Raw genomic sequence first — 142,786 nt, forward strand, 5'->3', positions numbered from 1 at the left:
GAACGCATTGCAACTGCCTCTGCAATGCAGCAAGGCAAACGCAGCTTTCCATTGGAAATTAATGTACTTCTGGTGAACCAAATGTCGCTGTCAGTGTGATCGAGGTGTTAGGCCTATACCTAAACAGCGTTGCATCAACGTTGCTGCTAGTTGATTTCATTTTAAACAAGATTTATTTTTTTAAAGAAGAATTGTAGGTTATTAACTAAATCAGTTATGAATCATAGACTATTGAATGTTGTCCGGACATCTTTGCCCTGTGTTCCAGCTGCTAAATAGTGTTCTAGTTCACCGCAGACAGGTTTGGATGATTAACGCTGGGTCACGACCACAATTATATTTACCACGGATAGCATATCTTCAGCGCACTTCTGTCCGAAATGAGGCTCCTGAAAGACCCATAAAAACGTCAAACACACACTGATTTATGTCGTTTCCCCCTATATCTCAGCGTTCGGTTTGTGCTGTGTGTGTGTGCAGCACACTACTTCCAGAAATTTGTTACGGGTCCAATTATGATGACGATTTGTTCCGTGTGCCAGCTTTACTCAGATGACCTAATTTCCTCGTTGAGTGTGGGGAGAGAAAAACAAGCATTTGTTTTTTTCTCTCCTTTTTTCTTTTCTTTTCTCCTTTTCTCTTCTGCCATGAAGCTGCATTCAGTCGTCCGTCTGGTGACAAAACAGTGCTCTGTCATGCATTCCAACGGCGACAACGTGATGTGCCTCTTAAATCCGCGTCACCACCCCCCACCACACACACACACACGAGTAGGCCCTGTGGAAGCAGACAAGCTTCTATAGGTAAACCCGTGCAAAGTGCTCCAACAGCAAACGACATCTGAAGGACTCAGTGGGCTTCATACAAATGGACACATGGACCCAAGTAAGCCACATTTGAGATTTCTGTCATTCTTTCCCTCCCCCCATCTTCTCTGTGTGCCTCTGTCGCTCTCTTTCTGGTGTTTGATCTTCCCTAAGGCTTAGCGTTCATCTCCAGAAGGAAATAGCTTGACAATCTCTTTCTTCCTCTTCCTCTTTCTCTCAATCCCTTTCTAAAAAAGCACCGAACCTTCTTTCACTTGTTCTCACTTGTTCTCTCTCTCCCTGTTCTGTTCCTCTTTCATTCAGAGTGAACTGTGAACTTCTGTCTCTCACCCTTCACCCTCTGTAGGTCAGTTTGCTTCCCAAATGAGCACCAAAAACTAACCCTGGTCGCTGGCGCTTTTAAGAGTGTTTGACAAAAAAATGCTAAACAATTTGCCACTACAACCAGGGGTGATTGATTAAGAGAGATCACAACAAAATACAGGTAAAAGGTGGAGCAGAGTTCCTAAAAGAGTTTCCTTCAACCTCATACACATAAACAGAGAAGAGGAGTAAGCTTGGGGGGACTGATAGGGGTGCAGAGGTGATGACAGGGTCATCTGCCTAGTCAAGCCCAGACCCCAAAACGCATTCTGGGGTCTCCCCCTCCCTCCCTCCTTTTCTCTCCCTCTTTCAGACTCAGTCATGTGGTAATGTCTCTATTGTGGCAGGCTGAAGGCTAAATGGCTGACAGCTTGGAACTGGCATTAACCAGAAAGAAAGACTTCCAGCCCTAATCAGGCTAGTGAGAAGTGAGGGCCTTTAGGAAGAACTGATGTCTGGGTCTTGGTAAGAAGGAACAACACTGGCTCTGATTAAAAAAGAAAAAGCGAGTGTTGGTCTCTCTCTCTCTCTCTCTCTCTCTCTCTCTCTCTGTGCTTAGTTTCGCTCTCTTTCTGTCTCACTCTTTCTCAAACACACACTATCTATCTCTATCTATCACATATGCACACACACACACACTTTTTTATCTCTCTAGTGACATATACACACACAGCTCTTTCTCTTTCTCTCATTCACTTTCTCTCTTTCACACACACACACCCGCACACGCACACGCAGGCAGACAGGGCGATTCGTCATGTCAGAGAAGCTCACAGTGCCGCCACACAAAAGGTGAGTGGGAGTGTGGGAAAGGCCAGTGCACAAAGCCAACCTTGCCCCCGCCTGCCTCCTCTTGGCTGGGGCAGGCACAGCCCTGAGCCCCTCTAACCCCCATCCTCCTCCACGTCCCCCAATGCAGTACCCCAATGCCCAGCCCCTCAACCTCAGACCAGACTGTCATCCAGCCTCCTCCACAAAGACAGAGGATCAGTCCCAAATGGCACCCTATTCCCTATGTACTACACTACTTTTGACCAGGGCCCATAGGGAACAGGGTGCCATTTGGGATGCATAGAGACCACTGCTCTCCAACGGCTCTGGCAGACAGAGATAGAGTCCGCTCTAACCTCTTCATGCTGCTACTCACAAAGAGAGAAAGTGAAGAGAGAATAGATCTCTACTCTTCGCCAGCTCAGCTGTCCCTACAAAGACAGAAAGAAAAAGAAAGACTCTTCCTCTCCCTTCGTTCTCTCTCTCCGCCATCCTTCTGTGCGTACCTGTCTTCCTGTCCATACCTGTGCTGCAGTTGTGCGGCTGGGAAGGGGAAGACTGGACACAAAAAACACATACACACTGGTCTAACTGCTGGGGAAAGATTCACTTACATAACGAGTCATTATTTAATATTTGATAAAAGCTGACCTTTCTTTCCTGTATCATGTTCATGATCCTTGAGGAGTAAAGAAATAAATAACACACACCCTAGAAGCAAGGTGGACACTGCAACAAGGTCTCACAGTCTCTCGTCAGAATTAGACGTTTCCTAAACGTCACATTTCAAAGTTGTTCCAAAAGTCAAATTTCTAAGTGTTTAAGGTTAGGTTTAGGCATTAACTCCACAATTTTAAGATTAGGGTTACGTTTAGACATTAACTCCGAATGGTTAAGGTATCGGTTCAAGGTTTGGGATAGGCTTAAAGCTAAAATCTAAAAAAAAACTTTCTATTGCTGGATTTGAACATGCAACCTTTGGCACCAGAGGCAGATGCCCATCTGCCATTCCCGTCTACTACGCTCTAGCACAGAGTTTCCCAATCTTGGTCCTCGGGGACCTCAAGGGGTGCACATTTTCATTTTTTGCCCTAGCACTACACAGCTGATTTAAATGATCAACTAATCATCAAGCTTTGATAATTGAATCAGCTGTGTAGTGTTAGGGCAAAAACCAAAATGTGCACCACTTGGGGTCCCGAGGACCGAGTTTGGGAAACGCTGCCCTAGCAAAACCGAAACCTACTTGAAGGTAACAGCACTCACTGTTGCCCCTAGTGGCCGGTTACCACGTCATCTCCCGACGTCCTCAGACATGGATGGACGTCAAATACCGACTTGTATCACGGGTGACATGACTGGGACAGACTGGCAGAGCTATCAGTGAATCAGACAGGTGGACAAATGAAACTGCCGTGAAGGAGCACTGCTGATGGACACCATTTTGTGCCTGTAATCTCCCCACACGGATCTGAGGGCCTGAGTGACAGGCAGCTGGCAGTGCAGACTGTTGAGTCAGGGGAAACTGCACTCATATCCTGCTTGTTAAGAGCCCTATCGATGGAGGGATGTCCAGAGCGAGATAAAGATTCATTTGATTGTATGAGGGATGTCAATCAATCATTCTGCCTCTCACGCTCCACTGTACTCCTCTTTTCCAGCGATTCTTCCTCTCTTCTCCAATTAAACTGATATATCATCACAAAGAAGTTTCAAACAAGGGCAGAACATGTAAGATTAAATGGTTTAATATGTCACCAAACGTTCACAATCTCTCCCCTCATCCATTGTATCCCTGGGCAGACCTAGGAGAGAGAGATATACATGTGTATCTAGCCAAACACACATGATTTGTCACCATCTCTCTCGGCACAGAGTGGCCTGCACTAATGGACACACACTGTGTGTGCTAAACAAATTAGACCCATTACTGAGAGAGAGAGAGAGAGAGAGAGAGAGAGAGAGAGAGAGAGAGAGAGAGAGAGAGAGAGAGAGAGAGAGAGAGAGAGAGAGCAGAAGAGAGGAAAAATGGTACAGAATGAGAGAGAAAGGGAGAGAGAAGGATGAGAGATAGAGAACAGGAGAGAGCAACAGAGAGAAGGAGATAAAGGAACACTAGATAGAGTGACAGATGGAGGGAGAAGAGTGAAAGTTAATACAGACAGGGGAAGAGTGAGGGGGGACAGAGCAAGATAGAGATTTATGAGAGCTAATAGAGAGAGAGAGGCAGGAGCAGATATGTGAGAGGCACAGTAATGGTTATTGGGCACTCTGCAGTGTGGGTGTGTGTGTGAGAGTGTGTGTGTGTGTCTGTGTCTGTGTTGGATAAGCTGGTCACTGGTTCCCGGAGGTGTGTTCTAGGACCATCACCAAGTCTAGATGTCTGAATAGTGAACACACTCTCATGAGGGGGAGTAAATGCATTATCATTCATCACACATAACTCTCTCTCAATCACGCATGCACACAAACATGCTGGCACCCACACACACACACACACACACACACACACACACACACACACACACACACACACACACACGTAACACTACACTGACTGTGAGCCAGACTCATCTATCTCCATGCATACATGTGTGTGTGAGGTGTGATTAATTTAACCTGGCAGGGTTGGGAGGGTGATAGCCGTAGTGATTCTCTCTCACGTCTGATTGTTCCATAATCAGATTGACACACAGTCAGACAGAGGGGGGTGGGGGGGTATTCCTCTCCTCCGTCTCCCTTCTCTTCTTTGTTACCCTTTTTTTTCTGTCTCCATGCTACACTTCCTCTCCTCCTTGCTCCTTCCCCCCCTCTCTCATACCGCCTCGTCCTCCATCTTCCTCTCTCTTTCTGTCTGCTCCTCTCTTCTCCTCCCTCCCCCTCACTTATCCTCTTTCCTCTTCCCTCCCCCTCGCTCCCCCCGTGGAGATATAAACACATCATTGTGTCTGAGCACTGATCACATTACCTGTATTAATGTACCCAATAACCACAGCACCTACTGAGTGTGTGTGTGTGTGTGTGTGTGTGTATGTGTGTGTGTGTGTGTGTGTGTGTGTGTGTGTGTGTGTGTGTGTGTGTGTGTGTGTGTGTGTGTGTGTGTGTGTGTGTGTGTGTGTGTGTGTGTGTGTGTGTGAAACATCTGATAAAGCAGATACGGTGGCAAGAGCTCTAAATGAAAACACTTCCTTGGTAGCACTGGTGCGCCCAATATAAACAAGCTAGGATCACCACGTGAAATTTAGGAGCACCCGATTATATTTTTTAAATTGATTGAGGTACTTATTAAGCACATGTTGTGCCCTAACACTGTAAATATGTGTATGTAAAATGTGTATGCAAAATGTGTATGCAAAATGTGTATGTAAAATGTATATGTAAAATGTATGTGTAAAATGTATATGTAAAATGTATGTACAGTCGTGGCCAAAAGTTTTGACAGTGACACAAATATAGATTTTCACAAAGTCTGCTGCCTCAGTTTGTATGATGGCAATTTGCATACACTCCAGAATGTTATGAAGAGTGATCAGATGAATTGCAATTAATTGCAAAGTCCCTCTTTGCCATGCAAATGAACTGAAACCCCCCCCCAAAAAAAATTCCACTGTATTTCAACCCTGCCACAAAAGGACCAGCTGAGATTATGTCAGATTCTCTCGTGTGAGTGTTGACGAGGACAAGGCTGGAGATCACTCTGTCATGCTGATGGAGTTCGAATAACAGACTGGCAGCTTCAAAAGGAGGGTGGTGCTTGGAATCATTGCTCTTCCTCTGTCAACCATGGTTACCTGCAAGGAAACACGTGCCGTCATCATTGCTTTGCACAAAAAGGGCTTCACAGGCAAGGATATTGCTGCCAGTAAGATCGCACCTAAATCAACCATTTATCAGATCATCAAGAACTTCAAGGAGAGCGGTTCAATTGTTATGAAGAAGGCTTCAGGGTGCCCAAGAAAGTTCAGCAAGCACCAGGACCGTCTCCTAAAGTTGATTCAGCTGCGGGATCGGGGCACCAACAGAACAGAGCTTGCTCAAGAATGGCAGCAGGCAGGTGTGAGTGCATCTGCACGCACAGTGAGGCGAAGACTTTTGGAGGATGGCCTGGTGTCAAGAAGGGCAGCAAAGAAGTACCTTCTCTCCAGGAAAAACATCAGGGACAGACTGATATTCCGCAAAAGGTACAGGGATTGGACTGCTGAGGACTGGGGTAAAGTCATTTTCTCTGATGAATCCCCTTTCCGATTGTTTGGGGCATCCTGAAAACAGCTTGTCCGGAGAAGACAAGGTGAGCGCTACCATCAGTCCTGTGTCATGCCAACAGTAAATCATCCTGAGACCATTCATGTGTGGGGTTGCTTCTTCGCCAAGGGAGTGGGCTCACTCACAATTTTGCCTAAGAACACAGCCATGAATAGAGAATGGTACCAACACATCCTCCGAGAGCAACTTCTCCCAACCATCCAGGAACAGTTTGGGGACGAACAATGCCTTTTCCAGCATGATGGAGCACCTTGCCATAAGGCAAAAGTGATAACTAAGTGGCTCGGGGAACAAAACATCCATATTTTGGGTCCATGGCCAGGAACCTCCCCAGACCTTAATCCCATTGAGAACTTGTGGTCAACCCTCAAGAGGCGGGTGGACAAACTCCAAGCATTGATTATGCAAGAATGGGCTGCCATCAGTCAGGATGTGGCCCAGAAGTTAATTGACAGCATGCCAGGGTGGATTTCAGAGGTCTTGAAAAAGAAGGGTCAACACTGTAAATATTGTCTCTTTACATCAACTTCATGTAATTGTCAATAAAAGCCTTTGACACTTATGAAATGCTTGTAATTATACTTCAGTATTCCATAGTAACATCAGACAAAAATATCCAAAGACACTGAAGCAGCAAACTTTGTGGAAATTAATATTTGTGTCATTCTCAAAACTTTTGGCCACGACTGTATATGTAGTAAAAAAAGTTGTAAAAAGGGGGGTTAATAAAACATAAAAATAAATAAAAAATAAACATTGGAAATACAGTAATTTATCATAAAAGCTCAAATGTCATTGAAATAACAAAGATATTTGTGTAAAATTAGGTTTCTACATTGTGTAAAAGCACTACTTTCCTATTGAGATGCAGTACGTTGAACATTGTACACGTCTCTTTAAAAACGTCAGGTTTGTGATGATGACATGCAAGAGATCTGTCATTCATTCATTGCTTTGATCCTTGATATCCTGATGAAGCTACCTCTTTTCCTTTCTTTCTGTGCGACCAAATGTTTGGATATACTGGTAAAGTTACCAGAGGTGTATTCTACCAACAAAGCTATACTGAAAAAAAATATAAACTGAAAATGTAAAGTGTTGGTCCCATGTTTCATGAGCTGAAATAAAAGATCTCAGAAATGTTCCACATGCACAAAAAGCTTATTTTGCTCAAATTTTGTGCACAAATTTGTTAGTGAGCATTTTTCCTTTGCCAAGATAATTCATCCACCTGACAGGTGTGGCATATCAAGAAGCTGATTAGACAGCATGGTCATTACAAAGGTGCATATTGTGCTGGAGACAATAAAAGGCCACTCTAAAAGGTGCAGTTTTGTCACTCAACGCAATGTCACAGATGTCTCAAGTTTTCAGGGAGCGTGCAATTGGCATGCTGACTGCAGGAATGTCCACCAGAGCTGTTGCCAGAGAATTGTGTGCCATCTTTATTTTATTACTTATCGTCAATGCCGTCTTTGCTGTGCTTGTCAATGCACCTTTTTCCTACTCCTATTTATATTTGTTTTATTAAGTCATACAAAAGTGTTACATTGCATGAAGTTTAAAATGCTAAATGTTTAACGTGATATGTCTCAACACAAAAAAACACAAAATAAGTGGATGATGACGCAATTATAGCAAGAGGGAGGGAATATGATTTCATTGGTCCTCATCTCACGGCTCAGTCATTTCATTTAGGGTAAGTGGACTTTGCTGTGAGTTAGCCTGCGCCAGAGCAGGTTAGTTCTGAAGCATAACCATGTGAAGGAGGGGTGCTGAGGTTGCTATAGCCCCCAACCCCACCCCCTCTCCCCCACTGGAATGACGAACCGCCCTTGCTGTCTCTGCCTGGCCGGCTCCCTCCTCTCCACTGGGATTCTCTGCCTCTCTGCCTATGTCCCTATTACGGGGGCTGAGTCACTGGCTTACTAGGAGGCCTGCTCTTCCATGCCGTCCCTAGGAGGGGTGTGTCACGTTGTGCCAGGCTTTTTTGGTGCTATACTCGACTTGAGTGGGTTGAGTCACTGATCTGATCTTCCTGTCCAGTCTTGTGCCCCATCGGGCGGTGGAGGATATCCTGTTACATCTAGGGGGCAGTAATTTCACGGCTGGATAAAAAACGTACCCGATTTAATCTGATTATTAGTCCTGCCCAGAAACTGGAATATGCATATAATTATTAGCTTTGGAGAGAAAACACTCCAAAGTTTCTGAAACTGTTTGAATGGTGTCTGTGAGTATAACAGAACTCCTATGGCAGGCAAAAACCTGAGATGCTTCTGTTCAGGAAGTACCCTGTCTGAACATTTCTTGCCCTTCTTTATTATCTCTGTCGTTTACAAAGGATCTCTGCTCTTACGTGACACTTCTCACGTCAACAATGGAGTCTCACAGCCCGGGAAAAACAGGAATGATGTCATTCAAAGCCCTGGCTGAAGCACACGAGAGCAAATGCTGAGTGGTCAGTCAATGGACTAAGCCTTAGGCGCGTGACACGCCCCGCCCCCGGCTTTCGGTTTTTTTCCTCAGTTTACAGACAGGCAGATTCCCGGTCGGAATATTATCGCTTCTCTACGAGATAAATTGCATAAATATTGGTTTTAAACAGCGGTTGACATGCTTCGAAGTACGGTAATGGAATATTTCGAAATTTTTTGTCATATTTTGCGTCATGCTCGTGGCCGAGATTTAGCGTTGGGATAGTGTCTAGAACGCACGAACAAAACGTCGCTGTTTGGATATAACGATGGATTATTTGGGACCAAACCTACATTTGTTATTGAAGTAGAAGTCCTGGCAGTGTATTCTGATGAAGAACAAGCAAGGTAAGAACATTTTTCTTATAGGAAATGTGATTTTGGTGAAGGCTACACTGGGTGGGTGTCTAAATAGCTAGCCCTGTAACGCCGGGCTATGTACTTACATTATTGCAAAATGTGCTTCATCCGAAAAGCTATTTTAAAATCGGACATATCGAGTGCATAGAGGAGTTCTGTATCTATAATTCTTAAAATAATTGTTATGCTTTTTGTGAACGTTTATCGTGAGTAATTTAGTAAAATCACCGGAAGTGTTCGGTGGGAATGCTAGTTCTGAACGTCACATGCTAATGTAAAAAGCTGGTTTTTGATATAAATATGAACTTGATTGAACAGACATGCATGTATTGTATAACACAATGTCCTAGGTGTGTCATCTGATGAAGATCATCAAAGGTTAGTGCTGCATTTAGATATGGTTTGGGTTTATGTGACATGATATGCTAGCTTGAAAAATGGCTGTGTGATTATTCCTGGCTGGGTACTCTGCTGACATAATCTAATGTTTTGCTTTCGCTGTAAAGCCTTTTTGAAATCGGACAGTTTGGTTAGATAAAGGAGAGTCTTGTCTTTAAATAGCTGTAACATAGTCATATGTTTGAAAAGTGTAAGTTTTCGGATTTAGAGGAGTTTGAATTTCGCGCCCCGCCCATCATTGGATATTGGAGCAGACGTTCCGCTAGCGGAACGTGTAGATGTAAGAGGATATCTTCATGGGCTATACTCAGCCTTGTTTCAGGGTAGTAAGTTGGTGGTCTGTTGATATCCCTCTAGTGGTGTGGGGGCTGTGCATTGGCAAAGTAGGTGGGGTTATATCCTGCCTGGTTGGCCCTGTCCAAGGTATCGTTGGACGGGGCCACAGTGTCCCCAACCCCCCCCCCGTCCCAGCCTCCAGTATCTATGCTGCAATAGTCTATGTACCGGGGGGCTAGGATCAGTCTGTTATATCTGGTGTAATGCTCCTGTTTGATCTGGTGTCCTGTGTGAATTTAAGTATGCTTTCTCTAATTCTCTCTCTCTCCCTCCCCTCCTGGAGGACCTGGGCCCTAGGTCCATGCCTCAGGACTACCTGGCCTGATGACTCCACCTGGTTGTGCTGCTGACCAGTTTCAACATTTCTGCCTGCGGCTACGGAACCCTGAGCTGTTAACCGGACGTGCTACCTTGTCCCAGACCTACTGTTTTCAACTCTCCCCTCTCTCTCGCTCTCTCTCTCTCTCTCTCTCTCTCTCTCTCTCAATCTCTCTCTCTCTTACTCTACTGCAACTGCTGTCTCGACCTCTGAATGCTCGGCTGTGAAAAGCCAACTGACATTTACTCCTGAGGTGCTGACCTGTTGCACCCTTTATAACCACTTTGAGTATTATTTGACCCTGCTGGTCATCTATGAATATTTGAACATCTTGAAGAACAATCTGGCCTTAATGGCCATGTCCTCTTATAATCTCCACCCGGCACAGCCAGAAGAGGACTGGCCACCCCTTAGAGCCTGGTTCCTCTCTAGGTTTCTTCCTAGGTTCCTTCCTTTCTTGGGAGTTTTTCCTAGCCACTGTGCATCTACATCTGCATTGCTTTCTACTTGGGGTTTTAGGCTGGGTTTCTGTATAAACACTTTGTGACATTTGTTGATGTAAAAAGGGCTTTATAAATCAATTTGATTGATTGATTGACCTGCTTCTATCTGGTTGGGCGACAAGCAAGCCGTGAAACCATGATGCTAACAAATCTGTACTCGCTTAATTCTCTAAGGCACTCGGAAACAACAGTACAAGAGATTTTTTCACAGTTGAACAGCGCTCTCAAAATAACTCCTTGTCTAACAGCAAAATATTTTGTTGCATATGCAACCAAATTGTATGCACTTTAGAGCACTGATGGTGGCAGTGGTTCAGATTGGGCCCTGTTTACCTGTTTTTTTCTAGAGGGGATTGGGACACAACATTTTCACTGTCAATATGGGTTGTTAGTAAGCTCCAAGTCCACATTTGGTGGGGTAGCTAGCTGCAAGTCCATATTTGGTGGGTAGCTGCAAGTCCACATTTGGTGGGGTAGCTAGCTCCAAGTCCACATTTGGTGGGTAGCTGCAAGTCCACATTTGGTGGGGTAGCTAGCTGCAAGTCCATATTTGGTGGGTAGCTGCAAGTCCACATTTGGTGGGGTAGCTAGCTGCAAGTCCACATTTGGTGGGTAGCTGCAAGTCCACATTTGGTGGGGTAGCTAGCTGCAAGTCCATATTTGGTGGGTAGCTGCAAGTCCACATTTGGTGGGGTAGCTAGCTGCAAGTCCATATTTGGTGGGTAGCTGCAAGTCCACATTTGGTGGGGTAGCTAGCTGCAAGTCCATATTTGGTGGGTAGCTGCAAGTCCACATTTGGTGGGGTAGCTAGCTCCAAGTCCACATTTGGTGGGTAGCTGCAAGTCCACATTTGGTGGGGTAGCTAGCTGCAAGTCCATATTTGGTGGGTAGCTGCAAGTCCACATTTGGTGGGGTAGCTAGCTGCAAGTCCACATTTGGTGGGTAGCTGCAAGTCCACATTTGCTGGGTTAGCTAGCTGCAAGTCCACATTTGGTGGGGTAGTTAGCTGCAAGTCCACATTTGGTGGGGTAGCTAGCTGCAAGTCCACATTTGGTGGGGTAGCTAGCTCCAAGTCCACATTTGGTGGGTAGGTGCAAGTCCACATTTGGTGGGGTAGCTAGCTGCAAGTCCATATTTGGTGGGTAGCTGCAAGTCCACATTTGGTGGGGTAGCTAGCTGCAAGTCCATATTTGGTAGGTAGCTGCAAGTCCACATTTGGTGGGGTAGCTAGCTCCAAGTCCACATTTGGTGGGTAGCTGCAAGTCCACATTTGGTGGGGTAGCTAGCTGCAAGTCCATATTTGGTGGGTAGCTGCAAGTCCACATTTGGTGGGGTAGCTAGCTGCAAGTCCACATTTGGTGGGTAGCTGCAAGTCCACATTTGCTGGGGTAGCTAGCTGCAAGTCCACATTTGGTGGGGTAGGTAGCTGCAAGTCCACATTTGGTGGGGTAGCTAGCTGCAAGTCCACATTTGGTGGGTAGCTGCAAGTCCACATTTGGTGGTGTAGCTGCAAGTCCACATTTGGTGGTGTAGCTGCAAGTCCACATTTGGTGGGGTAGGAATCCATACCTGCTAACAACTGAAAGTATTCTCTGATAAGCAATGAGTCCTTCTTTATCCTTATGCTGCCAGCTGCTCAAAGCCAAGTCTCTTCTGTCTACAGTGCTGGACCCTCGACACTGAGGATCAGCAGGCCAGGTCCATCCAGGGGCTTGCCTGAGGACACAGGGCCCAGAAGGAGGCTCCCTGCTGGGCCAAAGGGACACAGTGACTGCCTGTGTTTCCAAACATGGGCCTCTCAATGCCCAGAGGTCAGGCCTTCATTATAATTTAGGCCAAACAGAGGGGCCCTTGCGCTTTCATAGACACACACACATACACACACAAACACACACACACATACACATTCAGAGTTAGAGTTTAAATTCTGACCCTATTTAACCCCACAGCGACAAGACTGAGAAAGGAAAGAAGGGGAGGAGTGATAGGGGAGGGGCATAATTAAAAAGAGAGGGAGTTAGAGAGACAGATGGGGTAGTTAGCACTGAGGAGTGTGTTAATAATTTGAAGCAAGTGCGAGAGAGAGAGAGAGAGAGAGAGAGAGAGAGAGAGAGAGAGAGAGAGAGAGAGAGAGAGAGAGAGAGAGAGAGAGAGAGAGAGAGAGAGAGAAAGAGACTGACTAGATCCTAGATCTGTATTGTTGGTGTAGGATCAAAGAAAAAAAGTCAAAGTTAAACCAGAAGAGAGAGATATTAAGTCTAGATGCACAAAGCATTAAAAGGGTCCTAAGAGGAGGCATGTTCTTTGAGCTCAGCCACCATCCACTCACTGTCAGATGTGCGCCATCTAGCGGTACTGCAGTGAAACATCATGACGGAGACCTGTGTGTTGTCGAGGACACTGACATGACTGAATTCACAACTGTTGTGATATCTTTCGGAAAAACAAAGAAAACATTTGTTTGAATTCTGTACGAGGTGTAAGTATCTAGATCTGAGTACTTTAAATGTATTTTACAGTCCAAAAACCCCCAACAAAAACAGCAACATAACCATAACCCTCTATGCCTCTGCTACCCCAACTCCTTTTAACCACTTGAAGATGAGGATAGAGCCAGAGAGGGCAATTTGTGAGCTATTGAAAGGCTAGTGACCAGCAGCCACTGAGGCGGTAAAGACCTCTCTATCTAAAAAGATCGTTTCTGGATCAGCTGGCGGCATTAAGCTGAACTGAACCATGAAGAGCCGTGAAGCCGCGTGCTCTCCCGTAATTAAAGCGCTTATTGATTACCGTGCTTCAGCGTACCATGGACCAGGACCGCAGGACTCGAGGCAGGTCGTGACTGGCGGCAGCTGCTTTGTCAGCCTGATAGGATACTTCAATTGTAGCCTTTACTATCTGAATGGTATGCTAATAGCGTATAGGATTAGTTTCAGTCGATTATTGATGGTTTCCAAGTGGACGGTTGGTCCACATTCGCAGCATTGTGTGGGGAACGTCAAATCGAGAGAAGAGGAGATGGACTGGTGTGAATTCCACTTCAAGTCCATCAATTCGAGAGATTGACATTTAAAAAGTAATCTCTTAAAATGAATGGCACTTGTGGATTCTTCAATTGGGACTTCATTCCATCTCCAGAATTGAATGCATTGAATTGGAATTGAGTCCAGCACAGATAGCTACTTCTGAAGAGGGCTAATTTGCCCTGACGACAGAATGTTCTTTGCCAAGATGTTACAAGAAAGTAGAAAAGCAATTTGATAGGCAGCCTTTGATTCAATCAGCCATAATCAATTCACTGAGAGAAAACATTTAAAATAAGTGTGTGTGTGTGTGTGTGTGTATGTGTGTGTGTGTGCTCGTGTGTGTGTTCGTGCGTGAGAGAGAGACAGAGAGGAGCCGTCATATCTAGTATTTATGAACAGAGGGGACACTAGAAAGATGACAGCTGGCCAGAGGACAAAGAAGAGAGTCTTCTCAGATCAATCCTTGAAAGGTCTGCGTATCGATCTGCGTGACATCTCCACTGTGACATATCAAAACATCGCTCCAGACCTGAACACTTCTGATAGCACAAAATGACTTGGTTCCAGTGCTCTTTACAAAAAACACAAAGAAAGACGATCATCTCCATAGACTTTATATTGCCTTTTATGTCCTATCAAAGCACCTTTTCTCCTTGCCCACTCACTCACACACATACACACACACACACACACACACACACACACACACACACACACACACACACACACACACACACACACACACACACACACACACATCTGGCAGTCACCTGAAAAAATCTGAGCCGATGTTCTCTATTTCTCTATCTTCAGACATGCGAATGAATAAAAGACTACGTTCCCTCTAGCCTGATAGTAGGCAAGCAGGCTCTAATCATGGCTGCCCAGTCCATCAAGTTGCTACTGTTACTTTATGGATGATAGATAGCCAGAGCCCCTTGGCCACGATCACTGTTTTACTGATTAGAGACAGACACACACTGGATCTCAGGGTCCCATTAGCAATTCACCAGTCAGGCGTGCATGCGTCACGGCTGTTTGAAGGAGCGGACCAAGATGCAGTGTTTGTGTAGTTCCACATATTTATTAAACGTGAAACTGAATGCAATACACTTAAATACTTGAAAATACAAAAAACGAGAAAAAAACGAACCGTGACGCAGAGAGGAAAACACACTACTCAAAAGATAATCACCCACAAAACAGGAAAGGAAAAACCCCTACTTAAATATGATCTCTAATCAGAGGCAATGAGGATCAGCTGCCTCCAATTAGAGATCAACCCAAACAATCCCAACATAGAAATAGAAAAACTAGAACTTAAACATAGAAATAGAAAACATAGAACAAACACCCCCTGTCACGTCCTGACCTACTCTACCATAGAAAATAACAACTTACTATGGTCAGGACGTGACAGTGTGTGTGTGTTTGTATGTATGAAGTGTGTGTGTGTGTGTGTGTGTGTGTGTGTTTGTGTGTGCGTGCGTGCGTGTGTGTGTGTGTTTGAGTACAGTGGCGGATTAAGGTATAGGAGACATGGGCAGCCACCCAGGGCGGCATCTTGCCGGGGGCGGCACAGGGCGCCCCCACAAAAAAATGTGGAATGGTGACATTTGCGCAAATCGGTTTTCTATCACTCCTTTGCACGTCACGTCAATGATATGTCACCGTGTGGGACTGTGGGTCAATTAACCTTGTCGGAGTAGGTGCCCTGATTCTAGTTTGTGAGCTAGGCAGGCTACTGCCTGGAAGGTCTCCCACTCAGAAGTATGAGATGGGGAGGGGACGGGGGTAGGTTGACTTCAGGTCTTCAGGACTTCAGGTCTCCCACTGGAAGCCTGAGGTAGGGGGAGCGGGGGAATCTATCAAATAGCGCACCTCTAACTTTGTACAGTACTAATGCAATTAGGGTGTCAGACTCATATATTGTATTTCAATGATAATTCAGGGGCACTTCTGAAATATTTTGGAGCACCCACTGGGCACTGGCCAGGATGAGAAGCCATCCACCTCCTCAGCCACACTGGTGTCTTCAGAAATGATCTCTTAGCCTCAGGATGAGAAGCCATCCACCTCCTCAGCCACACAGGCGTCTTCACAAATGTTGTCTGAGGATGAGGATGAGAAGCCATCCACCTCCTCAGCCACACAGGCCTCTTCACAAATGTTGTCTGAGCCTGAGGATGAGGATGAAGACCCATCTGCTTCCACTTCTCCCCAGCAGGTTCCTTCAGGTGTGTTTGTGCACACGCACACTTTGTACAGTACTAATGCAATTAGTCAAATCAGTCACACTACGAAATGCTACCAAATCAACCACAATTCATTCATAATACTGTGAATATATAGTTTCACAGACATGTCGTTGCATTTTTCTCTGGTTTGTGCGAAATCGTTAAGAATAATATAAAACCAGTCTGCACACCACCAAGGTGAATTGGTTTCGTCTTGACTCTTGGTTGACAGTGTTGGGGGATGGGTAATGTATTGATGCCGAGTGCCAAATGAACACAAATGTTTTCTATTTGTCTTTGTTACCTCTTTTGATTTTTATGAGTCTTATTTTTGTATATATTTCTATATTTACATAGTTTTAAATGTTATGATTATTTATTTGTGCTGTTCCAAATGTCTGAATAAAAATTACAGTTAGTGCAGAATGGTGCTTTGGGGGGGGGGGGCATACGAGCTAGAACCGCCACTGTGTGTGTGTGTGTGTGTGTGTGTGTGTGCGCAGCGACGTGTTTAGTCTTGAGCCAGGCAGCGGCCTGGTGAATAATCGACAGATCTGTTGAATCTCAGAACAGACAGACATTCAGTCTTCTCTCCATCTGACGCTGCATCTCTCACCCTGCCTGCCTAGCCACTAATCATACCTCCCTCTGTAATTGACGAAGGCCACACAGACAGCCGATACGCAGAAACAGGGGAGTGAAGAAGGGATTGAGAGGGGGATAAAGAGATAGACAGATACGATGCAGATGGACAGAGAAAAAGGGAGAGAGAACATTTAGAGAGAGAATGAGATACTGTACATGGATAGTCAGTGTGTTGTCTGTTGATTAAGCTTAGAGCAATGTTCAAAATGTTCTTTAGAAATGAAAACTCCCACACTAACTTTTTGTCATTTCTTTCCCTTAATATGACTGACCTTTTCACAAAACTGATATCACCAACCTATTCAGTCTAGCTCTCCATATCTAGCTAAGATAATATCTACCTCTCCCTCCCTCACTCCCCCTCCCATGACTATTTTTCCTCTCCCCCTTCTCTTTATTCTCTCTGTCTATCCCCCCACACACACACACACTAGCTACAGTGTGAAGTAGGAGCATCACATTGTACCTCCACAGCCACTTTCTATCTGTGGAATAGTCATTGGGTAGGAGGCCAGTGTTTTGGTACTGTGTTATAATAGTTCACGCACGGCTGCTCTACAGAAGTGTAATTACCTCTGCAGTGTTATTAAGCTGTTTTATTACACACATTCACACTGCCCACCCTCCTGTCTGCCTGTCTGTCTTTCTGTCTGTCCACTCAACCAGGAGTCATAGGTTTTCCTCTCTCACAGAGAGGCCAAATGAAAACATGTAATGAATGCTCAATGTGTCTCAGATAGTGCAACACACTTGTCAATGTGAATCACTTCTCATATTTCCTCCCTTTCGAAAGGTTCAGGCCACTTGGGATGATGGTTGTACAGTACGTTGCCTCACCTAGCTTTGTGGAATGTAGCCTAGTTTTTATATACATTTCTCAGACCTTCTGATAAATGACTAGAATGTACATCTCCACATGGCCTATCTTTCCTATTGGCCTAGACTTACATTAACATGCAATCAAAATGCAAACAACACAGTTCAAATCATGTCATTTGTTTTCCCTTCATCGATGATGTGTCAGTGTGAATCGTTTCTCATATTTCCCCCCTTTAAGGGATATAACATTACAATTGTATAGCTAATAGGCTTTGTGCTTGTAGATCGACTGAGGTGAATGAACATACTGCAGCCAAGGTGATCATGGCTGGGGTGAATTTTACTTGTTTTTGTAGTTCTCTAAATACAATTACGTTTTTTTTTGTATAGAAATGTTTTAAAAGTTGAAGCTTATTTACTGCATCCAGACCTCACTAAAAATCTAACCCTGGTTACGACCCTGGCAACATGTGCTGGGGGTAAAAGTATGGGTAGAAGTGTATTTAAGCTGAAGGAATACAATGAAAGTTCATGTAACAGTTAAGTGGTTGATCTGAATACCATATAACCCACACATCCCTGCTCACTTCAACAGCGCCATGATAAATGAGTACAATGTACACTACTGTTCGAAAGTTTGGGGTCACTTAGAAAAGTCCTTGTTTTTTAAATAACATCAAATTGATCAGAAGTATCTCAACGTCAACAGTGAAGAGGCAACTCCAGGATGCTGGCATTCTAGGCAGAGTTCCTCTGTCCAGTGACTGAGTTATTTTGCCCATCTTAATCTTTTCTTTTTATTGGCCAGTCGAGATATGGCTTTTCTTTGCAACTCTGCCTAGAAGGCCAGCATCCCGGAGTCGCCTCTTCAATATAGACATTGAGAATGGTGTTTTGCGGGTACTATTTAATGAAACTGCCAGTTGAGGACTTGTGAGGCGTTTGTTTCTTCAAACTAGACACTCTAATGTACTTGTTCTCTTGGTCAGTTGTGCACCGGGGCCTCCCACTCCTCTTTCTATTCTGGTTAGAGCCTGTTTGCACTGTTCTGTGAAGGGAGTTGTACACAGCGTTGAGGGTTGGTACACAGCGTTGCACAAGATCTTCCTTTTCTTTGCAATTTCTTGCATGGAATAGCCTTAATTTCTCAGAACAAGAATAGACTGACGAGTTTTAGAAGAAAGTACTTTGTTTCTAGCCATTTTGATCCTGTAATCGAACCCAAAAATGCTGATGCTGCAGATACTCAACTAGTCTAAAGAAGGACAGTTTTATTGCTTCTTTAATCAGAACAACAGTTTTCAGCTGTGCTAACATAATTGCAAAAGGGTTTTCTAATGATCAATTAGCCTTTTAAAATAATAAACTTGGATTAGCTAACATAACGTGCCATTGGAACACAGGAGCAATGGTTGCTGATAATGGGCCTCTGTATGCCTATGTAGATATTCCATAAAAATCTGCCGTTTCCAGCTACAATAGTCATTTACAACATTAACACTGTCTACACTGTATTTCTGATCAATTTGATGTTATTTTAAAGGACAAAAAATGTGCTTTTCTTTCAAAAACAAGGACATTTCTAAGTGACCCCAAACTTTTGAACGGTGGTGTACATGTAAATAACATGCTTGTCTGTGTTAAAGTTATATTTGTATCTATTACCTACCCAGATACCTCTTAAATGTTCTTTATACTTGTAAATCATGTACTTGTACTTGTTAAAACAATAAAACTATATAATCATCATAACTTTTGTCTCCTGGTGGTCATGATGTATTTTAATTCTTAACAATACAATAAGCCACTATCACATCAGGTCAAACCACAATGATAATTGTCCCATATGAATAACTTCTCAAAAACATGAAATATAAATCCAAATAATGACTTCATCTCCTTTCATTACAGCCCTGTAATTGCTATGTGTTCCTGACAAAGTTTTTGTTCATGATGTTGATATGTGCTTATTTCTGTACTGTGCAGTAAGTGCTTAAGAGCTTATATAGAACCTGGCCCATATTTTAGCAAGCAGTCTCTTAAGGTTTGGAGTGGACTTTGGAATGGACTTCAATTGTTTTAGTAAAAGACCATGTTCACAAACCTCAAACCTGGTAAGGTACCCAATTGTCATACTTGAGTAAAAGTACAGATACAACGCCCTCCTTTCGGCATTTTGCTCCTCCCTTCCTATAGGCAGAAACTCGAACAGGAAGCACCCGTCTTAAGGACTATTCAACGATGGTCTGACCAATCAGAATCCATGCTTCAAGATTGTTTTGATCACATGGATTGAGATATGTTCCGGATAGCCTCTGAGAATAACATTGACGTATACACGGACACGGTGACTGTGTTCATCAGGAAGTGTATAGGGGATGTTGTTCCCACTGTGACTATTAACACCTATCCAAACCAGAAACCGTACATAGATGGCAGCATTCGTGCAAAACTGAAAGCGCAAACCACTGCATTTAACCATGGCAAAGTGACTTTGAATATGGTTGAATTAAAACAGTGTAGTTATTCACTCAAACAGGCAAAACGTCAGTACAGAGACAAAGTGGAGTTGCAATCCAACGGTTCAGACACATGACGTATGTAGCAGGGTCTACAGACAATCACGGATTACAAAGGGAAAACCAGCCACGTCGCGGGCACCGACGTCTTGCTCCCAGACAAAGCTAGACACCTGTGTCGCCCGCTTTGAGGATAACACAGTGCCACCGACGCAGCTCGCTCCCAAGGACTGTGGGCTCTTGTTCTCCGTGGCCGATGTGCGTAAGACATTTAAACTTGTTCACCCTCTCAAGGCTGCCGGCCCAGATGGTATCCCTAGCCGCGTCCTCAGAGCATGCGCAGACCAGCTGGCTGGAGTGTTTACGGACATATTCAATCTCTCCCTATCCTAGTCTGCTTTCCCCATTTGCTTAAAGATGTCCACTATTGTTCCTGTACCCAAGAAAGCAAAGGTAACTGAACTAAATTACTTCTGTCATCATGAAGTGCTTTGAGAGGCTAGTTAAGGATCATATCACGTCTACCTTACCTGACACCCTAGACCCACTTCAGTTTTGTTACCTCCCCAATAGATCCACAGACGATGCAATCACCATCGCACTGCACACTGCCCTATCCTATCTGAACAAGAGGAATACCTACGTAGAATGCTGACTATAGCTCAGAATTCAACACCATAGTATCCCTCCAAGCTCATCATTAAGCTCGGGCCCTGGGTCTGAACCCCGCCTTGTGCAACTGAGTCCTGAACTTCCTAAGGGGCCGCCCCCAGGTGGTGAAGGTAGGAAACAACACCTTGCTGATACAGTGATACAGTTGAAACAAGATGGCCCCCATCTTGAGACCTCCACTTTCCCTCTCTCGGAGCCATAGAAATATAATTCTTAGTCTAATTCTAGAATGCACAGTCTATGACTCTATGGTTGAAACACAGAGATCACTAGATGGCCATGCTAGACTGGATAAGAGTGTCAACATGGTCAGATTTGATGAGCAGGTACTAGGTAGAGCTTGTTCTTTATCAATTAGGGTAAGAGGTCAAATTCAGGGTAAGGTTATAATTCAGGTTTGGGGTTAATAGCATTTGTGTAACATTTGTGTCTATCCATCTGTCCTTTCTAGCATGGCCTGATGTGACGATCATGGAACTTATGGGTCATATAGGTCATCAGTTGTGGAACAAAGTGACTAATATCCACAGCTAAAGGTCAGCAGAAAGCGTCACCTTTAACATCAACATCAATATCTCTGTTTGTCTGTTGCCAGTTCGTTTTGTTTGTCAAGCCTACCTGTGTTTATTCCCTTGCTCCTGTCTGTTTCTAGTTCCTGTTTTCTAGGTTTCCTGGTTTTGACCTTTCCGCCTGCCCTGACCCTGAGACTGCCTGCCGTTCTGTACCTTGTCACACCACCCTGGATTTTTACCTCCGCCTGCCCTGACCCTGAGACTGCCTGCCGTTCTGTACCTTGTCACACCACCCTGGATTTTTACCTCTGCCTGCCCTGACCCTGAGACTGCCTGCCGTTCTGTACCTTGTCACACCACCCTGGATTTTTACCTCAGCCTGCCCTGACCCTGAGACTGCCTGCCGTTCTGTACCTTGTCACACCACCCTGGATTTTTACCTCCGCCTGCCCTGACCCTGAGACTGCCTGCCGTTCTGTACCTTGTCACACCACCCTGGATTTTTACCTCCGCCTGCCCTGACCCTGAGACTGCCTGCCGTTCTGTACCTTGTCACACCACCCTGGATTTTTACCTCCGCCTGCCCTGACCCTGAGACTGCCTGCTGTTCTGTACCTTGTCACACCACCCTGGATTTTTACCTCTGCCTGCCCTGACCCCGAGACTGCCTGCCTGCTGTTCTGTACCTTGTCACACCACCCTAGATATTGACCTCTGCCTGCCCTGACCCTGAGCCTGCTTGCCTGCCGTTCTGTACCTTGTCACACCACCCTAGAGTTTTTACCTCTGCCTGCCCTGACCCCGAGACTGCCTGCCGTTCTGTATCTTATGGACTCTGATCTGGATTACTGACCTCTGCCTGCCCTTGACCTGTCTTTTGCCTGCCCCCTGTTTTTGTAATAAACTTTTGTTACCTCGACACTGTTGGCATCTGGGTCTTCTCCTGAAACGTGATAGAGGATGACAGCGGACAACAAATCACCCATTTAAAACTATTATTTTATTAAGAAGCATTATACAGTTGAAGTCGGAAGTTTACATACACTCAGGTTGGAGTCATTAAAACTCGTTTTTCAACCCCTCCACAAATTTCTTGATAACAAACTATAGTTTTGGCAAGTCGGTTAGGACATCTACTTTGTGCATGACACAAGTCATTTTTCTCAGAATTGTTTACAGACAGATTATTTCACTGTATCACAATTCCAGTGGGTCAGAAGTTTACATACACTAAGTTGCCTGTGCCTTTTAACAGCTTGGAAAATTCCAGATTATAATGTCATGGCTTTAGAAACTTCTGATAGACTAATTGACATAATTTGAGTCAATTGGAGGTGGATGTATTTCAAGGCCTACCTTCAAACTCAGTGGCTCTTTGCTTGACATCATGGGAAAATCCAAAGAAATCAGCCAAGACCTGAAGGTACCACATTCATCTGTACAAACAATAGTACGCAAGTATAAACACCATGGGACCACGTAGCCGTCATACCGCTCAGGAAAGAGATGCATTCTGTCTCCTAGAGATGAATGTACTTTGGTGTGAAAAGTGCAAATCAATCCCAGAACAACAGGAAAGGACCTTGTGAAGATGCTGGAGGAAACAGGTACAAAAGTATCTATATCCACAGTAAAATGAGTCCTGTATCGACATAACCTGAAATGCTGCTCTGCAAGGAAGAAGCCACTGCTCCAAAAACCGCCATAAAAAAGCCAGACTACGGTTTGCAACTGCACATGGGGACAAACATCGCACTTTTTGGAGAAATGTCCTTTGGTCTGATGAAATAAAAATAGAACTGTTTGGCCCTAATGACCATGTTTGGAGGAAAAAGGGGGAGGCTTGCAAGCCGAAGAACACCATCCCAACCGTGAAGCAAGGGGGTGGCAGCATCATGTTGTGGGGTGCTCTGCTGCAGGAGGGACTGGCACTTCACAAAATAGATGGCATCATGAGAAAGGAAAATTATGTGGATATATGAAGCAACATCTCAAGACATCAGTCAGGAAGTTAAAGCTTGGTCGCAAATGGGTCTTCCAAATGGCCAATGACCCCAAATGGGCCAAAGTTCCAAAGTTGTGGCAAAATGGCTTAAGGACAACAGAGTCAAAGTAAAAGACCTCAAGACCTCAATCTGATAGAACATTTGTGTGAAGAACTGAAAAAGCGTGTGTGAGCAAGGAGGCCTACCAACCTGAGTCAGTTATATTAGCTCTGTCAGGAGGAATGGGCAAAAAATTCACCCAACTTATTGTGGGAAGCTTGTGGAAGGTTTGACCAAAGTTAAACAATTTAAAGGCGATGCTACCAAATACTAATTGAGTGTATGTAAACTTCTGACCCACTGGGAATGTGATGAAAGAAATAAAAGCTGAAATAAATCATTCTCTCTACTATTATTCTGACATTTCACATTCTTAAAATAAAGTGGTGATCCTAACTGACCTAAAACAGGGAATTGTTACTAGGATTAAATGTCAGGAATTGTGAAAATCTGAGTTTAAATGTATTTGGCTAAGGTGTATGTAAACTTCCGACTTCAACTGTAGATATAAACATACATATAAAATACATACATATCTTAGGTAACAATCCTTTGCACAAACTGCTGACATTACTACACATATTAATTGTTAATGATGGAAATTAAGATACGCAAGATATTTGAATATATACAGTATATATTTTTTAACAGCTATATTATAGCTATTAAAAAATAAACATAATGTATATATTCAAATATGATTCTAGGATATGCAAACATTTATTTTCTCACTCACTTAACGCCACACTTTTCCAAACACCAAAAACACACACCAGACCTTCCATCACAACACATCCCCACGTACCCACATTCCCACATAGCGCACCTTCTATGTCTTCTGTCTGCTGTGTTTCTATCTCCACCATGCTGAATTAGTCATTTGTGTTCCAATCAGTCATATTTGAAGATGTGTTATTTTGCTAGTTATCCTTTCTTCTAATGCTGTCTTGTCCATTTATAAAATACTATAAATGGAAAATGTAATAAAATTCTTTTTTTTACAACATTCCCTATCTTGAAAGGTACAGTGTAGTTGTACTTTATTTATTTAACAATCACTATATTTATTGCTTTTCTATCATTATTTTTTTCTATTATTACAATCCCTACCATGGCTAGTATTTGGTGTTCCATTATTCGCCTCCTCTATGAGAACTTTGTAATTTTTAGAATAGCCATGGTGTAGTCTTTGTGTCTCGGAACATTTGTCAATATACAGTTTATCCACTACGAGAGCTGCACGCTTCCCTTTTAATCTATTCTCCTTGAAGATTGGATACAGAACTTTGCGCTGTTCTGCAATCTCCCTCGGGAACTGATCATTCGTGCCTATTTTCGTGCCAGTGAGTGAATATTTTGCCCAGGCTTTTAACTATTACTTTATCCTTGAAGAAAGCAAATTTGGCAACGATTGGGCGTTCCTATCTCTGCAGCCATGTTGATAGGGTGAGCACAGTGTGTAGGAGAGAATAGGAACTCTGTAGTCCATTATCACAGCCCATGTGTAATCAAAAATACACAATGCACGTTGCCCACACACACACACAGGCCTCTGTTCTAAGCCCGGGGGTGGCTCTCCAGCTGAGAGACAAACAGAGTATAGCCTTAGGGCTAGTCTATGTTAATGTGCCACCAGGATATATTAGCTAAGTCATAGTTAACATACTGTACATGTGCAGAACTCAACTGCAATGTAATTCTCCCTATATTGCATCAAATAACAGACATTGTGACTGTATCGCCATCTGTTCTATTTCTGTCTGTCTGGGGATTCCTATGGTGGGAGAGACATTGGGACACTCTGACCATCACTTCCCCTCTCTCTCTGTTGTCCTTCCCTCCCTCACATTTTTGTATGCAAATGAATGGGTAAGCATGGAGATAGTCATTTCCAAACTAGTTCTCTTTAAGCCATGTTCTGGGCTGGGATAGGCCTATCTACAGATAACTTCAACTCCTAGCCAATCTGGACCCTGAATGTAATAAAGGTTTGATGAAAGGTTGCACATAATAGTCAGAAAAGGGCAGAGAAGTAAATAACACAACCAGGGTTGGGCTTAATTCCACAAATGCAATTCTAGTTCAATTCCCCCTCACTGTAAATTCCATTTAATTCAATTCATATTCCTGGTCAGTCTCTGAATTCCGAGATGATTCAATTCCTCCCAATTACAATGTTAGGTACATTCCAAGAATTCAATTCCCCAACAGTTACACAAACTCCAATTATAATTCCCTCAGGCATTCAGGCTGATCATGTCACTGTTAGCTACACTGGCAATATATAAGTCCACGTAAAAATGACTTAAAACAAGTCACGCAGTCCATTTTTTTTATACTAGGTGGAATTTGACATGGAATTGGAATTGACCTCAACCCTGGACCGAAATAGACAGACATCAATTAAATAATAATATAATAATAATAATCATCATCGTCATAATATTATAATATACGCAATTTAGCAGATGATTTTAGCCAAAGCAATGTCATTTGATCATTTTACTCCAGTGCTAGCCTCCCTACACTGGCTTCCTGTTAAGGCAAGGGCTGATTTCAAGGTTTTACTGCTAACCTACAAAGCATTACATGGGCTTGCTCATACCCATCTTACCGATTTGGTCCTGCCGTACATACCTACACGTACGCTACGGTCACAAGACGCAGGCCTCCTAATTGTCCCTCAAATTTCTAAGCAAACAGCTGGAGGCAGGGTTTTCTCCTATAGAGCTCAATTTTTATGGAATGGTCTGCCTACCCATGTGAGAGACGCAGACTCGGTCTCAACCTTTAAGTCTTTATTGAAGACTCATCTCTTCAGTAGGTCCTATGATTGAGTGTAGTCTGGCCCAGGAATGTGAAGGTGAACTGAACCGCCCTTGCGGTCTCTGCCTGGTCAGTTCCCCTCTCTCCACTGGGATTCTCTGCCTCTAACCCTATTACAGGGGCTGAGTCACTGGCTTACTGGTGCTCTTCCATGCCGTCCCTAGGAGGGGTGCGTCACTTGAGTGGGTTGAGTCACTGACGTGGTCTTCCTGTCTGGGTTGGCACCCACCCTTGGGTTGTGTCGTGGCGGAGATCTTTGTGGGCTATACTCGTCCTTGTCTCAGGATGGTAAGTTGGTGGTTGACGATATCCCTCTAGTGGTGTGGGGGCTGTGCTTTGGCAAAGTGGGTGGGATTATATCCAGCCTGTTTGGCCCTCTCCGGGGGTATCATTGGATGGGGCCACGGTGTCTCCTGACCCCTCCTGTCTCAGCCTCCAGTATTTATGCTGCAGTAGTTTATGTGTCGGGGTCTAGGGTCAGTCTGTTATATCTGGAGTATTTCTCCTGTCTTATCAGGTGTCCTGTGTGAATTTAAGTATGCTCTCTCTAATTCTCTCTTTCGTTCTCTCTTTCTTTCTTTCTCTCTCTCGGAGGACCTGAGCCCTAGGACCATGCCTCTGGGCTACCTGGCATGATGACTCCTTGCTGTCCCCAGTCCACCTGGCCGTGCTGCTGCTCCAGTTTCAACTGTTCTGCCTGCGGCTATGGAACCCTGACCTGTTCACCGGACGTGCTACCTGACCCAGACCTGCTGTTTTCAACTCTCTAGAGACACCAAGAGCGGTAGAGATACTCTCAATGATCGGCTATGAAAAGCCAACTGACATTTACTCCTGAGGTGCTGACCTGTTGCACCCTCGACAACTACTGTGATTATTATTATTTGAACATCTTGGCCATGTTCTGTTATAATCTCCACCCGGCACAGCCAGAAGAGGACTGGCCACCCCTCATAGCCTGGTTCCTCTCTAGGTCTTTTCCTAGGTTTTGGCCTTTCTAGGGAGTTTTTCCAAGCCACCGTGCTTCTACACCTTCATTGCTTGCTGTTTGGGGTTTTAGGCTGGGTTTCTGAACAGCACTTTGAGATATCAGCTGATCTAAGAAGGGCTATATAAATACATTTGATTTGATGAGTGCATATAATTTTACGTACGAGTGGTCTCAGGAATCAAACCCATTATCCTGGCATTGCAAGCGCTATCATGATCTACCAACTGAGCTGCAGGTCAACATACTTTCCATGACACAGCACTAGATATGATACATCATCATCAGTCATTAATAAAGGCTTTTCTAGAGCTCTGACTGTAGAGTGGGTTAGAGGTCAGGTCAGATGGATGCTACATACTAAATATTAATAGAGAGTTTCCTAGACTGAAGTAGGTGAGAGGTTCACACAGCCAAAGAAACATTAGACAAGATCAGTCATTGACACAGGCTTTGCTAGACAGCATCCGACATCACATATTACAGTATGTATTTTTTAGCGTACCCTGTATTTACAAAGATGTTAAAATAAACCTAGATCTAAACTAAACCTAGCATGACATTCCCAGGTAAGAGATAGGACAAGCTCTAACAACTTAGCAATGATCAAACTCTGGATTATGAACGGGGATTTAGAGAATGCATGAAAAAAGCAGTTCTTCTGTTGTTACACTTTCTCTTTCCTTTCTAATTCATAAACTTAAGACGTTCACAATAGCTTAAATTACATCTTCATTCAGATAAACGGATCTGAATGACCAAACTGCTGCTAAAGTCAAGGCCTACTTCTGCTTTTCATTAACGGGGAATCACAATGCAGAACTAGAGAATAATGGTGTTTTCAAACATGAATTCAAGACATTGGTAATTTGTCATTCAATATTTCAGGGTGCACTTTATCTGAACGATTCTATTATTCAACGACCACAACACCAAAAAAACACCTTGCCCAATGCAGTCTGAAGACAGGCCGTGCCCTGAAAGGCATGACTACCCAACTCATGGGTCCAAACATGACTCAATACCCACACCGTCTACCTGTTTCCTGTCACACCAAACTCATATGTAACACAAACAGACAGAGCTGTCTCTAAGGAAATCAATGGGACGGATGCATCTCAATAGTGTGAAGCAATACGTTTCTGCATATATTATGAGTTGACTTTTTATCCACAAAGGCATCTTTTCGCTCAATTCCTATCTTTGCCAAAAGTGCAATCTGAAGTACAGAAGAGTGCAGTCTGCGTACTGGAAAAATACATCATCCATATTCACTGTTGAGATTAACCTTTCTGCCTGATAAGATGCTGGTTTTGATAAGCAGCTTCCCCTAGTCCAGGGATGGGCAACTAGCCGCCCGCGGACCATTTGAAGGCCCTCAGATCATTGTAATTATTTATTTTTTACTCAATCGGGGTCTCAACTCACTGTTGAAAGTTAGAATAGTAGAATACACAAGGTAAAATTCCGTAATACAGTTGTGCATCAGCTGTTTTTCTCTTGTTATGTCAGTCACTGACAGTCTATCTAAACTTGTTATTATGGTTGAATTACTGACCTGGCTAAGAAAACAAATATTTTGTTAGTCAGTTTCACTCAAATATCAAATTAAAACCTGCAAACATTTCTCTCCAGCCTATAGCAAAATGTGTAGAATTGCAGGAAATAAGTCAAGATCAATTTTTTTTACCTCAGCTGTCAAGAGGGGGGACACTAAAACGTTTTGCTCGCAATGTAGGGGGGGGTGGGGCGGATGGATGTGGGTATGAAGGCCCGCGAGCAACTGTGGGCCCTCATGATGAGTTCAAATTTTTTGTGTCTCCCACCCCTATCAAAGCTGCCCTTCCCTGCCCTAGGCCAACCATACCAAACTTCCCCAAAGGATTGGTGTGGTCTTGGGCCGGTGCATTTGGTTTCAGGGAACGGAAAAGCATGCCCAAACACATCTGCTGACATCCTCACTTGTGGACCCCGTCCCCTCACGATGGCACACATACACATACAAATACACGTACCACAGTTTCGCGGAGCCCCCCTGTAAGGTCTGAGCAAGGATTCACTTCCTGCAATTTTACACATATTGCCATGAGGCATAAAGAAAAATGTGCAGTTTTATAGCTAATGTCATACTATTCTACATATTTTGCAATGAGGCCGATCATTTTTTTAAAGCTAATTCTCTGCTATTCTACACATTTTGTGTCGTTCAAACACACACACACACACACTCACACACACACACACACACACACACACACACACACACACACACACACACACACACACACACACACACACACACACACACACATATACACACACACACACACACACACACACACACATCACAATCTGGTCATGGTAGAAAGGACTTGACACTTTCTACCCACAAATGTGATTTTCACCACTGAACTTGACCTTAACTCCTGGCCTTGGGTTTGTTTTGATTCAATGGACTAGGCCCGTGCACATTCAGGTCCCTATACGACTCATGAAAGAACCATCCCCTAACCTAAATCCAACATAAATACTACATTTTACAACACTAGAGAAATCCATAGGCCTGAATCCATCTAGTCAGCTGCCTGACCACACATTTTCAGTTTCATTCAATAGTTTCATTCAATAAGCACACCATGGTCTTAATTACGCAATCTTTACAGGAAAAGTCTGATTAAGCAGAAGTTTGTTGGGTGTTCCCCCCCGTCCCCCGTCACCCCCGTCACCCCAGCCAACCCCTTTCTCACTCTGAAAAAGAAACACAGATCCAGACGTACTAGATCAGGTTCCTAATTTTAGGGTTTAAAAGCTGAGGCTCTGGCCAAGAAAGATCAGTCATCTCCTCTCCTCCAGCCGGGTTCGAGCCTTCTGAATCAGACAAGAACACAGTTGAGAACACTACAGAACATCTCTATAGCAACCATGCAGCTGTGCCATAGAACAATAGCGTGCCTCACTCTCTTCACTGTCGTTCTCTCGTTAACGACCACTGACACTGGTAAGTACAGTGAATTTAGGGGGTATAGCCCTTGCAGGACTTGAACCAACAACTTTTCATCTGTTTTCACCACTGAACTTGACCTTATCTCAGGGTCCCATTAGCTATTCACCAGCAAGCCAGGTGCGTGTGTGCGTGTGTGTGTGTGTGTGCGAGCTGTGGTGTGTTTAGCCTTGAGCCAGGCAGCGGCCTGGTGAATAATCGACAGATCTGTTGAATCTCAGAACAGACAGACATTCAGTCTTCTCTCCATCTCATGCTGCATCTCTCACCCTGCCTGCCTAGCCACTCTGTAATTGACGAAGGCCAGACAGACAGTAGATACGCAGAAACAGGGGAGTGAAGAAGGGATTTAGAGAGGGATAGACTGATACGATGCAGATGGACAGAGAAAAAGGGAGAGAGAACATTTAGAGAGAGAATGAGATAATGTACATGGATAGTCAGTGTGTTGTCTATTGATTAGGCTTAGAGCAAGTTTCAAAATGTTCTTTAGAAATGACCATCCTTCCCACCTCGTGCCTGGCGACGGCACTCAGCTGGGGAATAGGGAAGTATGTTCATGAGGTGCAGCATTCCCATCCGAACCCCGGGGGGGGGGGGCAGATATCCGGATGTTTGTTTCTGACGTGGTCCGCTCCTCGGTCCTGGAGTGCCTGCCACCCGGGCTCCCGTCGGACCCTGGCCTTTGTGCGACAACACTTTTGGTGACCTACCATGGTTCCTGACGCCTCCGCATCAGAACAAGACTCCTCGGCAAGAACAAGACTCCTGTGCAGAACAAGACTCCTCGGCAAGCTCCGACTGGTCTCCTTCAACCTCTGCCTGTCCCTCACCGTCCCTGGTCTCATATATCCCTGGAATTTGTCACGGGTCTCCCCCCGTCTGATGTCAACACTGCCATCGTGACAGTAGTGGACCGGTATTCCAAAGCCGCCCACTTCATTCTTCTCCCCAAGCTACCCTCTGCCAAAGAGACGGCCCAGCTCATGTTGCAGCACATCTTCCGGACGGATCCATAGACTCCCAGTGGACATGGTCTCCGACCGGGGTCCTCATTTCTCGTCCCGGTTCTGGAAGATTCTGCACACTCATTGGGTCATCGGCCAGCCTGTCCTCTGGGTTCCACCCCCAGTCCAACAGCCAATCGGAGCGAGCCATCCAAGACCTGGAGACGACTCTTAGCTGCCTGGTCTCAGCCAACCCAACCACCTGGAGCCAGCAACTAGTGTGGATCGAATACGCCCGCAACACCCTTCCTTGCTCTGCCATGGGTCTCTCGCCCTTTGAGTGTTCCCTGGGTTATCAGCTCTCGCTCTTCCCTGAGCAAGAGGAAGAGGTTGGCATACCTTCAGCCCAGATGGTTGTCCGCTGATGTCGTTGTACCTGGAAGAGAGCCCGATGGCTCTTCTCAAGACCACCTCCATGTATCGATGACAAGCGGACCGCCACCGGACCCCGTCTCCCCGGTATCGTCTCGGGCAGATGGTATGGCTGTCAACCCGGGATCTGCCTCTCCGGATGGAGTCCCACAAAATTTACCCCCGGTTTATCGGCCCTTTCCCCATCTCCAAGGTCATTAGCCCCTCTGCTGTTTGTCTTCTGTTGCCCCGTACCCTCCGTATACATCCCACTGTTCATGTGTCTAGAATCAAACACATGTCTCACAGCCCTTTGTCTCCTGTTTTTGTTCGTCAAGCCTACCAGTGATTTTCCCCTTGCTCCTGTCTGTTTCTAGTTCCTGTTTTCTAGTTTTCCTGGTTTTGGCCATTCTGCCTGCCCTGACCCTGAGCATGCCTGCCGTTCTGTACCTTATGGAATCTGACCTGAATTACTGACCTCTGCCTGCCCTTGGCCTGTCGTTTTGCCTGCGCCCTGTTCTAGTAATAAACATTTGTTACTTCGACACTGTCTGCATCTGGGTCTTCCCTAAAATGTGACAGACTGACTTTTTCACAAAACTGATATATCATTTATAGATCGTCAGGTAAGGGTGCTCTCGAGCGGCTAGATGTTCTTTACCATTCGGTCATCAGATTTGCCACCAATGCTCCTTACAGGACACATCACTGCTCTCTATATTCCTCTGTAAACTGGTCATCTCTGTATACCCGTCGTTTATTTATAAAACCCTCTTAGGCCTCATTTCCCCCTATCTGAGATACCTACTGCAGCCCTCATCCTCCACAAACAACACCCGTTCTGCCAGTCACATTCGGTTAAAGGTCCCCAAAGCAAACACATCCCTGGGTTGCTCCTCTTTACAGTTCGCTGCAGCTAGCGACTGGAACGAGCTGCAAAAAACACTCCAACTGGACAGTTTCATCTCCATCTCAAGACTCAATCATGGATACTCATACTGACAGTTGTGGCTGCTTTGTGTGATGTATTGTTGTCTCTAACTTCTTGCCCTTTGTGCTGTTGTCTGTGACCAGTAATGTTTTTACCATTTTTTTGTGCTGCTACCATGTTGTGTTGTTGTCATGTTGTGTTGCTACCATGCTGTGTTGTCATGTGTTGCTGCCATGCTATGCTATGTTGTCTTAGGTCTCTCTAGTGTTGCGGTGTCTCTCTTGTCGTGATGTGTTTTGTCCTATATTTTTATTTATTTTTAATTTTTAATCCCAGCCCCCTTCCCGCAGGAGGCATTTTGCCTTTTTGTAGGCCGTCGTTGTAAATACAAATGAGTTCTTAACTGACTTGTCTAGTTAAATAAAAAATACAGTCTAGTTCTCTTTATCTATATAATAGAATACCTACCTCTCCCTCCCTCCTATTTTTTCCTTTCTCCCTTCTCTTTCTCCTCTCCGTCTAACATCCCCCTCTCTCTTTCTCTAGCTAATTAAATATCTACCCCCCCCTCCTCTCTCCGTCAAATCCTCCCGCGCTCTCTATCCCCCTCTCCCTCGCCTTTCAGACGTTCACTACCAGCAGGGGGTAAGAGAGAGCTCAGAATTATATTTATTTATTTATTTAACATTTATTTAACTAGGCAAGGCAGTTAAGAACTAATTCTTATTGACAATGACGGCCTACCAAAAGGCAAAAGGCCTCCTGCGTGGACGGGGCCTGGGATTAAAAATATATATATACACTACCGGTCAAAAGTTTTAGACCACCTATCAATCAAGGTTTTTTCTTTATTTTTACTATTTTCTATATTGTGGAATAATAGAGAAGACATCAAAACTATGAACCAAAAAAGTGTTAAACAAATGAAAATATATTTTATATTTGAGACTCTTCAAATAGCCACCCTTTGCCTTGATGACAGCTTTGCACAGTCTTGGCATTCTCTCAACCAGTTCCATGAGGTAGTCACCTGGAATGCATACAATTAACAGGTGTGCAATGTTAAAAGTTAATTTGTGGAATTAATTTCCTTCTTAATGTGTTTGAGCCAATCAGTTGTGTTGTGACAAGGTAGGGATGGTATACAGAAGATAGCCCTGTTTGGTAAAAGACCAAGTCCATATTATGGTAAGAACAGCTCAAATTCAAAGTTAGTTAAGAACAAATTATTTTCTACAATGACGGCCTATCAGATTCACTGCGTTGTTCAGGGGCAGGAAGACAGATTTTTACCTTGTCAGGTCGGGGATTTGATTCAAAAAACGTTTGGTTACTGGCCCAATGCTCTAACGACTAGGCTACCTGCCACTCCAAATAAACAAAAAGTAACGACAGTCCATCATTACTTTAATAAGACATGGTCAGTCAATATGGAACATTTCAAGAACTTTGAAAGTTTCGTCAAGTGCAGTCGCAAAAACCATCAAGCGCTATGATGAAACTGGCTCTCATGAGGACCGCCACAGGAAAGGAAGCCCCAGAGTTACCTCTGCTGCAGAGGATAAGTTCATTAGAGTTACCAGCCTCAGAAATTGCAGCCCAAATAAATGCTTCACAGAGTTCAAGTAACAGACACATCTCAACATCAACTGTTCAGAGGAGACTGTGTGAATCAGGCCTTCATGGTTGAATTGCTGCAAAGAAACCACTATTAAAGGACATCACTAAGAAGAAGAGACTTGCTTGGGCCAAGAAACACACGCAATGGACATTAGACCGGTGGAAATATGTCCTTTGGTCTGGAGTCTAAATTGGAGATTTTTGGTTCCAACCGCCGTGTCTTTATGAGACGTTGTGTGGGTGAACGGATGATCTCCTCATGTGTATTTCCCACTGTAAAGCATGGAGGAGGAGGTGTGATGGTGTGGGGGTGCTTTGCTGGTGACACTGTCTGTGATTTATTTAGAATTCAAGGCACACTTAACCAGCATGGCTACCACAGCATTCTGCAGCGATATGCCATCCCATCTGGTTTGGGCTTGGTGGGACTATCATTTGTTTTTCAACAGGACAATGACCCAACATACCTCCAGGCTGTGTAAGGGCTATTTTACCAAGAAGGAGAGTGATGGAGTGTTGCATCAGATGACCTGGCCTCCACAATCCCCCGACCTCAACCAAATTGAGATGGTTTTTAATTTTTTTTAATTTAACCTTTAACCTGGGCAAGTCAGTTAACCTCTCTAGTACATGTGGGACGAACTCGTCCCACCTACGTAACAGCCACTGAAATCCAGTGGCGCGATTTTTGAATCGTTAGAAATGCTATAACTTCAATTTCTCAAACATATGACTATTTCACAGCTATTTAAAGACAAGAATCTCGTTAATCTAACCCCACTGTCCGATTTCAAAAAGGCTTTACAACAAAAGCAAAACATTAGATTATGTCAGCAGAGTACCCAGCCAGAAATAATCACACAGCCATTTTTCAAGCTAGCATATCATGTCACATAAACCCAAACCACAGCTAAATGCAGCACTAACCTTTTATAATCTTCATCAGATGACACACCTAGGACATTGTGTTATACAATACATGCATGTCTGTTCAATCAAGTTCATATTTATATCAAAAACCAGCTTTTTACATTAGCATGTGACGTTCAGAAAAAGCATAACCACCGCAAACTTCCGGTGAATTTACTAACAGTTTGCTAAATTACTCACGATAAACGTTCACAAAAAGCATAACAATTATTTTAAGAATTATAGATACATTACCCCTCTATGCACTCGATATGTCCGATTTTAAAATAGCTTTTCGGATGAAGCACATTTTGCAATAATCTAAGTACATAGCCCGGCATTACAGGGCTAGCTATTTAGACACCCACCCAGGTCAGCCTCCACCAAAATCACATTTCCTATAAGAAAGATGTTCTTACCTTGCTTGTTCTTCATCAGAATACACTGCCAGGACTTCTACTTCAATAACAAATGTTGGTTTGGTCCCAAATAATCCATCGTTATGTTCCAACAGCGACGTTTTGTTCGTGAGTTCTAGAATGCTTTTTCGCGGTGTCGCGCATGGCGCATTGGCGTGTCAAAAATGTCTAAATATTCCATTACCGTACTTCGAAGCATGTCAACCGCTGTTTAAAACCAATTTTTATGCCATTTATGTCATAGAGAAGTGTTAATATTCCGACCGGGAGTATGCATTGAGCCTAAACAGCCGAATAAAATTTCTCCTCAGAAGCGACTCATGCACGCGCATCATTGAAAGGTCCTCCGAGCATCCACTTACAAAAGGCGATAATATATTTCAACCTGAGGTTCCCTCGTAAACCTTCAGTTATTTCGCGGGCTCTGAGAGCCTATTGGAGCCCTGGGAATTGTCACGTTACAGCTAAGATCCTTACTTTTCAATAAAAAGAGGTAAGACGCACGACTCCTTGTCAGACAGGGTACTTCCTGCTTGAAACCTTGTCAGGTTTTTGCCTGCCATAGGAGTTCTGTTATACTCACAGACACCATTCAAACAGTTTTAGAAAATTCAGAGTGTTTTCTATCCAAACCTGAACAATAATATGCATATTCTAGCTTCTGAGTTGGTGTAGGAGGCCGTTAAAAATGGGAACATATTTTTTCCAAAATTCTCAATACTGCCCCCTATACCAAACAGGTTAAGAACAAATTCCTATTTACAATGACAGCCTATGAACAGTGGGTTAACTGCCTTGTTCAGAATGAAAGATGTTTACCTTGTCAGCTCGAGGAGTCAATATAGCAACCTTTCGGTTACTGGCCCAACGCTCTAACCACTAGGCTACCTGCCCCCGATTTGGGATAAGTCTAACCGCAGAGTGAAGGAAAAGCAGCCAACAAGTGCTCAGCATATGGGGGAACTCCTTCAAGACTGTTGGAAAAGCATTCCAGGTGAAGCTGGTTGAGAGAATGCCAAGTGTGTGCAAAGCTGTCATCAAGGCAAAGGGTGGCTATTTGAAGAATCTCAAATATAAAATGTAACACTTTTTAAGTTACTACATGATTCCATATGTGATATTTCATAGTTTTGATGACTTCACAGTTATTCTACAATGTAGAAAATAGTAAAAATAAAGAAAAACCCTTGAACGTGTAGGTGTTCTACAACTTTTGACTGGAAGTGTAAATATATAAGTATAGGACAAAACACATCCCGACAAGAGAGACAACACTACATAAAGAGAGACCTAAGACAACATAGCAAGGCAGCAACACAATATGACAACAACATGGTAGCAACACAACATGGTAGCACAAAACATGGTACAAACATTACTGGTCACAGACAACAGTACAAAGGGCAAGAAGATAGAGACAACAATACATCACGCAAAGCAGCCACAACTGTCAGTAAGAGTGTCCATGATTGAGTCTTTGAATGAAGAGATTGAGATAAAACTGTCCAGTTTGAGTGTTTGTTGCAGCTTGTTCCAGTCGCTAGCTGCAGCGAACTGAAAAGAGGAGCGACCCAGGGATGTGTGTGCTTTGGGAACCTTTAACAGAATTTGACTGGCAGAACGGGTGCTGTATGTGGAGGATGACGGCTGCTGTAGATATCTCAGATAGGGGGGAGTGAGGCCTAAGAGGGTTTTATAAATAAGCATCAACCAGTGGGTCTTGTGATGGGTATACAGAGATGACCAGTTTACAGAGGAGTATAGAGTGCAGTGATGTGTCCTATAAGGAGCATTGGTGACAAATCTGATGGCCAAATGGTAAAGAACATCTCGCCGCTCGAGAGCACCCTTACCTGTTGATCTGTAAATTATGTCTCCGTAATCTAGCATGGGTAGGATGGTCATCTGAATCAGGGTTAGTTTGGCAGCTGGGGTGAAAGAGGAGTGATTACGATAGATTAAACCAAGTCTAGATTTAACTTTAGCCTGCAGCTTTGACACGTGCTGAGAGAACGACAGTGTACCGTCTAGCCATACTCCCAAGTACTTGTATGAGGTGACTACCTCAAGCTCTAAACCCCCAGCGGGTGTCACACCTGTGGGGAGAATGGCATTCTTCTTACCAAACCACATTACCTTTGTTTTGGAGCTGTTCAGAACAAGGTTAAAGGAAGAGAAAGCTTGTTGGACACTAATAAAGCTTTGTTGTAGAGCATTTAACACAAATTCCCGGGAGGGGCTAGCTGAATATATGACTGTATCATCTGCATATAAATGGATGAGAGAGCTTCCTACTGCCTGAGCTATGTTGTTGATGTAAATTGAGAAGAGCGTGGGGCCTAGGATCGAGCCTTGGTTTATATTTTATTTTTATTTAACTTGGTAAGTTGACTGAGAGCACGTTCTCATTTACAGCAACGACCTGAGGAATAGTTACAGGGGAGAGGAGGGGGGATGAATGAGCCATTTGTAAGCTGGGGATGATTAGGTGGCCATGGTGGTATAAAGACTAGATTGGGAATGTAGCCAGGACACCTGGGTTAACACCCTTACTCTTACAATAAGTGCCATGGGATCTTTAGTGACCACAGAGAGTCAGGAGACCCGTTTAACCTCACATCCGAAAGACAACACCCTACACAGGGCAATGTCCCCAATCACTGCCCTGGGGAATTGGGATAAAACAAATTACCAGAGGAAAGGGTGCCTCCTACAACACCACTTCCAGCAGAATCTGATCTCCCATCCAGGGACTGACCTGGACCAACCCTGCTTAACTTCAGAAGCAAGTGGCTGACTTTATACACTGCACTCTTTGAGAGAGGTAGCAAACCAAGCCAAAGACCCCTCAGAGACAACAATACTCCTTAGCCGGCCCACAAGAATGGAATGGTCTACCATATCAAAAGCTTTGGACAACTCAATAAAAATAGCAGCACAACATTGCTTAGAATCAAGGGCAATGGTGATATCATTGAGGACCTTTAAGGTTGCAGTGACACATCCATAACTTGATGGGAAACCAGATTGCATACTAGGGAGAATACTATAGACATCAATAAAGCCAGTCAGTTGATTATTGACAAGTATTTCCAACACTTTTGATAAACAGGGAAAAATAGAAATATACCTATAACAGTTAGGATCAGCTTGATCTCCCCCTTTAAGTAAAGGACGAACCATGGCTGCCTTCCAAGAAATGGGAACCTCCCCAGAAAGGATGGACAGGTTAAAAAGGTCAGAGATAGGCTTGGCGATGATAGGTGCAGCAACCTTAAAGAAGAAAGGGTCTAAACCATCTGACCCAGATGGTTTTTGGGGGGTCAAGTTTCAGGATCTCCTTTAACACCTTGGACTCAGACTGCCTGCAGGGAGAAACTTTGTAGTGGGGCAGGGGAAAAAGAGAGAGAAAGCAGCGGGGATAGTTGCATTAGAAGGGGGGGAGATGAGGAAATGTTGGACGGGAAATGAGGCATGGCTGAGTCAAATAGGAATCCTGACTTAACGAAGTGGTGATTAAAGAGCTCAGCCATGTGCTTCTTGTCAGTAACAACCACATCATCAACATTAAGGGACATGGGCAGCTGTGAGGAGGAGGGTTTATTCTCCAGGTCTTTAACCTTTTTTCAGAACTTCTTTGGTTTAGACCCACAGAGAGATAACTTCTCCTTAAAGTAGCTAACTTTGGCCTTCCGGATAACCTGAGTGTACTTATTTCTCATTTGCCTGAAACAACAGCCAGTCAGCCTGAGTATGCGTGTGCTTGAGGTGGAGTAACTCTGCAAGATCACGGTCGAACCAGGGGCTGAACCTGTTTTTAATTCTAATTTTCTTTATGGGGGTGTGTTTGTTAACAATACCACTGAAAATATAAAAAAAGAAGGTCCAAGCGTCTTCGACAGAGCTGATTCTATACCATTTTACAGAGGTCATGAAGGAACGCTTGCTCATTAAAGTTTTTTAGTAAGTGTCTATGACAAATCAGGACAGGTCGTTTCACTGAGCAGCTACATTACGAACACATGCTGTAAAACAGTGATCACTAAGGTCATTACAGAAAACACCAGACTGATACCTATCAGGATTATTTGTGAGGATAACATCGAGGAGAGTAGCCTTTTCTGGGTGTTTGGAGTCAAACCTTTTGGGATTGGTAATAATCTGAGAAAGATTTAGGGAGTCCCATTGCTTTAGGAATTCGTCAGGTGGTTTAAGCATGTCCCAGTTCAGGTCACCTAGCAGGACAAATTCAGACTTAGTGTAAGGGGCCAGGAGAGAGCTTAGGGCAGGTAAGTGCCATGGGTGGGTACAGGGTACATGCTGGTGCTGATGGAGGACGATAGCAACAGGCCGGTGCTGATGGAGGACGATAGCAACAGTCAACAAAGAACTATTTGAAAGTTTAATGCTTAAAACCAGCAAATCAAATAGTTTGGGGACAGACTTGATGGAGACAACCGAGCACTGAAGGTGATCCTAAAGTAAAGATTGCCACTCCCCCACCTTAGGAAGATCTGTCTTGCCGAAAAAGCTTATAACCAGAAAGGTTAACATTAGTATTCAAAACACTCTTCCTTAACCACATCTCAGTAATGACCAACACATCTGGATTGGAGCTGTGAACCCACGCTTTCAATTGATCCATTTTAGGTAATAAGCTTCTAGTGTTAACGTGCAGAAAACCCAGACTTTTACGAGAGCAGAAATCAGTGAAACAGATATCAGAGCACAAGGCAGAATTGGGGCTAGCAGCATTAGACAGGCCAGGGTGTACATGCACATTTTCAGATATCATCAACAGTAATACAATCAAGGCACGGCATAGGACAAGAAGAGCTCTGCAGTGCTGATTTATGACATCTGAATGTCCATCAGATGGCAACAAGATCATATTGTAAAGCAATTTCATCAGGTAACATGAATACAAAGCCGGTGAGAGGTGGTTAGAATAGGATGGGAGGCCAAAAGTCTGTGTAACCAATTGAGAGTCAGAGTCACGAGTGTGGGAACAAACATAGTCTATCCCACGGTTGGGTAAAGAAAGTTCGTAGTCAACAAAGCATGCAGGAGTCATGAGGCAAATAGCAAAATGCACAATATATACACTGCTCAAAAAAATAAAGGGAACACTTAAACAACACAATGTAACTCCAAGTCAATCACACTTCTGTGAAATCAAAATGTCCACTTAGGAAGCAACACTGATTGACAATAAATTTCACATGCTGTTGTGCAAATGGAATAGACAACAGGTGGAAATTATAGGCAATTAGCAAGACACCCCCAATAAAGGAGTGGTTCTGCAGGTGGGGACCTTAGACCACTTCTCAGTTCCTATGCTTCCTGGCTGATGTTTTGGTCACTTTTGAATGCTGGCGGTGCTTTCACTCTAGTGGTAGCATGAGACGGAGTCTACAACCCACACAAGTGGCTCAGGTAGTGCAGCTCATCCAGGATGGCACATCAATGCGAGCTGTGGCAAGAAGGTTTGCTGTGTCTGTCAGCGTAGTGTCCAGAGCATGGAGGCGCAACCAGGAGACAGGCCAGTACGTCAGGAGACGTGGAGGAGGCCGTAGGAGGGCAACAACCCATCAGCAGGACCGCTACCTCCGCCTTTGTGCAAGGAGGAGCAGGAGGAGCACTGCCAGAGCCCTGCAAAATGACCTCCAGCAGGCCACAAATGTGCATGTGTCTGCTCAAACGGTCAGAAACAGACTCCATGAGGGTGGTATGAGGGCCCGACATCCACAGGTGGGGGTTGTGCTTACAGCCCAACACCGTGCAGGATGTTTGGCATTTGCCAGAGACACCAAGATTGGCAAATTCGCCACTGGCGCCCTGTGCTCTTCACAGATGAAAGCAGGTTCACACTGAGCACATGTGACAGACGTGACAGAGTCTGGAGACGCCGTGGAGAACGTTCTGCTGCCTGCAACATCCTCCAGCATGACCGGTTTGGCGGTGGGTCAGTCATGGTGTGGGGTGGCATTTCTTTGGGGGGCCGCACAGCCCTCCATGTGCTCGCCAGAGGTAGCCTGACTGCCATTAGGTACCGAGATGAGATCCTCAGACCCCTTGTGAGACCATATGCTGGTGCAGTTGGCCCTGGGTTCCTCCTAATGCAAGACAATGCTAGACCTCATGTGGCTGGAGTGTGTCAGCAGTTCCTGCAAGAGGAAGGCATTGATGCTATGGACTGGCCCGCCCGTTCCCCAGACCTGAATCCAATTGAGCACATCTGGGACATCATGTCTCGCTCCATCCACCAACGCCACGTTGCACCACAGACTGTCCAGGAGTTGGCGGATGCTTTAGTCCAGGTCTGGGAGGAGATCCCTCAGGAGACCATCCGCCACCTCATCAGGAGCATGCCCAGGCGTTGTAGGGAGGTCATACAGGCACGTGGAGGCCACACACACTACTGAGCCTCATTTTGACTTGTTTTAAGGACATTACATCAAAGTTGGATCAGCCTGTAGTGTGTTTTCCACTTTAATTTTGAGTGTGACTCCAAATCCAGACCTCCATGAGTTGATAAATTGGATTTCCATTGATTATCTTTGTGTGATTTTGTTGTCAGCACATTCAACTATGTAAAGAAAAAAGTATTTAATAAGATTATTTCTTTCATTCAGATCTAGGATGTGTTGTTTAAGTGTTCCCTTTATTTTTTTGAGCAGTATATATATATATATATATATATAACGACTTGGGGCTAGCCATTGTAAGTTCCGAGTCACTCGCCCCAACAGTGCTTGTGTGCTGGAGGCGAGCGAAAGCTCGGGAGAGAGGGGGGAGTGTGGTGGGGGTACCTGTACCAGACAGGGGAAGACACGACAGGGCAGACGGTGAACAGATCGTCAGGTGGAATCCAAGCAGTGCAGCAGGCAACGGGAGTAGGTGTCACACCCACTTGGGAGAAACTTTTATTTCTGGGGGCAGATTTCTTGTAGAAAATTCCAGTGGATGGTCTTTGAACAGCGGGAGAGGGCTTCAAATGGGGCTTCAAAGACTCCTGCCACTTTTTGGGCCCAAAGGCCTCGGGACACATCTCACTTCACACCTCAGTGCTAATTGAAGTTGTATCTGGTCTGTCCTAGCAAACCTGGGAGCCTTAACTCAGCATTCAGTCCCCATAAAGTAAAATATATCATTGTAATGTACTTTATTTTTAGTTTAAAAAGTTTTTCTTTTTCTTCTTGGCTTTCAAAATAGCATCAGACCAAACACTACTCACTCAGTTCCAGGTTGGACGGTATCCTCAGGTCTCTGCTGTTTGTTTGCTAGAGCACCCTCCGTATAGCTTGGAAAAAGGAAACCTTGGTAGCAGTAATCCCTCCGGGTAATTTTGGCCAAAATTTGTTTGTAGGTTTGGAGTTTTGATCTGAAGCGAAGGCCATGCTGTGGGGGGTAGCGTCCTGCATTTGTTCCTTGGCTTCCCTGAAGGAGCAAGGTCATCAACATAATGACATACCATTTAATCAAATAAAATACAAGTTTATTTGTTACATGCGCTGAATACAACAGGTGTAGGTAACAGGTGTTACCGTGAAATGCTTACGTACAAGCCATTAGCCCTTAACCAACAATGCAGTTCAGGAAATAGAGTTAAGAAAATATTTATGAAATAAAGTAAATAAAAAAAAATAACAATAACAATAAAAGAACAATAACGAGGCTATATACTTCCATGCACACTCTAGTCTAGCCACTACATCCACCCACATAGAAGTACACACACACACCATGCTAAACATGCAAATGATAAAAGGCTAGAGGAATCAAAGGTTCTGTGACCCCTGTGGGCACTCTCAGTCATGAAAAAGGTTGCCTTGGGGTGGAGCTGACACACACACACACACACACTAGCTACAGTGTGAAGTAGGAGCATCACATTGTACCTCCACAGCCACTTTCTATCTGTGGAATAGTCATTGGGTAGGAGGCAGCCAGTGTTTTGGTACTGTGTTATAATAGTTCACGCACGGCTGCTCTACAGAAGTGTAATTACCTCTGCAGTGTTATTAAGCTGTTTTATTACACACATTCACACTGCCCACCCTCCTGCCTGCCTGTCTGTCTTTCTGTCTGTCCACTCAACCAGGAGTCATAGGTTTTCCTCTCTCACAGAGAGGCCAAATGAAAACATGTAATGAATGCTCAATGTGTCTCAGATAGTGCAACACACTTGTCAATGTGAATCACATCATATTTCCTCCCTTTCGAAAGGTTCAGGCCACTTGGGATGATGGTGGTACAGTACATTGCCTCACCTAGCTTTGTGGAATGTAGCCTAGTTTTTATATACATTTCTCAGACCTTCTGATAGATGACTAGAATGTACATCTCCACATGGCCTATCTTTCCTATTGGCCTAGACTTACATTAACATGCAATCAAAATGCAAACAACACAGTTCAAATCATGTCATTTGTTTTCCCTTCATCGATGATGTGTCAGTGTGAATCGTTTCTCATATTTCCCCCCTTTAAGGGATATAACATTACAATTGTATAGCTAATAGGCTTTGTGTTTGTAGATCGACTGAGGTGAATGAACCTACTGCAGCCAAGGTGATCATGGCTGGGGTAAATTTTGCTTGTTTTTTGCTTTTCTCTAAATACCATTTTAACGTTTTTTGTTGTTGTATAGAAACGTTTTGAAAGTCGAAGCTCATTTACTGCATCCAGACCTCACTAAAACTCAAACTCTGGTTACGGCCCTGGCAACAGGTGCCGGGGGTAGAAGTGTAGGTAGAAGTGTATTTAAGCTGGCTCTGAAGGAATACAATGAAAGTTCATGTAACAGTCAGGTGGTTGATCTGAACACCATTCAACCCACACGTCCCTGCTCACTTCAACAGCGCCATGAGCTGACTTTTTTTTATAGACAAAACAATCATGGCATGTATTATTATTATTATGCATTGTGTTTACATCTGTGTGACAGGCCAAACTTTGATCAGCCATAATCAATTCACTAAGAGAACAACAAACAAATCTGTGTGTGTGTGTGTCTGTCTGTTTGTCTGTGTGTGTGTGTTGTACGGTGGAGATTTGTCTGGCTCTCATGCGCTTATCTGACTCTCCTCAGGGTTCTATAAAACAATAAGCCCATTTAATGCAGCCCTTCATTTGTGTGCATGTGTGTCAGTATTAGCGTATATACGTTTATGTGTGTGTGTGTGTGTGTGTGTGTGTGTGTGTGTGTGTGTGTGTGTGTGTGTGTGTGTATGTGTGTGCATTGTTCTATCTCCGTCATGTTTGTTTCCTGGCTGTTTACGATGAGTCTCTCCCTCTCAGCTCCCAGATCGATGTCGGGTGAGGATATGAGAGTCAGTATTGATTGTAATTTCCTGCAGCGCTCATTCCAATCGCCTGCCTTATCACCAATCTAATTTCTATCTGCAGCGCAGTCAGTGATCCAAAAGAACCAGGGAATAACCAATAAATGAATAACAAATAAATGAATATTCTACCAAGGCATTCTCACTCCTGCATAGACAATGACTCTCAAAGTGTGTGTGTGTGTGTGTGTGTGTATGTGTGTGTGTGTAAGAATATATATCTCCACACAGATTGAATGAGTGTATAGGGAAAAGCAGGTGCCAAGTCCTAATCTAATGATTGGATGCTTGTGATTCAGGCTTTTATGTCGCTGGAGATTTGATGTTGTTTACTGATGGACGAGAAAGGAAACTAATATTTGGGATGCATTCAGCTGTATCCCACGTGGGACAGGATTCAAGTGTTTACTCCTCCTATCAGAGCAAGCATTAGAGTTAAGAGTTATGGTTGAGAATACAAATGTGATGATCATCTCTTTTCTCCAACTGGGGCCTAGTTATTTTCTCCCTCCCTTTTTATTATACCTCTCCTTCGGCCCCTCTCCCTCTCTACCCTTCTTTATCTCTCTCCTTCTACCCCTCACATTATATACCTCTCTACATCTCCTCATTTCACTGCCGTCCTGTCCCTATCTATCTATCTATCTATCTATCTATCTATCTATCTATCTATCTATCTATCTATCTATCTATCTATCTATCTATCTATCTATCTATCTATCTATCTATCTATCTATCTATCTATCTATCTATCATCTATCTATCTATCTATCTATCTATCTATCTATCTATCTATCTATCTATCTATCTTTCTCTTCCTTTCTCCCCCTCTTTATCCTGTCATTCACCCTCCTCTCGCTCTGTGTGTCTTGTTCTGTTCAGTTAGACGTGGTAATAAGATGGAAAGCAGGTCTATTATACTGCCACTCAGCCTGGCATTAAGTACTTCTCTCCGGAGTGGCTATACTGCTGTGCAAAAGTGTGAATATTTGGGGCTCTGCCCTCTCTCTCTCTCCCTCCCTCCTTCCCTAGCCCTGTCGATCTAGTGCTGTGTTAAAGTGGATATGTGGCGTCCGTTTCAAAGTCCAACCTCAGCAAGTACAGCTGCCATGCACCCTTGCCCACGGTAAAACACATCCTCTGTCTGTCACATAGGAAGCCGATGCCACACAACTATACTAAATTGAATTGGAGCAGTGAAGTTTAACTCAGACCTGGCCTGAGCTAAGGACATAATGACATTGACTTCACTGTATGGGACAAGGAGAGACAGTGTGCAGCTATTGTAACTCTACAGGCCCCATTTAGACAATGTAAAAAAGCTCTGCTACTGTCACCCACCCACATCCACTGAAAACCTCACTCCATTTCTCCATTTCAGGGGGGAAAGAATTCACACATTACTACTGCACAGCGTACACTATCATATGACACATTCCCAGAGTCCAGCGTTTAATATTGTACATTGATGGCAGCTCTGTCCTTGAGCTGTTCTTGTCTAATGACGTCCTGTATTGTGTCATTCTGTATTATGTTTCATGTTTTGTGTGGACCCCAGGAAGAGTAGCTGCACCATTTGCAACAGCTAATGGGGATCCTAATAAAATACCCAATACCAAACTCACGCTGTCTTCTATGTCTCTAAATAGAAACCTGTGGCCTAGTATAAGAGGTGTGTGTGTGTGTGTGTGTGTGTGTGTGTGTGTGTGTGTGTGTGTGTGTGTGTGTGTGTGTGTGTGTGTGTGTGTGTGTGTGTGTGTGTGTGTGTTAATGCGTTTGTTGTGAGGGGTCTTTTAGTCACAATCTTCCGTTCATAGTGAGCTCTCATATTTTCCTCTCCACCACCACAGCAGAGTTACTCTGTTAGTGACAGACCACAGGGTGGGGGGTGAAATAGTTTCGGAGGAAGAAGAGGAAGATGAAAGAGGGGGGGCTATCAGACCTAATGGTGTGGGTGGAACTTTCTCTTCCTATAAGGCCAGGGCTAAGAGATAACCGATCAGTCAGAACGGCTGGGCAGCACATGAAGACTTCTATACGTAAAGACTTTCAAATCTGAAAACTTCCAACACCTGAAAATGAGGTTGAGTCTGGTGTTCTCCTCTCTGCTCTGTGTAGCCACATGGATGACCGGGGTCGATGCAAGTGAGTTCTTACCTCTTATTTTACGGCTGAGAGTGTGCGTGTCGACGGTGTGCGTATGTAACGTGCAGCTCTGTGTAAACCAGTAATGTATTGCCATGTATAACCCTGTATAGGCTTTGGACCAGTCAACACTTGCTGTCTTAAGATGACTCAGAAAAGAATCTCTCCTAAGAAAGTAGTGGACTACACCGTACAGACTACAGCACTGTGTCCCATCAAAGTCATAGTGTGAGTACCCTATATTCATACTTCCTACAGTCACACTACACCGTAAAGATAAGAATTTGTCCTATTGAGAGTATCCTACAATGTCATACATAACCCCTGGTTTTACTTCACTACCAATGTCATCATCAGAAAAGGACAAAGTGAATAAAAAATAACCTCACCGGAGGAGACAATTGACCTCTTGATTTATCTACTTCCAGGTTACACACCATAGAAAGGAAGAAGATCTGTGGTGACCCAGGAAGTGATTGGGTAAGGAAGGCCATGGGAAAGGTGGACGAAACCAAGGAAATCAAAAGAGTGGAGGAGGAGGGAAAGGAGGGCAAGACAGTGACCATGGCACCGGCAGTGCCACGTAAGCAGAGAAAGGGACAAAAGAAGGGAGCCAAAAAGGGAAAGGGGAAAGGAGGGAAGAGGGGAGGAAAGAGAGAGGGAAGAGGGCGCAAGAGAACTGGTGTAACAAACCAATTGAGTAACTGAGCACAATTGATGTTAAGTCTAAATGGTGGACTTCTGCCTCTAGGAGAAGAGCAAGAAAATACAATGGCAAGGACATCTGCCTATGTTGGCATGTTGTAAATAAATACACATTTCAATGAGGACTGGACACAAAGTTGTTTTTTACTCTCTGTGTCATTGATATATGGGACCAATGCTGTTTTAGTAAAATATTGAATAAAAAATCATAGCACAGAACTTTTAAATCAAATTTTTATTCTTGCACTGGCCACTTGGGATGATGGTGGTACAGTACGTTGCCTCACCTACCTTTGTGGAATGTAGCCTAGTTTTTATATACATTTCTCAGACCTTCTGATAAATGACTAGAATGTACATCTCCACATGGCCTATCTTTCCTATTGGCCTAGACTTACATTAACATGCAATCAAAATGCAAACAACACAGTTCAAATCATGTCATATGTTTTCCTTTCATCGATGATGTGTCAGTGTGAATCGTTTCTCATATTTCCCCCCTTTAAGGGATATAACATTACAATTGTATAGCTAATAGGCTTTGTGCTTGTAGATCGACTGAGGTGAATGAACCTACTGCAGCCAAGGTGATCATGGCTGGGGTCAATTTTGCTTGTTTTTTCTGTTCTCCAAATACCATTTTAACGTTTTTTTAGTTGTATAGAAATGTTTTGAAAGTTGAAGCTCATTTACTGCATCCGCACCTCACTAAAAATCTAACCCTGGTTACGGCCCTGGCAACAGGTGCCGAGGGTAGAAATATGGGTAGAAGTGTATTTAAGCTGGCTCTGAAGGAATACACTGAAAGTGTATGTAAGACAAATGGTTGATCTGAATACCATATAACCCACATCCCTGCTCACTTCAACAGCGCCATGATAAATGAGTAGAATGTACATGTAAATAACATGCTTGTCTGTGTTAAAGTAAAATTTGTATCTATCACCTACCCTGCTACCTCTTAAATTATCTTTATATTTGTAATTTTCTTCTCAATATTGCGTGTTTATGTTAAGTCAATAAAACGATATAATCAACGTTTGTCCCCTGGTGGTCATGATGTATTTTAAGTCTTAACAACACAATAAGCCACTATCACATGACACTTGTCCCATATGAATAACTTCTCAAAAACATGAAATATGAATCCAAATAATGACTTCATCTCCTTTCATTATACAGGGATGTAAACTGGTGAGGGCCCAAAAAGGTGACACTTTTGTTTTGCACTGAAACATGCAAAAAAATCGCTGCAGGGGGAAATGCAGGTTTAAACTAATTAAACAACAAATAATATGATCTATTGTACATGATCAGTCTCTGTGTGTAAAATAAAAAGTGGTTAATGTGAACCTAACTCACAGCAGAATGTAAAGAAAGCAATCCAATGTTATTTGTTGCCTAGACTTTACTGCAAATGACACTCAAGTCTTGAGAAAAAAACAATACACTAACATTGCAGTTGCAGCCATGACAGCCTTTAAAATACAACGCTTGTGACCACACACATCTAAATATCGCACATGGGATTATTTTTTTTAACTAGGCAAGTCAGTTAAGAACAAATTCCTATTTACAATGACGGCCTACGCCGGCCAAACCTGGACGGCGCTGGATCAGTTGTGCGCCACCCTATGGGACTCCGATCACAGCCGGTTGTGATACAGCCTGGATTTGAACCAGGGTGTCTGTAGTGATGCCTCTAGCACTGAGATGCAGTGCCCCAGACCACTGCGCCACTCGGGAGCTATCTTAAGTAGAAATAGAATGAAACAAACAGGCATTCCATTTTTGCTCTATTATAGTGGCCACTATAGTAGGGAAAGGGGGATACCTAGCCAGTTGAATGCATTCAAATGTGTCTTCCGCATTTAACCCAACCCCTCTGTATCAGAGTATATATAGATCAAGTGCACAAGGCTACAGGTGTGCAAAAATAACATTCACTGAGTAAAACATTTAATAATCCCCCCTCGCTCACACAAAGTGTTACTGTCAAGTTTAACACCACAAAAGCAATATCTTTGGGCTACACTGCACATTATTACATTGTACACTTTCTGCCTGGGGACATCTGTTCTACAATGTGCCAGCAGAGCATGATACCCTTTGTTGGCATAATTGATCTCTTTCAGACAGAGAGTGCACCTGGCATACCCCTTTTTATCCACTGTATTGAAAAGTGAGAAAGAAGAAGTGTGTGTGGTGTTCCTTGCACCTCTATAGTAGCATCCAGCTTAAGCCAGGCCCAGCTCCAGCTCCACTTAACTGTTTAACAAGCAAAGCCTCATTTTCACCTAATTCTCTCATTCTAAAAATGAACCATATACTGTAGAGGGAAAACATTAGTTCACATATAGTAGTTAGTTCGTTGGCTAGTTAACTAGTTAACAATTCACACAGATTGCCAGGGTCCAGTAAGCAACTAACGCATTATAACTTGAGGAACGACAAGGAGTCGTATAACGTTACCAGTTAATACTATAGCGAATTGGTTAGGTTACTAACGTTAGCTCATCTGATGTTGTAAAATTGTCTGACTTTATTCGCTGGCTAATTTTCACATCATATACTCAATTATTTGATCATTTAAGTTGGCTAATGTTGCTCAACATTTCTCTGGCTAGCTAACGGATAACTCGATCCGACTAGCAAGATACTTAACAATGCTAACAATACTTGTTCCAATACACTTTCTCCCTCACCTCAAACTTTCCAAATGCCAGTTGTTTTTCGGAAGTGAAGTGAGCACCCAATGCTCAAAATCGTGGACTTCCCAATGCCCAAAAACAGCACCCAATGTCACAGGAAGGTCAAAAAGATCCTCAAAGACATCAACCACCCGAGCCACAGCTAGGTTCACCCCGCTACCATCCAGAAGGTGAAGTCAGTACAGGTGCCCAGGGGTGCGAAGGTGAACGGCAAGGCACTGGAGCGATGAACTGCCCTTGCTGTCTCTGCCTGGCCGGCTCCCGTCTCTACACTTGGATTCTCTGCCTCTGACCCTATTACAGGGGCTGAGTCACTGGTTTACTAGTGCTCTTCCATGTTGTCCCTAGGAGGTGTGCGTGGTTTGAGTCATAGACGTGATCTTTCTGTCTGGTTTTGCGCCCCCTCTTGTTCGTGTGGTGGAGGAGATCTTCGTGGGCTATACTCAGTGTTGTCTCAGGGTAGTAAGTTGATGGTATGTTGATATCCCGCTAGTGGTGTGTGAGCTGTGCTTTGGCAAAGTGTGTGGGGTTATATCCTGCCTGGTTGGCCCTGTCCGGGGGTATCGTCGAATGGGGCCACAGTGTCCCCCGATCCACCCGTCTCAGTATCCAGTATCTATGCTGCAATAGTCTATGTGCCGGGGTGCTAGGGTAAGTCTGTTATATCTGATGTCCTGTGTGAATTTAAGTATGCTCCCTCTACTTCTCTCGTTCTCCCTGTCTCCCTCCCTCCCCTACCAGAGGACCTGAGCCCTAGGATCATGCCTCAGGACTACCTGGCCTGATGACTCCTGGCTGTCCCCAGTCCACCTGGTTGTGCTGCTGATCCAGTTTCAACTGTTCTGCTTGCGGCTAGGGAACCCTGACCTGTTCACCGGATGTGCTACCGTGTCCAGGACCTGCTGTTTTCGACTCTCTCTTTCTCTCTCTACTGCACCTGCTGTCTTGACCTCTGAATGCTCGGCTATGAAAAGCCAACTGACATTTACTCCTGAGGTGCTGCCCTGTTGCACCCTCTACAACCACTGTGATTATTATTATTTGACCCTGCTGGTCATCTATGAATGTTTGAACATCTTGAAGATCAAACAATATTTATATATTTCTTAATTACATTATTACTTTTAGATTTGTGTGTATTGTTGTGAGTTGTTAGATATTACTGCACTGTTGAAGCTAGAAACACAAGCATTTCGCTACACCAGCAATAACATCTGCCCCCCCAAAATTGTATGTGATCAATAATATTTTATTTTATTTGATACCTTAATAGAAAGTTACTCAAGTAAAAGTGAGTCAGCCAGTAAAAAACGACTTGAGTAAAAGTCAATTAAAATGTTCTGTCAATTGTTCAATTAAAATGTTCTGTCAAAAGTCAATTAAAAATGTATGGTTAGTCAGGGTCACACCAACACTCAGAAATGATTTACAAAATATGCATTTGTATTTAGTGAATCCGCCAGGCCAGAGGCAGTAGAGATGACCACGTGTTCTCTTGATAAGTGTGTGAATTTGACAATTGTCCTGTCCTGCTAAGCATTCAAAATGTAACAAGTACTTTTGGTCAGGGAAAATGTATGGAGTAAAAAGTACAATATTTTCTTTATGAATGTAGTGCAGTAAAAGTAAAAGTTATGAAAAATATAAATAGTAATGTACAGATACCCCCCAAAACTACTTAATCAGTACTTTGAAGTATTTTTTACTTAAGTGCTTTACACCACTGGGTAGCTAAAGGTAAATTAAAAAAGTAATAGTGTGTTAATCGGAGTCTGAGGCCATGATCTTCTAAATAATTGTGGTGTGTCTACCTTTTCACTGGAACTGAATCGTAGCATCGTATAACCAAAAACACCACTTCCTGTACTCTAGAATCGAGTGTGTTGAATAGTGTGTGTATGGTGCGTACATGTCTTTATAAAGTCCCGGTTTCAACCACAGGTTACATGACAGATAGTCTGTTCTCAGAAAAACAAAACAAATACAAATAAAATGTAAAAACAAATTGTGACAAACAGGATATGCATGATGAAGACAGACTGACAGATTAAAACCTTTTCTTTCAGAAGCATTTTTCACGAAAGATTACCTAGGCCTAACTGGTCAAAACAAATCAGTAATCGATGACAGGGTCCGTGAGAGAATGTGTGTAGCTGTTGTTTCAGCCACAGAGCTCTATCATAGATAGAGATACAGTACAGCCTAGCTGATAATAAAGTGCCACACAGAAAACGTTTGCTCCTGTTCTAACAATGTCTTCTTCCTTAACCACTGAGTGGCTTTTTATTATTGCTGCCTCCGTCTCTGCTGATGATCCCTCCGTTATAACCTTTCTTTGGTCTCTATAGAAAAGATAGGAACATAGTTTTAATGCAGACGTGTTTCCACCACTGTGGATTTTGTCGGGTTAACACATGTAACTTACCTAATGGTGGATAACATGTGTTAACCGCATCTAGTGGGACCCTCTACTTCTGACACTGGTGAAGAAAGGAACAACAGTAGGAGTCCTAACCTTTCCCCTTCTGACTGACAGACCACAGAGAACCTCTCCATCACTTCTTACTGAACCACAGAGACTACACGCACGCACGCACGCACGCACACACACACACACACACACACATACATACATACATACATACAGAGAGAGACACTAGACACACACAAACACAGAATACTGGAACCTTTTCATTGCACAGGTAACGAGACAGGATAATGATGTCACTGATGATGACAACAAAGCAAAACTACAGATACAGGTACAGTACAAACCAATGACTCAGACTCCGAATCAGACTGCCTCTCATTCCTTTGGAGAACAAGACATTCCCATTCTCAAACAAACTCATATGGGCTAATTGTAAAATAAAGGCATCACTTAAGAAATGCATTAAAGGCAGTCCTAATCATCGCTACCAGCAATGTAGTAGCAACAAGTGATTGTTTTCTAATCTCCCTCCAGAAGTGAGTGCTTTTATGTAAATGTTTTTCATTAATAATCAGAGTCAAAATGAAGGTACAGTTTGCTTTAACTGCCTTTCAAGACACCCAAGGAGGGTACTGTACACACATGAGGAATTATACAATACAATAATATGGTTATCCAAAGAAACTCATAGTTAGCAACATACTGTACATTGTGTGACTTACACACAACCATACACGTAATAGTATTCATAGTGCACAGAACGATGTGACTTTACAGAGGTGGAAACAGATATGGAGGTGTTAGTAAGCGGCTGTACAGACGGAAGGGGAAAATCCACTGTGGCATACTAGAGCATTCACACACCTCAAACACTCATACCTACTCCACAGCAGCCAAGCCCCCAAAACCCCTTCGGTTAACAGAGATACAGCGTTAACTTTCTCTCTTCCCACATGTAGTAACCTATTTAACATCAACCACCACTGTTAGTGTACACCACGCGCTAACCAGTTGTTCCACAGGAGCTCCAGCCATGTTTTACTGTGTACACTGATACAGTAGAAACAAGATGGCCCCCATCTTAAGACCCCCTCCACAGCTTTCCCTCTCTCTTGGAGCCATTGAAATGGCTAATTCTAGAATGAGTCTAATTCTAGAAAGCACCGTCTGGTTCTGACTCTATGGTTGAAACACAGAGGTCACTAGATGGCCATGCTAGACTGGATAAGAGTGTCAATATGGTCAGATTTGATGAGTAGGTACTAGGTAGAGCTTGTTCTTTATCAATTAGGGTAAGAGGTCAAATTCAGGGTAAGGTTATAGTTCAGGTTTGGGGTTAATAGCATTTGTGTAACATTTGTCCTTTCTAGCATGGCCTGATGTGACGATCATGGAACTTATGGGTCATATAGGTCATCAGTTGCGAAACAAAGTGATTAATATCCATAGCTAGAGGTCAGCAGAAAATGTCATCTTTAACAGCAATATCTGCTTTTCTTAACTTACCCCTCTTAATCATTGGAATGGGTTGCTTTTATATAACTTTTTTCACTTATAGTATTGTAAAGTGCTGCTCATCCATTACTAATGTCTAGCACGCACCTGGGTGATGCATAGCAGCCATTTTGCACCAGAACCCTCACCATATGTTGGCTATCACATTGGATGACAGAGGACAACAAATCGGCCATTTAAAACAATTATTTTATTAAGAAACATTATACATTGTTTAGCATACTGGCAAATAGCCAGCAAGTTAACACACAATCACAATCATCAAATTCACTGTGGAAGTAAATTAGATGTAATAATTTATAAATATATAAAGATATTCATTAAAGTGACATAAATGTTATAATAGCTGCATATTGAAAATATTCAAACATTCAAAGTCAATAGTCTGATGTACTATGAACTGGAAAATTCTATGTCCTTCTACGTCTTGTGGTGAGTTGTTGACCATTGAGAAGCAATTTTGGGGTTGTGAGCTGAAAATGTTGTTTTGTGTGGGTTGTTGTTGGCAGTGGTGGTTGTAGTAGAAGTAGTAGTTGAGCTGATGTGATGTTTTTGCAGTGTGTGAGACTTGCTCTTCTCCATCAGGTACTGCATGGTTTTCTGTGCCCAGGGGTTGGAAGTGCCAGAGCAGATTCGTTTGCCCTTCACTGTGACAAACCTGGGGAAAGAACAGGTTTAAAAAACAATTAGACCAGTCACAACAGATACACGCTCAAAACCGTCATGCTTTCTATGAACCAACTGTCCATCTGAGTATAATGCATTAGAAATGCATTCATATACTGCATTCACAACAGCTGAAAGTAAGGGATAATCAATGGAAAATGAACAATGTGAGAAGTGTGTTCCACGACCTGCTAGCAGAGTGGAACTAACCTTCCACAGTTGCATTATTTTCCAGAGAAAGCATAGAGCCCCGAGTTGATTATGCTTTTTATTCCATGGCTATAATTTAACACATTTGCCGCTAGAGATGTGTTCATTTGCAGGTAAAAATGTGCTCAACATCCACTGAAGTAGCTAGCAAGTTTACTCGGTAGCTACTGTAGTTGCCTTGGTAGTCAAACAAACAGACTTGCTAGTTTAGCAAACCAAACCATCAGTCCTAGCTTGCTATTCCTAAAATCAAATTCAACAATGCCAATGATGTTTATGAGCACTTACGTCACTGCCTTGATGTTACACATGGCTGTGTCCTGTAGGTAGTAGGAAACGATCAGGTTACGCCGCACTGTAGTGCCTTTAATCTCCAAACAGCAGGAGGTTACTGATCCACCGGCTACAAGAGAGAGAAGAGTTGTATTATCATGTTCATCATCACCATCATCCATTTCCACTATACTTATAAAGCATGACATTATATTCGTCGCCATGCATTTCCATCATCATCAATTTGCTTCCTATGCTAAGAACAAACATCTTAAGTGGACTCTAACACTGTCTAATCAAATGCGCGATCATAGAAAAGACACACACCTTGAGCAGAAGTAGTGGACATCAGTAGAGCGGTGGTGAAGAGAAGCAGGAGAGAGAGGAGGGCCTTCATTCTGCCTATGTCACTGACACGGAGTCTGCAGTCAAATGTGTCACGTTCACCAGAACTGTAGCTCTTTTAAAGGCCACAAACCTCATACGCAGAGACCCAGCATACAGTTATGCAAATACTTTTCCTACACTCAGAGAGCATCACAGACGGGTTTCCTCCCACAGACCCCCTAACCATGAGGACTGTCTCCCCCACTGTCACTTTCTCATCACTGGTGACAGAGCAGGGTTCCATAGTGGTGGTGAGTGACACTAAAGCCATAGAATTCTAGTTCTATGACTGTAGTACTGAGAGGCTGGTTTAATGCATGTCTATGTGGACACATAGAGGGAAGCCCAGTGTTTTGGTATGAAATGGCCTGATAACATGCACGACTGTCTCTCAGTATTAGTGTTAGTGAGACGGTTTAATAAAAGGCCCATGTAGCATTTGAGGCTAACCACAAGATAGGTTGAGAATGCAAGGGAGGACATTTTCAGAGGGGTCACATCCAAATGGAAAATGTGGCTTGAGTGGGACGTAAAACAATTCATACGCTAACCCTGACTAACTGTGCATACTGTACTATTCACACAGTAGTGGCAGTAATGTGGCAGACACTGTTAAAATGGAGACTTCAACCTGTCACTGTGTGAGAGTGAGTCAGTTACCACAAGGGTAAAATGAGAAGTTGTCAATTACCTTTTCTTTTTATATCAAAGGTTTGCAGCAGTAAAAATACCTGTAGAATCAATGAATATCAAGCCAAACACATTACTTGTATAATGTATTTATCTTAAACTGATTTAGAAACAGTTTACTAGGTAATAAATGCATAAATAAATAAAAAATAAATCAAATAAGTAAATAAGCATGTTAGTGTTTGTCATGCAAATACTGTTTATGTCCAGTTTGAACAATTCAAGACTGATCTGTAGGATGGCAATGATATTTCCTCCAAATATTCTGCTTGGCCATACAACTACTATGAAGATAGTCCAACTCCTATTATGATGTTATGCACCATGGTGACCATCACTTTGAAGGTAAACTGACAAGGAAAACCCCTAGTCATATTATCTGAAAGTAATGCTTATCACTGACCAGATGAATCATTGGTTATTGTTAGAGATGTGTTTTCTGTTGCTGTAGGTTCTGAGGTAAAGTTTTACCTGATGAGTGGAGCTAATCATCTCTCCAACCACAGATAATTCAGACCTCTCTGTTCCACTTACACAAAAAAAACACACATGCATGCACACACACACACACACACACACACACACACACCGTTCCACTGGTTATGATATTTCTGTGGTCACATGTTCTTTAGACCCCTGAAAGTCCCCTTTACGTTCTTGGGACATTGTGTCATGGCCCCTGGAGGTTTTTGACACGTGATGGTCCCAGGTGCACCAAACTATTATAAGTGAAGTAATTGAATGGTATGGGGGTTATAAGGTAACTGTTATACTGTTCAGCTAAAATAGTGTAAAATCTTCAATCAATGACTATATGATTGCATTTGACATGATCACTTCGCACTGACTTTTCAATATGACCCCACATGGGTTTGAATTTACAACCTCTGGACTTGTGGTGTGCTGAACTTCCTGCTGGGCCACCAAAATCTGTCAAATTTCAGAAGTCCCCTACACATTCATCAGTGGTTCACCAATCAGAGCCTTAATGGGCTTGGCAACAGTAAACAGGGACGATGTGTAATGAAACTAGGGTGCGTGTGCCCTGGGTAAAATTTCCGTTTGTTTGTTGGTAGAACATTTCTTTGCGACCATCGGGTGACGTTCCCGGGACAAACCGGGAACTAGACAAAAACCTCCAGGGGACCATGACACAACATCCCAAGAACGTTCAGGCGCCCTCCAGGGGACCATGACACAACGTCCCAAGAACGTCCTAAAAACGCCATCGGGGACATTCCCGGGACCAACCCGAGAACTAGACAAAACCCCTAAGGGACCATGACACAACGTCCTGACGACTTTAGGCGACTATTACGTGAGTGACATCACGGGGTCGTCCTAATGACTCATTATTGTTTGCAGGGGTCATATCTGACAGTAATTGTTATCACTGACCAGATGAATCATTGGTTATTATTAGAGATGCGTTTTCTGTTGCTGTGGGTTCTGAGTCAGATTTTTATCTGATGAGTGGAGCTACTATTCTCTGATTATTCACAAACACGCACGCTCTTTCCACTGGTTAATGATGTGTTATGAAGTGTTCTTAACCCAGGGCCTAGGTGTGACATGGTAAGAACAGAAAGGTGATGGGGGCTGAGGGAGGGACAGGAAGAGAGTGAGAGAGGTGAAGAAAAGACAGGGGCTTACGAGAAAGGAAGTAGGGGTAGTGTTGGTGGTCAACTCAGTCATTCCATCATTGTTTGCATGAAATAAGTAGCAACACAACGACAGTACAGTAACAAGGATTTTAAGTTGCTGCAGACAGAGATTGATTGTTTGTCCTATTCGTACGGTTCATGCAAATAAGGCAGACACCGTAATACAGTGTAGACAGTTTAAATATAAGTGGCCGAGCATGTATGCATGCATCTGTGCAAAAGACAGAGGAAGAGAGCGAGAGAGTGAGAGAAAGAGAGAGAGAAAAAAGAGAAAAGAGAGAGAGAAACAGAGAGAAAGAGAGAGAAAGAAAGAGTGAAAGAAAGTAAGACAGAGAGAGAGAAAGAGAAAGAGCAGAGGGCAGATGCGTAGTCTAACCACAAACGTACTGTAGGTGAGATAAGTGTGTAGGAGAGACTGGAACTCTGTAGTCCGTTATCACAGCCCATGTGTTCAAAAATACACACTGCATGTTGCCCACACACACACACAGACTTCTGTTCCAAGCCCGGGGGTGGCTCTCCGGCTAAGAGACAAAGAGAGTATAGCCTCAGGGCTAGTCTATGTTAATGTGCCACCAGGTTATATGAGCTAAGTCATATTTAACATACTGTTCTGTCTGTATAGGGATTCCTATGGTGGGAGAGACATTGGGACACTCTGACCATCACTTCCCCTCTCTCTCTGTTGTCCTTCCCTCCCTCACATTTTTGTATGCAAATGAATGGGTAAGCATGGAGATAGTCATTTCCAAACTAGTTCTCTTTAAGCCATGTTCTGGGCTGGGATAGGCCTATCTACAGATAACTTCAACTCCTAGCCAATCTGGACCCTGAATGTAATAAAGGTTTGATGAAAGGTTGCACATAATAGTCAGAAAAGGGCAGAGAAGTAAATAACACAACCAGGGTTGGGCTTAATTCCACAAATGCAATTCTAGTTCAATTCCCCCTCACTGTAAATTCCATTTAATTCAATTCATATTCCTGGTCAGTCTCTGAATTCCGAGATGATTCAATTCCTCCCAATTACAATGTTAGGTGCATTCCAATAATTACATTCCCAATTCAATTCCCCAACAATTTCACAAATTCCAATTCCTTCAGCCATTCAGGCTGATCATGTCACTGTTAGCTATACTGGCAATATATAAATCCACGTAAAAATGACTTAAAACAAGTCACGCAGTCCATTTTTTTTATACTAGGTGGAATTGGACATGGAATTGGAATTGACCTCAACCCTGGACCGAAATAGACAGACATCAATTAAATAATAATATAATAATAATAATCATCATCATAATATTATAATATACGCAATTTAGCAGATGATTTTAGCCAAAGCGACGTCATGTGTGCATATCATTTTACGGAGGAGTGGTCCAAGAAATCAAACTCACTATCCTGGTGTTGCAAGCGCTATCATGATCTACCAACTGAGCTGCAGGTCAACATACTTTCCATGACACAGCACTAGATATGATACATCATCATCAGTCATTAATAAAGGCTTTTCTAGAGCTCTGACTGTAGAGTGGGTTAGAGGTCAGGTCAGATGGATGCTACATACTAAACTCAGCAAAAAAAGAAACTTCCCTTTTTCAGGACCCTTTTTATCAAAGACATCGCAAAGGTTTTAAACACTGTTTCCCATGCTTGTTCAATGAACCATAAACAATTAATGAACATGCACCTGTGGAACGGTTGTTAAGACACTAACAGCTTACAGACGGTAGGCAATTAAGGTCACAGGTATGAAAACTAGAGGTCGACCGATTAATCGGAATGGCCGATTAATTAGGGCCGATTTCAAGTTTTCATAACAATCGGTAATCGGTATTTTTGGGCACCGATTTGCCAATTTTTCTAATAAAAAAAACAAAACATTTTTAGGACCTTGTAACGATTGTCGTCGGGAGACGAGGAAGCGGACCAAAACGCAGCTGGGAGCGAATACATGTTTATTTAACACACTAGAATTAAACATGTACACAAAATCAAGGAAAAACTGCCAATACGTTACGTGCTCAAATAACGAGACAACAACCCACAAACATCGTGGGGGAAAAGGAACTTAAATGTGATTCCCAATCAGACTTCACAAGCGACAGCTGTCTGATTGGGAAATCACCCCCGAGCCCAACATAGAAATAAAACACAAAGAAAGGCTATAACCAAAACATAGAAAATAAAGCATAGAAATGCCACACCCTGACCAAAATAGCAGAGTTCACCTGGTCAGGGCGTGACAGTACCCCCCCTCCAACGGTGCGTACTCCCGGCGCACCAAACTAAAGTCTATTAGGGGGGGGACCCGGGTGGGCGCCTCACCCTCGGTGGAGGCTCTGGCCCCGGGCGTGTTTCTCCCCCTGCCTCCACCCTAGCCCTACCCCTCTGGCCCGGACTGGACCACTGTGGAGCGGCATGCTCAGGCTCCGGAGCGGAGCCGTCGACCGGAACATGATTGGGCACCGGTGGACCAGACACGGGCCGTGCCGGACTGTGGACACGCACCGTGGGCTTGGTGCGGGGAACAGGAACGGGCCGGACAGGACTGTGGACACGCACCGTGGGCTTGGTGCGGGGAACAGGGACGGGCCGGACAGGACTGTGGACACGCACCATGGGCTTGGTGCGGGGAACAGGGACGGGCCGGACAGGACTGTGGACACGCACCGTGGGCTTGGTGCGGGGAACAGGGATGGGCCGGACAGGACTGGGGACACGCACCACTAACCTGGTGCGGGGAGCAGGGACGGGCCGGGCCGGACTGGGGACACGCACCACTAACCTGGTGCGGGGAGCAGGGACGGGCCGGACAGGACTGGGGACACGCACCACTGACTTGGTGCGGGGAGCAGGGACGGGCCGGACCGGACTGGGGACACGCACCACTGACTTGGTGCGGGGAGCAGGGACGGGCCAGACAGGACTGGGGACACGCACCACTAACCTGGTGCGGGGAGCAGGGACGGGCCGGACAGGACTGGGGACACGCACCACTAACCTGGTGCGGGGAGCAGGGACGGGCCGGACAGGACTGGGGACACGCACCACTAACCTGGTGCGGGGAGCAGGGACGGGCCAGACAGGACTGTGAACACGTACTGGTGACCTGAAGCGTGGAGCCGGTTTAGCCACTCGTCCTGGCTGGATGCCCATCCTAGCACGGCATGTGCTGGGCATGTCCACCGGACGCACTGGGCTGTGCGGGCGCACTGGCGACACAGCGCGCAACTCTGCATACCATGGCTTGGTGCGGGGAGCAGGGACGGGCCGGACAGGACTGGGTACACGCACCGTGGGCTTGGTGCGGGGAACAGGAACGGGCCAGACAGGACTGTGAACACGTACTGGTGACCTGAAGCGTGGAGCCGGTTTAGCCACTCGTCCTGGCTGGATGCCCATCCTAGCACGGCATGTGCTGGGCATGTCCACCGGACGCACCGGGCTGTGCGGGCGCACTGGCGACATAGCGCAACTCAGCATACCATGGCTCCTCCTCCAGATCTTCCCTCTGCAGATCCTCAATCAAACGCCTCATCTCCTTCTCTTCCTCCGCCGTCATCCCCCACGAGAGCAGTGGTCTGGGCTCTTCCTCTGCCCTTCCGGACCACACCATTAGCCCCCCCCCAAATTTTCTTGGGGCTATTTTCCGGGCCTCCTCGACCGCCGCCTGCGACTCCGTCTACCGGCTGGCTTTTCCTCCTCGACCTGGGAGTCCGTCCGCCAGGGTCCTTTCCCCGACATGATCTCCTCCCAGGTCCAGAACTCCTTTCCCTCGCGAGCCCATCTCTCGCGCTCCTTTTCCTCCCGCTGCTTGGTCCTGGTTCGGTGGGTTGTTCTGTAACGTTTGTCGTCGGGAGACGAGGAAGCGGACCAAAACGCAGCTGGGAGCGAATACATGTTTATTTAACACACTAGAATTAAACATGTACACAAAATCAAGGAAAAACTGCCAATACGTTACGTGCTCAAATAACGAGACAACAACCCACAAACATCGTGGGGGAAAAGGAACTTAAATGTGATTCCCAATCAGACTTCACAAGCGACAGCTGTCTGATTGGGAAATCCCCCCCGAGCCCAACATAGAAATAAAACACAAAGAAAGGCTATAACCAAAACATAGAAAATAAAGCATAGAATTGCCACACCCTGACCAAAATAGCAGAGTTCACCTGGTCAGGGCGTGACAGACCTTTATTTAACTAGGCAAGTCAGTTAAGAACACATTCTTATTTTCAATGACGGCCTTGGAACGGTGGGTTAACTGCCTTGTTCAGGGGCAGAACGACAGATTTTTACCTTGTCAGCTTGGGGATGCAACCTTATGGTTAACTAGTCCAACGCTCTAACCACCTGCTTTACGTTGCACTCCACGAGGAGCCTGCCTGTTATGCGAATGCAGTAAGAAGCCAAGGTAAGTTGCTAGCTAGCATTAAACTTATCTTATAAAAAACAATCAATCAATCATAATCACTAGTTAACTACACATGGTTGATGATATTACTAGTTTATCTAGCCAGTCCTGCGTTGCATATAATCGATGTGGTGCGCATTCGCGAAAAAGGACTGCCTTTGCTCCGACGTGTACCTGACCATAAACATGAATGCCTTTCTTAAAATCAATACACAAGTATATATTTTTAAACCTGCATATTTTGTTAATATTGCCTACTAACATGAATTTATTTTAGCTAGGGAAAATGTGTCACTTCTCTTGCAAACAGAGTCAGGGTATATGCAACAGTTTGGGCCGCCTGGCTCGTTGCGAACTGTGAAGACTATTTCTTCCTAACAAAGACAGCCGACTTTGCCAAACGGGGGATGAATTAACAAAAGCGCATTTGCAAAAAAAGCGCAATCGTTGCACGACTGTACCTAACCATAAACATCAATGCCTTTCTTAATATCAATACACAGAAGTATATATTTTTAAACCTGCATATTTAGCTAAAAGAAATCCAGGTTAGCAGGCAATATTAACCAGGTGAAATTGTGTCAGTTCTCTTGCGTTCCTTGCATGCAGAATCAGGGTATATGCAACAGTTTGGGCCGCCTGGCTCGTTGCGAACTAATTTGCCAGAATTTTACGTAATTATGACATAACATTGGAAGGTTGTGCAATGTAACAGGAACATTTAGACTTATGGATGCCACCCGTTCGGTAAAATACGGAACGGTTCCGTATTTCACTGAAAGAATAAACGTGATAGTTTCCAGATTCGACCATATTAATGACCAAAGGCTCGTATTTCTGTGTGTTATTATGTTATAATTAAGTCTATGATTTGATAGAGCAGTCTGACTAAGCGATGGTAGGCAGCAGCAGGCTCGTAAGCATTCATTCAAAATAGCACTTTCGTGCGTTTTGCCAGCAGCCCTTCGCAATGCATTGCGCTGTTTATGACTTCAAGCCTATCAACTCCCAAGATGAGGCTGGTGTAACCGATGTGAAATGGCTAGCTAGTTAGCGGGGTGCACGCTAATAGCGTTTCAAACGTCACTCGCTCTGAGACTTGGGAGTGGTTGTTCCCCTTGCTCTACATGGGTATCGCTGCTTCGAGGGTGGCTGTTGTCGATGTGTTCCTGGTTTGAGCCCAGGTAGGAGCGAGGAGAGGGACGGAAGCTATACTGTTACACTGGCAATACTAAAGTGCCTATAAGAACATCCAATAGTCAAAGGTATATGAAATACAAATCGTATAGAGAGAAATAGTCCTATAATTCCTATAATAACTACAACCTAAAACTTCTTACCTGGGAATATTGAAGACTCATGTTAAAAGGAACCACCAGCTTTCATATGTTCTCATGTTCTGAGCAAGGAACTTAAATGTTAGCTTTCTTACATGGCACATAATGCACTTTTACTTTCTTCTCCAACACTTTGTTTTTGCATTCTTTAAACCAAATTGAACATGTTTCATTATTTATTTGAGGCTAAATTGATTTTATTGATGTATTATATTAAGTTAAAATAAGTGTTCATTCAGTATCGTTGTAATTGTCATTATTACAAATCAATAAATAAAATAAAAAAATCGGCAGATTAATCGGCAGCGGGGTTTTTTGGCCCCCCAATAATCGGTATCAGTATCGGCGTTGAAAAATCATAATCGGTCGACCTCTAATGAAAACTTAGGACACTAAAGAGGCCTTTCTGCTGACTCTGAAAAAAAACAAAAGAAAGATGCCCAGGGTCCCTGCTCATCTGCGTGAACGTGCCTTAGGCATGCTGCAAGGAGGCATGAGGACTGCAGATGTGGCCTGGGCAATAAATTGCAATGTCCATACTGTGAGACGCCTAAGACAGCGCTACAGGGAGACAGGACGGACAGCTGATCGTCCTCGGAGTGGCAGACCACGTGTAACAACACCTACACAGGATCGGTACATCCGAACATCACACCTGCGGGACAGGTACAGAACGGCAACAACAACTGCCCGAGCTACACCAGGAACGCACAATCCCTCAACCAGTGCTCAGACTGTCCGAAATAGGCTGAGAGAGGCTGGACTGAGGGCTTGTAGGCCTGTCGTAAGGCAGGTCCTCATCAGACATCACCAGCGACAACGTCGCCTATGGGCACAAACCCACCATCGCTGGACCAGACAAGACCGGCAAAAAGTGATCTTCACTGACGAGTCACAGTATTGTCTCACAAGGGGTGATGGTCGGATTTGTGTTTATTGTCGAAGGAATGCGCGTTACACAGTGGCCTGTACTCTGGAGCAGAATCGATTTGGAGGTGGAGGGTCCATCATGGTCTGGGGCGGTGTGTCACAGCATCATCGGACTGAGCTTGTTGTCATTGCAGGCAATCTCAATGCTTTTGTGTTACAGGAAAGACATCCTCCTCCCTCATGTGGTACCCTTCCTACAGGCTCATCCTGACATGACCCTCCAGCATGACAATGCCACGAGCCATACTGCTCGTTCTGTATGTGATTTCCTGCAAGAAATGAATGTCAGTGTTCTGCCATGGCCAGCGAAGAGCCCGGATCTCAATCCCAATGAGCACGTCTGGGACCTGTTGGATCGGAGGGTGAGGGCTAGGGCCATTCCCCCCAGAAATGTCTGGTAACTTGCAGGTGCCTTGGTGGAAGAGTGGGGTAACATCTCACAGCAAGAACTGGCAAATCTGGTGCAGTCCATGAGGAGGAGATGCACTGCAGTACTTAATGCAGCTGGTGGCCACATCAGATACTGATGGTTACTTTTGATTTTGACCCCCCCTTTGTTCAGGGACACATTATTCAATTTCTGTTAGTCACATGTCTGTGGAACTTGTTTAGTTTATGTCTCAGTTGTTGAATCTTGTTATGTTCATACAAATATTTACACATGTTAAGTTTGCTGAAAATAAACACAGTTGACAGTGAGAGGACGCTTCTTTTTTTGCTGAGTTTATATATTAATAGAGAGTTTCCTAAACTGAAGTAGGTGAGAGGTTCACACAGCCAAAGAAACATTAGACAAGATCAGTCATTGACACAGGCTTTGCTAGACAGCATCCGACATCACATATTACAGTATGTATTTTCAAATAAACCTAGATCTAAACTAAACCTAGCATGACATTCCCAGGTAAGAGATAGGTCAAGCTCTTACAACTTGCCAATGACCAAACTCTGGATTATGAATGGGGGAAAAGCAGAACTTATATTGTTACACTCTCTCTTTCCTTTCTAATTCATACATTTAAGACTTTCACAATAGCTTAAATTACATCTTCATTCAGATAAACGGATCTGAATGACCAAACTGCTGGTAAAGTCTAGGCCTACTTCTGCTTTTCATTAACGGGGAATCACAATGCAGAACTAGAGAATAAGGGTGTTTTCAAACATGAATTCAAGACATTGGTAATTTGTCATTCAATATTTCAGGGTGCACTTTATCTGAACGATTCTATTATTCAACGACCACAACACCAAAAAAACACCTTGCCCAATGCAGTCTGAAGACAGGCCGTGCCCTGAAAGGCATGACTACCCAACTCATGGGTCCAAACATGACTCAATACCCACACCGTCTACCTGTTTCCTGTCACACCAAACTCATATGTAACACAAACAGACACAGAGCTGTCTCTAAGGAAATCAATGGGACGGATGCATCTCAATAGTGTGAGGCAATACGTTTCTGCATATATTATGAGTTGCCTTTTTATCCACAAAGGCATCTTTTCGCTCAATTCCTATCTTTGCCAAAAGTGCAATCTGAAGTACAGAAGAGTGCAGTCTGCACACTGGAAAAATACATCATCCATATTCACTGTTGAGGTTAACCTTTCTGCCTGATAAGATGCTGGTGGTGATAAGCAGCTTCCCCTAGTCCAGGGATGGGCAACTAGCCGCCCGCGGACCATTTGAAGGCCCTCAGATCATTGTAATTATTTATTTTTTACTCAGTCGGGGTCTCAACTTACTGTTGAGAGTTAGAATAGTAGAATACACAAGGTGACATTCCGTAATACAGTTGTGCATCAGCGGTTTTTCTCTTGTTATGTCAGTCACTGACAGTCTATCTAAACTTGTTATTATGGTTGAATTACTGACCTGGCTAAGAAAACAAATATTTTGTTAGTCAGTCTCACTCAGATATCAAATTAAAAACTGCAAGATGTGTAGAATTGCAGCAAACTTGTTTTAAAACTGCAAATTAACTGCAAATTATATTTTTTATCTCAGCTGTCAAGAGGAGGGACACTAAAATGTTTTGCTCGTAGTGTGGGGAGGGGGGGGGGGGGGTTACACAGACCCACGAGCAACTGGCTCAAATTTTTTGTGTCCCCTACCCCTATCAAAGTTGCCCTTCCCTGCCCTAGGCCAACGGATTGGTGTGGACTGGGGCTGGTGCACTTGGTTTCAGGGAACGGAAAACTCTCCCTTTCTTCCTCTTTTCAGTTTCCTGCTCTGACCGCAAAGGACCGATATGGATGGAGGGAGGAAGGATGGAGGGCAGGCGGGAGAGGAGGAAGGAGGGCTGCGAAATGTGTGCAGTCACCAGCACATGATCTCATGACCTCACAGCATGCCCAAACATATCTGTTGACATCATCACTTGTGGACCCCGTCACCCCACCCCACCATGCCACACATACACATACAAATACACACAGTGTCGTACCGCAGTATAGAAAAATATGCAGTTTTTAAGCTAATTCCCTGCTATTCTACACATTTTGAGTAGTGCATACACACACACACACACACACACACACGCACGCACACACACAACCCAAGTACCTACCGCTGCACAGTGGAAATCACAATCTGGTCACCCCTGGCCCTGGGTATGTTTTGATTCTTTGGACTAGGCCTGTGCAAATTCAGGTCCCTATACTCATGAAAGAACCATCCCCTAACCTAAATCCAACATAAATGCTACATTTTCCAACACTAGAGAAATCCATAGGCCTGAATCCATCTGGTCAGTGGCCTGACCATCATTTTTTCAGAGTTTCATTCAATAAGCACACCATGGTCTTAATTACACAATCTTTACAGGAAACGTCTGACTAAGCAGAAGCACCCATGAGTGTCCCCCGGTCCCCCGTCACCCCAGCCAACCCCATCCTCGCTCTGAAAAAAAAACACAGATCCGGACCGACTGAATCAGCTTCCTCATTTTAGGGTTTAAAAGCTGAGGCTCTGGTCAAGAAAGATCAGTCATCTCCTCTCCTCCAGCCGGTTCGAGCCTTCTGAATCAGACAAGAACACAGTTGAGAACACCACCGAACATCTCTATAGCAACCATGCAGCTGTGCTACGGACCAATAGCGTGCCTCGCTCTCTTCGCCGTCGTTCTCTCGTTAACGGCCACTGACACTGGTAAGTACAGTCTACTACTGTAGTGAATTTGGAGGGTATAGCCCTTGCAGGACTTGAACCAACAACTTTGCATATGATCATCCAACAACTAAGATTATGCCAAGAGATCTGAAACCCTTGGCAAAGTTATTGGTTTAGTCCTATTTTTGTGTTTTATAAACTCTGTAAATACAATATTTTCTGGAATAAAATTAGTTATTACAAATATGCTGTACTAGGGGAAATTAGAGCGGGGTGGTGGGTTAAAACATTTTGTACTTAACCACATATGCTTCTTTAACTCTTCAGATGCAAACAAGGTTCACAACTGTTGCACAAAGGTCTCCAAGCAGAAAATCACAGGTCCCATCATCGGCGCCAGATTGCAGAAAAAGGCCCTTCCCTGTGTCAATGCTGTCATGTAAGAACCTCCCCTCCCAACAGAACATAGAACTTCACCAATAAAATGTATTAGGCCCACTTTTACAACCTCCAGTCAGATGAATGAGTTAGGACAAGAGTAGGACAGTTGTCTAAATGTTGTCATTTTGTGTTCCACACAGCTTCGAGACTGAAGATGGAGAGACCATCTGCAGCCATTGGAAAGAGTCCTGGGTTCGAAAAGCATTCTTTCAACTGGAGTAAGTCATCAACAATATAACCAATGAGTGATCAATAGTCAGTCATATTCATTCATATACATAGTGTAGTACTCACTGTAGGCTAATCCTGTAATACTCACCGGTTGCATATTTTCATGGCTGGCAAGAGTAGGTGACCTGCATAAAGACCTGTACAAGCGCCATAGGAGAAAAGACTGGATGTAAAATAAATAAATGGTTGATGGAAAGTTGAAATGCTTACTTTTGCTGCTCTTTCTTCTAGGATGGCCAGAAAGTCACTGGACACACAGAACACCACCGCCACATACCCATAGAGGACGCTCTTCACCATCATCATCATCATCACTCGCTGAACTTGAGGGATAGCGTTGTTTAAACCTGTAATTGAAATGATAAACTATTACATTATTTATGCTAAAGAAGGTACATTTAAAGCCATCTAGATATTATGAGAGAAACTGGTGTATTTATTATTTATTGCCAGTTGAAGTATTTATTGGGTGTTTTATATGTAGATTGAATGGCTTTGTATGAATTGCAGTTTGCTATATGCTATTAACATTTAGTTAATTCATTTGATGCACATCTTAAAGTCAAAGGTCAACAGCCTATTTCCAAGTTTAAATAAACTGGAGATGTAAGAATGTATGTCAAGTATTTATACCAAATAAAACAACTGAATCCTTTGCTATCCCATTTTATAATCAATCCCTTAGTAATTTCGTTATAAACATGAGTCCTGCGTATTGTACAGTCTCCATTTGCATGGATTAATTGGCTTTATACTCCATTCATTTCTTCATTCTGGACCACATTTTGGCTGAATCGCCTCGACTTATAGATTCTTGCCGCCACCGGGCGGATTCAAGTTAGCATTGCAGCTTGCCTTCAACATGTATGGACCTTTCCTTATTTCATCTCTGCCATTTTACACTGACTTCGAAGTTCCATCACTTTCTAGGGTTTGCGTTACAGTTGCTGCGATATGGTGGACGCCTAACAGAAATGAAAACGGTGTGGAAATATGTTGTGGCCTGCACATGGTAGATGGAAGGGGATAGAAAGTTCCTAACGATCTCGCACTCAACTGGCTTCTTGACACGCGACATTCTGACGTTTCCTTTCAAAAAATCGGAAGCTCCCAACGGACCTTCCTCGTCACTTGCTTACGAGCTAACCGTCTAACGTTAACTAGTGATATTATTAACGTTTCACCTGGAGCCTGTCTACCAAATGAAGTGACGCGGAGGTTTGATGAGAAATGTATAACGTTAGTTAGCTAAATTAGATGTCGTGTCATTCGGTAAATCAATCGAGCAAAATGATTCGAAAGATTATAACCGTTAACGTAACGTTACCTAGCTAGCTAACGTTACTTACTGAACCGTTGGCCAGCAGCTAATGAACTGCTATCCTAAATGTGCTGTACTTGTGTTCTTGACAGGTGCAAACTAGCCACGGTGACACAGTTTGCAAGATGGGGATGTCGTTGTCATATCCACTGGTGAAAGAGCCAGAAAGTTATGTGGATCCTGATTTAAATGAAGGTAATGACGTTAACAACCGTTAGTAGCTAAATGGTAAATGGATAAGCTGTGCATGGGCTGGTGTTACCATTCTTGTTTCCAAAACGCCACACTAGACTCCGACGAGATGAATTTTGCAATGGAAATGCATGAGATTAACCTGAGCTACACATACGACATGATCCAGCAGAGGATCCGCTCTATCAAAGAGTCCGCCAAATTTGACAGTGAGTTTTGGACCTCATTATATTTGTTAAATATCCTATCAGAAATACTTGGGCTCCCAAGTGCTAGAGGTGTCACTGCAGACCCTGGTTCGATCCTGAGCTGTATCACAACTGGCTGTGATTGGAAGTCCCATAGGGAGGTGCACAATTGGTCCAGTGTTGTCTGGTTTAGGGGAGGCTGGGTAGGCGGTCATTGTAAATAAGAATTTGTTCCTTAGTTAAATACAAAAAAATAATGTTTGACTTTCAGGAAAAACATATTGGTCAAACTCAGGCACAAATTCCTGTTAGGTGCATAAAATGAATCCCATACAGTCATTGAATAATCTTAAATCCCTGTTAGGCGCATAAAATGAATCCCATACAGTCATTGCATAATCCTAACCGGTTAAATTTGATTACTTTTCTCTATAATTTAGCCTAACAACAGGGTGGAAATGTATGGATTAGACAAACAGACCATCGTCTAACATGGGAAACTAGATTAAACTGAGTGTATATACACTATATATACAAAAGTATGTGGACACCCCTTTAAATTAGTGGATTTGGCTATTTCAGCACTCGTTGCTGACGGGTGTATACAATCGAGCACACAGCCATGCGATCTCCATTGACAAACATTGGCAGTAGAATGGCCTTACTGAAGAGCTTAGTGACTTTAAACGTGGCACCGTCATAGGATGCCACCTTTCCAACAAGTCAGTTCGTCAACTTTCTGCCTTGCTAGAGCTGCCCCGGTCAACTGTAAGTGCTGTTATTGTGAAGTGGAAATGTCTAGGAGCAACAACAGCTCAGCCACGAAGTGGTAAGGCCACACAAGCTCACAGAACGGGACCACTGAATGCTGAAGCGTGTAAAAATCATCTGTGCTCGGTTGCAACACTCACTACCGAGTTCCAAACTGCCTCTGGAAGTAAAGTCAGCACAAAAACTGTTCGTCTGGAGATTCATGAAATGGGTTTCCTTGGCCGAGCAGCCGCACACAGGCCTAAGATCACCATGCACAATGCCAAGCATCGGCTGGAATGGTGTAAAGCTTGCCGCCATTGGACTCTGGAGTGATGAATCACGCTTCACCATCACCAACTTCGTGGCAATATTTTGGGGAAGGCCCTTTCCTGTTTCAGCATGACAATTCCCCCGCACACAAAGCGAGGTCCATACAAAAATGGTTTGTCGAGAGATTGGTGTGGAAGAACTTGACTGGCCTGCACAGAGCCCTGACCTCAACCCTATCAAACACCTTTGGAAGGAATTGGAACGCCGACTGTGAGCCAGGCCTAATCGCCCAACATCAATGCCCGACCTCACTAATGCTCATGTGGCTGAATGGGAGCAAGTCCCCACAGCAATGTCCCACCCAAAAAATAATGGCACTTCCTGAACTTGATGTCATTGTGGGAAGGGGCTGTTTTCTTAAAGGAGAATTACTACAAATTACTACAAAGTGACAGGGTGGAAAGGGATATCGGACACACAGAAAATGTTAAATACAAATATAATAAATACAATAATCATGAAAAAAACAAAAACATTTTTGATGAGATACATTTTAAAGGACTATAAAATAATGAAGAAATACAGCTTTAACAGCCAAATGCTCCATCTTAACGTAGGCAGGGCAAACCCATGTTGGTGAATTCTGGTATATCATCAAATAAGTCAAATCACAGCATGATTTTGGACTTAATTAATGTTGAAAATTCCATTTATATTGCTAAAACTTTTGTTGAAAATTATGCTGTTGCTGCTCTTGTTGACAAGACATTTTCATAAATAGCCCAATGTCACAACAGTTTTGAAGTTCCAAATCAATAACCACAATGCAGAAACAGTTTGATATATTGAAAACCTAAACATTAAAGTGTATTATCTACACATATGTGTGCAACAATAGTAATCATATTATTATTATTTTTTTAAACGAGCACCTTATAAACTGCACACGCACCAAAAACCCTGTTGTTTTGACAAGTGACAATATGTTACTCGTATTGATTAGGGGGGAAATCAGGTTGTACGTGCTGTTGAAACTAACACAACAACAAACAAAAAACACATGGAAACTGGATATCTTTGTTACATAATGGAGTAGATGACAACCTGCAGAAGATAGTCAGCTACATTTCAGTGTTGAATTTTGATAAGGGGGTTGCCAAAACAAAGAGAAGCACAACATTGTTTTGTCAATTACTCATATCGATATCAAGTTGAAATCAATAGAGCGAGAGGGGGGGGGATTAGGTTCCACATTCTGTTCACTAGCACAACTCAAAAACCATACGGAATCTGGGAATCATTTGTATTTCACTGGTAGAGGACAACTTGTAGAAGACGAGCTACATTTTGAAGTGTTGCATTTTGATTGAAGAGAGTCGCCAACGTGGGAAGTGTAACGTAACAACACTTTGTTAATCACTCATATCACACGCTGAAATCAATAGAACGGGGGCAAACGTTTGGGTAGTATGTGCTGTTTAAACGTACATTATACAAAGGCCATACGGAAACTTGGAATAACCTAAACATGTGTTGGTATGATGAGAATTTGTAGAAGGCTTCAATCTATACTTTGGCATGGCAGATGTTGATTTCAGGAGGCTGCCATCACGTAAAAGGGAACAAATCACCTTTTCTGATAGTTAACTTCAACGAATCACAACCCCCCCATAGGATATCAACAGTGACAATGGTTGGTTGCTATTGAAGAGAGAGTTTGAATATCAAATCCGTGTATTGGTGTGGGCCGGCGACTTTTGTAGAGACCGCCCCCGAATGATCCGTGCCATTTGAGAAATCAAATAATAGCTGCTTTCTAAGTCCCCTGTTGACAAAATCAGCAGTACAAAACCAAAGATATTGATCGGTTTTAAGCAATTGATATTGTGTCATCGTGTTGCCTATACAACTTTTCTACCAACATCACCAATCTGAGGTCAAAAGGGTGTGTTCAGAAAGTGGGTTCAGAAAGTATTTACTACTTGTGTGGATTATTTGGCCTGCTGTGTTTTATAAATGGAACCCGTGTGCCTGCGTGTAGAGTACAGCTACGACTGGAACACCAGCGTGTTGGATCTGAAGAACCAGTTTCCCCACTGGACAGCTGATGACCTGCTCAACCTGAGACGGCAGTTTGAGATTTTTGACACCAACAAAGACCGCCTGCTGGACTTCAGCGAGTTGTGAGTGAACGTAGCACATTCAGATGTGACTTTCGATGTCGTGTGGCTACTCGGTGGTATTTAGCTCAAGTCTAGGGGGCTGTAGGTGGCAGCACATGCACACAAATTCCATCTACAATAATGAGGTTGGCCTACTAGTAGTCTTGTTGTGAGTCGTGGTTTTAAACCATCACACTTGAATAAAGTGGCTACTACTAACACAGACTTACCTCCATCTACCCCTTGACAGTTGCGCTTCTCTGAACATGGTCAACGATGCATCAACTATGGAGGCCAGGAAAGAAATGTTTAATACAGCGGACAAGGACAACTACAAGTCCATCAACTTCGAGGAGTACCTCCAGGTAGAGCACATATAATGGCATTGATGTGAAGTTTCTGCATCTACTTCCAACTCAAACCATGTTAGCTTGTATTGCACAACAGAGGATGAGTGTGTCCCTGTTTCGTGTGTCTAGGCCTATATTGTGATTATACTGGTCTGCATTGTAACTGTGTTGTGTCCCCTCCAGCTGATGTATGACCTTAAGCAGGGCACGCCGGTCCCCAAGCCCCTCGAGAGCGAGGACGACAAGGACACGGCCACCGGTGACATAATCTGTGAAGTGGCACGCATGGACACCTTCCAGCAGATGTGCTACGGCGTCTTCTAAACACAAATACACACACCTGATAACATGACGGATTTGTTGTGCCTTAACTGGAATTGAGAAAAGGACATTGTATAAATTGGCTTTATATAATTCAAAATTATTAAATATACAGTTATTTTCCCAACCTCTTGGTTTGTCTCAGGTGATTATTTGAAGTCGTGATGGGTTCTGGTTTTGCACTGTACTGCTGAACTCGGTTTCAATTCACAATCACATTCTCAACTACTGTCCATGCCGTTGTCAGCTCTAGTTCTACAGTAATGTGACTCAAATAAATAATCAAGGCTGGCAATATCTCAAATTCTTTATTTCTGCCGACCTTAAAAGAAACAAACGTTCAACATTTAAATGTAGAAAAATCGAATGAATTGATGCCGTTGACTTACTGGCTTATATTGTGGATTCAGAGGACCCCTGTCAGCTTAAGCATGAATAGAGTACTACAATCGTCAACAACAGCAAACATCAGAGCTAATGCAATGCGTTCTATTTTCAAATAATATCTGCATCATTTCACCACATTACTGAATGTGGTTCAATGTTCCTTTCAGATCGGGGTGGTGGTGGGGGGGGGTTGCCCGTCACAGTGTTGCTGCTAGACATCTTCTTCAGTTTGGAGCTGCACATAACACAGAATATGAAACTCAGAACATTTTGAAGCAGACTCGTATGATTTTCTTTTTTTAGAAGGCAGTAGTTTGTACATGAAGACACTGGGTAAGACCTGTATGGCAAGTTCGATTGACATCCGGTCTTGTAGTTTTGGTGTATTTGTAGTTCTGAGACATTTTGGTGTGTGTAGTTACATGAGAATGCTTTTGGCAAATTTCCATACAGGATTTAGCACGGTGTTTTACCCAAAAGGCTCAGACTTTTCTGTTTTCCATCTACGAGGGCCGGCACCATTTGTCTCACTGGGCCATGGTTCTGGTGGTCCTGCTCTCACTCGGGGCCAAAGCCAGGACACTGGTACTTTTCAGCTGACATTTACATAACACTGGCTGACTGAACTTTTAACACCTCACAAAGCAACTGTTTTGATTATGCAGACGTTGTTGATTCTGTTCTTCACAAGTCCTCACTGTCAGCACTAGCTATGAAAACACAATATCCTTAGTATAACATTAAGGAGTGTACACTAGTGTAACACTGGTGTTACAGTTGAAAAGCAGCATGTGTGTCTTATTAAGAGAAGTGTGTTTGTGTACCTGAGACGAGCCAGAGCCTTCCTCACCCATTCGGCCTTAACTGTGGCGCACACCTTTTTGTTCTTCACGGTGTAGAAGCTACAACAGAAAACACACTATACATAAACTTGTTTTACGCCAATGTTTGTAAACAATGGAAACAAAACAATATAGCCTCAACATGGTTAAAACAACCATTTTTATACCGTGGATGGTCAGTCCTTGCATCCATAGCTCTGTCTATTAATTTGAGAGTGGTTATATTTCTCCAGGCTCATACCTCAGCTTTTTTCCAAAACAGGCGAGGTCCCGCTATGTTATTGTTTCAATTAAGGACTGTAGCTTTAACCCTTGACCTCAGAGAGATGACAAAATATGAGCATCCCTTCTAAGAGTATGGTAAAGGTGTGTGTGTGTATACTTTGTTCAGGGCTTACATGATAGCATCGATGTTGCACACCTCCTTGGAGCTCTGTAGTTTGTAGCCTTTTATCTGCTGGTAGGGTACAGGCTTCTCCTGGTACTCCACGCAACAGTAAAGTTTCCTAGGACCGTCTGAACACATGCACACACATCAGTCAGCCACATGCCACACACACATGCAGACCACAAGAACATGAATGTCAAATGTTTCTTTCGCTGTAATCTATTCTGTGAACTACAATATAGTCTTCTAATCTGATCTAGCCTAACCAACATGACCCCACAAACAGAGTTGGCAGGTCTCACAGCCAGACCTTATCAGACCTTGATAAAACAAAAGTGGTACATTTACATGGGCAAAAGTCTTAAACAGGTAAATTGGTTACCAGGTAAACTTACATGCAGCTGAGGTTGAACTGAACATGGTTACAACGCAGCAGAGAAGCAGGATTGTCTCCAGGTATGTGGGAGCCATGGTGATGGTACGTAGGAATCGAGAAGATACACCAAACACGCCTACCGACTGATCCTATATACCCCTACAAACAGGTGTGTGCATCTGAGTGTGTGTTTGTTGATGATACTGATACATGTCAATCATGTCCTTCACTCCTAACCTGTGGTTACTAAATTGAGGACAGGAAGCCCATCTCTGCGCGATGGCTGACAGAGATGCAAACATTGCCTGTTCACCATGACCTGTTTAGTTCAGGCCTTATAACCTGGTTAAGGTCATGTCATAGATGCTTATCTAATGGTGCTTGAATGGTGTGTGTTTCGACGGATATGCATACAGTAGTGTCCTTACAAATCTAGGGACTTAATCTAAAGGTACGGACATCTAGGCCTAATGAATTGTTGGGCTGACAGGGTTGCATGCTCAAGGCCAACAGAGTAACATCACCCCACATTGGCATAAAAAGGTGTGGTGATCAAGTGTTTAGCTGTCATGTCTGATATTCAAACTCTAATATTCATAAGTCAAGGACCTTTTACAAGCTCAGCATTGTCAGCAATACTATTATGAGAGCACAGGAGGTTGGTGACACCTTAGTGTGTCAGGTAGCCTAGTGGTTAGAGTGTTGGGCCAGTAACCAAAAAGGTTGCTGAATCAAATCCCTGAGGTGACAAGGTAAAAATCTGATGTTCTGAACAAGGCCGTTAACCCCCTGTTCCCCAGTAGGCCATCATTGTAAAGCAGAATTTGTTCTTAACTGACATTCCCTGTTAAATAAAGGTTCAATTAAAAAAAAAAATGTTGGTGAGAACAGGATTGTGGGAATGGCTGGAGCGGAGTAAGTGGAACGGTATCAAACACATGGTTTCCGGTTTGATGCCGTTCTGTTCCAGCCATTATTACGAGGCAGCCTCCACTGTACGAGAGTGTTTGTGGTGAAGTTATGGAACAATAGCAGGTTGTCAAAACCCCTCGTCTGTGCCGTGACCTATTTAGTGGTTCCTGCAGAAAGCTGACAAGAGCAAACCCAGATCACCTGACCTAGATAAAATAAATGCTATTATTGTGTTCTCATGCAGCACTCAACATTAGTCTCAATAACAAATGCCATGAGAAAAATAGCTATTGGGTAAATAAAGCTATGTGGGTTTGATTGAGCCCAGAATCTGGTGCAGCACTATGAAAGAAAATATATGTGGCCTAACTACAGAAGATCAATATAAAGTTCATGTTTCAAGTACGTTTTTGAACAGTTGAATATGGCTTAATAGCTTCAAATCAATTGATAAAAGCTCAAATCAATAATAGTTTAATAGAACTCAGCATTTGCTACTTCTGTGGCAACTATGACAATTTTCGAATGCTTTTTTGTCATTAAGCCACTTTAAACTCTCCAATATTTTTGCAGCTGCTATTGAAAAGCCATCCACATACAGATTTCTGAGAAGTAGCTTATTGATTTTGGGTCAGCTACATTGTGTTTTTCACATAAAGTATTTTAGTAATACTCCAACATATTAGCAGGGGAGTGACAGTGTGGGTGTGAGTTTGGGACAATGTATTTCTATATATTATGGATACCCATTCAGCTACTCTTCCTGGGGTCCAGCAAAATTAAGCCAATTTATACAATATTAAAAACATTATAATACATTCACAGATTTCACAACACACTGTGTGCCCTCAGGCCCCTACTCCACCACTACCACATATCTACAGTATAAAATCCATGCGCATGTATAGTGCGTATGTTATCGTGTGTGTGTGTGTGTGTGTGTGCGTGCGTGCGTGCGTGTGTGTGTGCATGTGCGTGTGCATGTGTGTGTGTGCATGTGTGTGTGTGTATGTGTCTGTGCCTATATTTGTGTTGCTTCACAGTCCCCGCTCTTCCATAAAGTATTTTTTAATCTGTTATTAAATCTAATTTTACTGCTTGCATCAGTTCCTTGATGTGGAAAAGAGTTCCATGTAGTCACGGCTCTATGTAATACTGTGTGCCTCCCATAGTCTGTTCTGGACTTGGGGACTGTGAAGAGACCTCTTGTAGCATGTCTTGTGGGGTATGCATGGGTGTCCGAGCTGTGTGCCAATAGTTCAAATAGACAGCTCGGTGCACTCAACATGTAAATACATAAATACAAGTAGTGATGAAGTTAATCTCTTCTCCACTTTGAGCCAGGAGAGATTGACATTAATATTAGCTCTGTGTACATCCAAGGACCAGCCGTGCTGCCCTGTTCTAAGCCAATTGCCAATCTACTGTAAGTCCTTTTTTGTGGCACCTGACCACAAGACTGAACAGTAGTCAAGGTGCGACAAAACTAGGGCCTGTAGGACCTGCCTTTTGTTGATAGTGCTGTTAAGAAGACAGAGCAGCGCTTTATTATGGACATACTTCTCCCCATCTTAGCTACTGTTGTATCAATATACTTTGACCATGACAGTTTACAATCCAGGGTTACTCCAAGCAGTTTAGTCATCTCAACTTGCTCAATTTCCACATTATTTATTACAAGATTTAGTTGAAGTTTAGGGTTTAGTGAATGATTTGTCCCAAATACAATGCTTTTAGTTTTAGAAATATTTAGGGCTAACTTATTCCTTGCCACCCACTCTGAAACTAACTGCAACTCTTTGTTAAGTGTTGCAGTCATTTCAGTTGCTGTAGTAGCTGTAGTAGCTCTAGTAGCTGTAGTAGCTGTATAGTGTTAAATCATCAGCATACATAGACATTCTGGCTTTAGTCCAAGTTAGTGGCATGTCGTTAGTAAAGATTGAAATAAGCAAAGGGCCTAAACAGCTACCCTGGGGAATTCCTGATTCTACCTGGATTATGTTTGAGAGGCTTCCATTTAAACTTCTTAAGGATTGGTGACCCGCTAGCGGGACAACTTCCAGTGAAACTGGAGGGCGCGCAATTCAAATAAACAATCATAAATATTATGGATTTTAAACATTTATGTACATATAAGTGTCATATATCGGCTGAAAGCTTAAATACTTGTTAATCTAACTGCACTGTCTGATTTACAGTAGCTAGTACAGCGAAAACATGCAATGCGATTGTTTGAGGACGGCGCCCCACATCAAAATATTTTTCCACCGGTACATTCACATATAACGATTAAATATTCACTTACTTTTTGAAAATATTCCTCTGATTTGTCATCCAAAGGGTCCCAGCTATAACATGTAGTGTCGTTTTGTTAGATAAAATCCTTCTTTATATCCCAAAAAGTTTAGTTGGCGCCATCGATTTGAGTAATCCACTCGTTCAACTTGCAGAGAAAGGAATCCAACAATCTACTCCTAAACTTTGTTTCAACAAGTCAAAATACATTTCCATTTACTTCTCAGATACCCTAAAATGTAATCAAACTATAATATTTCTTTTGGAAAGAAGTATGTTCAATAGGAAACCGATTTTAGCAGGTCCATAATGTCTTCATGGCGCACGCAAACAAGAATTTCCAAGACTGTGTCCTTCTACTAAAACTGATATTCTTTTTAATTTTTTTGGAAGTTACAAGCCTGAAACCTTGAACATAGACTGCTGACATATTGTGGACGCCATAGAAGTTGCATCCAGGGAGCTAATCTTCAATATGACCTTTCTCTTGCATTTCTAAGAGGATGGTCTCTTAAAAAAAAAAATCTAGTTGGTTTTCTTTGGATTTTCTCCTACCATATCTATTGTGTTATATTCTCCTACATTATTTTAACATTTCTACAAGCTTCAAAGTGTTTTCTTTCCAATGGTACCAATTATATGCACATCCTGGCTTCAGGGCCTGAGTAACAGGCAGTTTACTTTGGGCACGTCATTCAGGCAGGAAGTGGAGAAAAAAAGGGGCCTAGCCCTAAGTTAAAGAATGCTATGGCAGATGGCAGGGAGAGGTGAGGGGAGTGGTTATTGAGGGGAGATATCTTGCAGCCCCCTGGCTCCACACCCAAGCCTTATTTGGACTTCCTGCCTCAACGAGGCAAGGCTGTGGGTGTGCTTTACTGTAAAATAGCATTGTATCTGGTCAAACACAATTTTTTCCAGAAGTTTACTAAGGGTTGATAAAGGCTGATTGGTCGGCTATTTGAGCCAGTAAAGGGGCCTTTACTATTCTTGGGTAGCGGAATGACTTTAGCCTCCCTCCAGGCCTGAGGGCACACACTTTCTAGTAGGCTTAAATTGAAAATGTGGCAAATAAGAGTGGCAATATCCTCTGCTATTATCCTCAGTAATTATCCATCCGTCAGACCCCGGTGGCTTTTTTCACCTCTTCCACACTGACTTTATGGAATTCAAAACTACAATTCTTTGTCTTTCATAATTTGGTCCGATATAAGTGGATGTGTAGTGTCAGCGTTTGTTGCTGGCATGTCATCCCTAAGTTTGCTTATCTTGCCAATGAAAAAGTCATTAAAGTAGTTGGCAATATCAGTGGGCTTTGTGATGAATGCGCCATCTGATGATTCAATGAATGAAGGAGCCGAGTTGGCTTTTTTCCCCAAAATGTAATTTAAGGTGCCCCAAAGCTTTTTACTATCATTCTTTATATCATGTATCTTTGTTTCATAGTATAGTTAATTTTCGTTTAGTCACATGATTTCTTAATTTGCAGTATGTTTGCCAATCAGTTGGGTTGCCAGACTTATTTGCCATAGCTTTTGCCTCATCCCTCTCAACCATACACTTTTTTAATTCCTCATCAATCCAAGGGGATTTAACAGTTTTTACAGTCATTTTCTTAATGGGTGCGTGCTTGTTAGTAACTGGAATAATCAATTTCATAAATGTGTCAAGTGCAGCGTCTGGTTGCTCCTCATTACACACCACAGACCAACAAATATTATTTACATCATCAACATAGGATTCACTTCAAAACTTATTGTACGACCTCTTATACCAGCCTTTGGAACTTTGGTTTTCCTAGATATGGCTACTATATTGTGTTGACCTTCTACAAATGCCTCTTCTGATATTGAAAAGTTCCAAGGAAAGGTTAGAGAGTGTCTAACGGTCTCTCACATAAGATCATATTTTTGCGGAAATATCTATATCAGCAGTTGAATTTGTGTACTCTGAAATGGTGCATTGCCACCCATAAACTGTCACCACAGAGAGCTGATGTGGAGGAAGGGATGCATGTTTCTGTTCCAAACAAGATCAGAAGTTCTCAGCCACGTCTGAATGCATGGCTCACTGTGCCCTTGGGTTGGATGTTGACACACTCATCTCAAGGTTTTCACTCACCCACCACCCACCACCCACACCCACACTCTTTTTGTCAATGTTGTAGTTTTAATCATAACCAGTGGAGGGGGATATGGTACAGTAATTCAAATTAAAATAAATGTAATCTGCATGAATAGATTTAGTATAATCTCATTCCATTCTGTATTGTTAGATTTGTCAGTAGACATCGATGATGCATATTAACACTAGATTGCTATTGCTATGTATTGGCCAATGAGAAGCCTCACGTCGGCCATGTTGGTACTCCTCAGAAAAAGCAGTCCTCCATGGGAATGTACAGTATGTAAATTAAATGTTTCAAGGACAAAATAACATGTATTTAAGTATTATTTTGTTGTTGTGGGGACAGTAACTTAAGTACTCTCAAAATGTTTTTATGTTTTATTTGTATGTTTAACTCACATGATATAATTTAAAAGTATGCGTTAAGTTGTCTGTAATAGAATAAACGTGGTAAAAATGAATGTAGACCTCAATAAATGCATTTCTATTGCTTCCAAAATCTGTTTTACAATGGTGGGGAGTAGTAAAATGGAGGCGCGATGGCAGTCATGTAGTGTATGTATAAATCATTGATAGGCACATATGCAAGCTCTTGGTCTCTGTCTGACCCTCTCATGTCTGTCTGTGTCATATCTGCACTGACTGGCTCTAGTGTTCATTGTCCAGCAGTCTTTGACCTTGTGCATCCCCCACACCTTGGAGTCTTTTGGTATACTCCAGTCAGCTATCTCTGACCCTGGTGACCCCCCGAAGTCTCAGTCCTTTGGTACAGACTGATAAACTCTATCTCCAGAATGCAGTGGTATCAGAGCAAGTTTTCCTGCTGATCTGTAGACTATCATTGACTTTGATGAGCCCAGTCCTGGAGATGTGTCAGACAGCCCCATACTTAGATCATCCTCATTCTCTCTCTGTTTAGGCAGAGAGAGAAGGAATGAAAACATGGTGGGGATGTCTAAGTGTAGCACAAACCAATAGACATAACCTTGAACCCGGAGCTCCCAGGTTTGGGGTAGAATCAGCCACTAGAAGATGCTGAATAACACCTATAGAAAGTAAAATGGATCAAGCAGGTTCAGAGGAACTCTCCCCGTGAGTTGGTCTATCTTGGTGTTTGTCTCTCCCTGTCTGTCTCTCCGTCTCTCTCTCTGCCATGCAAAACACAGGGCCTTGTTGTCCTCTCATCCTTGAAGAACTGAGAGATAAAGAAGGCAAAGAAAGAAGTGATGATTGGTTATTTGACACTTCCCTCCTTCACCCTCCTCCTGTATGTGTGTGAGTGTTGTTAGTTTGGTGTGAAAGAACAAACATGGCAGAGGGGGCTGTCAACAGACAGAGACAGGAAGTCAAAGGTGACGAGTGACAGATCTCAAAACCAACTTCCTGTTGGGAGAGTCTACTGTTCTCCTCCTTATTTTCTGTCTCCTCTTCTCTCCTTTCTGCTCTCAAAGCGTTGCTATGTAATACCCAAGTTAATGCTTTGTTATCAGAGGGCTGGTGTAGAGCTGCTTTGTAGTGTGTTTGTATATGTGTGTGTGTGTGTGTGTGTGTTTTTGTGTGTGTGTGTACGTGTGTCTGTCCTGTCTCATCAGTGCAACAAGGGCCTGATATATGCAATCATCTGTTTACATCTAATCCCCAAGTAATCTCCCTCATAACACAGTTCACTTTGTTTCCTTCCCTGTGCTCACTCATAGAGAGATCTACAGAGAGATCCTCTGAGAAGACACCTTTAATCTCTTTTGCTCACTCACTCTTCCTCTCCCTCTCTTTCTCCCCTCCTCTTTCCCCACATCCTCTGCCACTTTGATTTATTGTGGCTCTTGTGCCCTGTAATCATGTGTTTGTTTTCAGTAACAGTGGCAAGTGAGCCTGTGTTTATTTAGTGGTGCTCCCATACAGTGGCATGTGAGTGGTGATGTGTGTTTGAGTTCAGCGGGAATGTTGTCCAACACAAAAGAGCTAAATGTTTGCACAAGCAAACACGTGTGTGTGTGTGTGTGTGTGTGTGTGTGTGTGTGTGTGTGTGTGTGTGTGTGTGTGTGTGTGTGTGTGTGTGTGTGTGTGTGTGTGTGTGTGTGTGTGTGTGTGAGCAAGAAATAAACTCTTCCCTGTCCACATATGTCTCGCCTTGGGCCTCTCTCCCACTCGCCCTCCCAAAATGGTGGAAAAGGCGGGAGGGAGTCCCTTTGAGTTGCCCACCCATACACTGTGTCCTCTGGTCACCTCTCTCCTGCATGGGCTGTGGGGCAACAGAAGCTGCAAAGGCGTTGCCTTAAACTTTCAGTGGAAGCTTGTGTTCCTCGAGTCCTCTGTGTTATTAAGTGTGAATTACCAGCAACGATTTAGATACTAGATTACAATGATTCTCATTCTAGAATGTCACACGCACACATACAGCGGAGCGTCGTCTTGACTGACATAATTAATGGCTGGTGAATAGTGGTTAGCCCTAAGCCTTTTTCCTTGATGAATATCATCCATCAACAGAGTGACACAAACTACCAAGACGGATGAGAATCATAGTACATTCCCTCTGGAAGTAAGGACATACACACACACACAAACGCGCACCCAAGACACACACACTTTGAAACTATTAGTGGTTGGTTATATATAACCATGTGAGTCGTGTCGGAGACCTCAGGGTGTGCGAGAGACGGAAATGTTGAGAGGTGTATTTGTCAGTTTTCGTGTGGTTTGGTCAAACATACACACAAATACAAACACGCACACACACACACACATGCGTGGGGTGAGAGGCAGGATGGAGCCTGCGGGGTCACCAGGTGACCTGAGAGTGTGCGTCGCAGCCTGTGCTGACAGAGAGACACAACCAAGGCCACCACGGAATCTACCACCACCCCACAACTCTCTCTCTCTGTTTCCTATCTTTCTTTCCCAGTCACTCTCTCTCTCGCTCTCTCAATTTTTTTCTCACTCACTCTACCCGTCTCGCTCTCTCTTTCCCTTGGGACTGCCGTGATCTGTTCATTCTGCCTTAGTGTACCAGTTGGAGAGAGGGAGAAAGTGTTCCCCTGTTCCTGAGGAGCGAGCCGCCAACGAGACGCCAGCACAACAGATGGATGGATGGAGAGAACAAACGTGTTCTGCATCATATCACTTCACTTTACATAACCGCACACACTGACTCACGCACTCACAGATACCCACACATAGATTAACGCGTAAAAAGTTATCTTTCTACCACACGCTAACAAGAAAAGACAGCAATAGAACGAGAGGGAGGGGGGAGAGAAGGAGAATAAAAGAGGGGAGAGGTTCCCTGGCTATGCTCTTTTAGCGTCAAAGTAAGCAAACAAATAAAAGGACACACACTCCTCCTGGGTTTACTGACGACACCTGCTGCTGCCCTCTTCTTCCTCTGTTGGCAACTTTTTTTCACACACACACGCACACACACACACACACGCACACACACACGCACACACACACACACACACACAAACGCTTAACAGACAAATGCCAGTAGATACATTATGGCAAAGGATGGCAAGGAGATTTGACCTCTTTAGTCCTTTCATCAGAGCATTTGAAGGAAAAGAGAGGAGAGGACCATTATGCTAGACTTGATGCACCTGGAGTCTTATTCCGCCAACTCTCCCCCAGCCCTCCCTTAGAGCAGCCGGTGGCTCAGTGGAATCACGTCAGCTGTGTGTACACTCATGTGTGTGTGTGTCTGTGCTCCCTCAGAGTGGTGTGACAGATGCTAGCGATCCCTAGGTCTCGCCACTACGCCTCTGGCATGTTAATGATGCTCCGTTAACTGTGGGCTCTGCTCACACACGTGAACATACACACAAATATCTGCTACCCTCTTTCTATGTTTGAGCCCCAATATAATAGCACAGATTGTGTTGTCAGTTGAGCCGTACTCTTGTTCGTGGAGTGTACGTGATATAGGAGGAGGTTTTTCCACTAGCAACACTTCTGTCCTCTTCTTCTCCTCCTTTGTTCTTCTGTCTTAACCACCCACATATCTTTAACATCCCTGGAGCCTTACACAGACCTGCAGCTCATACATGCATGCATGCATACATACATACATACATACATACATACATACATACATACATACATACATACATACATACATACATACATACATACATACATACATACATACATACATACATACATACATACATTCATTCATACATACATACATACATACATACAGAGAGAGAGACCAGGTTGCTGTTGACCAGGATGTTGCGGGCAGCCAGGTCTCGGTGAACGTAGCTCATGTCAGACAGATACTTCATGCCCGACGCGATGCCACGCAGCATGCCCACCAACTGGATCACTGTGAACTGACCGTCGTGTTTCTAACACAGAGAGAGAGAGAGAGAGAGAGAGAGAGAGAGAGAGAGAAGGCGCGAGAGTGAGACATGCTATTTGAAAATATCTCGTTGCCAGAGCTCCTTACACACACACACACAACACATGTCCAACATCTCTCCATACACAAGCATCCCCCTATCCTTCTCAGCGATGTGTCTACAAAGCAGTTAGACTTATATTTGTCACACTATTAAAGGGCCCTTCTGTGAACTTCTCCCCATGACTCCTTTTATCACTACTTCTATGACGAGTACCCGATGGTGTCTGTGGGAGGCATGAGGAGTTAGTTGGTGATTTGAGGAGGGGGTTTGGAGAGGGCCAAGATGACTTCACTGTGGCTTCAGGAGCTCTTCTGGGGGTTAGTGGGTTTGGTGGGTTTAGGCTTTCTAGTAATTAAGGGAAGCTAGAGTATCCCTAGGGGGTTGAGGGGTGCTCACACACACACGAACACATTCACACACTCTCTCTCACACACACACACACACACACACACACACACACACACACACACACACACACACACACACACACACACACACACAATATAGATGTGTGGGCAGTAGGAGCCATCTGGGGCCCTATAGGAACAAAACGTGTGTGTGGGGGCCGAAGGTTCGGGGCCGCAGTGGGAGTTCACTCTTCAGATCTGGGAATCCCACAGGAGAATGGGAACACCATCACGACGGTCATCAATCAAAACTACACTGACACAAACGAGCCTAAACAACGGCCTGCAACTCCATAATGTCACTGTGTCACCTCCGACCCGTGGCGAGGGTCTGCCCACTGGAACCCGCGTTCGATAGGCCCCTGCCCTCCACAGCTCGATGTGATTGGACACCGGCTCCACAGCGAAGCTGCCACCCGCTCTCGGCTAATTGGGTCTTTGTGATTGCGCAGTCTGTCGTGGGTTTGGAGGAAAATAAGGTGGTGAAAACGGCATTATGGTCTGCGGCGGTGAGTGACGGGTCGATGTGAGGTGATGGGTTTCGGTCTCAAAGCACCAGATGCTCTTCCTGGTTCCATTATGGTGCATTATGGGGGACGGGATGATTTCGCCTGAGCAACCGAAATGACACAAAGACGTTCCGAATAGGACCCTGGAGAAACACAAACACACAGCACCCTGTACTAAGTGCCCCGCCCGGACCTGAGAATGGCCCCATACACTGAGATGGAAAGTGTATGGCGAACACATACAATTCACATACAGGTCTCACACACAATAAATTCTCCCTCTGTCTCTAAATTGAGGTCAGCACAAAAGTTACACACTCTCAACACTCTCTATCGAGCTGAACAAGTTCCCATGTGACAAAAGACCCTCTAGGTAGAGCTCTAAACAAAACACATACAACTCGCGTGACCCTGTTGAAAGCGATATTAGACGTGGATAGGACGGAATTAAAGATCGAAGACTTCCAAGTCGGGGAGGGATAAACAGCTATAACAGGCTGTAGTAAAGGACCTGTGTCTTTTCTCTTGAGAGATACCCACTGAGTTTCTTTGTGCAGCAGCTCCACTGAGAGAGAGAAGGTGTGGGTGGACGCAAACCCCTCTCTTTGTTCTTCCTCTACGCTTTCACAGCCTGCACAAGATGGAGACTGACTTATTTTAGAACAGTGTGTAATAATGGCTGTGGTGCGTGCTTGCCTCAGTGGACTACCTGTATACGGTCGATGTAAGGATAGTACGACCTTTGCCAAGAGGTCTGGATCGTTATGGCACGGTAGTGCGCTTGTCCCATAACAGCAAAGTTGCTGGTTTTAAGACCCTTTTTATGTTGACAGTGTCACAGTTCTTATTGTGTAGTTGTCATAGCCTTAGGCAGGGTTGGAGAGTAATGGATTACATGTAATCCGTTACAGTAAGGGATTACAACAAATATGTAACTGTAATCCGTTATGTTACCTGTAAAAAATATTGTAATCGGATGACAGATACTTTTGAAAAACTAGATGATTACTTTGAGGATTACTTTTAAATTCAGAAAGCTGCCTAACAATCATTGTTTTTGAAACCAGTGGACAGCCAGTGAAAAAATGTGCTCTTGCACCAGCTGCATATTGCGGATCCCAGCCTATGGAATAAAAGTGGAGCTTTTATTGCTCAATCTAATTCCATTGGCCTAATGGACACATGTTCAAACTCGCACACTTTTGACAGCCTTAAAGGGGCAATCTGTAGTTGCTACGTCCATTTTTGGATTTATAAATTCTATACATGAATGTGAAGATATAATGTAATATTATTATTATATGTATTAGAAAGCAATGGGTTAGAAGAAGCCTACATAACCAACCCATAAAATTACATTTAGATGTCGTTACATTGGTAACATACATTTTTGTCTTCTAATGCCTCTTATGTGGAAAGTCATCTTAAAGTAACTAAATGTTACTTTACCTTTATTTAACTAGGCAAGTCAGTAAGGAACAAATTCTTATTTACAATGACAGCCTATGAGGAAACACTGTGTTAACTGCTGTTAACTGTTCAGGGGCAGAACAACAGATTTTTACCTTGTCAGCTCAGGGATTTGATCCAGCAATCTTTCGGTTTCTGGCCCATCAACATAAGCACTAGGCTACCTGCCGTAATTAGATTACATTACTGAGTTTGGGTAATCCAAAAGTTATGTTACTGATTACAATTTTGGACAGATAACTAGTAACGGTAACCGATTACATTTAGAAAGTAACCTACCCAACCCTGGCCTTAGGCTATTGAGATTCATCAGCATCACCCCAGATCTCCCTCCCAATGGAAGAGCGTCAGGTAGAGAGAGATATAAGCTAACGACAGGGGGCGCTATCTCCCTCTTGTTTTTCCTCCATCCTTTTCAGTGAGGTATTGTAATTCAGCAAGCAACAAACAACCTACTGACTGGGAAGAATGTCAGTTCAACGTCTATAGTTTTGATTTATATTTCAACTAACATGAATTCAATGTGAAATCAACAAAAAAGGTCACTATGTCATTGGATTTAGGTTAAAAGTTGGGTGAAAAAAAGACGAAATGCCCTTAAATTGATTACTTTCAGCAAATCGAAACAGTTTTTCACGTTGATTAAATATCATCGCATATATTTGTTTGGCTTGAAATAACGTGGAAACAATGTTGATTCAACCAGTTTTTGCCCAGTGGGAAGAGGTCTTCATATTTGATGTGTTCACAGTTCCAAAGCGACAATAAATAGCCAACAGCACACTATTTTATCTATCACTTTTGTTTCAATCTATAAGCAGTTTTCGATCTTAAATTAGTCATATTCAATGCCAAACAAAAAAAAAGGTTAATATTTGTCACATACTACAAATGTTTCGTTAAAAGCTTGTCTGTTGATTTATCGAAACGATCACGTCATATTGGCTCATCATGACGAATCAATGACGCAGGCTTAGTGTGATGTTGTCACACTACTGTCAGTGACTTAATTGCCAGGAACACAGGTAAAAGAGTAAAAACACGCAGACATTACAACATAATCTACACATATTTCAACTCACACGTTGACAAACACTTACACCCTATGCCAGCGAGATACCACTGACCAGAGAGGAGAAGATACCTACAACTGCGTCAGAAGGAGGGCGAGAGACCTCCTTTTGCCCACAGCGTTCCAAGTATCATTCCCACACACAGTTTTCCACCAGGGATGCGCGGAGCTAAACGGACACACTTCCATACAGCACAAATGGCTGCGAGTTTTTGCAAAACAACTTGTGCGTTTATATGGATGTTTACAGTTATTTCCACCGCCCGAGTGTATCCACCGAATGAAGGTAAGGAAATCAGTGTTTTGGAATTGTTTAGGCTTAAGGGGGTTAAGGGGTACGGTTCTCCGAAATATTTGGTTAGGCTACTTAACGTGTTTTAATTGTGGGTCCGTTTTTCCCTTCATATTCGGGCACTATTGGAAACGGATATTTCTTATTTCGCATGTACATACTTGGAGTTCATACCCGCTGCCTGGAAAGCACAGTTGTGCCTCTTTCATTTGACTTTTATCCAACAATTTGTTTCACAAGCTTAGAATGATGAATGATAATCGCAATCGCTGCAATCAAAAAATGTATGCAGTTGCAGTTGCCTTCCATACTATCTTTCTTTATCAGGTTCAGTCTTTTACAGTTTCATTTTAGCTGAATTTCAATGTTATGCAGTCAGTAGCCTACTCAGCCTAAAGCAGTTTGTACAGGGGCACAAATGAAACCTACAAATTCTGACAAATGTCACATTTCTAACAAGTAAAACGTCAAACATTTTCGGTTTATTAAGCCGTGACCTACGGCCTTTGCGCAACGGGTTTTTACCCCAAATCAAATCAAATTGTATTTGTCACATGCGCCGAATACAACAGGTGTAGACCTTACAGTGAAAATCTTACTTACAAGCCCTTAACTAACAATGCAGTTTTAAGTAAAAAATAATTATAGAGCAGCAGTAAAATAACAATAGCAAGGCTATATATAGGGCATACCGGTACAGAGTCAATGTTGGAGCTCCCGAGTGGCGCAGTGGTCTAAGGCACTGCATCTCATTGCTTGAGGTGTCACTACAGCAGTGGCGGTTCTAGACCATTTCAACTGGGGGGGCCAAGCTGGGGCCAGTTGTACTGTTAGAGGGGCCAGTTACATGAGACGTTGTTGTTGTCATGTCGTTTTCTTCACTGCATTGCAGGCATTGGCACTGCCCCCCCCACCCCCCCAGAACCGCTAGTGTACTACAGACACCCTGGTTTGAATCCAGGATGTATCACAGCCGGCCATGATTGGGAGTCCCATAGGGCGGCGCACAATTGGCCCAGCGTCGTCTGGGTTTGGCCGGTGTAGGCTGTCACTGTAAAAAAAACAATTTGTTCTTAACTGACCTGCCTAGTTAAATAAAAAATGTACAGGGGCACCTATGTATATACATGTGTAACGTTTAGCCCAAAATCTACATTCGTTCCAGTATATTTGTGATATTTTATCGATCTTATAATTTTCTATCCATATCTGCATCTGTATGAATACGGTATGTATGGGTTCTTGTTGAGCCTAAGAGTAGCTGAAAATGGAATAATTTTCAGTGTACTGCCAGTGGAAAGTGGAAATCACCTTCCCTACCTGTTTGTAACTGTGTGTTTCAGAAACGTTACTGGACACAAGGACAGTTCCTGGCGAGCTGAAATGGGCGGCCAGTCCAACAGAAGGAGGGGTGAGTGGTCCTGCCGAGACAAAATAACCTATTTCAGTGAGAATATGTGTTTGTAATGCATAATTGTACACAGGTAGACTATGAGTGAGTATTTTTTTATTCTCCATCTCCCTCTGCCTTTATTGCATGCACACCCGCTCTCGCGCTCACTTTCACTCTCTCCAGCCTCTTTGTTAGTTTAAGAGTTATTGGTGAACTTGACTCCTCTCCAGGCTCCCTGCGCTCACTTTCTTTTACTGAACTGCTTGATTGACAAGGTCCTGGTCCCCACACACTGAGCCCTTTGATTGCCAGCATACCCCACCCCCCACCCCACCCATTGCTTACACACACACACACACACACACACCCCTCTCCACATCACAGTCGGGGCCAGTGTACAGCTTTATGACTGTGACAGCTGTGATTTCTGTCCTTCAACAAAGACTCCAAAGGAGGGAATAAAACTTGGAGTCATACTCTATGACAGCTCCTATAGAACACCTCAACACACACACACTCTCTGGCTCGGTACGTCTAAAGCTCTCACCAGCAGGGAGCGGGAGGCCACATTATTATTCCATGGTAATAAGATGCCATAGTTAGGCAAGGTCACCATCCAACTCCATAAACGTCCTTGATAAACTATCCAAGATAAACGCATGGAAGGTTTTGTCGTCACTGAAGCTGATTAATGACTAGAAATGACTTTGGTCTAATGATCAGAATGTGTGTGTTCCCAGTGGGAGGAGGTAAGCATCATGGATGAGAAGAACGTCCCTATCAGAACGTACCAGGTGTGTAACGTGATGGAACCCAGCCAGAGCAACTGGCTTAGAACCGACTGGATCCCTCGGTCTGGAGCGCAGCGCATCTACGTCGAGATCAAGTTCACCCTCCGGGACTGTAACAGCCTGCCTGGAGTCACCGGCACCTGTAAGGAGACCTTCAATCTCTACTACTATGAGTCTAACAACGACAGAGAGCACTACATCAGAGAGAGCAACTTTCTCAAGATCGACACCGTAGCAGCCGACGAGAGCTTCACTCAGGTTAGGACTTTTGGTTTGTTTTTAATCTCTTTGTTCAATTTTAAGATCTGATGGTGTGTTGATTATGTTTTTTTCAATGTGAAAATTACAATGAAGTAACGTTGTTGTGTTCTTATGGCTATTTATTATCAGTAATGATGTTATTATTACGATGATCAGGTGGACATTGGGGACCGCATCATGAAGCTGAACACCGAGGTGCGTGACGTAAAGGTCACAACCCGGAAGGGTTTCTACCTGGCGTTCCAGGATGTTGGCGCCTGCATCGCTCTGGTTTCCGTACGCGTCTTCTACAAAACCTGCCCCCTCACTGTCCGCAACTTAGCAACCTTCCCAGATACCAACACCGGCGCTGACACTTCCTCGTTAGTGGAGGTCAGGGGGTCGTGCGTGAACCAATCAGAAGAGAGGGAGGAGCCCAAGATGTATTGTGGCGCAGACGGGGAATGGCTGGTCCCCATTGGTGGGTGTGTCTGTAACTTGGGATACGAGGAGAAAAGCGGAGCCTGTCAGGGTAAGGCATTTGATTTACTTTTCATTTAATGACCACATTTTCTTCTAAATTGTATCGAACCCCCGGGCGTATGCACTTAGTCGACTGAGCTAAAGTTAAGTCATCAGCTCTTGGACCTTTGGAAGAGAGAGTGAGGGAAATAGGCGAGACTGGAGGGAACAGACGTTCTGAAGACAGTTTTATAGCACGCCATTACTCTCTCTGAAAAGAGAGTCTCTGTTCAACACACACACACACACACACACCAGTTGAGCGTCAGTGCTTCAGTAGGGAATGATATACAGCTGTGGGTTTATTCTCTCAATCTTATTTATTATGGCCATCCCAGCAGGCTAATTATATAACAAAAAGCTTAAACTTTTAAAGGCCTGCGGACCGAGCAGAAGGTGTGTGTGTGTCAGTGATAGTAGAGAAAGGGATAGCTATCAAACTTTTCTATATGTGACAGACACCAGGTTCTCTCCCTCCCTCTCTCTTCCTCTCCATCCCTCTCTCTCCATCCAGACCTCCCTCTCTTTATCCATAGCAGAGTTAATGATATCTAAAGGCTGTTTTCTTTAACAAGATTTAACTAGACCCTTGACTCTGATCACCTTTGAACTGAAGTGAAGGACTAGCTCTTTTTAAGTATTTCCTTTTCCCCACTCTAAGTTGAAACATCCCACTCAGGACTGGAGTGCTCTGGTGATTTGCCATTGTACTGTCAGGCTTGACGACCGATTGGACCCTAGATTAAATCTTTCCGTCATATCAATTAGCGGACTGCAAACAATGGACGGGTGACCAATAGGGAGAGAGAAACGACAAAGTGAGGCAGGGAATGAGTAGAAGACTTTTTAGCGCTATAGAGTGCTATGAAGAGACAGAGAGAGAGAAATAGAGCAGTGCAGCGAGATACCGGCAGATACCGGTGGAGGAGTAGGGGTGGAGGAGTAGGGGTGGATAGAGGTGGAGGATTGGAGAGAGAGGGGGGGAGGAAAGGAAGGAGGAATTAGTTTGTGAATAGAGAGGGGGATCTATAAGGAGGCCATTTACGGCATAAGGCATCAATGATAGCCCAGCCCCCCCAATTGTTACTATGTCGGGGTGTTAGAGGGGGTGCAGTGGGCTCACACGGGGGCAAGAACACAAACATAAGAGAGGTTACCCCCCTCCCCTCAACTTTATCCCCCAATGTCCCTTACCCCCAACCCCCCCACACACGCACATACACACACACCTTTAAGAGCAGGGTCATGACCAGGCTTGATGAAGCCGTCAAAAACTTTGACAGGCACACACACACACACACAAATACACTCTGTTAAGTTGTGAAGGGCAGGGTCATGACCGAGGTTGATAAAGACGTCAAAACTCTGACAGCTGTGATTCGGGCTGGGAGGAGAGGAAGCAAGGGAGGGGCAGAGAAGGAGAGGAGAGACAACAGAGGTGGTTTAAATGTGAATGGGACAGCCAGACTCCGGAATGAAAAAGGATCTCTGCGTTTTGTTCGAGTTTTGACGACGCCTTTTTAGAGGGACTTTGTTCAGCTGTGGTTGCTCATCTGCTGCTATTACTGTGTGTCCATGTGGGCGTTATCTGTGTGTGAGTGTATGTGTGTTTCTATTTCCTGCAGTGTGTATATGTGTTTGTGTGCGATATACAGTGCCTTTGGAAAGTATTCAGACCCATTGACTTTTTCCACATTTTGTTACATTACAGCCTTGTTCTAAAATGTATTTAATCGTTTTTTCCCCTCAAAATCTACACACAATACCCTATACTGACAAAGCAAAAACTGTTTTTTAGAAATTCTTGCAACAAAAAAATAAGAAAATAAATAAAATATCACATTTGCATAAGTATTCAGACCCTTTACTCAGTATTTTGTTGAAGCACATTTGGCAGTGATTACAGCCTCAAGTCTTTTGGGGTATGACGCTACAAGCTTGGTACGCCTGTATTTCGGGGAGTTTTTCCCATTCCTCACTGCAGAACCTCTCAAGCTCTGTCAGGTTGGATGGGGAGCGTTGCTGTACAGCTATTTTCAGGTGTCTTCAGAGATGTTCGATCGGGTTCAAGTCCGGGCTCTGGCTGGGCCGCTCAAGGACATTCAGAAACTTGTCCCGAAGCCACTCCTGCATTGTCTTGGCTGTGTGCTTATGGTCATTGTCCTGTTGGAAGGTGAACATTCGCCCCAGTCTGAGGTCCTGGGCGATCTGGAGCAGGTTTTCATCAAGGATCTCTCTGTACTTTGCTCTGTTCATCTTTCCCTCGATCCTGACTAGTCTCCCAGTCCCTGCCGCTGAAAAACAACCCCACAGCATGATGCTGCCACCACCATGCTTCACCGTAGGGATGGTGCCAGGTGCCAGACGTGACGCTTGCCATTCAGGCCAAAGAGTTCAATCTTGGTTTCATCAGACCAGAGATTCTTGTTTCTCATGGTCTGAGTCTTGGAATGGATGCACCTGAGCTCAATTTCGAGTGTCATAGCAAAGGGTCTGAATACTTGTGTAAATAAGGTACTTCTGTTTTTCTCTTAAAAACCTGTTTTTGCTTTGTCATTATGGAGTATTGTGTGTAGATTGCTGAGAAAAACATATTTAATCCATTTTAGTATAAGGCTGTAACATAACAAAATGTGAAACAAGTCAAGGGGTCTGAATACTTTCCGAAGACACTGTATGGAGGGAGAGGTACTCATGTGTATCCTACCGCGGAAGAGTTTTGAAATCTGAATCCGCTTTTGTTTTGCCAGATGAGAATGCACACGTATAAAAACAATATGCTACTTCTCATGTTATCTATAAAATGTATTGCACAACTAGGGCTGTTGCGGTCACAAAATGTTGTTAACCGGTGATTGTCAAGCAAATAACTGACGTAATATAGCCTACACCTTCACAATAAATTCAATCTATTTTTTTAGACAGGTGTAAAGAAACATGATAGTCTATTTCAGAAGAACAGAGGTTGAGTTGTCCTTATGTTAGGTCCTGATCTGGCTGTGCCAAATGGCTGTGGGCTACACTAGTTCATTTAGCAGACAAGATTAGCTTAGAATTCCGTGATATTATTTTATATTATAGTATGAAGAATGCACTTGATCTAAAGCTGAATTAAATAGAAAGGATATTTTCTCCAAACGATTTGAGGGAGTGCACATATGCGGCTATTCTGTGTGGAGGTTAACAAAGAAATGTAACTTTAGTTGTTCTACAAATGTTGGGCTATATGTTTTGATGTTTAATACATTGTAAGGCTGCATGATGTGAGTCTATTGGTGATTTGAAAAAAGTCGCTTGAAAGGCATTAGCTCTGCTTTGTTTTTTGCACAGGCTGTACACACTTCATCTGTCTCTAATTCACAATTTGACAAGCACTTGATAACAGCTCGAATTTCCCGGTGGCATCCCCTTTGTTTGGCTGTAATGCACCATAAAAATATCCATGCCTTTTGCGACTAGTGGCCATTGTGCCCTTGGCCCGGAGTGCTGCGTTGTGCCCTTCTCCCTGAGTGCTGCATGTTCCGAAGCACCTCTCACTCACATGGCTCTCCCTCAAGTGATCAGGTTTTTTTCGCAGGCTACAAGTGAAGACAGACACATCGGGGACACAACTGCGCGTGTCCTTATCTAATTCCGAGGTACATATTGAAGATATGATGAGTAGGCCCAACAAATGGCAAAATAACTAGCCTATGTCAATTGACAATCTTTCATAGTACAAAAGTTAACCTATTCTATTCTGTGCAAGACATAATTGTGTCTCGTTTCAGGAAACTAGGCCTATGCCACGGGCCACTACTTCACAGGAGAGCCATTTGAACGTAAACTTTTTTTAAAAATCAAAATGCGTTTTTTTGCCAGTAATGCCTTCTGGAACATGTGAACTTTCATGTTCCTTAATAACAGACTTGTATGCCATCTGTAAATACGATTAAAACATTTAACCTGTCTAGGCGAGCGTTCCACACTAGTCAACAGCCAGTGGAATCGCGTGGCGCGAAATACAAATACCTCAAAAATGCTATAACTTATATTTCTCAAACATATGACTATTTTCCACCATTTTAAAGACAAGACTTTCGTTAATCTAACCACATTGTCCGATTTCAAAAAGGCTTTACAGCGAAAGCAAAACATTAGATTATGTCAGGAGAGTACCCTGCCAAAAATAATCACACAGCCATTTTCAAAGCAAGCATATATGTCACAGAAACCAAAACCACAGCTAAATGCAGCACTAACCTTTGATGATCTTCATCAGATGACACTCCTAGGACATTATGTTATACAATACATGCATGTTTTGTTCAATCAAGTTCATATTTATATCAAAAACCAGCTTTTTACATTAGCATGTGATGTTCAGAACTAGCATACCCACTGAAAACTTCCGGTGAATTTACTAAATTACTCATGATAAACGTTCACAAAAAACATAACAATTTTTGAAAGAATTATAGATACAGAACTCCTTTATGCAATCGTGGTGTCAAATTTTAAAATAGCTTTTCGGCAAAAGCACATTTTGCAATATTCTGAGTACATAGCTCGGCCATCACGGCTAGCTATTTTGACACCCACCAAGTTTGGGGCTCACTAAACTCACAATTACTATTAGAAAAATTGGATTACCTTTGCTGTTCTTTGTCAGAATGTACTCCCAGGACTTCTACTTCAACAACAAATGTTGTTTTGGTTCCAAATAATCCATAGTTATATTCAAATAGCTCCGTTTTATTCGTGCGTTCAGGTCACTATCCGAAGGTGACTCGAGTGCATTTCGTGACAAAAAAATTGTAAATATTCCATTACCGTACTTCGAAGCATGTCAAACGCTGTTTAAAATCATTTTTTATGCTATTATTCTCGTAAAATAGCGATAATATTCCAACCGGGCGACGTTGTATTCATTCAACGGCTGAAAGAAAATAAATGGAGAATTCTCATGAACGCGCTTCTCAGTCTCACTGTCCCCAGGCTGACCACTTACAAACTCTCCTGCTGTTCTTCGCCCAGAGACAGCAGACACCCCATTCCACTTTCTGGCGCCTTCTGAGAGCCAATGGAAGCCTTAGAAAATGTCACGTTACAGCACAGATGCTGTATTTTCGATTGAGATGCAACAGAAGGACAACAAATTGTCAGACAGGGCACTTCCTGAATGGAATCTTATCAGGTTTTGGCCTGCCATATGAGTTCTGTTATACTCACAGACACCATTCAAACAGTTTTAGAAACTTTAGAGTGTTTTCTATCCAAATCTACTAATTATATGCATATTCTCGTTTCTGGGCAAGAGTAGTAATCAGTTTAAATCGTGTACGTTTTTTTATCCGGCCGTGCAAATACTGCCCCCTAGCCCCAACAGGTTAAATTACGAGCCTAGTTGGTTTAGCAACAGAAAAAGTGAGCAACCTTCCCGCTAGCCATGATTGGCTGAGATAATAAGTGGGCTGGACATGCCGAGAGATGAGTTTGGATTGGTCTGCCATATAGCACGCTGCTGTCTATTGGAACTGGTCAGTATGTGTAGGTAATCCTGTCTAACGCAGCTTTTTTTTTAAAATGTATCGCATAGTAGAACTGCGTAAGTGTTGCTCTCCACTTTCTGGAGGACTGAGTTTTGAAATCAGTGGAATTAGAGTATAATAGCTAAGGAGATGGAGAAAACACTTGTCTCCGGATTACATCTTCATACTAAGGGCAGCCATGGCATCCGTGATAGGGAGAAGCACCCATCCATGATGTATATGGGTAAGATAGTCTAGCTAGCTACATTTTCAGATATTACACGTTTCTAATTTTGACAAAGTCATTTTCATTTCAAGTTCATGTGTACTGTTAGCTAGCTAGCCAACGTTAGCTGGCTGGCTCGCTAGCTGACGTTACATGTATGATCTTATTATTCATATCTCAGAGCCATTTGCTTTCCTACTTATAGCCTAATGTTAGCTTGCCAACATTGAACCTGGTTGGTTAGCTACCTGCAGATTCATGCAGGGTAGTAATGTCATGAGTTGGGATTATGGTTCATTGTTTACCTAGCTAGCTAGCTACATGGCTTAACAAAATACTCCACTATGCAAGTAACCATTTCAATAGAATGTCACTGCGACAACTGTTGATAGCCAGAGCGAATTTACCAGCTATGTCTATCTTCTCCGATTTCAGAGCACTCTCATCTGACTGTGCAAGAGTCCAGAATAACTGACAAATGTACGAACACTCAACACCCGTTGAATATGGCCGGTGTCAGTAAACATTGGCAAAAAAGTGTCAATTGTTGCCAGCAGCACAGTTGCAGTTACCAACGCTCTGGATAACATAAAAACAGCCTAACCAGCTCTGCTAGGGTGATTAAAATGGTCAGTGAGCTTCATTTGTGTCTGGACGTAGCTAGCAAGCTAGCCAATGTTAGCCAGTTAGCTTGGGTGCTTGACTGCTGTTGTTAGGACAGAACGCTCAGATCAACCCTTAAAGAGATGGGTGGGGCTAAAGCTTAAGAAGGTGTGAATGATGCTGAATATGTTTAAACAAAGAAGAGCTCTCCAGTAGGTACCAAAACATTCAAAGGCCATTTTATCAAAAGTGAGGTTACAATTTTATCAACTTTCAAAGCAGAATTACTTTCCCAGTGTTCGTCAAATGCAGTGTATGATATACCATTTTGTAGCTCTGTGTCTTTGCTTTTATCCCATGTAAAAAAAAACACAATTTCAAATTTTGCTACATAAGACAGAATCAAGGCCACAGAATCAAGGTCACAAATATTCCAAATATTGCATTTTTATGGTGAAAAAGCCATATCAAAACACAAACGCCTGTGGGCTAGGCTACATGTGGTGTGCGACTATGATTAGAAAAAGTCACCAAAAAAAGGCATTGTTTCTTGCCTTACGCTGGACATCATTCACAAGAAAATGCCATAGCTTCAGCCACTTGCAAGTCAGCAAGTGCACTGTTTGCATGCTGGAATTATTTTGGATGAACGTGCGAATGTAACCTTCGTTTTGAAGTGATTCGTTTGACAATTAGTTGAAAACATGACTGGTTGTGTTCATGCCACATTAAATGTAAAACATTTCTACAGTTAAATTACATCTTTACCTTAAAACCCATAAACAAAACACACACATAGAAGGTCCAGTGAAAAAAACCCGACTGATTTTGGAAATGTGTGTGTGTGTGTGTGATCACAGTTCTGTGCTGTGTGTTGCTTCTCCTTCTGTGTCTGTAAAACAAAGGTATTGACAGTCTGAATATTCATATCCTGTCTGCTTCTCTCTGTGGGAGAATACTGAATACATGATCATCACCTGTCTACTGAAAGAGAAGAGAAGAGAAGAGAGCGAGCGAGACGAGCGAGACCGATAGAGAGATGAGATAGGTGTAGGGAGTGGGAGAACAAGAGGAGAGAGTGAAAGAGAAACATTCACAGTAAAGGTGCCCTTTTATTGCTATCATCTTGGTCATTTACATATTCATTTTTTTTGCGCAAATGCAAATCCAGATAAAATGCAAATCTATCTCATTACATACAGTGTGTGTGTGCCTGCCTGTGTGTGTGTGTGTGTGAGTTTCTCTATGACCCTGTCCTGTCGTCCTCTCTCTCCCTATCTCTCTCTCTCTCTCTCTCTGTGAGTTGGAAGTGCCCCTGACCGCTCCAGTGTGTCATCTGTCTAGGTGATGGATAGAGGGAGGGACGGAGTGATGGATGGATGGAGTGATAAATGAGAGGGAGGGATGGACATCAGAGGGAGATATGGGTGCCCGGTTGACCTGGGGAAGTTTTTCAGAGTTCATCATTGTAGATTAGTGATCCCAAGGCTGTTCCCATTCACTCCTCTGTGATCAAGGGGCTCTTCAAAATTGTAGCAGAATATAGCTACTTAAATCTTGCAATCTAGTCTGATTACGTAATCCCTCTTGTGTTCCGGTACTTCCTCTTGTGGCTTGTGAACAAAATCAGAGTTCCTAACCAGAAGAACTATGATTATCCTCGATGGAGATGTGTCACCTCTGCAGTGACACACAGTGTGTGGTGCAGTTAAACACAACAGGACATCTGTATGAGAGCCTGGTTAGATGTTATATATGGCTCCTCTGAGTGAGTGAGATGTCTGTCTGTCTGACTGTCAGCCTGCCTTTCCCTTAGGGTAAACCAGGATTAGCTCCTACCTCACCATTGCACGCACAGATATGCAAGCACAGCCCTGTGTGTGTGTATGTGGAATGCATTTGTCATTGTAAAGGTGTTGACACTCGTCGTCTTTGAGGATAATTACAGAGTTCATCGCTCCTCTTCCTCCATCAGTCACCCAGACCTGCTAGTTACACACTGGTCTAGGTGGATTTAGTTCCACATTCACACAGTGTTTAGTGTGTGTGCCCAGGCTGGGGGAGGGGCGTTTGGAACTGACCGTGAGAATATTAGCATGTCAAAAGCCCCTGCAACAATTACCCCCTTCTCTCTCTCTCTCTCTCTCTCTCTCCTCTCTCTCTCTCTCTCTCTCTCTCTCTCTCTCTTCTCTCTCTCTCTCTCTCTCTCTCTCTCTCTCTCTCTCTCTCTCTCTCTCTCTCTCTCTCTCTCTCTCTCTCTCTCTCTCTCTCTCTCTCTCTCTCTCTCTCTCTCTCTCTCTCTCTCTCTCTCTCTCTCTCTCTTTCTCTCTCTCTCTCTCTTTTCTCTCTCTCTCTCTCTCTCTCTCTCTCTCTTTTCTCTCTCTCTTTTCTCTCTCTCTCTTTTCTCTCTCTCTTTCTCTCTTTTCTCTCTCTTTTCTCTCTTTTCTCTCTCTTTTCTCTCTCTTTTCTCTCTCTCTCAAAATGTTATTTTTAAGGGGCTTTATTGGCATGGGAAATATATGTTTACATTGCCAAAGCAAGTGAAATAGATAATAAGTGAAATAAACAATTAACAGTAAACATTACAATCACAAAAGTTTCAAAAGAATAAAGACATTTCAAATGTCATATGATGTCTATATACACTGTTGTAATTTTTTTTTTTTTTTTTTCACCTTTATTTAACCAGGTAGGCAAGTTGAGAACAAGTTCTCATTTACAATTGCGACCTGGCCAAGATAAAGCAAAGCAGTTCAACAACATACAAAAACACAGAGTTACACATGGAGTAAACAACATATAGTCAATAATACAGTAGAAAAAAATAAGACTATATACAATGTGAGCAAATGATGTGAGATAAGGGAGGTAAAGGCAAAAAAATGCCATGGTGGCAAAGTAAATAAAGTATAGCAAGAAAAACACTGGAATGGTAGATTTGTAGTTTGAAGAAAGTTCAAAGTTCAAATGTAAATAATATGGTGCAAAGGAGCAAAATAAATAAAATAAATAAATAAATACAGTAGGGGAAGAGGTAGTAGTTTGGGCTAAATTATAGATGGGCTATGTACAGGTGCAGTGATCTGTGAGCTGCTCTGACAGCTGGTGCTTAAAGCTAGTGACGTAATGGTGGTAATGGTAATGGTAATGGAGGTAATGGTGTGCATATATAAATATAGGTTGTACAGTATTTACAATGGTGTTTATTTTTTACTGGTTTCCCTTTTCTTGTGGCAACAGGTCACAAATCTTGCTGTTGTGATTGCACACTGTGGTATTTCACCCAATAGATATGGGAGTTTATCAAAATTGCATTGGTTTTTGAATTCTTTGGGTCTGTGTAATTTGAGGGAAATATGTGTCTCAGATATGGTCATGCGTTTGGCAGGAGGTTAGGAAGTGCATCTCAGTTTCCACCTCATTTTGTGGGCAGTGTGCACATAGCCTGTCTTCTTTTGAGAGCCGGGTCTGCCTTCGGCATCCTTTCTCAATAGCAAGGCTATGCTCACTGAGTCTGTGCATAGTCAAAGATGTCCTTCTCTCTCTCTCTCTCTCTCACTCACTCACTCACTCACTCACTCTCTCACACAGTTTATGGAGTTTGTAGTACAAATGAAGTAGCCTACACTCATTTACTCACTCTACCCAACTCAGCATTTTCTGTAAAATAAAGAGCAAAGGGGAAGGAGAAACTACAGGAGTGGAGAGGGATCTCTCTCACACACAGAGAGAGAGAGTTTAGAGATAATAGAGAGTAATGTGAGTTGTCTACCCCTTACCTGCTGGGTTTAGCTAGCAGCTTCAGCTGCTCTCATCAGGAGATTGGAGACAAGAGCCAAGAATCTGACTGTTTACAGTGCGTGTGTTTGTGTGTGTGTGTCCTACTGTCCTTCCTCCTCTGTCAACTGCCACCCCCCTCCCTCACACACACTCCTACTGTGTGCGTTCCTGTGGGCGGGACTCCTGTCTCTCTGAGTCTGACGGACGACCCCGGGGCTGTCCATCAAAGAGACACGCGATACCTGAGCCCCGTTGACATGAACACACACACACACTCTGTCTCTCTCCCACACATGCACAAACACACCGGCACACATACAGCCATACTGGCACACCGTGAGCTATTGTGTTGTAACAGGAGGACAGGACTCAAGGCTGTGAGCTGGCTTTGTCTCCATCCCACCCTGCCTTTCTCCCTTTTTTCCACAATGAACAGAGGGAAGGTGAAAGATAGAGGGAGAGAATAAGAAAGGGAGGGAGTGTGGCCACCAACCCATAAACACTCCTTTGTCTTTTTTGTTTCTTTCTTTCCCTCGCTCATTCCCTATCTTCTATGTTTCTGTCCCCCTCTCTTTTCATTCCCCACAGTCTCTGATATTCTCTTTTTCATCATTCCTCTCTCTGAAGGGAAAAGGCTTGTGTGTGTGTGTGTCATGATTTGTGTCTGTGCTGCGAAGGGAGAGTGAGCGTTGACCTGGAATGACAGCTCATAAAGGTGTTATTAGCCCTATATAAGTCCCTATACAGTCCCTGTACAGTGGACTGCTGCTCTCTCTCTCTCTCCTGCTCTCCACTCCTCTTTCCCCTCTGTCGCACCCTCACAAAGACCACCACCCTCAAAAGGTTATGACCTTATGGTGTCACACACACGCACACCAAGGTCTTTACTGATAGTATTACCCGGAACTACACTCACTCATTGATAGCGGGGCTCAGTCAAAAACAAACCTGCACTTGCCTTTTGCAACTAGCAGTGACTTTCTGCTAACTTCTTCATTGAGGAAAGATGCATTTACTGCGACTGTGATATGTGGTTGTCTGCATTCATCTTAAGATGAACGCACTAACTGTAAGTCACTCTGGATAAGAGCGTCGGCTAGCTAAATGACTGAAATGTAAAATGTCGACATCAAGGCCTACAGCTGTAAAGTGTTTGACATAGAGCCATAAAAGCAGGGTTAACGGATGTGAATGGCTCCTATCTGTGTGTGTTAGTGCGCGTGTGTGTGCATGTTCTTATGCAATCAGCGTTTAACTGGTATCGATTGAGCTATAAAAAAAAAAACAATAACAATCTTCAAAGCATTCCACAGAGAGAGAGAGACAGAGAGAGAGACAGAGAAACAGAGAGAGAGACAGAGAAACAGAGAGAGAGACAGAGAAACAGAGAGAGAGACAGAGAAACAGAGAGAGAGAGAAACAGAGAGAGAAACAGAGAGAGAAACAGAGAGAGAGACAGAGAAACAGAAAGAGAGAGAGAGAGAGAAAGAGAGAGAGGGAGAGAGGAAAACAGAGAGGGAGAGAGGAAAACAGAAGAGGGAGAGAGAGAGGAATACAGAGAGAAAGATAGAGAGAGCGTGAGAAAGAAAGTGTGTGTGAGAGAGGTAGAGCCTCCCAGAAGAGAGGGATGGTTAGGACAGCGTTGATTACAGAGACGGGACATTCCTATGGGAAGACTTCCTCTCCCGATGAGTGTCATAAAACACTCATCCCACATTCCGAACCACTCCCACTGCGATGACTTGGTCGCCCCCTGGAAATGAAATGGGGGGAGAATAGAGATAACGTAATTACTTCTAGAAGAGTTGTGAAGGATTTCATGAATGGGTTGACAGCCGTAGGGGCTGGGCATTCTGAATAAGTCAAACTAAGTGTTGTCATGTCAATGCATGTGTTGATTGTACTAGAATAAAAATGAATGGAATCCCCCCCCCTTCCCCCCTCTCTCTGTAGCGTGTAAGGTCGGTTTCAACAGAGCTGTGTCTACAGACGGCGCATGTTCTAAGTGTCCTCCGCACAGTCACGCAGAGAAGGAGGGGGCTACTGTCTGTGACTGCAGCCCGGGATACTACCGTTCTGAGAGTGACCCTGCATCTATGCCCTGCACACGTAAGAACACACACACACAGCATTTCCCCCCAGGGGGTCGATTAATCGATCAATCTGTACTCTTTCTCCTCTCTATTCCTCTTCTCTCTTTTGTCCTCTCTCTCTTTCCTCTCAGTCGTCCCTCTGTACTGATCTAATGACTTCTGACTAATCCACCATGTCCTGGACGGGAGATAAGGCGTTGCGATCGAATGAATAGTCCTCGGGCTCAGTTCCACGTCACGTTCTGTCCCTCTCTCTCCTTCTCGCTCTCTCGTTCTCTCTCTTTCATTCTCTCTCTCTCTCCCTCAGCAACTGTGATCTGACTGAGACCTTGGTCTGTTTGTCATAAACTTAATTATGCCTATATACAGCGCAGGGTTCAGCCAGTCAGCCTGAGAAAACAGACAACACTCTCTCACACAAAAACATAACGAAAAACTGTACCACAGAGGAAAGAATATATAACCATAACCACAATATATTTTCTAACTCAACCTCCCTGTCCTATGTATCCCAGAACCCCCATCTGCTCCGCAGCAGCTGATCTCCGAGGTCAACGAGACGTCAGTGGTTCTGGAGTGGAGCGCCCCCCTCAAGCTCGGAGGGAGAAGTGACATCAGCTACAGTGTGGACTGCCTGCTCTGCCACGGACCTGAGAGTCAAACCGGGAATCAAACTCAGATTGGGAGTCAACTTGGAGAAGCTGGTAGCCTTGGGGCTCTTAAGGGTCCTCTTGGGGCCCAGCTCTGCCTGCCCTGCAGTCAAGATGTCCTGTTCTTTCCCCAGCAGAGTGGCCTAAGGGCCACCAGGGTGTGTGTGAGCGAGCTGCAGGCACACACACGCTACACCTTCACCATCCTCGCCCGCAACGGGGTCTCCCAGGGCCACAGTGCAGGGGCAGGACAGAGTGTGTCTGTCACTCTCACCACCAACCAGGCCGGTGAGTTTGTGTGAAGGAGTATGTAAGTAATGAGGGGAGTGTTGTGTGTGTGTTTTCAGTGGCCAAGAACAGGCTGTGCATTGCATGGAGTGTGGGGGATTGAGGGGTGTGTGAGAATGTCTGTGAAGCAGGTAGCCTTTAATGGGGGAATGTGAACTGGATTAAGTTGGAAGAAGTTTGTGTGCCTACTGGTGTGTGTCTGTATACAGTGCCTTCAGAAAGTATTCATACCCTTTGACTTATTCCACATCTTGTTGTGTTACAGCCTGAATTCAAAATTGATGAAATATATATATATTTTTTCTTCTTACAGGCAAAGGGGAAATGTGTTTTTAGAAAAAAAATGTTTTATTGGTAATGAAATACAGAACTATCACATTTACATAAGTTTTCACACCCCTTTGCTATGACACTCCAACTTGAGCTCAGGTGCATCCAATTTCCTTTGATCATCCTTGAGATGTCACTACAACTTGATTAGAGTCCACGTGTGGCCAATTCAATTGTTTGGACATGATTTAGAAAGAAACACACCTGTCTATATAAGATCCCACAGTTGTCAGAGCAGAAACTATACCATGAAGTCCAAGAAAATGTCTATAGATCTCTGAGAGAGAACTGTGATGAGGCATATATCTGGGGAAGGGTATGAAACCATTTCTAGAGTGTTAACAATTTCCAAGAGCACAGTGGTCTCTATCATTGGGAAATTGAAAAAATATGGAACTACCCAGAGAAAGAAGGACCTTGGTCAGGGAGGTGACCAAGAACCCAATGACAACTCTGACAGAACTACAGATTTCCTTGGCTGACATGGGAGAACCTGCCAAAAGGACAGCAGTCTCTACAGCACTTCACTAATCTGGGCTTTTCGCTAGAGTGGCCAGACGGAAGCCACTCCTGAGAAAAAGACAGCACGCCTTGAGTTTGCAAAAAGGCACGTGAAAGACTCAAAGTATAAGGCGAAAGATTCTGTGGTTTGATGAGATAAAACACTTTGGCCTGAATACAAAGCTCTATGTCTGGATATAACCGGGCACAGTTCATCACCCGTCTAACACCATCCCTACCGTGAAGCATGGTGGTGGCAGCATCATGCTATGTGGATGCTTTTCGGTGGCATAGACTGGGAGAAGGGTAAGGATACAGGGGACAATGACCCCTAATATACAGCCATAGCAAGGCTGGAATGGCTTCAGAACAAGAATGTGAAAGTCCTTGAGTGGCCCAGCCAAAGCCCAGACTTGAATCCCATGGAAAATCTGTGGAAAGACTTGAAGATTGCTATACAGCGCCAATCCCCATCTAACATAACAAAGCTTGAGAAAATTTGCAAGAAACAAATTCAGATGTGCAAAGCTGATACAGACATACCCAAGACGACTTAAAGCTGTACTAGATGCCAAAGGTGCTTCTACAAAGTATTGACTCGGGCGTGTGAATAATTATGTAAATGAGATATTTCTGTATTTCATTTTCAATACATTTCCATGTAATCCATTTTGAATTTAACACAACAAAATGTGGAATAAGTTAAGGGGTGTGAATACATTCTGAACAGTACATGGGAGTTACGTGTGTGCGTGTCTGAGTGTGTTTGTGTCAAACTCTCAAGGAGTGACTTGTCTCGGTGACATGAACAGAATGCCATGGTGATCATCATCTTATTGGCTTATGCCACGGTGTGTGTGCGTGCGTGTGTATTGAGTGCGGGGAGAAAGTGTGTTGGTTTGATCACCTCTACATTTAGGTCTGTAAAGTTTTATGAGGTGTTTCATTTGAGCGTCTACGGGGAGTGTGCGTCAAATGAAGTGTGTGCTTATGTACGTGTTTTTTCCGTGTGGTTTACTGTACGTGAACTGGAACACAGCCCACTGACTCTAGTATCTTTAAAATGTCTTTGGCTGCATTTACACAGGAAGCCCAATTCTGATATTTTTTTCCCAGGAATTGACCTTTTGACCAATCACATCAGATCTTTTGACATCAGATCTTTTTCAGAGCTGATCTGATTGGTCAAAATATCAATGAATGGAAGAAGGAAAAAGATCAGATGCCTAGGTAAACGCGGGCTCTGAGTCCCAGATAGTGGCAGACACACCTGCTCTGACTACCTGTGGGAAGTGTGTTGTCTCCCTGTGTAGCGTAGCGTAACCTACTGGTTGCTAAATGAGAGGGCTGGGAACTATTACTCAAAGGCAGAAACAGTGTTGTCATTCAATACTCATTCACTCTGAAATAACTATTTTCTGTCTTTAGTCAGCATCATACACTGTACAGTCACATAGACCAGTGACTGAACCCCCTTCTGTGATTCAGTATGTCAGAGGGACTATCACAATAATACAGGGACATAGGAGGAAGACTATATTAGAGGGATAGAAAGGGAAGGGACAGACAATGATGGAGGGATAGAAAGGAAGTGGGAACGGCAATGATAAAGGGATAGAAAGACAGGCTGAAAAGAGGTGAGAAAGGTCGTGGCCTGTTCCCTAGAGAAAAGGTCAAAGTGTCATCCAGGTCTCAGCTGTGGTGAATTGGGTCATTGTGATTGCCATCAAACATTCAGGGAATTGTTTTTTTTATAACTCCAAATGTGGATTTGGATGAAAACCTGTCAATCCTGTAGCTTGAATTATTTTATTTTGCGGATGTTATGCCAATGTGTCTTATATATTATTGTCTGGTAAACTATTCAAGAGATTCAATACACAAACATAAAAGCCGTGATATATCTTGGGCTGTCCTAGTTCTTCAACATGTGTACCTCTCTCTCTCTCACTCACTCAGCTCCCTCCCCAGTTACATCCATCCAGGCTGGTGATGTCACCAGGCATGGTGTGTCATTGGCATGGCAACAGCCCGATCGTCCCAATGGGGTGATCCTGGAGTATGAGGTCAAGTACTACGAGAAGGTGAGACGCCTCGTGGGAACCGCGGTTCAGAAATCAGATTTTTTTTTTTACACTCTTAGAAAAAAGGGTTCCAAAAGAGTTCTTTGGCTGTCCCCATAGGAGAACTCGTTTGGGTTCCAGGTAGAACCCTCTGTGGAAAGGCTTCTACAGGGAACCCAGAAGGATTCTATCTGGAACCAAAAGGGGTTCTTCAAATGGTTTTCCTATGGGGACAGCCACTTTCTTTTAGTAAGAGTCTATGGAAAGCTATAACTGGTGTGTGTGTGTTCTGTGTATCTATGCATGTTTGTGAGTGTTCACATGCTATCTGCTTAAACTGGTATCAATAGACCTATAAAACAACCAATAAACAATCTTCAAAGCATTCCTTGTGTTTGACATGGAAAAAGAGAGAGGGAGATAATACGAGATACACATTTTGTGTGGGACTTGGGAGAGAAAGAGAGAGCTAGATGGGTGGGAGGGATTTGTAGTTGATTTGGAATTGTGTGGCTACAGTTTGTCCTTGCTCGTCTGGTTTTGTGATTATAGGCCTAGAGTCCACAGGGAGAGGTATTTCGCTCCAGAACCACACAGATCACATTGTTCTGCAACTTCAAGTTACATTTTAGGATCATGACCTCATCCGTTACCCCTTTTCTTTACACTTGCCAATTAAAATGGGGTGTATTTAAGTTATTCTGTATCTGGGAAAGGTTCATGTATTTGACCGCAGATTTCTGCTCAGGCATTAACAGATCCCTCCCGTTTCTCTCGTCCAATCAGGATCAGAAGGAGAGCTCCTACCGCATCATGAAGACAGCGTCTCGCAGTGCTGACATCACTGGGCTGAGTCCGCTTACTGTTTACTTGTTTCAGGTGCGCGCTCGCACCGCCGCCGGATACGGAGAGTTCAGCGGCCCCTTGGAGTTCTCCACCAACTCAGGTAGAAGACATTCTAATGTATTCTATTCTATTTGGCTGTTTTTGAGCAAGAGATATTGCATTTTTTTTGGAACCTGTTTTTAATGAAAACATCCTGGTTTATAACCTGTTGTCCCCTCCCACTGACAGATCCCTTGCCTCTGATTGGTGATGCCTCTAACTCCACCCTGCTCCTGCTGTCAATCAGTGGAGGTGTGATTCTACTGCTCATCTCCACCGCAGTCTTCATCATCAGCCGCAGGTACAAACAAGCACAAACACATATGGCCTCAGAAACACAAGCAACTGCTAAAACACACACACACACACACACACACACACACACACACACACACACACACACACAGATCACCTGGGGCTTTGGAGGGGGATTAAAGAGGAGACAGTTTGTCCTTCTAAAGGTCTGATTGTTCACCTGGTAATCCCCTTGTCCCTGACTATCATCAGTGTCTCCACAACAACACAGCCACTGTATCAGCTTCCCCCTAGCCTCGAAACACTCACACACAACCTCTCCCTTGAGACCTCTTTTTACTGACAGTGGCTCTCAAGGTATGACACACACACCGCTTAAAGACACAATGGGTAGTGTTACAGACAGGTTCTGTAAGATAACACACCTTTCCTCCTATATTACTCGAGGCACTATTCTCTCCTTCCCACCCTCCATCCCCCTTCTTCTTCTTCCCTTCTACTCGCCTTGAATAGCCAATCTCTGCTTGGATTGGTCAAAGTAGCTGTCAATCACTCACATTGTGTGTTCCGTGACGCTCGCCACTTCTTCCTCTAACTTTCTTCTTTCAGGAGGGGCAAATACAGCCAAGCCAAGCAAGACTCAGATGAGGAGAAACACCTAAACCCAGGTAAGACCACACATGCACACCACACATGCACACGCACCCTTCATCCTATTCCACGAACACGGATTGCGTGGAACTCATTTTCCCAACCCATCTCCTTCCCTTTCTCCATCTGTAGGTGTGCGGATATACGTGGACCCGTTCACCTATGAGGACCCAGACCAGGCGGTTCATGAGTTTGCCAAAGAGATTGACGCCTCCTACATACACATAGAGAAGGTCATTGGCATCGGTAAGGGAGCCTGACACACACGCTCACAGTAAATCATCAAGGTTTGAAGGTGTGTGATGCTAATGCTGTGTGTGTTGTAGGTGAGTTTGGGGAGGTGTGTAGTTATTTATACTGTGTGTGTCTGTGTGTGTTGTAGGTGAGTTTGGGGAGGTGTGTAGTTATTTATACTTTGTGTGTGTGTCTGTGTGTGTTGTAGGTGAGTTTGGGGAGGTGTGTAGTTATTTATACTGTGTGTGTGTGTCTGTGTGTTGTAGGTGAGTTTGGGGAGGTGTGTAGTTATTTATAGTGTGTGTCTATGTGTTGTAGGTGAGTGTGGGGAGGTGTGTAGTTATTTATACTGTGTGTGTGTCTGTGTGCGTTGTAGGTGAGTTTGGGGAGGTGTGTAGTTATTTATACTGTGTGTGTGTCTGTGTGTGTTGTAGGTGAGTTTGGGGAGGTGTGTAGTGGCCGTCTGCGTCTCCAGGGAAAGAGGGAGATCTACGTGGCCATAAAGAGTCTGAAGGCAGCATACTCCAACAAACAGAGGCAGGACTTCCTGTCTGAGGCCAGCATCATGGGACAGTTCGACCACCCAAACATCATCAGACTGGAGGGCGTGGTCACGCGATGTGAGTGATTGACAGCTACAATCCAAGCAGAGATTGACAGGTTCTGTCTGCATTTATAAAGATATAAAAATGCAGAGGACCCGAAACTGATCCTTGTGGAACACCCCCCTGTCTTAATCGCTGCTTGTTTGTCTCCTGTGCAGGTAAACCAGTAATGATCATCACAGAGTACATGGAGAATGGATCTCTTGACGCCTTCCTCAGGGTAAGAGGTCCTCATGTTCCTTGGAATGTCAGGTAGCCTAGTGGTTAGAGCGTTGAACCAGTAACCAAAAGATTGCTGGATCAAATCCCCGAGTTGACAAAGTGTCGTTCTGAACAAGGCAGTTAACCCACTGTTCCCTGGTAGGCTGTCATAAATAAGAATTTGTTCTTAACTGACTTGCCTAGTTAAATAAAGATTAGAAAGAAGTTCCATCTGTATGTCTTTGTATTGTGTGTTATATTCTAAAGCAGGGGGGGGGGGGGTCTTTATTTTCAATTAAGACCTAGACAAACAGATGAGGGGAGTTCCTTACTAGTCAGTGACCTGAATTCATCAATCAAGTACTACGGAGGAGTGAACCTGCAGACACTCAGCCCTCCATGGAATTAGTTTGACACATGTTCTAAAGTCTCTCTCTCTCTCTCTGTGTTAGAAACACGATGGTCATTTCACCGTGATCCAGTTGGTGGGCATGCTGCGTGGCATCGCGTCGGGCATGAAGTACTTGTCTGACATGAGCTACGTTCACCGAGACCTGGCTGCCCGCAACATCCTGGTCAACAGCAACCTAGTGTGTAAGGTGTCTGACTTCGGCCTGTCCCGAGTACTGGAGGATGACCCTGAGGCTGCATACACCACACGGGTAAGAACACAGAGGAGAACATAGAACACTAACGTGCCTATTACACTGGGGTAATGATTTAGTATGTGAGATTCATGTTCAAGACTCAAGTTCATGTTTCAATGATTGTAAGATCACTCACCTTTGAAATATGGGTCCTTAATGCCAGACTGTGGATTCAAATAAAATTCTCTTCCCATGTGTTACAGGAGGTGACTGGGACGTACCACTCTCCAGGGGGGAAGATCCCCATCAGATGGACCTCTCCAGAGGCCATCGCCTACAGGAAGTTCACTCCATCCTCTGACACCTGGAGCTATGGCGTGGTCATGTGGGAGGTGATGTCCTATGGAGAGAGACCATATTGGGACATGAGTAACCAGGATGTAAGTGTGTTTTCTATGTAATAACTCAAACCTGGATTTTCCCCTGAATGTGGAATATTTTTTGTGTGGACTGAAGCAAAGTTAGACGTTTACAGTGCATTTGGAAAGTATTCAGAGCCCACTTTTTCCATATTTTGTTATGCTACAGCCTTATTCTAAAATGGGTTAAATCAGTCTGCACACAATGCCCCATAATGGCAAAGTGAAAACAGGTTTTTAGAAATGTTTGCAAATGTATTCACTGTAGACAAAGTTAGTTAAACATGGTCCCATGTGGTTCAGTTGGTAGAGCATGGTGTTTGCAACGCCAGGGTTGTGGGTTCGATTCCCACGGGGGACCAGTATGGAGAAAAAAATACTAAAAATAAATGTATGAAATGTATGCATTCACTACTGTAAGTCGCTCCGGATAAGAGCGTCTGCTAAATGACTAAAATATAAACATGCTTTCTTACCCTCTTTCTCTATACCCTGTTCTCTATCAATTCAATTTAAGGGCTTTATTGGCATGGGAAACATATGTTAACATTGCCAAAGCAAGTGAACTAGATCAAATTAAAGTTAATTTGTCACGTGTGCCGAATACAACAGGTGTAGACCTTACAGTGAAATGCTAACTTACAGGCTCTAACCAATAGTGCAAAAAAGGTATGAGGTGAAGAATAGGTAAGTAAATCAATTAAACAACAATAAAAAGACAGGCTATATACAGTAGTGAGGCTATAAAAGTAGCGAGGCTACATACAGACACTGGTTAGTCAGGCTGATTGAGGTAGTTTGTACATGTAGATATGGTTAAAGTGACTATGCATATATGATGAACAGAGAGTAGCAGTAGTGTAAAAGAGGGGTTGGCGGGTGGTGGGTGGCGGGACACAAGGCAGATAAAAGGTAAAAACTGTTGAGAGGCCTTTTTGTCCTAGACTTGGAACTCCGGTACCGCTTGCCATGCGGTAGTAGAGAGAACAGTCTATGACTGGGGTGGCTGGGATCTTTGACAATTTTTAGTGCCTTCCTCTGATACCGCCTGGTGTAGAGGTCCTGGATAGCAGGCAGCTTAACCCCAGTGATGTACTGGGCCGTACGCATTACCCTCTGTAGTGCCTTGCGGTCAGAGGCCGAGCAATTGCCGTACCAGGCAGGGATGCAACCAGTCAGGATGCTCTCGATGTTGCAGCTGTAGAACCTTTTGAGGATCTCAGGACCCATGCCAAATCTTTTTAGTTTCCTGAGGGGGAATAGGCTTTGTCGTGCCCTCTTCACGACTATCTTGGTGTGTTTGGACCATTCTAGTTTGTTGTTGATGTGAACATCAAGGAACTTGAAGCTCTCAACCTGGTCCACTACAGCCCCGTCGATGAGAATGGGGGCGTGCTCGGTCCTCCTTTTCCTGTAGTCCACATCTCCTTAGTCTTGGTTACGTTGAGGGATAGGTTGTTATTCTGGCACCACCCGGCCAGGTCTCTGACCTCCTCCCTATAGGCTGTCTCGTCGTTGTCTGTGATCAGGCCTACCACTGTTGTGTCGACTGCAAACTTAATGATGGTGTTGGAGTCGTGCCTGGCCATGCAGTCGTGGGTGAACAGGGAGTACAGGAGGGGACTGAGCACGCACCCCTGGGGAGCTCCAGTGTTGAGGATCAGCGTGGCAGATGTGTTGCTACCTACCCTCACCACCTGGGGGCGGCCGGTCAGGAAGTCCAGGATCCAGTTGTAGAGGGAGGTGTTTAGTCCCAGCATCCTTAGCTTAGTGATGAACTTTGAGGGTACTATGGTGTTGAACGCTGAACTGTCGTCAATGAATAGCATTCTCACATAGGTGTTCCTTTGGTCTAGGTGGGAAAGGGCAGTGTAGAGTACAATAGAGATTGCATCATCTGTGGATCTGTTTGAGCGGTATGCAAATAGGAGTGGGTCTAGGGTTTCTGGGATAATGGTGTTGATGTGAGCCATTACCAACCTTTCAAAGCACTTCATGGCTACGGACGTGAGTGCTACGGGTCTGTAGTCATTTAGGCAGGTTGCCTTTGTGTTCTTGGGCACAGGGTCTATGGTGGTTTGCTTGAAACATGTTGGTATTACAGACTCAATCAGGGACATGTTGAAAATGTCAGTGAAGACACCTGCCAGTTGGTCAGCACATGCCCGGAGCACACGACCTGGTAATCTGTCTGGCCCCGCAGCCTTGTGTATGTTGACCTGTTTAAAGGTCTTACTCACGTCGGCTACGGAGAGCGTGATCACACAGTCGTCTGGAACAGCTGATGCTCTCATGCATGCCTCAGTGTTGCTTGCCTCGAAGCGAGCATAGAAGTGATTTAGCTCGTCTGGTAGGCTTGTGTCACTGGGCAGCTCGCTGTACTTCCCTTTGTAGTCTGTAATAGTTTGCAATCCCTGCCACATACGACGAGCATCGGAGCCGGTGTAGTATAATTCAATCGTAGTCCTGTATTGACGCTTTGCCTGTTTGATGGTTCGTCGCAGGGCATAGGAGGATTTCTTGTAAGCTTCCGGGTTAGAGTCCTGCACCTTGAAAGCGGCAGCTCTACCCTTTAGCTCAGTACGAATGTTTCCTGTAATTCATGGCTTCTGGTTGGGGTATGAACGTACAGTCACTGTGGGGATGATGTCCTCGATGCACTTATTGATAAATCCAGTGACTGATGTGGTGTACTCCTCAATGCCATCGGAAGAATCCTGGAACATGTTCCAGTCTTTGATATCAAAACAGTCCTGTAGTTTAGCATCTGCTTCATCTGACCACTTTTTTATAGACAAGTCTCTGGTGCTTCCTGCTTTAATTTTTGCTTGTAAGCAGGAATCAGGAGGATAGAGTTGTGGTCAGATTTACCAAATGGAGGGCGAGGGAGAGCTTTGTACGCGTCTCTGTGTGTGGAGTACAGGGGATCTAGAATTTTTTCCCTCTGGTTGCACATTTAACATATTGATAGAAATTTAGTAGAACTGATTTAAGTTTCCCTGCATTAATGTCTCCGGCCACTAGGAGCGCCGCCTCTGGGTGAGTGGTTTATTTCCTTATACAGCTGACTGAGTGTGCGGTCTTAGTGCCAGCATCTGTCTGTGGTGGTAAATAAACAGCCACGAAAAGTATAGCTGAAAACTCTCTAGGCAAGTAGTGTGGCCTGCAATTTATCACAATATACTCTACTTCAGGCGAGCAAAATCAAGAGACTTCCTTAGATTTCGTGCACCAGCTGTTGTTTACAAATATGCACAGACTGCCCCCCCCCCCCCCCCGTCTCACCGTGTGCTGTTCTATCTTGCCGGTGCAGCGTATATCCCGCTAGCTGAATATCCATGTCGTCATTCAGCCACGATTCGGTGAAACATAGGATATTACAGTTTTTGATGTCCCGTTGGTAGGATATTTGTGATCGTACCTCGTCTAGTTTATTGTCCAATGATTGAACGTTGGCGAGTAATATTGATGGTACGGCAGCTTTCCCACTCGCCTTCTCCGGGTCTTGACCAGGCATCCGGCTCTTTGTCCTCTGTACCTGCGTCGCTTCCTCTTGCAAATAACGGGGATGTCGGTGTTCGTAGAATGTCTTGTGCGTCGTCCTTGTTGTAGAAATCCCCCTAGCACCGGCAAGATAGAACAGCACACGGTGAGACGAGGAGGGGGCAGTCTGTGCTCTCCCATGGTCCCGTGTGGCTCAGTCGGTAGAGCATGGTGTTTGCAACGCCAGGGTTGTGGGTTCGATTCCCACGGGGGACCAGTACGGAGGGAAAAAAAGTATGAAATGTATGCATTCACTACTGTAAGTCGCTCTGGATAAGAGCGTCTGCTAAATGACAAAAAATGTAAAATGTAGAAAAAATCTTCTTCTAATCCGAGGTGAGTGATCGCTGTCCTGATATCCAGAAGCTCTTTTGGCCGTAAGATACGGTGGCAGAAACATTATGTACAAAATAAGTTACAAATAACGCAAAAAAACACATGGTAGCACAATTGGTTGGGCACCTGTAAAACTGCTGCCATTTCTTCCGGCGCCATTTTCCCTTAGAAAACAAAAGTGAAATAATCAATAAAAGTGAACAGTAAACGTTACACTCACAAAAGTTCCAAAAGAAGAAAGACATTACAAATGTCTCTCTCCCTCCCTCTCTCTCTCCAGGTGATAAAAGCAATAGATGAGGGCTACCGTCTGCCCCCTCCAATGGACTGTCCTGTGTGTCTACACCAGCTGATGTTAGACTGCTGGCAGACAGAGAGAACACACAGACCCAGCTTCACACAGATCCTCAACATGCTGGACAAACTGATCCGCAACCCGACCACCACTCTGAGGAGGACAGGAGGAGACAGGTACACACACGGGACACGATGTCTTTCGTTGCAAACTTTTTCAATGTGTTTTTCCAGCAGAACACTCACTCCCCATAACTATCTCATCCTCTGTCTTTATCTCTCTGTGCAGACCTGTTCCCAGTCTGTTGGAGCCTGTAGTAGGCCCAGAGTTTGTGTCAGTGTGGTCAGCAGAAGACTGTCTTCAGGCTATCGGGATGGGCATGTATAGAGACACGCTCACTACTGCTGGATACACCAGCCCTGACAGCCTGCTAACCCTCACACATCAGTGAGTCTCTCTCTATCCCCCCCTCTCTATACACAGTGAGGGAAAAAAGTATTTGATCCCCTGCTGATTTTGTACGTTTGCCCACTGACAAAGAAATGATCCGTCTATAATTTTAGAGGTAGGTTTATTTGAACAGTGAGAGACAGAATAACAACAAAAAAATCCAGAAAAACGTATGTCAAAAATAAGTATTTGACCCCTCTGCAAAACATGACGTAGTACTTGGTGGCAAAACCCTTGTTGGCAATCACAGAGGTCAGACGTTTCTTGTAGTTGGCCACCAGGTTTGCACACATCTCAGGAGGGATTTTGTCCCACTCCTCTTTGCAGATCTTCTCCAAGTCATTAAGGTTTCGAGGCTGACGTTTGGCAACTCGAACCTTCAGCTCCCTCCACAGATTTTCTATGGGATTAAGGTCTGGAGACTGGCTAGGCCACTCCAGGACCTTAATGTGCTTCTTCTTGAGCCACTCCTTTGTTGCCTTGGCCGTGTGTTTTGGGTCATTGTCATGCTGGAATACCCATCCACGACCCATTTTCAATGCCCTGGCTGAGGGAAGGAGGTTCTCACCCAAGATTTGACGGTACATGGCCCCGTCCATCGTCCCTTTGATGCAGTGAAGTTGTCCTGTCCCCTTAGCAGAAAAACACCCCCAAAACATAATGTTTCCACCTCCATGTTTGACAGTGGGGATGGTGTTCTTGGGGTCATAGGCAGCATTCCTCCTCCTCCAAACACGGCGAGTTGAGTTGATGCCAAAGAGCTCCATTTTGGTCTCATCTGACCACAACACTTTCACCCAGTTGTCCTCTGAATCATTCAGATGTTCATTGGCAAATTTCAGAAGGGCATGTATATGTGCTTGAGCAGGGGGACCTTGCGGGTGCTGCAAGATTTCAGTCCTCGACGGCGTAGTGTGTTACCAATTGTTTTCTTGGTGACTATGGTCCCAGCTGCCTTGAGATCTTTGACAAGATCCTCCCGTGTAGTTCTGGGCTGATTCCTCACCATTCTCATGATCATTGCAACTCCACGAGGTGAGATCTTGCATGGAGCCCCAGGCCGAGGGAGATTGACAGTTCTTTTGTGTTTCTTCCATTTGCAAATAATCGCACCAACTGTTGTCACCTTCTCACCAAGCTGCTTGGCGATGGGTCTTGTAGCCCATTCCAGCCTTGTGTAGGTCTACAATCTTGTCCCTGACATCCATGGAGAGCTCTTTGGTCTTGGCCATGGTGGAGAGTTTGGAATCTGATTGATTGATTGCTTCTGTGGACAGGTGTCTTTTATACAGGTAACAAGCTGAGATTAGGAGTACTCCCTTTAAGAGTGTGCTCCTAATCTCAGCTCGTTACCTGTATAAAAGACACCTGGGAGCCAGAAATGTTTCTGATTGAGAGGGGGTCAAATACTTATTTCCCTCATTAAAATGCAAATCAACATTTTTGACATGCGTTCTTCTGGATTTTTTTGTTGTTATTCTGTCTCTCACTGTTCAAATAAATCTACCATTTAAAATTATAGACTGATAATTTCTTTGTCAGTGGGCAAACATACAAAATCAGCAGGGGATTAAATACTTTTTTCCCTCACTGTATCACTATGGCTCTCTCTATTTCTCTGCTAACCCTCACACATCAGTGAGTGTCTCTCTCTCTCTATCACCCCCTCTCTATATATCACTATGGCTCTCTATTTCTCTCCCTCTATCCCCCCCCGCTCTCTATTTCTCTCCCTCTACCCCCCCCCCCCCCCCCGCTCTCTCTCTCTCTCTGTCTTTCTTTCTGTGTGGGTACTCATGGTCTTCTTAACTCTGAACATGTCTAATTGAATTATTCCATGTTTACAGGGACATGACCAGTATAGGAATTATCACACCATCACACCAGGACCAGATCCTTGCCAGTGTGCAGCAGGTATTGCTGTCCCACATGCAACAAATACAGGAACAGATGCCAGACAGTATGGTTCCCGTCTGAGCCAGTGAATGGATACAAAACTTAAACAATTTGTTTTTAATGAATTTTATTTACCTCATCCATGCACTTTAGAATGAGATTTTCACAAGGAATTACATCAACATACAAAAAACTACAACAGAAAATATGAACGGAAGAGAGAAAAGCAGCACTTTTATAAACCCTATAAACTTTGACCTTTGAACTATGACCTGAGGTTTGACCTGAGGCTGAAGAAGCTGCTGAAGATAGTTTCACTGCAACACTGAGGAAACAACGAGACATTTTGCCCCTTTTTTGTTTACTTTTTGTACATACGTGTCCGTGTAAATAACGTTTCATCTGCTCCTGATTTCTTTTTTGTACATTTTTTGTTGTTGTTGATTTTGTGTCACATCGACTTGTCATGCGGGAAAAGTGTCTGTCGCTCGTTCAGAGTGGTGCCATTGTTTTCAGTTTAGTTTCTCTCCCGTACACATTTCAAAACGGAATAGACACCTCCAGTTTGCCTCATATGCATCTCAGGACTACACTACCCATTTATCTTTATACCAGAAGGACTCCAGCTCCCATTCCCACTAAGAAGTCATCCATCCATTGAGCTTTGTAGACAAGGACTAATGAGTGCTACAAATATTCACCAACAAGGACTTGTAAGTTAATAGTGAAGCATAGTTCAACAAATAAAAACAGGACAAATTGAATGTCATCTGGAAGTCGAGAAAAACTTAATGGACGAGCTGATAAAGTGTAGTTCTGAAGCATCACTGTGTGTGTGTGTGTGTGTGTGTGTGTGTGTCAGGGTTGGGGTCAATTCCATTTAAATTCCAGTCAATTCAGAAAATACAATGACATTCCAACTCCAATTCTCTACCAATGCTTTTCAATCAGTAAAATGTTCAATTAGAATTTGGTTTACTTTCTGAATAGACTGGAATTGAAATGGAATTGACCTCAACCCTGGTGTGTGTGCTTGTCTTTGAGGACCAGTTTGGGATATTCAAAGACAGAAATGTGGGCAGGAAAGCGTTTTGTGATAGAATGTATGTGTGCCAAGCTCTTAATGGCTTTTTATTTAGGATGAACACATTAACAATGGTATTAGCTAGTTTTATCTAGTCAACGATTAACATATACTCTAGGTATTACATGTCTTTGTAAATGTTACTGTTTGGAAATACAATCAGGTACATAAAGGATTTCATTCTATTTATAGTCTTCTTATTATCTAGGTTGTACATTGTAAAATAGGAATAATGAAAATGACTCAAATGGGTAATTTCTGTCTGAACTTCTTTTTGACGCAGATGCGGAAGTGTGTGTGCGATTGGGAAGTGTGTGTATGATGTGTGTGTGTTTGTGTAACTAAGGGAAGTGTGTGCACTGGTGTGGTCTGACCGGCGGCAAAGCCAGGTGGATTAAAGTGAAGGGTGCTGGGAGGCATTCTGTTAAAACGTTCAGTGGTGTGGAGAGAGCCATCTGCTAAACACACACGGAGACACACACACACTGTGACACACACACAGCAGGAGAGAACTTCGGGCACACACATGGACAGCATAGGTGAAGGACATCCATAGTAGTACAACACAGATATGTCACTTTAGCAACGACATGTACTTGCACAAAACCAAACCTCAATTTCACATTCAAATCAGGGATATTTGATTTTGGATTAAATAAAATCCTTGCCAGCTGGAGACAACAGGCATATCACCTTGGATACTCAAACATTCTACACCAGGGTTTTGCATATGATCTGAGATAGACACACAAACACACACACTCACACCAACACAAAGCTGCCCTGTGGGTTAGGGGTGTGGGGCAGATATGCTGGGACAGTCTTTTTGAAGAGTTGATCCCGTTAATAGTGTTAGACACACTCCTCTCTCCCACAGACTAAACCCTCTCGCACAAAACACACTCTGTCCTATAGATACATGTGCGCCCACTCGCCCACTCTAATAGAGTTTGAGGGAGACCGGAGCACGAAGATAGACACCCGTTCTTAATCTGTCCGTCTGTCTACGCAGGCTGCCACTGAAGAAACCATGTTAAGAGAATGGAATCGCTGTTAGAATGAATGCTTAAATTAAAAAATTCTCCCCTCTGTCTCTCGTCTCTCTCTCTCTCCCGCTCTCTGTAGGATGTCATTGTGGTCTTTTGGTCACTAGATTAGTGTGGTAATAGAACAGGCTAATCTCGCCTGGTCTTACACAGTGGGAGTGGCTGTGGGGTGTCTTTAATAGCCAGCCAACCGTACCCTAATGTGTGTGTGACTGGGAGGAGAGAGACGGGGTTTAGACACTCAAACACACGCGCACACAGTCGCATGCACGCACATACATACACACACACACACAGCCAGGGTTTGCATTTCTTTCAGGATTTCCATTTAAATGCATCACCTCATTGACCAACGCAATGCCAGAGGCATTCCCACGGTAACCCTGGTGTGCGTGTTTTGTGTGTGTACGTGCATGCAAGTTTGAATGCCCACTGGTACTGGTAGAGGGGTGACAGGCAGTCCCCCCAGCGTAAAATAGCATACACTGAATATACAAAACATTAAGAACACCTGCTCTTTCCATGACATAGACTGACCAGGTGAATCCAGGTGAAAGCTATGATCCCTTATTGATGTCTCTTGTTAAATCCACTTCAGTCAGTGTAGATGAAGGGGAGGAGATGGGTTAAAGAAGGATTTTTAAGCATTGAGACAATTGAGACATGGATTGTGTATGTGTACCATTCAGTGGGTGAATGGGCAAGACTAAATATTTTAGTGCCTTTGAACAGGTATGGTAGTAGGTGCGAGGAGCACCGGTTTGTGTCAAGAATTGCAGTGCTGCTGGGTTTTTCACGCTAAACAGTTTCTCGTGTTTATCAAGAATGGTCCACCACCAGCCAACTTGACACAACTGTGGGAAGCATCCCTGTGGAACACTTTCGACACCTTGTAGAGTCCATGCCCCGACAAATTGAGGCTGTTCTGAGGGCAAAAAGGGGGGGGGGGGTGCAACTCAATATTAGGAAGGTGTTCTTAATATTTTGTACACTCAGTGTATACAGAAATGCCTAGTCCCTCTTTTTATCTCCCTCTCTCACGCCATCCTGGTGTAGCCACCTGTCCAATTTGGCAACCCGTGCTCCCTTTATTACTGAAGCCACTGACTCGAGTCATGTGATCCATCTCTCCCGCTGCCAGTGGACAGATAACATCTGACAGACATTAAAAGCTGACTAATGAGTCTGAGACAGACATTAGCAGCCAATTAATGAGTCTGATGTGGCATCTTACTACAGCACCTTTCACCCTAAAAACAGTTCAGGCAGTTGGGTAATAGCTCTACGACTTTTCTGCGGAATAGTTATCAGGAATACTTCAAATAGCCACAGCCATTTAATGGAGTCTTGTCAATGAAAGTAAGTGGTAATAATGAAAACCAACAAACAGAGTCTCAGAGTGGAAATGCTGATATAATGCTGATCATAATGAATACATTGACAGAGGGGACCTGATCCTAGATGGACCCAGACTTGAGGAGTCCTGGTCTAAAGGTCATAGAGGGGTCGCTGAGGGCGTAGTTGTCTGGGGTCGGGGGATGAAGGGTGTGGTCTGCAGACCTACCATGTCTCTGTCATTGTCTATTCAGAATCTCCTTGGGGAATATCAGTGTGATTAACACTAATCTTGTTACTCTCTACGAAACCCTCCTCCCCCCGTTACAACATTACACTAGGACCACCAATTGCCAATCACATTTACAGACTGCAAGCCCCAACCCCAAAGATATTCTCCTTAGATGCACGCATCCATGCACGCACATAGTGAAAGAGAGAGAGGGAGAGAGAGAGTTGAGAGATACAGCAACACCTCATGAAGATGGCACCGACAGAGAAGGGCGACATCTTACGAGTTCAACCCCAACTTTGGTATATAGTGACTTTAATCATGTTTATCTTAATTATTTTTGTAAAGAAAGTGTATACTATTATCACACATGACCACCAAGCACTTCTGGACATCAGATCAACAGTTACGAACCTCGATTTCAACTTCAAATGCGACTCAGCTGTTCCACTGTTCTTACCGGACCTTATTCATTGTTCCAGGGGCTACCAAAACGCAGCCGGTGGAGACGAGGTGGTGAAATTGGTTGCGATGAGAAAACAGAACGCCGCTCCCCTATGTTCTACTGGCAAATGTCCAGTCACTGGAGAATAAGATGGATGAGCTTCGTTCGAGAGTCTCCTATCAGAGAGACTAGAAAAGCTGCCATATTATATATCTTACTGAAACGTGGCTGGATGATGACGCTACGCACGTAGTACTTGTGGATTGTCCATGCAGCGGCAGGATTGGAAGGCGGCCTCGGGGAAGTCGAAAAGAGGTGGATTGTGTTTTTTTGTAAATAACAACTGGCGTGCTGCTTCAAGTGTGAAGGGAATCTCAAGCTTTCACTCACCTGATATAGTATACCACATGGTAAGCAGCAGGCTTTTATCTACCAAGAGAGTCCTCATCGTAATTATCACAGCTGTCTACATCCCTCCATAAGCCAACACCACTCTGGCACTCAGCAAACTGTAAACTGGGGCCATAAACATTAAAGAAACCGCTCACCCAGAGGCAGTGCTTCTAGTGGGCGGAGACTTTAACCCAGGAAGACTTAAAACCGTCCTACTTCACTCCTACCAACACGTTCCATGCGGCACTTTATTCTACCCACAGAAATGCATACAAGGCCCTCCCTCGTCCTCCTTTTGGCAAAACTGACCACGACTCCATTCTCCTGCTTCCGTGTTAGAAACAAAAGCTCAAACGGGAAGTACCAGTGATGCCCTCAATACAGAAGTGGTTGAATATAGAAGACGCGCGGCTACAAGACTGTTTGGCTAGTACAGATTGCGATGTGTTCCGGGATTCATCCGATAGCATTGAGGAGTTTACCACAACAGTCACAGGCTTCATCAATAAGTGCGTAGACGATGTCGTCCCCACCGTGACTATAAGATTGGATCCAAATAAAAAAAACATGGATTATAGGCAATATCCACAATGGGCTAATGGCTAGACCTATCGCTTACAATGAACGGGACACGGACATGGACACATACAAGAAAGCCCCCTACGACCTCTGACGAGACATGAAACAAGCTCCAAGGTAACCTGCCTAAATGACAATCGTCCTGTAGCACTCATTTGTAATTGTGAAGTGCTTTGAAAGGCTGGACATGAGACACATCAACACCATCATCCCAGACATTAAAGACCCACTCCAATTCGCATACCACCCCAAGAGATCCACAGATAACGCAATCTTAATTGCACTTCACACTGCCCTCTCCCATCTGGACAAGAGGGGAAATAACTATATGAGAATGCTGTTCATCGACTACAGATCAGCGTTCAACACCATAGTGCCCTCAAGCTCATCACCAACCTAGGGACTCTCGGACTGAACCCCTCCCTTTGCAGCTGGACCCTGGACCTCCTGATAGGCCGGCCCCAGGTGGTGAGGGTAGGCAACAATACCTCCGCCACGTTAACCCAACACGGGGGCCCCTCAGGGGTGTGTGCTTAGTCCCCTCCTGTTCAACCACTACTGAATGGCCATGCATGACTCCAACACCATCATCAAGTTTGCTGACGACACGACGGTGGTAGGCCTAATCACCGACACGATGAATAAGCCTACAGGGAGGGGGTCAGAGACTTAGCAGTTTGGTGCCAGGACAACAACCTCTCCTTCAACTTCAACAAGACCAAGGAGCTGATAGTGGACTATTGGAGAAAGAGGGGAGAGCACGGGCTCTTGTGGAGTGGGACAAGAGCTTCAAGTTCATTGGCGTACACATCACTAAGGACTTAAAATGGTCCACCCGGCAGCACCTCTTCCCCCTGAGGAGGCTGAAAAGTTTTGGCATGGGTCCTTGGATCCACCACTGAAAGCATCTTGACTACACCACTGAAAACTACACCACTGAAAGCATCTTGACTGGATGCATCACCGCTTGGTATGGCAAATGCACCGCCCAAAGTGCTACAGAGGGTGGTACGGACAGCCTAGAACATCACTGGAGCAAAGCTCCCTGGCATCCAGGACCTCTATATCAGGCGGTGTCAGGGGAAGGCCCAAAAAAATTGACAAAGACTCCAGCCACCCAAGCCATAGACTATTCAATCTGCTACCGTGCAGCAAACGGTACTGGAGCTTTGGCTCTCGGACCAACGGACTCCGTGACAGCTTCTACCCAAAGCCATTAGACTGCTAAATAGCCAGATTGCTAAATAGTCAATGAATGGTACCCGAACTATCTGCACTGACTCTACTCACACTTACTAGACTATGTATACACACTCACTCACACACACTACATTGACACTCCCACACAAAACCCACACACATTCACATACACTACATATGCACACACACGCATGCCGACACAACACAAACACACATACATACATACACATAACACTTTCACACTCACACTTTTACACTCAGAATTTGCTGCTCCTACACTGTTCTCTATTTTAATTGTTTTATTATCTATCCTGATGCCTAGTCACTTTACCCTGCCTTCATATACTGTACATTCAGTTGAAGTTGGAAATGTACATACACCTTAGCCAAATACATTTAAACTCAGTTTTTCCACAATTCCTGACATTTAATCCTTGTAAATTTTTCCTGCCTTAGGTCAGTTAGGATCACCACTTTATTTTAAGAATGTGAAATGTCAGAATAATAGTGGAGAGAATCATTTATTTCAGCTTTGATTTTTTTAATCACATTCCCAGTGGGTCAGAAGTTTACATACACTCAATTAGTATTTGGTAGCATTGCCTTTAAATTGTTTAACTTGGGTCAAATGTTTCGGGTAGCCTTCCACAAGCTTCCCACAATAAGTTGGGTGAATTTTGGCCCATTCCTCCTGACAGAGCTGGTGTAACTGAGTCAGGTTTGTAGGCCTCCTTGCTCGCACACGCTTTTTCAGTTCTGCCCACACATTTTCTATAGGATTGAAGTCAAGGCTTTGTGATGGCCACTCCAATACCTTGACTTCGTTGTCCTTAAGCCATTTTGCCACAACTTTGGAAGTATGCTTGGGGTCATTGTCCATTTGGAAGACCCATTTGCGACCAAGCTTTAACTTCCTGACTAATGTCTTGAGATGTTGCTTCAATATATCCAAATCTTTTTTTTTCTCATGATGCCATCTATTTTGTGAAGTGCACCAGTCCCTCATGCAGCAAAGCACCCCCACAACATGATGCTGACACCCACCGTGCTTCACGGTTGGGATGGTGTTCTTCGGCTTGCAAGCCTCCCCCTTTTTCCTCCAAGCATAACGATGGTCATTGTAGCCAAACAGTTCTATTTTTGTTTCATCAGACCAGAGGACAATCCTCCAAAAAGTACGATCTGTGTCCCCTTGTGCAGTTGCAAACCGTAGTCTGGCTTTTTATGTGGTTTTGGAGCAGTGGCTTCTTCCTTGCTGAGCGGCCTTTCAGGTTATATCGATATAGGACTGATTTTACTGTGGATATAGATACTTTTGTACCTGTTATCTCCTGCATCTTCGCAAGGTCCTTTGCTGTTGTTCTGGGATTGATTTGCACTTTTTGCACCAAAGTACGTTCATCTCTAGGAGACCGAATGCGTCTCCTTCCTGAGCGGTATGACGGCTGCGTGGTCCCATGGTGTTTATACTTGCGTACTCTTGTTTGTACATATGAACGTGGTACCTTCAGGCGTTTGGAAATTGCTCCCAAGGATGAACCAGACTTGTCGAGGTCTACAACTTTTTTCTGAGGTCTTGGCTGATTTCTTTTGATTTTCCCATGATGTCAAGCAAAGAGGCACTGAGTTTGAAGGTAGGCCTTGAAATACATCCACAGGTACACCTCCAATTGACTGAAATTATGTCAATTAGCCTATCAGAAGCTTCTAAAGCCATGACATCATTTTCTGGAATTTTCCAAGCTGTTTAAAGGCACAGACAACTTAGTGTATGTAAACTTCTGACCCACTGGAATTGTGATACAGTGAATTATAAGTGAAATAATCTGTCTGTAAACAATTGTTGGAAAAATGACTTGTGTCATGCACAAAGTAGATGTCCTAACCGACTTGCCAGAACTATAGTTTGTTAACAAGAAATTTGTGGAGTGGTTGAAAAACGAGTTTTAATGACTCCAACCTAAGTGTATGTAAACTTCCGACTTCAACTGTATCTACCTAAAGTACCTCATACCTTGATCTGGTACTCCCTGTATATAGCTCCATTCTTGTGTACTTTATTGTATTCCTCTTGTGTTACTATTTTAAACTCTGCATTGTTGGGACGGGCTCGTAAGCAAGCATTCCACAGCAGTTTTCACCAGTTGTATTCGGCGCATACAGGGGTGAAAGTAAATTGGTACGGTTTGGTACGGCGTCCCTACAAAATATATAATGGGGGTAGGCCGTATCGGTAAAACATGAGCATATCAAAATAATTAAAACAAAATGTCAAGAAAACTGTAGGCTATTACACCACTTTTTATAATTACCACATTTCAGAAGCATGAACAATTTGTGGTATAGCCTACGCTCCAAAATGCGATGTCGTTCTACGAGAACACAAACATTTTGCCAAGGCAGAGATGAGTGGTCAACTCCTAGACGCACGCGGACAGCAACGGATTCATTAATTGCCAAATGTCATGACACTTTTTGGTGTTTTGTGTAACAGATGTCTCTTTCCATTCACCACTGTTTAGACGGCCTTCAGAAAGTATTCACACCCTTGGACTTTTTCCAAATCTGGTTGTGTTACATCCTGAATTTTAAATAGAGTAAATTGAGATTTTGTGTCACTAGCCTACACTCAATACCTCATAATGTCAAAGTGAAATTATGTTTTTAGAAATGTTTACAAATGAATACAAAATGAAAAGCTGATATGTCTTGAGTCAATAAGTATTCAGCCCCTTTTGGAATGGCAAGCCTAAATAAGTTCAGGAGTAAAAATGTGCTTAACAAGTCACATAGTATGTTGCATGGACTCAATCTGTGTGCAATAATAGTGTTTAAACGGATTTTTGAATGACTACCTCATCTCTGTACTCCACACATACATACATGATCGAAAGTATGTGAGTCCTCCACCAAACTTTACCGTTGTTACTATGCATTGGGGCAGCTAGCGTTCTCCTGGCATCCGCCAAGCCCAGATGCATCCGTCGGACTGCCGGATGGTGAAGTGTGATTTATCACTGCTGACGTTGCTTCCAGAGGCAGTTTGGAACTCGGTAGTGAGTGTTGCAACCGAGAACAGACAATTTTTACACGCTATGCGCTTCAGCACTCGGTGGTCCCATTCTGTGAGCTTGTGTGTCCTACCACTTCATGGCTGAGCCGTTGTTGCTCCTAGACGTTTCCACTTCACAATCACAGCAATTGCAGTTGACCAGGGAAGCTCTAGCAGGGCAGAAATCGAATGAACTGACTTGTTGAAAAGGTGGCATCCTATGACAGTGCCACGTTGAAAGTCACTGAGCTCTTCAGTAAGGCCATTCTACTGCCAATGTTTTATATGGAGATTGCATGGCTGTGTGCTCAATTTTATGCATCTGTCAGCAACGGGTGTGGCTGAACTAGCCGAATCCACTAATTTGAAGGGGTGTCAACATACTTTTGTATATGTAGTGTACAATTATCTGTAAGGTCCCCAGTCGAACAGCAAATTTCAAACACAGATTCAACCACAAAGACCTAGGAGATGTCCCAATGCCTCGCAAAGAAGGGCACTTACTGGTACAGTAGAAGGGTAAATAAGCAGACATTGAATATCACTTTGAGGATGGTGAAGTTATTAATAACACTTTGGATGGTGTATCAATACACCCAGTCACAACAAAGATACATCCGTCCTTCCTAACTCTAAGAGGAAGGAAACTGCTCAGGGCTTTCACCAAATTAGTTATAGAGTTTAATGGCTGTGATAAGAGAAAACTGAGGATGGATCAACAACATTGTAGTTACTCCACAATACTAACCTAAATGACAGAGTGAAAAGAAGGAAGCCTGTACAGAATAAAAATATTCAAAAAAAATGCATACTGTTTGCAATAAGACACTAAAGTAAAACTGCACAAAATGTGGCAAAGAAATTATGTCCTGAATACAAAGCATTATGTTTGGGGAAAATCTAACAGGACACATCACTGAGTACCACTCTTCATATTTTCAAGTCTTTTTTTTAATTTAACCAGGCAAGTCAGTTAAGAACAAATTCTTATTTACAATGACAGCCTAGGAACTATGGGCTATCTGCCTTGTTCAGGGGCAGAACAACAGATGTTTACCTTGTCAGCTCAGGGATTCGATCTAGCAACTTTTCGGTTACTGGCCAAGTGCTTTAACCACTAGGCTACCTGCCGCCCCAAAGGGTAGTTATCCTGTTGGAAGGTGAACCTTCGCCTTCCAGAATGGTGGTGGCTGCATCATGTTATGGATATGCTTGTCATTGGCAAGGACTAGGGAGTTTTTTAGGATAAAAAGAAATGGAATAGAGCTAAGCACAGACAAAACCATAGAGTAAAACCTGGTTCAGTCTGCTTTCCACCAAACACCGGGGAAAAATGCACCTTTCAGCAGGATAATAACCTAAAACTCAATAATTGAAACAAAAATAATGTGTAAATATTGTACAATCCTGGTGTGCAAAGCCCTTACAGACTTACCCAGAAAGACTCACAGCTGTAATTGCTGCCAAAGGTTATTCTAACAGGGGGTGTGAAGACTTATATAAATGTGATATTTCTATATTTAATTTTAGAATACATTTACATCACATTTTAGTCATTTAGCATACACTCTTATCCAGAGCGACTTACAGTAGTGAATGCATACATTTCATTTCATACATTTACTTTTTTCTGTGCTGGCCCCCCATGGGAATCAAACCCACAACCCTGGCATTGCAAACACCATGCTCTACCAACTGAGCTACAGGGAGGGTGAATACTTTTGCAAAAATGTCCAAAAACATGTTTGCACTTTGTCATTATGGGTTATTGTGTGTAGATGGGTGAGAAATAAATATATTATCCGTTTGGAATGCAGGCTGTAACACGACAAGATGTGTAATAAGTCAAGGGTATGAATACTTTCTGAAGGTACTATACGTTGCAAGTGGACGAACGTGCGCGTGTAGTCTAGTAAAGGAGCCCTTTGAAGTGATTGTTTGACATCAGGACTGGTTGTGTTTATGCCACAATAAATGGTAATACATTGAGTCAATTAATAGGGATTCTATACAGTGCATTCGGAAAGTATTCAAACCAGCTGACTTTTTCCACCAGTTGATTTTGTCACGTTACAGCCTTATTCTAAGATGTGTCAAATGCTTTTTTCCTCATCAATCTACACAAAATACCCCATTATGACATAGCCAAACCAGGTTTTTGAATTTTATGCAAAATATATAAATAAATAAAAAACTGAAATATTACATTTACATAAGTATTCAGACCCTTTACTCAGTACTTTGTTGAAGCACCTTTGGCAGCGATTACAGCCTCGTCTTCTTGGGTATGACGCTACAAGCTTAGCACACCTGTATTTGGAGAGTTTATCCCATTTTTCTCTGCAGATCCTCTCAAGCTCTGTCAGGTTGGATGGGGAGCGTCGCTGCACAGATATTTTCAGGTGTCTCCAGAGAGGTTAGATCGGGTTCAAGTCCAGGCTCTGGCTGGGCCACTCAAGGACATTCAGAGACTTGTCCCGAAGCCACTCCTGCGTTGTCTTGGCTGTGTGCTTAGGGTCATTGTCCTGTTGGAAGGTGAAACTTCACCCCAGTCTGAGGTCCTGAGAGCTCTGGAGCAAGTTTTCATCAAGGATCTCTCTGTACTTTGCTCCATTAATCTTTCCCTTGATCCTGACTAGTCTCCACCACCATCCTTCACCGTAGGGAATGTGCCAGGTTTCCTCCAGACGTGACGCTTAGCATTCAGGACAAAGAGTTCAATCTTGGTTTCATCAGACCATGAGAAACAAGTAATTTAGGTGCCTTTTGGCAAACTCCAAGAGGGCTGTCATGTGCCTTTTACCAAGGAGTGGCTTCCGTTTGGCCACTCTACCATAAAGGCCTGATTGGTGGAATACTCTGGAACTCTGTCAGAGTGACCATCACCTCCCTGACCAAGGCCCTTCTCTCCCGATTGCTCAGTTTGGCCGGGCTGCCAGCTCTAGGAAGAGTTTTGGTGGTTCCAAACATCTTCCATTTAAGAATGATGGAGCCCACTGTGTTCTTGGGGACCTTCAATGCTACAGAAATTTTTTGGTATCCTTCCTCAGATCTGTGCTTCAACACAATCCTGTCTCGGAGCTCTACGGACAATTCCTTCGACCTCATAGGCTTGGTTTTTGCTCTGACGTGCACTGCCAACTGTGGTATCTTATATAGACCGGTGTGTGGCTTTCCAAATCATGTCCAGTCAATTGAATATACCACAGGTGGACTCCAATCAAGTTGTAGAAACATCTCAAGGATGATCAATGGAAACAGGATGCACCTGAGCTCAGTTTCGAGTCTCATAGCACAGGGTCTGAATACTTATGTAAATAAGGTATTTCTTTTTTTTTTGCTTTGTCATTATTGGGTATTTTGTGTAGATTGATGAGGTAAAACATTTATTTAATCCATTTTAGAATAAGTCTGTGACGTAACAAAATGTGGATAAAGTCAAGGGGTCTGAATACTTTCCGGATGCACTGTATGTAATTCTATGTTTAGGCCCATAAAAAAAATTCATACACTCGCAAGCGCGTGCACATATAGGAGGTCCCGTACCGGGAATAAATTAATTATACTTTCACCCCTCGGCGCATGTGACAAATAACATTTGATTTGGTTTAAGATGCTGCTGACTGTATTGTATTTGTCTGGTCCAGGGCACAATGACAAAGTGCAGGTTCCTCCTCTCCTTCTCTCTCTTCCCCATGTCCGTGAGTGTGTCCACTGATTCTGGTAGAGAAATGTGGGTTCTCTCTCCTGAGCTGCCAAGGAACCAGACTGCTCCCCATCTGCCACCAGATACACCCCTCCAGTGTGTGTGTGTGTGTGTGTGTGTGTGTGTGTGTGTGTGTGTGTGTGTGTGTGTGTGTGTGTGTGTGTGTGTGTGTGTGTGTGTGTGTGTGTGTGTGTGTGTGTGTGTGTGTGTGTGTGTGTGAGTCCTCTATTCTTTCATGTCTGTGTCCTCTGTGTGATACACTGTTTAAAAAAAATCTACCATTCCAGTGTTTTACTTGCTATATTGTATTTACTTTGCCACCATGGCCTTTTTTGCCTTTACCTCCCTTATCTCACCTCATTTGCTCACATTGTATATAGACTTATTTTTCCACTGTATTATTGACTGAATTTTTTTTTCTCCATGTGTAACTCTGTGTTGTTGTATGTGTCGAACTGCTTTGCTCTATCTTGGCCAGGTTACAATTGTAAATGAGAACTTGTTCTCAACTTGCCTACCTGGTTAAATAAAGGTGAAATAAATAAAAATAAAATAATAAATAAATAAACCAATTAATCAGCGTTATTCTGTGAGTTGACTGGACTTCAAAAGGAGAAGAATTTGAGTTAATGTGTTAAAATTTGTTTACTGAACAAGCTTAAAGTGAGCTGAATATAAAACTACAAATTCATGTTTGCTCAAAACCACTCTAAACCATGCCCATCATTATCATATTTCCCACTATGCTCTATTGGAGGTTGCTTTTCAGAATTGTTTGTTTCAATACCTGTGTTTGTGCATGTACATTGATTAGTTAGTTGATTAATCTTATGCCACACAAACATAAATAAGATAATTTTTTTCTAAATGTATTTAATCTGTTAGTAGTTGGATTTATTGCACCCGTTACTGAGACGGCAGTTCCAGCTTATATGATTTAGGTCGTCTCAATTCTTCCCTACCCCGGCAGTCATTCTCAATGCAGGTTGTGGGTGATTAAAAGTTGAAATTGTTGGATATCCTCACTCTGGCTGGATTCCAATAGGAATTACATATCACTTTGCTAGAAAGCATAAAGTGACTTGCAGGTTTGATGAGGCCTTTTAACCAAGAGTTTCAGACCACTGTGTTAGGATGTAGGGCGATTCCATGCTAACATACCGTAGGTGGAAAAGCTTTTTGGTATCTCAGATTGTTCTGGCAATTCTCACATAGAAACTTAATTGGGAGGATGTTTTTTACATTTGTATCACAAACCATTTTTTAGGAAATCGTGATGAAAGTGGCCATTTTGGGCCCTTTTTGTACCTATACATGCCTCCTGTAAGACCCTATGATCTGTGAACCGTACATGATACAGACACCATCTTGGTTTCATTATACTACTTATAGTGGGCTCTAACATATGGAGTATGTCTTGATTCAGATTTTTTTTCTTCACAATAATGTATTTAACATTAAAAATATTATTATTCATATCTCAAAAGTACCCTTTTTGATATTGCTTATTTTTAGACATTGTTTTGAACAATATACTCTTCAAACACGTCAAATTTCAGAGTGGGCTCTCTGGTACTTTTAACGATATGACACATTTTATACATTGTAATGGCCATTATAGTCCATTAACCAATACCAGCCCTCCTTTGGGATTGCACATTCAGCAAATCATCAGCAGAAGGAATTTCCTTTGAATCCATTTAGCATTCACTTTGTTGCTGGTGCTCATAACATTTTTCACAACTTTAGAATTACCAGAGAGCCCACTCTGGAAATATGATGCACTTGTAGAGTATATTCTTTCCAAACAATGTCTTAAAATTAACAAAATCAAAAAGGGTACTTTTGAGATATTCATATTAATATAATGTGTATTTCAGAATCAAGACATACTCCATATGTTAGAGCCCACTATAAGGAGTATAATGAAACCAAGATGGTGTCTGTATCATGTACGGTTCACAAATCATACGGTCTTACAGGAGGCATGTATAGGTATAAAAAGGGCCCAAAATGTCAATTTTCATCATGATTTTCTAAAGAATGGTTTGTTCCTAGCTCCAACAGCACAGTAGTATCTAACAATTCACAACAATACACACACATCTAAAAGTAAAAGAATGGAATTACGAAATATATAAATATTAGAATGAGCAATGTTGGAGTGGCATTGACTAAAATACAGCAGAGTAGAATACAGTATATACATGTGAAATGAGTAAAGCAGTACATAAATATTGTTAAAGTGACTAGTGTTCCATTATTAAAGTGACCAGTGATTCCATGTCTATGTACATAGGGCAGCAGTCTCTAAGTTGCCGGGTTTTAGCCGACTAGTGATGGCTATTTGACAGTCTGATGGGCTTGAGATAGAAGCTGTTTTTAAGTCTCTCGGTCCCAGCTTTGATGCACCTGTATTGACCTCGCCTTCTGGATGGTAGCGGGGTGAACAGGCCATGGCTCGGGTGGTTGACGTCCTTGATGATGGACCGCACCACCCTGTGGAGAGCCCTGCAGTTGCGAGCAGTGCAGTTGTCGTACAAGGCGGTGATACAGCCCGACAGGATGCTCTCAATTGTGCATCTGTAAAAGTTTGTGAAGGTCTTAGGGGATGATGACGACAGAAGTGAGTGCTATGGGGCGATAGTCATTTTGTTCGGGTACCTTTGCTTTCTTGGGTACAGGAACAATGGTGGACATATTGAAGCAAGTGGGGACAGTGGACTTGGATAGAGAGAGATTGAATATGTCCCTAAACACTCCAGCCAGCTTGTCTGCGCATGCTCTGAGGACGTGGCTAGGGATGCCGTCTGGGCTGGCAGCCTTGCAAGGGTTAACATACTTAAATGTCTTACTCACGTTGGCTAAAGAGAACGAAAGCCCACAGTCCTTGGGAGTGGGCCGCATTGGTGGGACTGTGTTATCCTCAAAGCGGGCGAAGAAGGTGTTTAGCTTGTCCGGGAGCAAGAAGTCGGTGTCTGCGACATGGCTGCTTTTACCTTTGTAATCTGTGATTGTCTGTAGTCCCTGACACATACGCCTTGTGTCTTAGCCGTTAAATTGCAACTCCACTTTGTCTCTGTACTGCCGTTTTGCCTGTTTGACTGCCTTATAGAGGAATAACTACACTGTTTCTATTCGACCATATTCCCAGTCACCTTAGTTAAATGTTGTGGTTCGCGCTTTCAGTTTTGCCCGAATGCTGCCATCTATCCACGGTCTCTGGTTTGGGTAGGCTTTAATAGTCACAGTGGGAACAACTTCTCCTCTACACTTCCTGATGAACTCAGTCACCGTGGCCGTGTATACGTGAATGTTATTCTCAGAGGCTACCCACAACATATCTCAGTCTGCATGGATTCCGATTGGTCATACCAGCATTGAATAGACCTTAGCACGGTACTTCCTGTTCAAGTTTCTGCCTATATGAAGGGAGGAGCAAAATGGAGTCGTGATCTGATTTGCCGAAGGGAGGGCGGGTTAGGGCCTTGTAGGCATCCCAGAAAGGGGAGTAACAGTGGTTGAGTGTTTTAGAAACGCGAGTACCTCAGAATATGTGGTTTCAAGATTGCATAAAGTCCAGTGTACTTCCTTGAGGGCCGCCGGGTTAATCATGAAACATACACCACCACCTTTCTTCTTCCTGGAGAGTTCTTTATTTCTTTCTGTGCGATGTACTGAGAACCCAGCTGCTGTATGGATGGGCGACAGTAAATCTGGAGAGAGCCATGATTCCGTGGAACAGAGTATGCTACAGTCCCTGATGTCTCTCTGAAGTAGATCCTCGCCATGAGCCCATCTACTTTATTGTCCAGAGACTGAACATTAGCAAGTAACGTACTCAGAAGCGGTAAATGGTGTGCCCGCCTTCTGAGTCGGACTAGAAGTTTACTCCGAAAACCTGTTCTCCACCGCCGGCGTCTTGGAGCAGCCTCTGGGATAAGTTAAATTGCCCTGGGGGTTACGAACAGGGATCCAATTCGGGAAAGTCGTATTCCTGGTGGTAATGCTGGTGAGTTACCGCCACTCTGAAATCCAAAAGTTATTTCCAAGTGTATTTAATAACACAAAAAACATTCTGGGCTAATAATGTAAGAAATAACACACCAAGAAATGTTAGACTGCCAAGTTGCTTAGGAGCTAGAAGCAGAGCTGCCATGTCTGCCGGTGCCATTTTGTTGTTACATGCTTTGTAATAAAGAGTTTAATTGTACTGATATCATATTTACTTAGACACTCATTTGTGACTCGTTTCAGGAAACTAGGTATATGTTGTGAGCGTCACTACTTCACAGGAGAGCCATTTGAACTTAACTTTTTTTTTCAAATCAAAATGCATTTTTTGGCAGAAATGCATTCTGGAACATAAACTCAGCATAAAAATAAACGTCTTCTCACTGTCAACTGCGTTTATTTTCAGCAAACTTAACATGTGTAAATATTTGTATAAACATAACAAGATTCATCAACTGAGACATAAACTGAACAAGTTCCACAGACATGTGGCTAACATAAATGGAATAATGTGTCCCTGAACAAAGGGGGGGGGGGTCAAAATCAAAAGTAACAGTCAGTATCTGGTGTGGCCACCAGCTGCATTAAGTACTGTAGTGCATCTCCTCCTCATGGACTGCACCAGATATGCCAGTTCTTGCTGTGAGATGTTACCCCACTCTTCCACCAAGGCACCTGCAAGTTCCCGGACATTTCTGGGGGAATGGCCCTAGACCTCACCCTCCGATCCAACAGGTCCCAGATGTGCTCAATGGGATTGAGATCCGGGTTCTTCGCTGGCCATGGCAGAACATTGACATTCTTGTCTTGCAGGAAATCACACACAGAACAAGTAGTATGGCATGTGGCATTGTCATGCTGGAGGGTCATGTCAGGATGAGCCTGCAGGAAGGATACCACATGAGGGAGGAGGATGTCTTCCCTGTAACACACAGTGTTGAGATTGCCTGCAATGACAACAAGCTCAGTCCGATGATGCTGTGACACAACGCCCCAGACCATGACGGACCCTCCACCTCCAAATCGATCCCGCTCCAGAGTACAGGCCTCTGTGTAACGCTCATTCCTTCGACAATAAACGCGAAGCCGACCATCACCCCTTGTGAGACAAAACCACGACTCGTCAGTGAAGAGCACTTTTTGCCAGACCTGTCTGGTCCAGCGATGGTGGGTTTGTGCCCATAGGTGACGTTGTTGCCAGTGATGTCTGGTGAGGACCTGCCTTACAACAGGACTACAAGTCCTCAGTCCAGCCTCTCTCAGCCTATTGCGAACAGTCTGAGCACTGGTTGAGGGATTGTGCGTTCCTGGTGTAACTTGGACAGTTGTTGTTGCCGTCCTGTACCTGTCCCGCAGGTGTGATGTTCGGATGTACCGATCCTGTGCAGGTGTTGTTACACGTGGTCTGCCATTGCGAGGACGATCAGCTGTCCATCCTGTCTCCCTGTAGCGCTGTCTTAGGCATCTCACAGTACAGACATTGCAATTTATTGCCCTGGCCACATCTGCAGTCCTCATGCCTCCTTGCAGCATGCCTAAGGCATGTTCACGCAGATGAGCAGGGACCCTGGGCATCTTTCTTTTGGTGTTTTTCAGAGTCAGTAGAAAGAAACTTAGTGTCCTAAGTTTTCATACCTGTGACCTTAATTGCCTACCATTTGTAAGCTGTTAGTGTCTTATTGACCATTCCACAGGTGCATGTTCATTAATTGTTTATGGTTCATTGAACAAGCATGAGAAACAGTGTTTTAACCCTTTACAATGAAGATCGGTGATGTTATTTGGATTTTTACAAATTATCTTTGAAAGACAGGGTCCTGAAAAAGGGACATTTCTTTTTTTGCTGAGTTTATGAACTTTCATGTGCCTTAATAGCAAACTTCTATGCCATCTGTAAATATAAATACAATTGTTAAATTACAAGCCTAGTTGGTTTAGCCATGGAAAAATTCAGGAACCTTCCCTCTAGCTATGATTGGCTGGGACAATGCATGGGCTGGATATGCCGAGAGATGCGTTCGGATTGGTCTGCAATGTAGCACGCTTCTGTCTGTAATATGAGCTGGTCAGTATGTGTAAGTAATCCTTTCTAACACACTTTTTTGAAAGATATTATGTAGTAGAACTGAAAAAGTGTTGTTCTCCACTTTCTGGAGGACAGAGTTTTGAAATCAGTGGAATGAACAGTGGAATTAGAGTATGATAGCTAAGGAGATGTAGAAAACTCTGGCATTTGATTGCAAATATGCAGAGGGAGTCGAAAAGAGAACACTGTTGTATAAAACACCTGTCTCTGGATTACATCTTCAAACTAAGGGCAACCATGGCATCCATGACAGAGATGGAAAAGCGTCCATCCATGTAAGAAAGTCTAGCTAGCTACATTTTCAGATATTACAGGTTTGTAATTTTGTCAGAAAGTTGTTTTCATTTCAAGTTAAAGCGTACTGTTCGCTATCTAGCTAACGTTAGCTGGCTGGCTCGCTAGCTAATGTTACGTGTATGATCTGTGTAGAAAAATTATTCATATCTCAGAGCCATTTGCATTGTTAGTTATTGCCCAATGTTAGTTAGCAAACTAACGTTGGACCTGGTTGGTTAGCTACCTGCATATTCAGTAGCGATTATGGTTCATTGTTTGTTTGTTTAACTAAACAAAAGACTCCACTATGCAAGTAGCCATTTCAATAGAATGTTCATGATGTCACTGCAACAACTGTCAATAGACGTACCTGGTAAATTCGCACTGGCTATCTATTCCATGCCAGAGCTCTGTGCCAAAGAGCAGAATAACTGACACATTTATGAACACTCAACACCCGTGGCCGGTGTCAGTAAACGTTGGCAAAATAGCGTAATTCAATTATTGCCAGCAGCACAGTTACAGTCACCAATGGTCTGGTTAACATAAAAACAGCCTAACCAGCTCTGCTAGGGCGAGTAAAATGGTCAGAGTGAGCAGTTCTCTCATTTGTGTCTGGAAGTAGCTAGCAAGCTAGCCAACATTAGCCAGTTAGCTTGGGTGCTTGACCGCTGTTGTTAGGTCAGAATGCTCAAATCAACCCTACTCCTCGGCCAGAGCGTCCAGTGTGCTTTCTGAACGCTCCAAGAGCGAAAGCTCTGAATATATGAACGGACAATCTGACACTGCTCTGAGTTTACTCCAGATGGAATTTACAAACACACCTGTAGCATAAACAACAACCATGTCTCTGTCGCTAACAAATACACACCCAGAGGCGTCGTTTCTTGTGGCTGGTGATTTTAATGCAGGGAAACTGAAATCCGTTTTACCAAATTTTTACCAGCAGGTCACCTGTGCAACTGAAGGTGACAAAACTCTAGATCACTTTAATTCCACACACAGAAATGCATACAAGGCCCTCCCTCGCCCCCCCCCCCCCCCCCCTTGGCAAATCAGTCCATAACTCCATCCCCCTACTTCCTGCTTACAAGCAAAAGCTCAAGAAGTACCTGTGATGCGCTCAATACGGTAGTGTTCCAATGATCCGGACGCAAGGCTACAGGACTGTTACACTAGCACAGACTGGAAAATGTGACCATACTTGACTTTTTCCACAATTTGAATCGTTACAGAATTATTCTAAAATTGATTAAATTATACATTTTCCCTCAGCAATCTACACACAATAATAACCCATCATGACAAAGCAAAAACAGGTTTTTAGAAATTCCTTATTTGCATAAGTATTCAGACCCTTTGCTATGAGACTCGAAATTGAGCTCAGGTGCATCCTGTTTCCATTGATCATCCTTGAGATGTTTCTACAAATTGATTGGAGTCCACCTGTGGTAAATTTGATTGATTGGACATGATTTGGAAAGGCACACACCTGTCTACATGAGGTTCCACAGTTGACAGTGCATGTCAGAGCAAACACCAAGCCATGAAGTTAAAGGAATTGTCCGTAGAGCTCCGAGACAGGATTGTGTTGAGGCACAGATCTGGGGAAGGGTACCAAAACATTTCTGCAGCATTAAAGGTCCCCAAGAACACATCATTCTTAAATGGAAGAAGTCTGGAACCACCTAGACTCATCCTAGAGCTGGCCACCCGGCCACACTGAGAAATCGGGGAGATGTATTTTGAATACATTTGCAGTGTTTTTGCTTTGTCATTATGAGGTGTTGTGTGTAGATTAGTGAGGATTTTAAAAAAATCCATTTTAGAATAAAACTTTAATGTAACAAAATGTGGGAAAAGTAAAGGGGTCTGAATACTTTCTGAATGCACTGTACATACCACAACCATAAGCCATGAATAACAGGCAACATCTGCACTCTGCTAAAGGCTAGAATTGCCACTTTGACGGAGCAGGACACTAATCCGGACGTTAATAAGAAATCTCGCTGCGACCTCAGACGAGCCATAAAACAGGCAAAGCGTCAATACAGGACTGAGATCGAATCCTACTCTGCTCAATGGATGTGGCAGGGCTTGCAAACTATCATGGATTACAATAGGAAACCCAGTCACGAGCTGCCCAGTGACGCAAGCCTACCAGACGAGCTAAATGCCTTCTGTGCTCACTTCGAGGCAAGAAACACTGAACCATGCATGAGAACAACAGCTGTTCCGGACGACTGTGTGATCTCTTTCTCCGCTACGGCTACTGATGTCAGTAAGACCTTTAAACAGGTAAACATTCGCAAGGCAGAGGGGCCAGATGGAACACCAGGATGCGTGCTCAGAGCATGCACTGACCATCTGGCAAGTGTCTTTACTGAAATGCTTAACCTATCCCTGACCCGGTCTGTAATACCAACTTGTTTCAAACAGATCACTATAGTCCCTGAGCCCAAGAACACCAAGGTAAACTTCCTAAATGACTATCTCCCCGTAGAAGGCACATCTATAGCCATGAAAATCTTTGAAAGGCGGGTCACTGCTCACATCAACACCATCATCCCAGACATCCTGGACCCACTCCAATTCATATACCGCCCCAACAGATCCACAGATGACCCAATCTCTATTGCACTCCACACTGCCCTCACACAACTGGACAAAAGGAATACCTATGCTGTTCGTGGACTACAGCTCAGCATTCAACACTCATCCCCTCCAAGCTCATCACCAAACTCAGGACCCTGGGACTGAACACCTCCCTCTGCAACTGGATCCTGGACTTCCATTAACACTGGGGCCCCTCAGGGGTGTGTGCTTAGTTCCCTCCTGAACTCATCAGGTTTGGTGACGACAGGATGGTGGTAAACTGATCACTGACAACGATGAGGCAGCCTATAGGGAGGAGGTCAGCGACCTGGCAGTATGGTGCCAGGAAAACAATCTCTCCCTCCCTCAATGTCAGCAAGACAAAGGAGCTGATCATGGACTACAGGAAACGGAGGGGTGAGTATGCCCCCATCCATATCGATGGGGCTGTAGTGGAGCGGGTTGAGAGCCTCAAGTTTATCTGTGTCAACATCACTAAGGAATTAACATGGTCCACACACACCCACATAGTTGTGAAGAGGGCACGACCTGACCTCTTCCCCCTTCAGGAGGCTGAAAAGATTTGGCCTGGGCCCTCAGATCCTCAAAAAGTTCTAGAGCTGCATCATTGAGAGCATCTTGATGGCAAGCGGTACCAGTGAACCAAGTCTGGAACCAACTGCTAAAGACTGCTAAATATCTAATCAAATGGCTTCCCCGACTACCTGCATTTACCCTTTTTGCACTAACTCTCCTGCTCTGACTATATGCACACACACACACTGGACTCTACCCACACTATCACACATATTTACACTGACACCAAACACACACACATACATATATACATACACAAACACACACACACAAAATACATACGTTCACACACACATATATAACATGCCACACGTACACACACACACACACGCAAACACACACTCTCACACTCACCACATATGCTGCTGCTACTGTCTATAATCATCCTGTTGCCTAGTCACTTTACCCCTACCTATGAACATAGCCACCTCAATTACCTCGTACCCCGGCACATCAACTGGTACTCACTGTATATAGCCATGTTATTTTTTACTTGTTATTCACCTTGTATTCATTCCCAGTGTTACTATATATATATTTATCTTTAACTCTGCATTGTTGGAAAAGGACCCGTAAGTAAGCATTTCACTGTTAGTCTACACCAGTTGTTAAGAAGCATGTGATGAATAACATACGGGTGGTAACTACAATTCACTCGAAAGACAAGGCACACTGCAAAATATGCAAATAAGGTAGAATCAATTCTGAAGTTAGATTGTAAGTTCACTCAACCTAAAATAACAAGTTGAGTAAACATTCAATTCAACTTGAAAATGTATGTTGTTTAAGATACATGCCCAAATGTTGAGCAAACTCACAATCCTATTGTAGCAAGTTGCCTTACAATTGTGCGTTGAACCAACATATTTTGTTGTTGCAGTGTAGGCCGGGATTCAGTCGTAGAAATTTCTATCAGGTTTGACTCACACAGACAACCATGGTTTAAAATCCAGTCAGTTACACCGTACATATCCAAATCGGCAAAATATCCAATTCCCTCTTCTGCCTATCTCTCTATGTGATTGATTGGTTGTCCTTGATCGGTGGAGTGATTGGTTGATTGACTGACTGATTGTCCTACGGTTCCCCTCTCTCCACTGTAGGTATGTGTCACTCTAAAAGAGATCTGTGTCTGTGGGTTCTGTTAGAGGTCAGAGAGAGGTAGATAGAGGGGAGGAGGAGGCGGAGACGAAAGGCATGTCAATCAATCTGGCATCTCGCTGAGTGAACAAATGAAGTGTTGTGGTTCTTGGGGTGCAGGGTTAATGCAATTACTGTCCTCAGCAGCAGGGTAACAGCGGCGTGTGTGTGTGTGTGTGTGTGTGTGTGTGTGTGTGTGTGTGTGTGTGTGTGTGTGTGTGACAGACATAGAGAGAAATGGCAAGGGGGATGGATAGA

The 142,786-nt window shown here is 43.7% G+C and overlaps 6 protein-coding genes across 14 annotated transcripts; 4 read left to right on the forward strand and 2 right to left on the reverse strand.

The window, feature by feature from the left end:
• Window positions 1-29,738: 29,738 nt before the first annotated feature.
• Window positions 29,739-48,378, forward strand: LOC115169449 (C-C motif chemokine 2). 2 transcript variants are annotated; one of them, XM_029725074.1, is made up of 3 exons: window positions 29,739-29,905; window positions 46,750-46,864; window positions 47,065-48,378. In XM_029725074.1, exons 1-3 carry the CDS (start codon window positions 29,830-29,832, stop codon window positions 47,342-47,344), a joined length of 471 nt encoding a protein of 156 aa, XP_029580934.1. In that variant the 5' UTR covers window positions 29,739-29,829; the 3' UTR covers window positions 47,345-48,378. The 2 variants fall into 2 exon arrangements, with proteins under 2 accessions (XP_029580934.1, XP_029580935.1); XM_029725075.1 differs by lacking the exon at window positions 29,739-29,905 and adding an exon at window positions 46,314-46,636.
• A 5,790-nt stretch (window positions 48,379-54,168) lies between these two features.
• Window positions 54,169-55,717, reverse strand: LOC115169450 (C-C motif chemokine 4). The gene is made up of 3 exons (XM_029725076.1): window positions 55,475-55,717; window positions 55,163-55,277; window positions 54,169-54,656 (listed from the first exon to the last, which is right to left on the reverse strand). The coding sequence occupies exons 1-3, from the start codon at window positions 55,542-55,544 to the stop codon at window positions 54,419-54,421; spliced, it is 423 nt and encodes a 140-aa protein (XP_029580936.1). The 5' UTR covers window positions 55,545-55,717; the 3' UTR covers window positions 54,169-54,418.
• Window positions 55,718-67,571: 11,854 nt separating this feature from the next.
• On the forward strand, window positions 67,572-69,028 carry LOC115169452 (C-C motif chemokine 4-like). Its single transcript, XM_029725085.1, has 4 exons — window positions 67,572-67,731; window positions 68,020-68,131; window positions 68,274-68,351; window positions 68,596-69,028. Exons 1-4 carry the CDS (start codon window positions 67,656-67,658, stop codon window positions 68,645-68,647), a joined length of 318 nt encoding a protein of 105 aa, XP_029580945.1. The 5' UTR covers window positions 67,572-67,655; the 3' UTR covers window positions 68,648-69,028.
• A 167-nt stretch (window positions 69,029-69,195) lies between these two features.
• On the forward strand, window positions 69,196-74,048 carry si:ch211-122l24.6 (calcium-binding protein J). Of its 8 annotated transcripts, none has more exons than XM_029725077.1 (6): window positions 69,197-69,347; window positions 69,778-69,880; window positions 69,976-70,086; window positions 73,130-73,271; window positions 73,501-73,615; window positions 73,784-74,048. In XM_029725077.1, exons 1-6 carry the CDS (start codon window positions 69,231-69,233, stop codon window positions 73,922-73,924), a joined length of 729 nt encoding a protein of 242 aa, XP_029580937.1. In that variant the 5' UTR covers window positions 69,197-69,230; the 3' UTR covers window positions 73,925-74,048. The 8 variants fall into 8 exon arrangements, with proteins under 8 accessions (XP_029580941.1, XP_029580937.1, XP_029580944.1 ...); XM_029725078.1 differs by lacking the exon at window positions 69,197-69,347 and adding an exon at window positions 69,358-69,636; XM_029725080.1 differs by lacking the exon at window positions 69,197-69,347 and adding an exon at window positions 69,358-69,603.
• Window positions 74,049-74,437: 389 nt separating this feature from the next.
• On the reverse strand, window positions 74,438-76,115 carry ccl20l (C-C motif chemokine ligand 20-like). Its single transcript, XM_029724667.1, has 4 exons — window positions 75,934-76,115; window positions 75,549-75,666; window positions 75,133-75,210; window positions 74,438-74,543 (listed from the first exon to the last, which is right to left on the reverse strand). Exons 1-4 carry the CDS (start codon window positions 76,007-76,009, stop codon window positions 74,438-74,440), a joined length of 378 nt encoding a protein of 125 aa, XP_029580527.1. The 5' UTR covers window positions 76,010-76,115.
• A 12,944-nt stretch (window positions 76,116-89,059) lies between these two features.
• Window positions 89,060-120,923, forward strand: LOC115169453 (ephrin type-A receptor 4). The gene is made up of 18 exons (XM_029725086.1): window positions 89,060-89,395; window positions 90,745-90,812; window positions 91,535-91,843; window positions 92,003-92,357; window positions 104,420-104,575; window positions 105,075-105,497; window positions 108,288-108,412; window positions 109,178-109,337; window positions 109,466-109,577; window positions 110,141-110,199; window positions 110,315-110,428; window positions 110,851-111,036; window positions 111,180-111,241; window positions 111,675-111,884; window positions 112,073-112,249; window positions 116,388-116,578; window positions 116,691-116,849; window positions 118,700-120,923. The coding sequence occupies exons 1-18, from the start codon at window positions 89,269-89,271 to the stop codon at window positions 118,827-118,829; spliced, it is 3,123 nt and encodes a 1,040-aa protein (XP_029580946.1). The 5' UTR covers window positions 89,060-89,268; the 3' UTR covers window positions 118,830-120,923.
• Window positions 120,924-142,786: the final 21,863 nt, after the last annotated feature.

The sequence above is a fragment of the Salmo trutta genome, chromosome 31 (genome assembly GCF_901001165.1).
Source record: "Salmo trutta chromosome 31, fSalTru1.1, whole genome shotgun sequence".
NCBI lineage: Eukaryota > Metazoa > Chordata > Actinopteri > Salmoniformes > Salmonidae > Salmo > Salmo trutta.

Excerpts from the sequence above, each read along its gene's own strand:
- LOC115169453 (XM_029725086.1), top strand. The coding sequence starts at position 89,269 with ATGCGCGGAGCTAAACGGACACACTTCCATACAGCACAAATGGCTGCG. Across the intron at positions 90,813-91,534 it reads CCAGTCCAACAGAAGGAGGG|TGGGAGGAGGTAAGCATCAT; the intron begins GTGAGTGGTCCT and ends GTGTGTTCCCAG. Across the intron at positions 111,885-112,072 it reads AGGCTGCATACACCACACGG|GAGGTGACTGGGACGTACCA; the intron begins GTAAGAACACAG and ends CATGTGTTACAG.
- LOC115169450 (XM_029725076.1), bottom strand. The coding sequence starts at position 55,544 with ATGAAGGCCCTCCTCTCTCTCCTGCTTCTCTTCACCACCGCTCTACTG. Across the intron at positions 55,278-55,474 it reads GTCCACTACTTCTGCTCAAG|CCGGTGGATCAGTAACCTCC; the intron begins GTGTGTGTCTTT and ends TCTCTCTTGTAG. Across the intron at positions 54,657-55,162 it reads TGTAACATCAAGGCAGTGAC|GTTTGTCACAGTGAAGGGCA; the intron begins GTAAGTGCTCAT and ends TTCTTTCCCCAG.
- si:ch211-122l24.6 (XM_029725077.1), top strand. The coding sequence starts at position 69,231 with ATGGACCTTTCCTTATTTCATCTCTGCCATTTTACACTGACTTCGAAG. Across the intron at positions 70,087-73,129 it reads AGAGTCCGCCAAATTTGACA|AGTACAGCTACGACTGGAAC; the intron begins GTGAGTTTTGGA and ends GCCTGCGTGTAG. Across the intron at positions 73,616-73,783 it reads ACTTCGAGGAGTACCTCCAG|CTGATGTATGACCTTAAGCA; the intron begins GTAGAGCACATA and ends TGTCCCCTCCAG.
- LOC115169452 (XM_029725085.1), top strand. The coding sequence starts at position 67,656 with ATGCAGCTGTGCTACGGACCAATAGCGTGCCTCGCTCTCTTCGCCGTC. Across the intron at positions 67,732-68,019 it reads GTTAACGGCCACTGACACTG|ATGCAAACAAGGTTCACAAC; the intron begins GTAAGTACAGTC and ends TTAACTCTTCAG. Across the intron at positions 68,132-68,273 it reads CCCTGTGTCAATGCTGTCAT|CTTCGAGACTGAAGATGGAG; the intron begins GTAAGAACCTCC and ends TGTTCCACACAG.
- ccl20l (XM_029724667.1), bottom strand. The coding sequence starts at position 76,009 with ATGGCTCCCACATACCTGGAGACAATCCTGCTTCTCTGCTGCGTTGTA. Across the intron at positions 75,667-75,933 it reads CAGTTCAACCTCAGCTGCAT|ACGGTCCTAGGAAACTTTAC; the intron begins GTAAGTTTACCT and ends GCATGTGTTCAG. Across the intron at positions 75,211-75,548 it reads TGCAACATCGATGCTATCAT|CTTCTACACCGTGAAGAACA; the intron begins GTAAGCCCTGAA and ends TTTCTGTTGTAG.
- LOC115169449 (XM_029725074.1), top strand. The coding sequence starts at position 29,830 with ATGCAGCTGTGCCATAGAACAATAGCGTGCCTCACTCTCTTCACTGTC. Across the intron at positions 29,906-46,749 it reads GTTAACGACCACTGACACTG|GCTTTGGACCAGTCAACACT; the intron begins GTAAGTACAGTG and ends AACCCTGTATAG. Across the intron at positions 46,865-47,064 it reads TGTCCCATCAAAGTCATAGT|GTTACACACCATAGAAAGGA; the intron begins GTGAGTACCCTA and ends ATCTACTTCCAG.